Source organism: Paralichthys olivaceus, chromosome 13 (genome assembly GCF_024713975.1).
Source record: "Paralichthys olivaceus isolate ysfri-2021 chromosome 13, ASM2471397v2, whole genome shotgun sequence".
Classification (NCBI taxonomy): Eukaryota; Metazoa; Chordata; class Actinopteri; order Pleuronectiformes; family Paralichthyidae; genus Paralichthys; species Paralichthys olivaceus.
In genome coordinates this window covers 11,175,614-11,277,101 of record NC_091105.1, presented here as the reverse complement: position 1 = coordinate 11,277,101, position 101,488 = coordinate 11,175,614, and the positions used below count along the sequence as shown (strand labels likewise).

Here is a 101,488-nt window from a genome sequence, read left to right as displayed (position 1 = left end):
GGGGGGGGGGGGGGGGGGTGACAGTATTGCTATTACTGGTAGGTGCAGCCCTTTGTGCATCTGTTCTGGCTGTCTCACCATATAGCATAAGTTGACATTTAAATGCTGGAATGACACTAATGTCTGACTGTCCAGTGGTTTGAGCAACACACAATGCTAACTACTCGCACAGACCGAGGTATTCACAGTAGCCGTAAATGTCACACGGGCACAGAGCGAAAGAGAGGGAGAAGTGTACGTAGTCAATCCAGTGTTAACAGGGTAGAAAAGACAACAAATGTCAGTGTTGCACCCCTCCTGATGCATCAACGTGTCAAACCTGCGTTCACAAGGAAACCATAACGAGGAAAATTATAAGGAAAGCCCCTTGTGGTTAACGCGACATACATTCCTGACATTAGGTGAAAAGACGCTGTGCTGCAAATCTATATCCTCAGTTAGAGAAGAGTATTACATAGATACAGTAGCCTACTTTAATATTTAACATTCACGATTCAAGGGTTTGATATTTTTTCATGTTGTTGAGTGAGAAAGATTGGAATGTTCATTGAAGCTTCATTTATACAGCAAGTTGTCTGCACTGCATTTAAAATCATACACACATTTACTCATACACACACATATTCACACAGTTCATCTGTACGCAGCACTTTTACTATTTCACACAGGTCAGAGGAAACGCGGGGTTCAGTATTTTGCACAAGGACACGTCGGCACACAGAATGGGAAAGAATGGGATCGTACCGCCATCCTTCTGGTTAGTGGACAACCCGCTCTACCTGTAAAACCTCTGTAAAACCTAGTCAGCACCCTTGCTCACTGAACTGCACAGGCAACATACAATGTAAGTTAAATGCTCCTTTCTATGTAATATTTAATTCATGTAATTAATATTTTCAACCTCAAGAACTGAATTAGCCAAAATTTCCAAGGTCAGAATGGATAAGATCACTTTTATTTTTCACTGAGGTTTTTCTCCAAGACACAAGAAACAATGCACCTTTAGTTCCAACATTACCACACCATCATTATATGTTTAATTTACTGTGGGGATGCAATGTATATATGATATATATGATATATATTTCATCCTTGTTATCATATATAGAACCATTTTGTAAAGTTACCCAAAGACGTAAGTTTTTCACTGTTTATCCTCCTTCTTAATAATGATACAATAAAATACATAGTATATATTATTTACAGCTTCTTGCGAGAGGTGATGTAAGAACCTTCTGTGCAAATATTTGGAGGAACAAAAGTGGGATTAGATGACCTCAAATTGATCAACAGAAGGATAAGACATTGAAAATAATCATATGAACCTCACTGTAATGAGGACTCCACATAATGTTATAGACCTTTCTCATGATTCAGACAACATCAACATCAAATAACTTTCCACTGATGCAACACTAATTACTGATCTGATTAAAGAGCATAGTGTCGAGTATCGTAGATAAAACCTCAAACTTATCAGTTCTGTTGCTGATAATGAATTTCTAACATCATCTACATAGTACTTTTATTTTAAAAAATACAGACAGTTTCTTTGGAAAAACCTGTAAAATTCTCTTCAGTAACATTTATAAGATAAGATAAAACATTAATGATGCGACTACAGAGGAAATTCACTTCACAATCCTTCTCTCCTTGTTCTGTGATTTAAAATGTCAATCCTTTTTAACCAATCTACAAAAATTAAGAGTTAGATAAAAAAACTTTTCCTCGTTGTAATATTTTCCGATTTAAGTCCAGGGGATGAGGGGAATAACAATATAAATAACCCAGGGAAAGAGAATCATGGCAATTAATAACATTTATTTATTAATAACAAACTGAAAACAACTTTCTAAAAAGGAAAGTGACATCGACGAACAGCAGTAACAATTAACTCAACACCACTACCTAACAGAAAATAAATGGTCATGCTATCAATAGCACACACGAAACAGATCACCAAAGTTAACACAAAGAACTCAAATGCTGTCACTTGGTCCACTGGGGCTGGGAGTCTGCTTCTCTCTGCCTTTTAACCACCGTGGCTTTGATTGGTGATTGTGCACAGCCTTGAACACTCACACTGGAGCTACAGGGAAAATGGAGGCACCCGAATGATAGAGAGAGAGAGAGAGAGAGAGAGAGAGAGTAGAGAGCATAGAGAAAACACAGCACGTAACACTCTTGTATTAAATTATATTTAAGTTCTTTTAGGAACATTTGTAAAAACCAAAACCAAACTATGTTGTGTTCCTCAGAGCTACTAAAACCTTGGGTATCACAACAAAAACGTATTTACAGCAAACTTTTTTAAACTGTCCAAACTATAGAATTCATACAAAAAGGTGCTTTTCACAATCTGGGCTCTTCTTCTCTCTTCCTTCTGTTGCTTCTCAGTTCGCACCAGATGTGACTTGAAGGACTTTTGCCAAGTGATATTAACATGAATTTACATTCTCTCCACTTTATCAGACTTCATTGCATCAGACATTTACCATCTGCTTTCCAATTGCAATGATCAAACTACACTCCAGTCTGTTAAGCAGGAAACTACAGAGCACAAAGATTCACTGTATGAATGTGTGTGTAAATGGGTGAATGGTAGTAACCTGTACTGTAAAGAGCTTTTAGGGGTCATCAAGACTAGAAAAGTGCAATATAAACACAAACCATTTATCATTTACACATCCCGCAGACATGGAGCAACAATAAGCTTTCGTGATGAATCCATTCTCCTTTTTGCTCAGTTTTTGTTCTCCACCAACTCCTGAGAAAATAACAGGGGTTTTAGCTGCTAAATATCTAAATTCAAACACCAGCTATTTGTTGTTTGTCTGTGCACTGACAACATCAACCTGTCGGGACTCGATTATACAAATGAAGTCAGGAAATCACAATAACAATTTGATAACCAGATACATTTGCATGTTTCCAAATATACACATCAAAAAGTATTTTCACATGCATATTATTATATTATTTTGTAACTTATATTACAATTGGAAAAACTTTGTTATAATGGTAATTTCACGGGTTACATTTTTTTGAATTCGCACGAAAGCATAATGTAAACCACCTGATTCATGATCAACTGTGACATGGTGTACCAATCATAATAATGTTACAGGAAGCAACGATAATTTTGCAATCAACAGTTAAATAGCCAAACAAAGTTTTAAAGGCAAACAAAGGATCTGTTGTTTAGTCAGCCCTTTTATGCAGGTTTTCACACCTCAAACTGACAAAGTTGAAGGCCTAAGAAGATATTTCTATTTTGAGGATGCAGGTTTCAGTGAAGCCTTGCACTGCGTTCAGGTACGACTGGGCTTTTGTTCGTCTGTTTCCTGTCACAGATCAGTGTCACTGAAGTGGTTTTTGTTTGAGCACAGAACAGCTTATTAATGTAGTGACCAGCTAGTGATGCTTGAGGGCAGGAAATCATGTACAGCATCTACAGGGCGGGCACACAAATATACCTCCAACCACTGTCCCAGTTTGTCCTCCTCTTTCTCACACACACACACACACACACACACACACACACACACACACACACACACACACACACACACACACACACACCGTCCTTTTGTCAGCTTCAGAAAAAGCACTACTTTAAATTATTTTCCTGTTAACTTCACACACTTTCTATTCACTACTTAAGACAGAACATAGAGAATACTAAACACAAAAACGGCCTCCATGATTTTAGCAAAACAAAACAAAACCAAACAGAGAGCTTGTATATTTAGGGAAAGGTTAAGGCAGCAAACTATTAAGCACAGTTATCAATGAGCCAATGAGGGAGAGATGAGTTGAAGAGGAGGGACTGTACAGACTAAAGAGGAAACCACCTTGTCCCACAGCAAAGCCTGTACTCTGACACTCTTGTTTCTTTTAGCAGTCATTCCACAGTCATGATGTGAGGTAGTTTGTCATTCTCCAGGGAGAAACAGTCGCTCAACAGAGGGTAAGTGTCTCAATCACAAACTATGCTGCTTCTTAATTTTTTGAGACCGAAAACCTCGAGCAGATGCACTTTACCTTTGCTCATCTTCGGTCCCTTTGGTTGTGTTTTCTGTTGATTGGCTCTCAACACAAACTTGTGTGCTGCTAATGATCTTCTGTTGCCCGTGGAGACTTTTTAGATCTCAATTGTTACTCCAGTCTATCACATGTGAGCTGTGGCAAAGATAAGTTCATGTCCTGTCAAAGGATGTGTAAGTCTGTCATGTGCATGCACGGTTTTTCCCCGTGTGATAGTACTGAGCCTGCAAGGAGCTCAGAGATCTGCTAAACTATGTCACAACTCTGCTAGAGTGCAGAGTCGATTTGAGCTGCATCGGGGGGAATCGATTGCTGCACAAGTTACTTTATAAACCAAATGTATTCTGAAGATGAAAAGATTTAGACAAGGACAAAACTGCACACAAACAGACAACAGAAGAATTGATTTAAAGGCCAACAGGCTCAGGAGAGCGCAGCTAGATTCTTATTGAGTTTAAAATTGGACCATGCATGTGTCAGGTGCATCAAATCAATATGAATGAAAAGACAAGTAGAGTTTATTAAACAGCTACAACTAAAGTTTCTGACTTGATGCACTGAAGTACAGCAGCATTTGTCAACTGTCTGCAAATGGAAAGTGAACATCTCTGTGGAACTTCTATAGGTTTGTACCTTACACATCCTGACAACACATCACACTATTTTAAGTGTGTTGGTGAAATCCCATTGAGCATTGATTTATGTTGTTAAACAAAGTCAATTTAAAGTTATTCATCACAAAATGCATTGTAAAACGTCACATGAATGCAGCCGCTAAATTAGAATTGTCACAGTGCTGCTGCTATGAGCACTAATACACTAATAATAATAATAATTCTAATAATAAATATTAATGTTGTTATAATAATGATAATAATTATTATTATTACTACTACTACTACCTATAATAATAATAATTATTATTATATATTATATATGATCAAGTATTAAAATGACCACTTTAATTGGAAATAAAAATGTTAATTTTGTGAGTTACATTGTTTATTTGTTGCACATAACATAACAATTTTGATCAGCCCGTTCTGAATGCCGTTGAAAAAAACAGGTGTAGAGTTCTGCTATATGTCCGTGTACGCAAATGATAGCTTTCATTGCACCAACTCATTCCATTTAGTGTACATAGCGTATGAATTCCATTTAGCGTAAATATAGTATGAATTTAATTTAGCATAATAGAGTATAATTTCCATTTAATGTAAAAACAGTATGAATTCCATTTAGCGTGGGTACAATAAATATAAGTCATTTTCTACTTCATTCCGGAGCGGCCCACATCTATACGCAACCAAATACATCAAATTGACATCTGAGACAAACATATTACAACAAGCTACAATTAAATGAAACATTTCTCTTTTTCTTTTATAATTACATTAGTTAAGAAATTAATGAATGGTCTTTTTTATAACTTAAATTCATTAATTTGTTAAACACCAAAGGTTAATTTTAGACTTCCAACTTCTCAGGCGTCCGGTACCTTTAACAAACAACTACAGTGTTTTCATTCACATTTAATCTCACTTTTAGATGTAAAACTTAACGTTCCTGTAACAGACTTACAAAATGTACATATCCCACCTCTGCACATGCTTGTCTTTGTGATGTTAGTTGTGCCCAAATACAGCAGCACTGTTAAAGTTCATACTTTACTCATGTTTACTTGTGTGCTGTTAGTGCTTTGTGGCTTTTAAAGTGTGTATGTGAGCGAAGTAAATTTTTCACCCGTTGACCAGACACAACATCAGTTCTGAGACTGAGGGATTTTTTTTATGTGGGATTGATGATCTAATAAAAAAAGAAATTGTTTACATTCTACTGTTTGTGAAGATTTACCTTTATTTTCAGTGTTTATTTGCATTAAAATAAAAATATCTTGTGTTTTGCAAAGTAGCTGAAGTACACTCTGCCTCCCTCAACAAAAAAAACTGAGAAACATTTTATCAGTTCATCTGAGGCCAATTCCTGCTGCTTGTTTTCACTCTTGCAATCTAGCAAATCTATAGATGTCACATTCCTGGTAACAGGTGGGCAAATACTGCTAATATAACTATTATAACCACAGTGTGGGCCTAAACTAATGTTATCTTGTCTTGGGATTTTTTTTCCCTTTTGTCTCTCTTTCAGTATTTCCATAAACCTCAGAAATGATCCGAATCAACAACACCCAATATTTCCACTTCCTGCAGCAGGCAGATGCTTTACGTCGCTCAGGGTCACTGTGCGATGTTATCATTTCAGTCAAGAGTCATACATTCAGGGCTCATCGACTGGTGCTGGCCTGTGCGAGCAGAAGACTGGCGCAGCAGCTGGCCCAGGCTGACACAGACAGCCCGGCCCACTGTACCCTGGAGTATTTCTCACCACGCACCTTCCAGCAGGTCCTGGACTTCACCTACACCCAGGCTGTTGAGGTGTCCGTGGAAGACCTGTACCTGCTGCTGAGAGCCGCTCAGCTGCTGGAGATGTGGTCATTGGAGGATCAGTGCCGGAAACAGCTGGACACCCTCAACCACAGAGCCAGGAGAGAGGAGGAGAGAGGAGAGACCAAAGATGTCAAAGAAGAAAAAGAAAGTGCAAAGGACATGGATAAAAAGAGAGAAGGAAGTCCGGTTCAAGAGGAGAAACTCCAACAGACGTCCTCAACAGGGGAGAAAACAAGCAACAGCAATGTCACAGAGAATCATTCACCCCCTGAGTCTGCTGAGAACCACAGCAGATCACCATCCTCAAGAAAGAAGCCCAGATTGTCCCCTCTGTCATCAGCACCCCACAACAGTGTTATCAGCAGGCCGGCCACCAGCTCCTCCTCCTCCCCCTCCTCTCCCTGGACCTTCTCTACAAACGTGTGGAACTCTGTGAGCACCCTGAGGAGAATAGCAGAGAACTACTCAAACTTCTTTGGTGCACAGTCCCCTAATCCGTCGGCAGTAGCATACCCATTCTCCCTCTCTGCTCCCCACATGTTCCCACTGCTGAGGCCCCATTTTCAAAACAGAGTCCACCACTCAGGCCTTTATCCACACTGTGCACAAAACCTTTACACTGGGTCCACAGGGATGGGCAGCATAATCAAGCAAGGCCTGCTAAAAACAAAGAAATCCAGCCAGAGAGCGTTTAACGGGGGTGTGCAGAGCTTCGAGCAGAGGTGGGTCAGCGCTTGGACATGATTTGGGAAATTTCTGTTTCTTTATTCTCAGTCAGTGTCTCCCTATTTTTCCCCTCACACACTCATTTAGAATCCCCCAGTTTGCTCAGTTGTTCCCTTGCGACAGCTGCAGCACCTGACTCACTGGTGTCTGGGTATAGATGTGTGTGATCGAGCATCCTGCACTTTCCAGCTGCAGCAGTTTCATCTGTTAACTCTTCGCTTTCAGCCCCAGTCAGTCAAACTCTTCAGTTCAATAGTTAAAATAGAATAAAATGATAATTTCCATTCATCTCATTTATTTATTATTATTGATCTTTTACACATCACACTCTACTCTATTTTCATGATGCTAAATAGTGTTAAAAACCAATTTGACTTTGTTTTTGGTTGATTTAACTTTTCAAAGTCTATGAATATTGTGCAATGTTCCACACAGTGTAACTAAACAGTGTGATAATGGGAACAGTGTGATAAGGGGAGCCCCCTAAATTTCTCCCCTCCCTTGTAGAATTCAAGTTTTTCCACCCACTGAAATAAAGTTTCAGTGTTTGGCCACTGCTGTGCCACAAGAAATTCAACACATCTTTGGTTCTTTGTGGAAATAAAAAACAGCTTTTCATCAACGTCACTTCATTAACCCACTCCCTAGTTTGACTTAGTTTTTTTACTTCTAATAGTGCTGGTTGGGGGATATCACATGATGTAAAATTCATGCAGACTGAGATATTTACTCTGTAATACTTGTACTTGCTGTATATTTAAAGTACCTATTTGTCACTCAGATAAGAGAGATTCTTTAATATTTTGAAAGGTGAGATTTAAGCCGATTTGTATGACGGTTGCATCAGAAAACCATTTCTTTCCCACAGTTTCCATCAAGTGCCCAAAGCCAGAGCTGAGAGAGTTAAAGACTGCAGAGAGTGCACTACAAGTCACCTTGGTGATCCAGCGCCACAGGAATCAGCCTCCTCAGCATCAGGTAGTGATATGATTATATAGACAAACAGATACTAATATGATAACATATTCAGTAAGATCAAGGCTGTAATGAGGGTTATTCTATATAGAAATGTAGAGACGCTTCTTGTCCTGACCCCTGACCCTTGAGACACTTAGCTACGCAATGGAAAGTAATAAAGAGAGTTGTGGTTTTGAGAGCATGGTGCAGCAGGAGCAGTAGTGTGGTTACTAGATACAGCGACATACATGCAGTACAGTACAAACTGCATCGCATCAGCGGTTTGTCTACCAGAAAAAAAATATATATATATATAATCATCATATGATAAGTTCTTATAAAGATTTTCAGGAAGTCCGATAAGATCATTTAAATAGTCTGAATCATAAGTCTGTTGTGGATGTGTGTCTGATCATTTGTTAATGTAGAATCTGTTTTATCTGTCTCTGTTCAATGGAACATTATGTTCATATGTCAAAAGATTAAGTTAAAATGGTGCTTTACAAGCAATGTGGTCAATTAGCCTCTAGTATACAATCTGAAACATAAGTGTATAAAATAAGAAACATAAACAAAAAGAGTATAAGGTATATAAAGTATAAAGAGTATTTTCTTCTCCTTCACTGAAATTATATTAGTGCATGTTAATAAGGGCACTGGAAGTTAAAGCAATGTTTGGTCGTATACAGTGAGAAATATTAGTCAGTGATGAGTGTTCAATTATGTGGTTTATTCTGTCAGTTTCCTCTACTACAGTACACCAGCTTCCATATTTCTACATCCTGTCTGTGCGAAGGGGCCCAGGTTTTAACTTGAAACCCTAAAAACCCTAAAACCCTAAAATAACAGTACCGAAAAACTTTGGATTCACTACCTCAACCTCAAAGTCACACCTTTGTTTTTTTTACAATCGCTAACCTATGTGGCTGCAGACAACATGCATGCTGACTTACAGGAAAGTAACTTCATGCAGATTTAATTTATTGTCTTGCAACAGGAAGTAGACCTAAATAAAGTTTTGCATCTGAAGAGTGGTTAAGACAAATGTTGCTGTCAACTTAAGCATGTCTGAAAACTACAAATGCTTTATAACTGCAGCAAATCATGACTAACAATTTTGACAAATCTGCTGATTATTTTCTCAAGTGATTGATTGTTTCCACTGGTTTGAGGTGAAGTGATTAAATGTCTGGTTTTATTTAACCAATGGTCCAAAACCCTGTGGTATACAGTTTATAAACTGCAGGCTGAAAAGTATTACATTTAAAAAATGGAGATCAGGACTTTGACTATTGATTAATCATCAACTCATGTCCTGATTACATTTTTGTCAATTGACTCAATAACCAGTCTCAGCATCGTTACTTACTACTATATCAGTCCACTTTCTACTCCACCACTTTTACAGTTCCATGTTCACATTGTTTTTAATTTAATTTTTTAATTGATCATTAACGAGAGGGTTACTGGTCCATTGGTCCAATCAGAGCCGGCAAGTAACATTAGACCCCGCCTCCTGCAGCAGAGTCACTGAAGAAAAACCTGAACGTTGCGATAGGGAACAGGCTACATTCAGCAAGTACGTTTTACTTCAAATAAATGTTTTTAAAGGAAATGCTTATTCTGCCCTGTTGTTGCGGATATCAAAAAACACCTAACTACGGCAATAAACAGAACAACTGTGATGGTGTTTTTTAGTCAGGTCACTGTCGACCACAACATTCACACCTTGACTTGTTTCACCCCATCTTGTCGTTTACACAGGTGAGGCCTGTGCAGGGTGTCATTTCCGTGGAAAAGATGAGGTGCAACGTGAGCAGCCGACCAATCATCAAGTGAGACAATCCACAAGTGGAGACAAACCCTACCAGTGCAAACACTGCCCCAAAAGGTTCAGTCTGAAACATCAGCTGGACACACATCACCGAGTTCACACAGGTAAACACTTCTTTTTTAAACTTCGCTTTGGATTCAAGTCTCTAGAATAAAACACAATGACTTCATACAATAATAGCTAATAATCGTTGTTCTATTTGTGCAACACTAGGGTTAAACCTCACGAACAATCCATAGGGGAATTTCAAAATGTAATATATTTATATAGTTTGGTCAAAAATCCAGTTACAGTGAAGTCAAATGGGCCAAAAGCATTAGTGCACTTTGTCTTTAGACAGCCACTCATGTTAAAAGGCTGAAAAGTAAGTATAGTAGATTAGGTCTGTGGCCGATTAAGTCGATGAGTCTATAAAGCCAGACAGGTCAGAGACAGGTTAGTTGTTAACATGGACGCACAAATGAATGCAGACTCTTTTAATATTCATTTTACTTTAAGTTGAAACTTGCAGACTTGAAAGGGGCATGACGGAGAAACCTGTGTGTTTTATCGAGTTTTTTACCAAACAGCAGTAAAATCAAATTATTCAACTCTGATAGGTTACCTTTTTCAAGCAGTCTCCTCTGCACAACTGAGTGTATGTAATGGAAACCAGTAGATTCAAGATCATTTGTTGTCAATTGGTTATAACACCTAAAACACAGAAGTGGCGCTAAACATCCGTCAAGATAGGAAGTGAGGAAATAGAAAATTATTATTAGAAAAGTATTAAATATCTACAAACAATATTTTTTATGGCTAACTGAGATGTTTCCTGTAATCTCAAACAAAAATATGGATGTTATATATATATTATATAAAATATATATATTATAAATATAAATATATATATTCTACATATATATGTATTATATTTGTATATAATACATAGAATTTATATGTATATATATATTATTATAACATATATGTATTATGAAATAATAATTTATATAATAAACTTAATTGTAAGTTAATACACAACTATGTCCTACGTTAAGATTAGTGTTACATTGATCTGATATATAAACATGTACTTTATAATTAAAGGTTTGTTCAGAATGTATTTAGTTTAGTTTTTATAAGTGTCACTGTTTAATAAACATAACTTTGAACCAATTTAGTCCACTATACTCACCAGTTGAGCTCTCACTAGGAAACATTTCCCTAGATAAATTCTATCTATATTTAATATGACTGAATATTGATCTTTCTTTTCTGTGGGCCTCTGTTCTCTCTTCGCTCTGCTTCAAGGGGAGAAACCCTTCGAATGTCGCCTTTGTGGTCAGCGCTCACGAGACTACTCAGCTATGATCAAGCACCTGAGAACTCACGGCGGGGCAGCGCCCTACCAGTGCACGGTGTGCCTGGAGTTCTGCAGCAGTCTGGTCGCCATGCACAGACATGTCAAGAGCCATGCAGTGCAAGACTTCCCCCCGGACTGGAACATCAACAGCACTTACCTGTACACCTCCCACATCTGAGCCACGCCCCACTGACACCTCCATCTGCACAAAGTTCTCATAAGGTGTAGCTTTACTTTGTGGCCCTCATGTAGCGTCATTACGTTTGAGTCACAGAGATAAGAATCTGTGTTTACTGGATAAACTCATGTTGATGTTTGAGAGGGTCCTTTAACACCACTGACCTCAGTCAGCATGAGGGACACGAACCAGGACTTTACTGTAGCAATAACTTATCCATGCACGTTCCCAACAGCAGAACAGAAAAGTGCAGCACTTATTTCCAAACATGTCAAATGTATTGATAGAGTTTACTATTTCACTTTCATGTTAGTGCATTAAAGCCACACAAACAGCTCATCTTCATCCAATGACACAGGTCACTTGCCTCACTTTCCCAATCACTGGACCAGTTGTGTAAACTCAAGTTAGATCCAGGTTCATAGCGCCCTCATGAGGGGAACAACTATAACAATCTCTATTTTCTGTAACATTTCTCTACAGCAGCATATTAAAATGGGACCAGTCACTGTCTCTCATATTTGCAGCAGGAAAAAAAGAGAAGATTTCTTATTAATTGCCGGACATTTCTGTCAACATTCGTCTGTTTTCACACCTAATGTGATATAAATATGATCTCATTCAAAAACATGAATTGATTCTAACCCATTGAGTGATGAGTGAGAGTCTTCATAAGCATTAGGGAACAGCCGTGAGCCTTGACACTGTTTGCGGTACCAAAGTCAGTCAAATTCCACACATTAATTTGCTGTATTTACATATAACACAAGAAATAAGGAATGTTGAGGGAGTTTGAATAGATTTCTTTATTTTATTTTTCTCTGCATGATCATTTTCTGCCTGCATTTTTCATCAAACACATAGACACAAGTGTGTGTCTCAAAAGTAAAAAGTGTTACTCTATTTTCCACCTGTCAGACCTCTGTAGTTGTACCACACTCAGTTATATGAATATATGTACAGTGTATCTTCAGAATGTAACCATGCACATTGTTTCCTTCCATTAAAGTAGCTTTCAGTGGCGTTCTGGGGCCTGTTTCCACTGAAGATTATTTGTTGGTTTCATGTTTATGAAATAGAAGCTAAACAAGTTAATGTGTCATCATCTTGAATTAATAGGTTCAAATGAAGATAAACAATATGAACAATATATAAACAATTGAATCAATATAAGATGTTTCAGCTTCACACATCATACCAGTGCATCAAATAATCAGATAGACGTGAATGTTTGTGTTGAATCAAACACGTCTTTAAACTGAGGTACACATCATTGACCACATGATGTCGCTATCATGCAACTTTTCACACTGCAAACATTCAAGATTTCAGCTTTAAAGGCTTGAAAACAAATTAAATCAAATGTTGTTATAAAGCTCCTTTCGAGCTAGATTGGAATACAAGGTGCTTAACAATACAGTTAAAAAACAAGAACAGAATGAATAAAAATATAGCAATGAAATGAGGAATAAAATAAAATAAAGCAGGTCTATTGTGGAGCCCTCAGCTCCTCGGGCAAGCTGCTTCAGCTTCAAATGCCTGACACTGAAGCTGCGAATCTGTCCACATGGAAATATGTTCTGGAGGTCAGGGCATTGGTTGCAGTTCTCTTTGTTTCGATTGTTGCTCCCTGGCGTTTCAGTGTACTCATACTTAGACTGATATACTAGCTGGAGTTGGATCTTGATCTACACACAGATGATGTATAAATTAAGTAGCTTCTTGACAGTGTCCGTTTTTTTTGCAAGTTCGCCTGAGGATGTGATTCACCGTTTGAACATCATCCATCAGCATTTACTGTTTTTAATAAATGACTAATATCAAAGATGCTGACCGCACTGCAGTCAACTGGTGTCTGCATTTGTTCATTGTAATATTGACACAACTGCACCACCAGGATTTTGCATGTTGAGGGTGTGTTGAAAACGTTTCACCTCTCATCCAGATAAAAAAAAAAAAAACTGATGAAAGAAGAGACACACAGCACCTTCAGGAGGCCAAACAGGAAACCACCAACTGAAATACTAAAATAACATGAAAGATGCAGACTCTGTCAAACTTTCACATGTATAAAAACGTGTGTTTCAGCTAAACATATGAGCATGTAGAAGTTAATAAAACAATCAATAACAGACCTCAATTCTCTTCAACAAATGATAACATCAACCTAATGATCCTTCTGCTGCAGAGCCTAAATCTATGTAAGTGAAAATGCTAAGTGATTAGGTTGGTCCAATTTGAACTGTGGTGAAGCACTTTTGGCCAGAACTAAATGGATGTGAGCCTAAATGGCCGACTTGTAAAATAACAAACGTGAAACAAATATCCCCAAACAAATGTGGGCTTTTGTTGGCAAGGCAGTGCTCTTGGCAGGAGAGGAAGTGAACCTGAAGTGGCCCGTATTAGAAACATCAAAATATTTAACGGATGACTCGGGGATGTTTTCACAGACCCCACTGGTTGTGTGCAATGGACTCCTGGGGGTCTGCAGACATCACATCTATAGCAATATAACAAAGACTCAATATACATCCATATATTCTGATACATTGTGCACAGAGAGAAATAAAACAATTAATCTACCCCAAGGTTCAATGAAGGTTTTTAACTTCCTCTAATCTTCACCAAGAAGACAGAAAAAGATCTTTAACTTAACAAATAACATTTATCACATTTAGGGAGGATTTATTGCCAAAGTATAATGATTCATCATGATAAACGGAAGTTACGTGGTTTACATGACTCAGTGACATTTCAGCAGGTTTCATTTCTTTAAAAAGTTTCCACAGTGAGTCTATATCCAACGTGAGCACTATACACTTAGACCAGAGCTCTGGAGATGACACACTCAAGACTATGCAAGGACCCAACAACTTACTCTGTTGGGACTGAATGTGTGCGGTGTGATTTCAAACCAGGTAAGTGGATATTATGTTAAATCACATCATATTCCATATTCTATTGTATGATATATCATATTTAATGTCAATGATAGGGTATAAAGTTACTCCTAACTGTGGCCGTGATGATTTCGGAGGACGACACGAGCCTCCTTTCAGAGAGTGTGCAGCCAACTCTTTCAATGACGGCAGCAGAGCTTACTGTCAAGAGTGCGCTTCATGTCCGCATGGATCCAAAGTTAATAGGACCTGTAACTCAACTACTGACACCGAGTGTGAGCTGAGGTGAATAAGACGCACTCATCACTCCCACAGCAGACACGCACAACTGCACACATTTAAAAAGGGATGAGTTAGAGTGCTGCAAAGGAAAAACCAGCAAACACAAAACCACAGAACACAACAACAGAGCACAAAACTCAACTGTCACCTTTTAAGGAGCGGGTGGACCCAAAAAATGCAGATGCAAAAACTTCACAAAAAGAATCCTTTAATAAGATAAAGTCCATAAAACAGGAAGAGTACAGGAAACCAAGAAGCAGGGCTGACACAAAATATATAGGAGCAAAAATATCCTCCAACAGAAAAGCACTGAGAAAACTAGAAAAAGAACTGAAGAACTGAAAAACATAGAGAGAGACATGACTCACGGAGAAGCAGAGAGGGTGATGATGTGAGGGGGCAGGAAGAAGACCAGGACCGACGACAGGCTGATGAGACAACCACACACCGACAAAGACAAGCACAGAGACTTATGTCCTCACTGAGCTGATGACAAACTAGAGACAGGTGGCACAGGACAAGCAGGTGATCTATTCAAGACAGGAAGTCAAGGTGGACAACACATAAAGAGCAGAAACTACAAAATAAAACAGGAAACAGAGTGGAACACAACTCTAAACAGAATGAGACACAGATAGAGTGGGACACAGATAGAGTGGGACACCAGGAGCAAAAGTACAACATAAAACTGAAAACTCAGAGAACACAGATCGAGACAAAACACTCCTCATTACAGAGATAAAGTCCAGAGTCATGACATCAATCACAAAACTCAATAAATAACAAAAACCCAATGGAAAATCACACACAAAACAAAACACATCATCAAATTACACAGCACACCAACAAAACAAAAAAGGCACCACCACAAATGACAAATCCCAAAACACAACATCAAATCAAAAGATTCAATGGCAAATAAACAACACAACACATGCAAAAACACAATGTCAAATAAGGAAGTTAAAGTAAAAGCCCAGTGTTTGTTTTCTTTCTGATTTCTGCAGAAGCTGGATCACAGAGGTTAAAGTCGCAGTGAGTACAGTTGACTCCGAGCATGTGTCCCTCTATTGTATTATTTTAATGGTGTTTTAATTTGACTCTTGGCTTCCTCATGTGCTCCTCAGTCTGCACATAGGCAGGAAATTGTCTTATTTCAAAAGAGGAAATGATACAATTACCAAGAAAATCCCCTTATATCATGGGATGAGTCATAAGTTCTTATATTAGGAGAATATAAGAACTTATATTAGCAGAAAACAAATGATTTATGTTTCAAAATCGTTTAAATTTTTTTTAGTTCCTCTCAAGAACACCGCAGAGAAAAGAAATATTTAAGAAAGATTTTCACTGCATCCACACAGAATGCTCATATACAATGATAATTTGAATGGATGAATCTGGAAACTTTTCCCATTTGAGAACCACTGCCTAAAGTGTTGTAGAGTTCACTTTGTTTTCATTTTCATATACAGACAAACCAAGGAACCAACTCTACACCAATTCCAACAGGGATAGTTCCACCATCTACCTTCACCACATTTCCAACAGCTCCTGGTTTGGCTGTAATATGTTAGTTCAACTTTTTCTTGATTACACGACAGGAACACATTTCTTCAACATCTAAATTCTTCTTTGTTTTTGCAGGGACGGTACCATTATCCATCGTAATTTGCATCATGCTGTTGTTGTTATGTGCCTACATAGTCTACATGAAGCGGAACAAAGGTTTGAATATTGAAAGGGAAGCTTTAGCTCCAGATAAGAGCAGGGAGGTGGGACAAGTTTTCTTTGGAGAACTCATACATGGGGAAACTTCCAACTTATTACTTTGGGATGTCATTTTACTGATGTTGTACAAACATGTGTGTTTCATGCTAGGGATGAACCCAGGTCGACACCCAGAACTGCATTTCAGGTCTTTATTGGCTGAAGAAGGAATCGCTCCTCTCTCTGTTCCCACCTGCATCGACGACATTCTCAGTGAGTGGAAGTTACTGGAAAAAATGTGAAACTACAACTGTACTGCAAAACTGTGCAACTCCCATTCTACTTTTTCTTGATATGATCTTCTGTGATGATGTTAAAGGGGAATTCTATCACTGATGTGTTTCCACCTCTGTCTGCCTGCACCAACCCAGGTCATGACACGGTCACAAATGGAGCAAACCCTGCAAGCTAGTTCAGGCAGCCAACTCAAGCTGTGCTGTTCTAATCATGTGACAAACATCATGTGACATACCTCATTCTCCAAAATCATCTATTAAACACCCACCTTATTAGGCAGCCTATTTTAGCAGGCAGAAATTTCCCATCAACCCCTTTGCTTGCACTGTTTGTGTCAAACACAAACTGTTGTTCTACCGCTGCAATAAACAGTTGGACGTGATTTGTCGGACTGAAATGTAACAGTGGCAAACCTTGGTCACTTCGTGTGGAGTTCAACTTGAACTTTGTGAACACTGATCCGTGACATTTGCCTGCATTCACATGAGTGACTGGGCCGAGACTCACTGGTTGAGCAAGACATGTGTTATGTTGTCAAATAACAATTTGGGCCTTTTATTGGGGGAAAAAACAGCAACATTGGTTGACATTTGCCACTGCTGCAAGTACCATTCATCTGATCCACATTTAATAACATAGGGTCCAAGTTGAAAAATACCAGAATTCCCCTTTAAGGTCCAGAGGTTTTAAAGTTTCAGGTTTTAAAGACCCCTGCATCACAAACCATTGTGTTTATCACCAGTATTACAAGTGATCTTTTGTAACACCGTACGTATTTTTTCTGTAGGTCTTGACATCCAGTCAGCACCTTTACAGACAGTGCTGGACAACCTGGATGTTTTGGAGGAGTTGGTGATTTTGTTGGATCCAGAAAGCCAAGCAGGAAAAAACACAAAGCACCTGGCATCGCACTGCTCCTTCCCCTCCACCTGGGTCACATACACCTACTCCATGAAGGACATTAAGAGCCCCCTGAAGGCCGTGCTGGAGGGGGTCACCAGCAAGCACCCTGACTGGACAGTGGCACACCTGGCCAAGCTGCTCAGTAAAATGGAGCGCAATGATGCAATAACCATTCTCGCCCAACTCAAACTGAACCATACAGACGTGTAGTATTCCTGCGTGTGACCTCAGAGATGTAGCCTGACCTTATCTGTGCAAGTTGAAGTTACAGTGACTTTTACAAATCGAAGACAGATTTTAATGTTTTTATATTTTAAAAAAAAAATCATCTTTACCCACTTTTTTGTAAATAAACAATGAAATACAATGATCAATATTATTCAACAGATTTCTGGAATAGTCTAGTAAACGCTCACTGCTTCACATTACTAGTGTCTAGACTCTCGTCTATAATAAAAAAAAAAATGTTTGTTCAAACATCTTAACATCTTTATTAGGCAAATGACATTATAAATAAAAAAAAGTGCATAGAAAAATTAAACCGGTTTAGAAATATGTATACAAATATTTACAAACTCAGGGTTTATTTGTACATGGTAACAAAGACGTAAATTTAAAGATCACATATCTTCTCATTTTTATGTCTTTTACACTTACTTTAAAATAACCCTACTATATATATATATATATTTATATATATATATATTTATTTATATATGTGTGTATATATAACATACAGCTTTCTTAACAGATTCTGGGAGAGATGGTCATGATAACTTAAGGTTTTGACTAGTGCTTTGCATCCTTCATTTCAGGTGCACGCACATACCCACACACATGCACGCACATAATACACAGACAGACGCGTGCACACACAAACACACACTCTGCAGGAAATTAAAACCAAGCAACTCTTAAATTATCATCCTCTCTTTTTTGCATCAGTATTCCCAGACATCTGTTTAAACAGCTGAGGTAGAATCCTTGCAAGGAGTTGGGAGTGACTGCTCTCGTTGTCAGGTGGGTGATTGACACATGTTAATCTGGGCTCCATCCCAGTGATTGGACATGCAAGAAGGAAATGGGATAAAGATTACGACCAAAAGATTATGGAAATTTGCTCCAGTTTGTCTGGAGAGAACGACGTGACACAAAAACAATGATTATGGGCTTGGAAAGGCAAACAGTGCTCAATTTACTCCTGTGTCTGATTCTAAGACCGACAGTAATCTACCATAACAAAAAAAATAAAATAAAAATGATTCTTTAAAAATACCTGCTTTAGAACAATTTGTCATAAAGGCTTAAATGAATGACATAACTGCCCCAAATGAAAAAATTCAAGTAAATTAGTGAAACCAAGGACATCATTTGTAAACAATAAAAAAAAAATATACAGATAGGGGAGATCTCCTAATACACAAGACCACCACCGTTTATACAAAGCACAACCTTTTACCATTAAAAATCAAAATCAAAAACATGAATAAATATACAATTTGAACAGTGTGTGATTTCAATTAGCCTCGTCAATGACGGCACTGAACATGGACTAAGAACAATGTTAAACAATTATCATAAAGGTGCTGAGTGTGTTCTATCAGCTCTACTTCAGACCTTTTCTTGTTTTCATTTGCAACTGCGACAACTTTTTAAGTCTGTGCACCCTGTTTTTAACAAGCCTGGTGCAGGAGCTGAGTGCACACACTCAGAAGCGATGCTTTACGCCAGTGCCCTCCCTGATCAAGAGATAAACTCTCGCAAGTTTCACAAAGAAGAAAATAATGTGTGTTTTTATGGTTTTTTATGCGCAACTACAGGGCAGCAAAGTCTTATTGCAACATGTAATGAGCATCTGCCATAAGAGTAATAAAATATATATATATATATCTAAAAACTGATATTCACCACAACTCTTCACTTTTGGCTTGGGTAGTGTTTGCTACATACACTGTACATCAACAGAAAAAAAGTTTCCTGCTTCCATTCTTATAAATATGACACTACTGACTGAAACTGCAATAATCTACATTGCAAGTCTGCACAGGAAGAAAGAGAAAGAGGAAAAAACAGCAGACCACAAGTGTCAAACCTAGCAGACACTATACTCCAATGACGATAAGAGTACTGCTCGAGTGCATAAATTTAAGATACATGACCTCAGCAGGGTGAATAAACAGCTAAACAATTCCTGATTCACAGGACAGCTTAGTTCAACTGACGACCTGTCAAAGCTTAGCACCATGTTTGTTATTTATGAAAAAGTGAGTCTAAAAGGAAACAAAAAATCTATCAACAACGTGAGAAGTGTTAAATGTTTGATAAAATGCACAAATAAAGGTACGAGTGAATGTATGGCTCGGGAACTGACTTCACCACTGCACGAATGGGGCTTTAAAATGATCCCATCACTGGACGATGGAGCAATCATGATCACAAGTGTCATACAGACAGACACCCCCCACCCAGAAATGAATAAAACATATAAGGAATCCCTCAAATCTTAACTACAGGTTTTCAACAATGATTCAAACAGATAAGGCTTGACGTGTGTATCAAAAAAATTTCTGTTGGTGTTGTCCCGACAGATCCAGGAGCCTGACTTGTTGTCCTTCCTCCGCTAAATTTACTGCTGTGGTGAGATAGGAACACAGAAGAACCTTGCGAACACAAACTTTTCAAGAACGTATGAATTCTTGCTTACTTCTTCTTATTGTCCAATCGATAAAATGTCCACATGTCACATCTAACAGCCCAGTGTTACTCTCTGGTCTCAAAGTGGCTAATTCACCTGCTATGTTGACTGCCCACCTCCTCCCAAAATCCAATCCAGTGCCATCAGACATTAAGGCTTACTAGCGAACAAGATCTTCCCCCATCTCCTTCGAGGGATCGCTCAATTGAGGAAACGCCGACATCGCCGTGCTCCACAGTTGCAGTTGAGTTTGTTGCTGGCGTCTTCAATGGGGAACTTGTAGTCATAGGTGAGCTCCTCCCCCCTGTAGATCTTCCTCAGAGCGAAGATGACAATGTGCTTCCGGCCTTCCACGTTTATCACTCTGGAGTAGCAGTTAGGTTCGCAGGAGTGGTTGATGAACCTCGCTGCATTGCCGTGCATGGTCGCATCCACCACATCAAAGTCATCAATGCGGAACATGTAACAGCCAATACCCTGCAATGGCAAAAAAAAAGCTTACAGATGCATCCTCTAACCTCAGTCAACACCAAGCCTCAGTCACTGTGGATAACTGACCTACATTAAGATGAAACTGATAAATACTGTGAGAAAAACAGCAGACCAACCTTGCCATCGTAGTACTTCTCCCTTTTGTCAGTGAGCACTGAGCGGATGACGATGCCTGCGTATTCAATAACCATCTCCCCCGCTTCGATGTTCCTCTTGCAGAAAAGACCTCGGCCATGGATGGCAGACCTACAACACGCACAGACAGGCTGATTTAGTTCATGACGGCAGCAGTGATGTAAAGCAACGGTGTTATAAATTCTGCAGTCAACTTGTGGACAAGAAATGTAGTCAATGCAGTATTACACCCATCTTACAGAAGTACTTCCAGCATTCCATCGATCTAATTCACCGTTACCCTTAAAAATGTCAAGAGATGCAGTAAAAAAGGCTATTTGGAAATCTCTGATAAGGTCAAAATTTTAATTTGACAAATGCTTTGTGTATATTTCTATTCAGGAAAAAGGATTGTAACAGTTATTGAGAGAGATCTAACCCACACACTGCTGTTTCAAAATCTGCTCTTCAATTTCTTTTATTTTAAAATGCCAGAAGTCAAAATTGTTGAACAACAATTTCAAAGCAGAACATCAATTATTATGCAAATGTAGTACTGACCTGTAGACGCCAACAGCCTCCTTGGATGTTCGTTCTAAGTGTCTGAAGCGCATGGCCATGGGCAACTCCAAACTAGTAGCTCGTCTAAAGAAGGAGCAGACCACAATTCATCAAAAAACGTCAGAAAATATTTATAATAATAATAATATTATTATAAAAAAATATATGTATTTATTCTTCCAGAACAAATGGTGTGAAAGGTCTAAATAAGTTGAGGTGTACAGAGTTTTACTTTTTTACTTAACCAAAATAGTGAAAACATAACTCCAGCAATAGATAGAATAAAACAAAACAAGTGAAGTCTGACCTTGTGGACTTCAACAGAACCTCATCTTCCTCATCATCATAAGGCCCATTGTCAGGAAGCTGCCTATGCTGAGAAGCCAGGAAGTTAAAAATATCAAACGTGGACTTCCTGTTAAGAGAAGAGAGACAGTAATGTCAGGTTTAGGTGAGTATCAGTATCAGTTAAACAATCAACTAGTTTACTCAAGTGAAATACAAATGGTATATTAGTTAAAAATCATTTACAAACCACGTATAAATCAATGATTCAAAAAAGGTTTGTCAACATTCTGACTCACATAACACAGCAACCATAAGAGGAAACGTACCTAAGATAGAGCTCAGAGCGAGCACAGCCACTGGGATTGACCGGCAGATCATCCTCTTGGCTGAACAGTTTGAAGAAACGGAAGGCGTGGGGTTGACATCGGTGAGCTCCTTGAAGTTGCTCCAGCAAGAACACCACAGCATCGTGGACCAAACCCAGCATACGAGCACCTGTGATCCTCTGAAAGGTGAGAGGTCTCAGCCTCGCAAGCGCTCGTGCCTCCTGCACCCCATCTATCACCGCTTTCCAAGCCACTGAAGGAAAAGTTCAGTTTTAAGTGAATAGAATGAACACAAGTGGATACAGAATAAAACACCGATATACTAATGTTATTACTCTGAAGATGAGGGAAATATTAGTCTTACCCTCGATACTGTCTGCCTCTACGCTGAACCCATCATCGCTGGTGATCTCAAATTGTAAGAACGGCTGGTCTCTGTTAGTTGAACATTCTTCATCCTTATCAGACGGCGGGGGTTCATCGTCTGAGGTAGAAGCAGCACCTATCACATACAAACACAATTTATACAAATCATTTGTTCATACTGAAAGGGCAGATTCAGTCCGATCCTTTATCAAATGTCATGTCAAACACAGCAGACATAGTTGGAATCGTTTGTTACACATTTACAACTCAAGCTTACCAGAGTATTTCTTCCAGTCAGTCAAGTTGCTGTGTCCAACTGGTTCCCAAGCATGCGGCTTGCCTTGTTCCCCCCAAGACATGTAATCCCAAGGCTCAGACCTAAGAAAGATATTAGCACTTAATCACTTTATCATCTTATCTGACACTTTGCTCTTTGAAACAAAAAAGTGTAAAGTTTGCCTTGAACTTTCAGAAAAGATGCTTATGCAGGAGGTGAGAGTAAGTAACTGAAATCACTGAAAAATAACTGCATGAAGATGAACCATATTCAGTTAGTATCTGTTCAAAATAGCGAATATTTTCAGTTTAGGGATCCTTAAATATAATGACTTATATGAATCAAAGGATGAAATGTCTTTGGGATCTGGATTGTTGGTCAAAAGTTTTAACAACTTAATTAATCAAGAAAACAAAGAGCAAATTAAGCTGCATTGAAAATAATCAGAAGTTGAATCCCTACTTCAAACAAGTAAATCATACCCTGTGCTTTCAGAATCACTGATTCGCTCCTGCTTTAGCTCGTCCAGGTTTAGCACTCCTTTCACCGTTGGTGTCTTGATGCGGACTCCCGAGGCCCTGCTGGAGATGATGGGAAAGGTGGCTCTGGGCCGCTCCTTGTCCTCGCTGATGGGCTCTGGTGGCAGGAAGTCAACTTTTGATTTCTTTGTGACAATGCGGTCTGAAAGCGAGGACACTCTTTTCATGCGGACATGGGTGCGAGGTCGTGGTGCAGGAGCTGGCGTTGGTGATGAAGAGCGAGGTGACACAGGAAGCTCTGGTTCAATCAATAGGCCAGGTGGCAAAACCAGTGAGGAGGGGCTGAGTGTTCGAAGCCCACTCCACTTGGGGGTGTAGTTACTCGCCATTGCTTGGTTGATAATTGCTTGGGCACTTTCAGCAGGGGTCGTGGGAGGACTCTCAGCCGACTGAGCGGGCTGACCTGTCGCCTTCGATAACTTTCTGGATGCACTGGACTCCTTCTTTTTCTTTGGTTTTTTAAATTGTGTTACAGTCTCATCTTTTGATGTTTTTGTATTCTTCCTTGGCTTCTTCACATTAACTGATGCCACCGAACCGTTGCTGTTGTGAGTGAGCAGCTGTGTAATTGTGGTTGGATTCTGAACTGCAGGTGTGACTGACGGAGGCACTGCTGCTGCCACGCTGACCCTGGGGGGTGGTGCTGTCATGTTGCCAGCTGCTGCTAGTGTGGCTGAAAGCGCGTTGCTTTGCAAAAGACTTGCAATCTGAGTGACACAGTTATAGGAGGGGGAGTTGGGAGTGGGCAGCTGAAAAGTGTTGCTTTCTGGATTCTTCACAAAGATCTGCCCGAGTCGGTTCACCAGCAGGACGTGAGGTGTGGGATCCACGTTAGGACCCCCCACCTCTTTCACAGTAAGAATGGCATGACCAGGTAATGCCTGAGACACCACTGGCTGTTGAGGTTCTAAAGCCATCCTGGGGGTGGAAAAGTTGATGGAGATAGTGTGGGCAGATGCAGGGTCTTTCTGCACAGATGATGAGCTGTAACCATTTAGGATCACAGGGGCTGAGGTGGTTTGGATTGTGGTTGGAGCAGCTGAACACTGTGTCGTCAGCACAGAAAGAGAAGGTATTGACGCAGTGGAAGAAACAATGGTGACAGCCGTAGAACCCAATGCCTGTGTTTTTGTGGAGTAGATGGGTACAGAGACAGTTCCACACGTCACTGCTGGGGGTCGAGCGCCAGATGTCACAGACAGCACGGGATCATTTTGTGGAGCGACACTAAGCAGTGTTTGTGTCACGTCTCCAACGGTAGTAAGCGTGGTTAGTTTAGTAGACAGAGGTTCTATGGAGGCTGCAGACTCTTGTGAGGATGTCACAGGCTGAAGTGTAATACTTGGTAAACCTGGTAAGCAGGTATACATCTGCAAGGGGTCTATAATGCCTTGAGTGGGGTTTTGTGTATCTGTAGACATTGAAGGTGGCTGAAGAAGTTCCAACAAGATGCGCTGACTAGTATCAGAAGCATCAGCGAAAGAAGGTTCCATTTTATTCGCTGTCAAGTGGTTCATTAACACAGCAGATGCCTCAGCTGATGACACAAAGCTGTCAGGCTTACAGCTGTCAAGAACAAGAGGCATTTCAGGAGCAAACCCTAGACTGGGACCCTGGAATTCCCCCACTGAATATGAGGTCTCAGGCACCTTTGTGAGTGAGTTTGCATCATGAACTGGAGTAGGAAGCACAGTCTCAGAGTCAGTGTTTTGCTCTTTAAGTGGAGAGCTTTGTGGAGAAACAAGTCCCTTGTTGTTGTCATTTGACAGCGTAGCATCATATGATTTAGGTGCATCTTGATTTGAACCATCTACAGGACTTTTGCCGACTACTGAGATGGTAACTGATGAAGAATCTGTATGCTTATCATTGGACGATGCTACGGGGGACAGATTCCGAACAGCCTCTGTGCCGTTTGCAGTTTCCAATTCAGGGACGTTTTTATTATTCAGGTTTTTGGCTTGAATCCGAGTTCGAGTAGGACCATCAACTTTCTGAACATCATTGCTGGTCACAATGCTCGCGTCGCTCTCTGTGCCGTCATCAACACCGTCAAGCTGAGCCATAGGCCGGGAGGAAGGGGAGGAGGGAGACTTGGAGAGATCTTTTGATCCGGGACGACTGACTATTGTCCGAGAGAAGTCAAAATAATGCTCCATATCATCCTCATCAGAGGAGGTGCTTGCTAAGTCGTCCCTGGCTGAAGCTGCAGACCGTGGTAGGTTGGCAACAAGCGTCTTCCTTTTGTGTACATCCTGGACTCTGTCCCAAAACTCTTCCTGATCATCACCTTCCACTACTATCTGCCCCCCACAGTTCATTGCTACACCTTCATTCAGGAGCGTCTCTTCAATCTCCAGCTCTGTCCTCATCTCTTGGCCAAGACTCATGCTGGGATCCTTGTGGAATGAACTGTAGGGAAATTCTTCTTCATCCTTCTGTTGGTCCAAGTCTCCCTGGGGTGAAGTACCATTGGCTGGAGAGACATCTTCAGGCTCTGGTGAAGCTAAGAAGTTGTGCGGCACCTCGACTGAGTCTGACTGATTCAGATCAAATGATAATCGAGTTCGAGAGAAGGACAGACTAGGAGAAGGAAAGTTTCCCGTACTGTCCTGCCAGGGAGACTGAGGGAAGAAAGATGAGGTACAGTGGGTCATTGTATTTCCAGGGCATCGGACTGAGGACGCACTTCTACCTACGACTGGGCGGGATGATGGAGAACTTATCGGGTTGTCTGTAGCAAGTGGGAACAGTGGGGAAGTGGGATGGGAAGATTTTCCAGCACGGAGTGTGATCGGTCCAGTGAGAGGGCCCAGGGGCGGGGGGGACATGCGACCGCGGGGGCCTGTTGTGTGTGAATGTGGGGGATGGTGACGAACTCGTCGAGTCTCCTCCAGATCACTAATGGTTAATATGTGGTGGGGTTTCAACTGGCCTAAACCTGAGAAGAAAACAGAATTCATCAGAAGTTTGACACATACTTTTGATTGGATGGACTGCTAAAATATTCGTGCTAATTATTTTTTATTTATTTATATTTCACCTGGAGATGGCAGAGGTCGAGACATTCCTCCAGCAGGTCTCCTCGTTTGGGGATAGCTGGGAATCTTTGGCCTTGCACTGTGATCTGACTTAGGAGGAGGTGCCTGGACAAAGCTGTCCTCCGTTGGGGGTTGGGAGTCTGTTATGTTAGCCTCCTGCACTTCAGATTCTGAAGATTTATAAAAACATTCATTTACAAATTATAAGCATCTCTATCAAATTACAGTAAAACACTTCCTGATGCAATATTCATTAGGGAACACACACCTGGTAGCGGACAGGGGCTATGAGCTATGGTGTGATTGTCTCCTCGGTCAGGCATCTCCTCAACAGGCTTCTCTGGGACAACAGGCCGAACCTCGCGGACTGTACATGTATATTTGCACCGGCGCAATGGATTAACTGTACTCCAGTACCACCGAGAACACCTTAGGAAAAAAGAGCAAAGTGGTTTTCGTTTAATGCGTCAATGATATCTTTTATTAATTTAATGAAGTGTGAAATTTAAAAATGCAACTTACTGAAACCCCACCGGATACAGTTTTCCTTTGCTAGCTGAAAGTTCTGTCAGAACACCCAGTTTTTCTATCTGTAAGGAACCTGTGTAATAACAATGTGGATACCAATTATAAGTTCCGTATTTAAGCTGGTATATGCTGGTAAATGCAAACAGGAGTGAAAGAGGCAACTAATGAAAAGAACCTTACCAATCATGAGGTTGATCAGTTCTGGTTCCAGTCCTGTCAAAAACTTTCTGCGAGGGCTGATCCCCTCGAAATCCACATACACCCTGCGGTTTACTTCAAACTCTTGACCAGTTCTCATCTGTTCAACAAAAAAAGGAGTGATGAAACAAGTCAGAATCAAATTCAAGACCCGTAAATACCTTCAGTGGAAGAAAAGTTGGGAGAGCAGCATTTACCCTGCCACTGATGAGATGTCGGTGTTTGTAGCAGTAGACCTTTTTATCGTCCTGGAACACACAGTGACGGGAACGGGCGCACATGAAGTGATAGTTGCTTTGACAAGATGTCAGGCAGCAGCCCACTGTGGCACCCGTCTGGTTGCAGCGTTCACATCGCTAAGAGGGGGTTGGGTTTGATGGGACACAAGAGTGAAATGTTAAGTTTGAGTGAATGTAACAAAGTAATCAAGTAGTCTGAGTGAGGGATTGTTATAAGACTTTTGTTTAGAAAATACATTTTGGCGCATTTCACAGATTTATTGATATTGTGGATTAAAACACATTGTTACACTAACAGATCAGTTTTCAAGATAGATTAACAACCAACCATCAAGCGCCCTCTTGTGACAGCACTGTGTACGTGTAACAGAGAGCCGTTGTCCTCTTCAAACACCTCAGCTGACCACAGACAGCAGTTGACATGTGCCCACTCATTTTGGCCCAAGTACAGCAACCTGCCCGCTTCCTGTGGAACAACACAAAAGAAGATGTGAATCCCACCGCTTTACAAATCAAAGTGTACAGTATTTCTGAGCAGTTACTCAATTTACAATATACTATCGACTTCTGTTCGTGTTTAAAACATTACTTACATTAGGTTTGAGGTCTCCAAATTTTTGGCACAATGAGCACTGTCTCTCATCATCCTTGGACCATCCAGTGTCTAGATCTGCTTTAGAAAGCCGGCCTCTTTTCCCTAATGGATATGCAAATGTAAATATTACAAGCCCAAACACTGTGTAGCAATATAAAAAGGTATCAACGTTCATGATCATCTCTCCTGAACTGACAGCGTTACCTTTGAATTTGAGTCTGACAGCCCTGCTGGTTTTGAAGTGGTTCCGGCTTGTTAGCTCCCCAGACATCGGAGAAACTGCTTCTTCCTCCTTTACATCTAAGCTCTCTTCGTTGTCTTCCTGCAGGAGCCGCAGTGGGGCCCTCGACGTGAGCTCCTCCCTCTCCTGCCACTGAGCATAAACGTGCTCTGTTGTTGGAGGATGAACAGCCTGGGACAGCATCCCCCTATCAACCCAAGAATTTATTTAAGAGTTTAAAAGCTTGTAAATATTACTTTTAATGCAAAGTAAAACAGAAAATTGCATGTAGCACTCACAAGAAAGTGTGCAATAAACCAAATGCATAATGATGATGGTTTACTGTTATTGGCAGGGGCCATTTATGTGAAGAGTCATTTTCAAATAAATGTACAGGTGCATACAAACCAGTAAATGAAAACCATTACTCACATAGGCATGTCTTTGGTACAAGAGCTCCACACCTTTGGATCTTGGCTGTTGAACCAATTAAACACCTCCTCGAGGAGCTAAAAATAAAAATCACATCCATCAATGATAAATGCGAACGCACCTGCATTTCTAAAAACATAATGTCACTTTGGTGCTTTTTAAATTTACCATTAGCAAATGAAAAAAAGGTTTGAGGCCTTTGCATTATATCTAAAATATTAACAGATGGCAGAGCTGAAGTGCTTATGGCCATACATCACCTTTAGGTAGTAAGAGCGTGCAAGGGCAGTGGGTCTCTGCTCCTCTGGAAGATCCTCTTCTTGCTCAAGCCTCTTTCGAACCACCTGAACAACATCTTCATGGAACATTTTCTATGGAAACAAAACAAATTTAGAAAGCAAAAACACTAATATAGACATTCCTGGGGGCGCTGTGCAGCCGCGGACCAAGATGGCAGCTTAGAGTGGGTGCTCCTCGCAGCCCTGCTAAAAGTTTACAAAGTCTATACAAAGGATTGGTATATGCCCCTACATCATTTAGTTTAAGTAAGGAAAGTGGGTGGGAGTTCTTTACACTACCCCTTGATTCTCACTCAGGTGTTAATGTCCATAAAACCTCATTCAAATTAACATGCATTCAGAAAATGAATAAGAGGCTCTGTACTCACCAACGTAGTATAAAGGCCCTTGTCAAATTTCTTGCCTACAGCTCGGAGGTCACAGGCTGGCTGCCCTTCTAGTCTGCTGTCAGTATCGACCAACTTTACACACTGCAGCAGAAACAAATGTTTGTGGGACACACTGTATTTCATGCACAAGTACATATTTGTATAATAACGTAAAAGCCTGGGTGGCACATGGTGGATTTGAAAGCTGAGTCTCTTACCTGTGAGCAGGTAACAAGGTGCTGGGTGAGGGTGGAGGACAGCAGGCAAGCTAGCACCTTCTCCACCCCAGCCCTGAGCTCAATGTAAAGCAGCTCTCTCCAGGCACTGGGCTGGGTTACACTACACGGCCGACATGAATACACTACACTCTCTGGAAGGCTCGACAGAATCTCATACAGCTCATCTGAAATAATTTTAAACGAGAGAGGAGTTAAGCTGTGGATGAAGAGAAAGGCATTGTATAACTCTGAAGCACCTGAGAACAAAGCTTTAACAAGCATACACTTTTCATTCTATCAGTTTGGGTTCTTTTCTCCTCAAAGGATAAAAATATTACCTGTTAGATCCTCACACTTGGCATGTACCCAGTGGTTACAGGTGCCACACTGCATCATCTGACTGTCATAGTCATTGTCCTCATAGCATTTGAAGCAGATTGGACAGTAGTTACCTTATGAGAGGAACAGAGAGATGCTTACTATCAGCACAGATTGGTGATGTTGAGATAAAACAGGGCTGACTAACTTTCAAGGTTGAATTCTCACCCTGGTCATACAGTTTTGAACAGTCTGGACAGAGGCCTTTGTCATGGTTCCAGTCAGCGTCCCAACTCTTACCCGGTGTGACGCCACAACTTTTACACCTGATGCATGTCATACAAACCTGCACAAAAACCATCAGATAAGACCAGGAATCAATGTGTTCCTACCTCAAACGTACTTCACTGTTAAATTCTATTTTAAAGAATGTCAACATACCCAAGCTTTCCTCTTCTTGTTTTGTTTTGGATAGTTGGGTCCAAGACATGAGGCATGATAACAGTTCTGGCATCGTTCACACTCCAACAAAGGCTGAGGCAAACATGAAAAATAAATTTACTATCTGAACTCTGTTAATTTTGCCAAATAAAATATGATAAAAAAACAAGTCAAATTAGCAGATTCTACCTTTGAGTGCTTGGTTTTCCTGCCGCACACGTGGCAGAACTTGCAGCGACGACAGCACCAGTTTTCTTTGTTGTCCTCTGAGGGGCGCTCTGATGGTTCAAGGCAAAACTGATGGAAGGGTTCACAACATACTCGGCAATACAGCATCTGCAAAAAAAAAGATTTTCGAATAAACAAAAAAGCCTTCATTTCAAAATGACACTCAAATTAAATTCACTTCAAATAGGAAATAAATGTTTTTTAACCTGTATAATATTGTGTTACATGAGCAATTGTGTCAGTTAATAGTTAAGAATTTTCTGGTGGTTATGGTGAAGCAACATTTCAATTAAAGTAGAGCAGAATGTGTTGCGCAGTTACCTCATGTTGCCCTTTACTGGCACAAAGGAGGCAGACATAGGGCGGCATGAGCGGCGCAGATGTCAGTATACTCAAACCACCCATTTTCCACACGTTCTCCAAAGTACAGTCCTCCTGAAAATGGGGCACATCATAACACCAACAGCAGAAAACCAGCTGAGAGAAGGCTGCTCACAGTAGTTGCCAGTGTAACAATTCACATAAACACATATATAAGAGATGACTACGGTAGGTAGGTAATAAGGTGAGTTTTGAGGGAAGTGGTAAAGACAACTGAACAAGTCAGATATTTTTCATTTTGGAATGAATACTGATCTCTAGTGGACAATATCAATGTTACATAGCTTTACTTAACTATATGGAACTTGGTGTTTTAGGAATCTGAGATGAATGAGTTGTCTTTGAGATAAAAAAAAAACCCAAATATCTTAAACCACATGGCTGGATTGCTGTACTTGTTGTACCCACTGAACATGAACTTAAGAAATCTGTTTATATTACAACATTTGTAGAACACTGCAAGAAAAGTGACCTACCTTGAAATCAACCCTGATTTTGTGAGTAGGTTTAGATGACTCAACGTCTCTCTGTTCAAACCCATGAGCCAAAGCTGCCAGCACACTGGGGGGAGTTTGCTCAAAAGGAACCTGCGATGTCTGACCCTGAAAGACAACCATAATTTATTAAATATGGGCAGTGATGGACCTTAAAATGCATATATACTTTCTTTTAACTATGTGTTTTCACAGGCTTAATGGAGGAAATGACGCATGGCACAATGTGGAATGTGAATAGCAATGGAAATTGTGGAGACCTGATGTAAGGTGGGCATTTGGCAGCTGATGCTTTCTTTGCCATGATCCCATTAACAACATTAACCTAAAATGTTGCACTGTTATGTTAACACTGTGCAAAATTAAAAAAAGTTATTTTGGAATAGGCAAGGGATTTTAAATGGAAGTGATGCTGACCAATTAGTTCCTGTGGTCCTTGCTGTAGCAGTGACATAGATTTTTAAAGAAGCACACAGCAGCTATGGTGGAGTCTACAGCATAGGTTGGGTGTCTCCACAATTACGCGTAAACTCCTAGAGACGCAACCGCAAACAAGCTTTTCTGGCTAGTGCTCCAAGTGGTAATGAATATGAAATGGCCAGAATGATGCCGCAGAGGTGAAAACAACTGGACACATTTGACCTTTGAAACACATTGAGATGGCACCACAGTATCATACCCTTACTTAGCTGAGGAGTGGCTAAACAAGAACTGGAATTTCTTTTGGAAAAATAAATCTACAGCGATGGAGCTGCAGAAAGCAGCATGGCCTGGGTTTGGGAAAAAGGAGGAATTCTCAGCTACACCCTAACACCAAGCTGCGATTAAAACAAACGCATTTACATTTGGCGTGGTATCAAGAGGCAAAATTGGCAGGTTTTTGACATGGAACTGTGACAAAGTGTCACTAATTGGGAACTAAAAAAACACAGTGTGCCAGCTGACCTTTTTCAACATTTTAGCACAGCCTGGTTTTCCACCCTTCAGCAGGACATGTGTCAGTGTAACTCAAACCTTGCACAAATGTACTCAGAATCACACACCTTCTCGGGTTTACGCTTCCCAGGTTGGACACGGTGTGAGCTGGACTTCCGATGCCTGACTTCTTCATCTGAAATGTCTCCCAGGAATCCATCCAGTGACACAAAGTCTTTGAAACACAGATAAAAACAGGTTTCATTAATGAGAGGCATATCACTTAGAAGCAAAAATTATTCTAATAGTTTTAAGAAATGTGTTTGGAAGCCTAAAGCTTTACATAATATTTAAGCTGATATTTATATGAGGTCTTGAGGGAAAAAAACTGTCCTGACTGGATTCTTAGTGTTAATTCACCTTGATTGAAACGGTATCCAGTTCCTCTTCTCCTGGCTGGTGACGCAGAGCTTGAGAGAGCTTTGTCGTCTAGATCTGACTCGTAGTCCACCAGGTCGAAGTAGACACGGGGTTTCACAACACGCTTCGGCTGTTTCCTCACTGACGGACTGTGGTCGTCACCCTGGAGACCAGATGGTGAGTCTGCGGCACCCTCGTTTCCTTCGTCATTACTTGAATGACCCCCACTAAGTGAAGATCGCTGTCGCTTGGCGGCACCTTAAAAGAGAGAGGAGGCATGTCGTTCAATCGCTTAATATTACAGATGTATAACAACATGAAGCTTCCATGCTCAAGAGAAATATTTACCTTTGGGTGCCGTTCTTCCACTCAGTCTGCGTGCTTTCCTCTCTTCAATTTGATCACATCTTTTATACCTTTAAGGAAAACAAACAGAATTCTTTATTATTTTTGAAAACTTTGTTGTGTTCCAATACAACTAACAAATAAGTATATGTCAACTTACACACAACACTGTCGTTTTGTATTGGGACCACCAAACTTAGGTTTGTCAAGGCAGTTTATGCAGTCGCCACAGTCGTCCTCGTGGTTGCAGCCTTTGCATACGCCACACCTCCGAGAACGGTACCCAAACGGCCCGAGTCCTTTCCGTTTCGCAAAACTCGATGGTTTCTTGACTTTGGTGACCTTTGGATCTGAGAGTCCTGGACTGTCTGACTCTGAGGGAGACCCAACATCTGCAATAAAAGACAGACAATAAGAACAACAACCTCATACCAGTTGCTGCATTTGGTTTTCCATAATTCGATGATCGTTGATTAAAATGTATTCTCAGTGACAAATAATTAAGTGGCATTAAGTTGGAGATCGACCACCAACCACTCAACTGTAAATTGGAAAATTATCGATGTAGAGATTTTTGAAGTATGTCCCACTTTATTATTTTAAATTTAAATTATCATATTTCAAGACTAAAACTCCAGGTGACTCTGTCAATCAGGTCCCTTCTACCTTTAGTGATGGCAGATGGGGAAATGCCACTTCTTTCATGCAGAGGCAGAGCGCTCAGTCTGGGAATGTCATCTGGGACCAAGGCTCGAGGCTGTCCCAGCACCACAGATGCTGCACGACACACGTGCTTGATCCGTGGGCCTCCTGCTCTACGAAACTCCTGACACAGTGGGGAGATGAGCTGAGGAGGGGGATGAAACAAGCAAATGAATCATTGGTTGTAAATTTTTGTTTAGTATAGTTTAGAACTGAGAATTTTATTCTGCTGCATTTTGACAGTAACAGAAGATTAGATTAACAACACCAAATAGTGGTGAAACCAGAGACAGAATTTGTTGTTGGATCGATTTCCCCCTGATTTGAAAACTTACTTGTCCTTGGGGCGACTCTGTCTTGACTGGAACAGCATGAGGCTGCACCCTCTGCTTCCTCTTGTGTCTCTTAGAGTTGACATCTCGAGACCTGGCGCCACTCGGGCCAGATAACAGCTGCAGAGTTGATGGACAAACACAAGGTATCACAACAAGCCTAAGAAACCTACAAAACTTGGATCTTTTTTGTAAAAGTGAATAATTACAAGTCTACAACAGCTGAAAGTGGACTTGTGTTCATCACAACCTTACCCCAGATGACTTCAGCTGTTTCTGCTGGTCAATTTTAATGAGCTGGACCTTCGCTTTCCTGAGGAGATTGAACATTCTTTTATTTGCACCAGTGAGGCGCGCTCTTTGTGACGTTCCCCTCTCCACAGTCCCAGGGTAATCGCTTTGACCTGTGCCTGAGTTCTGCTCTGACGGCAGCTCTCCTGTGAATATAAAGTAATGCCAGGTTCCATTACGAGGTCCAGCCTTCAAGATTACATCAGTAGTAAAACAAATGCTGTTTTCTTGGCATTAAATAATACGTCGCTTATAATTATTTTTCTTACCTGAGGGACGTGGGGTGATGTCTTTTGCCACTAAACTCTTCTCTTTACTGTGCTGAAATCCAAGCGTCTTAGAGTTTGTGTTCCGAACACACACAGAAACTTTCCTCACTACTCCCGGACTATCAAGGTCTTCAATCTTGAGCTTGGACTTTTCAACGTTTGTATTCCGCTGCCTGAGGCTGATGCTCATGGCCTCATCATCCAGTCCTTCTGCTAAATCCACAGGGGGCTGAAGGGGTTTACTCACGCTGTCCATCTCTGTTGTATTTTTGCTTTTGGGAAGAACCGAGTTTATCTTCTTCAGCCCTTGGTAAATCTTGAGTTGAGCTGTTTGTTTATTAAACTTTGGAGAGCTTTTCTTTTTCTGAGCATCCAGGAGGTCACTAGACAGTTCTGTGGGCTTATCCACTGGTGCAGATAAAAACAGATCCTCACATTTGTTCTCTGGAGATTTGTCCGGTGTATAAATTTCCTCGCTAGACTCCTCCGACATATGCCACTTGAAACTAGAGTTCTTCAGAAAAGACCTCTTCTTTTCACTTTTGCTACTTTTTCTCTCAGAGAACAGGCTATCAGCTAAATCAAGGTCGTCATCTAGATCCTGTGCTGAAAACAGATCGACATCCAGTTGCGCTTCACTCAGTATGTCCTCACCTTCGACTGGCAGGATAGGAGATATTGCTCTGTCCATCCCATCGTCTCTCCTCTTTCCCGGACGTATTTGCAAACCCAATTGTAGACCCTTCTTTGGAGAGTTTCTTCGAGGCAATACAGACATTCCAACATCATCCATGAACCTTTGTGGGGTCTTTATGACTCGAGAGGATCTAGCACTAACAACAGGCATAATGAAGTGCTTGATGTTTTTTACAAACTTTGATTTACCAGGCTGGGTATCGACAACATCTGCCTGCCCCCCATCAACCAACGTGTCTGTTTCTTCTTGCTTCAAATCATCTTTTTCAAGCCCAATTTCTAGCAGCTTAGAAATTATTTTAGATTGTGGTTCTGGCCTTTTAGACCCAAAAAACTTTAGGCCTGAATGTGTCTTTTTGTATTTTTTATGCACTCCGATCAGTTTGGAGCTCAGGACTGGTGTGGTAGCTGCCAATGGGGCGGAAATGTCACTGTCCTCTTCAACTGTTTTCTGACGGTCAGATAATTTAAGTGGAGCAAACTTCCCGTCTCTGCTCCTGTGCCTGTGTTTCTGACGTTGCCCAATCAAAATCTTCCGCCTCTTTTTGGCTTTTTTGAGAGATTTCTTTTGTAGGCGCAGTGTTCTTGGGTCACGTGCTTGACTTTCAGACACTAATGATTGTTGGCTTTCGGACACCAAAGATTGTTGGCTTTCGGACACCAAAGATTGTTGACTATCTATCAACTGAATATCTGTTTCCTCTTTAACCGGGGACTGTATAAGCTCTTCTTCCACTGACACAGAGATCTGTGTTGCCTCTGACTGGGTGAAATCCTTTGCTTTTGGCTGACTTGCCTCTGGTTCTAAATGTGTCGTAGAAGTATCTTCCTTTTCTACAGACTCTGTGATAGTAGCTTCAACTGTAGCCAACTCTGTGTTGACAGGGATTTCAGGGGACACGACAGTCTTCTTCATTTGGGCAGACTTCTTTTTTCGTAATTTATTATTTCTATTTTTTCTAGGTTTGGAAGGCACTGGCAATGGTTTCTCCACTGTAATCTGTGGTTCGACCTCATTCTTTACCATCTGTGGAGAGATTTCAACTGGCGGCTCTGAGGGATCACCAGCAATCTTTGAAGGATCCTCATCAGGAACTTTTGTGGAGTTTAAACTCGTCACCTGCATCGGCTTCTCAGCCAAAACAGGACTAGAGTTTTCAGGAAGAACATTAGTAGCTGAATCATCAGTTGAAACCTGAGAAGAATCTTCAATGTGCAGCAGCGGAGCTGCGTCCTTTTGTGGACTTGTTCTAAGTCTTCGTTTTGGAGTGGTTACTGGTTTATGACTGACAGACTTTGTTTGTGGTGAATCAATGCTTGACGTCCTCCTTCTTAGTCTCCTAGTTGGGTTGACGACTGTATCCGGACACGATGACTTATCCTCACTGACTTCATTTAGATCTTTGAAAACATCTTCATTCCTTTCAGACACAGGACTGACTTGCTGAATTAAAAATGATGGCTTTGAGCTTTTATGTTTACCAGGAGAAGATACCTTTTTGATCTGTAGAGGTGGGACAACTTTCCCGCAATCCGTTTTATTTATTTCTGCAGGAGGAGCTTCAGCTACCTGTTCCACTTCAACTTCCACCTGCAGCGTTGTCTTTTCCTCAGATACGTCTGCTTTTTTTTGAAAACACTCGCTTTCCGTGCTTTTGCTCTCTTGTGGTGCCGAATAGTCCAGTTTAGATTTTTTATCCATGCCATTCAAAGTCTTGTTGACACTCGTGTCACAAAAAGTGGACTGGTCCACTTCCCTCACATTCTTCTCCGGTGCTTTGTCAGTGTTTTCAGTCCCCCGTGTCTGACCTACTCCCTTCACTAATGTTAATGTCCAGACAAATTTTCTGCGTTTTTTCTTTCGAGTTGAATTCTTCCCACTGGCCTGTCGATCATATTTTGGATTTCTGATCTTTATCAACTTTAAACTTGGGACTCTCATTTCCTCTTTTTTCAAAGACAAACTGTCACCGAGCTGTGCAGCTGAATTATCAGTCTCTGTGGATGATGGATCATGGTTTTCTGGCACTGTTACATCCTTATTTAGCCTCTTGCTTTGCCTTCGTCTGTCCCCTCTTGAAGATGGTTTGGCCTCCAGAGTTTTAGAAACTTCTTTTTTTGACTCCACCAGAATGGCATCACTTTTGCTCTGATTCTCTGGTTCAGCTGCACTGTCTGAGACACTTGTAGAGAGGGGGGTAGTGACTCTGTTGCTCCTACGAACCACTACTTGATTAAATTCAGAACTCTGTTCTGTTGCAAATTCTTTCTGCTTTAATTTCTTTGCATTCGTTTTTGGCTCTTTAGTCCGACTCTCCATTGCAGTGACAAGTCGACCAACTACGTTTCCCTCTTTTGATTTTTGGTCATCACTCACAACTTTGGCGCTGGTCTGGCTGACAGGCTCAGTTGTCTTTGAGGCAGATCTCCCGCGCCTTCTTGCAGGTACAGTCCCCTCTCCCTTATCCTCGGTGACAAGTTTATCCTCATGTGGTTCCGTTTTTAATTTGACATGAGCACTTGAAATCTGGTTGCCCTGAATGTCCTTGGTTTTAGACTGATCCTGAATTCCTTTTATCTTCAGTTTTTTCACAGATTTTTTCTGTGAAGCAGGTTCCTTTACAGTTTTCATTTTCTTTTTGGCCACCAACTTTATAGTAATCCTTGGTGCTGCTGATGAGGCTCCGCTTTTAGTGGACTGTCGATCCATGGTGTTTTTTCCTTTTGAACCTTTCCTGCAATCCTTTGCAGGCTTTGCCTCAGGAGATAAGACGGGAACTTCCTCCAGTGATTTTATTTCTTTTACAGGATCAGGTGGGGTTAGAGCTGCCTCCTCTGCTGGCATTTTAAGTGGCAGCTTTTCACTTTGTCGTTTAGTTTTTGTGTTGACAGCATCACCTACAAAACAAAGACACATTAAATACTACAAAAACCAAATTGGATTCAAAACTACAGTTCAGCCGAAAACAAGTTTCTTATACATCAGATCGAATGATTAGAAGCTGTGTTGTGAATGGATAATACCAAACATGTCATGTAGTGCAGTGATGTGTTTATTTACCTTTGGAAGGGTTTTGTCGAGACCATGCAGGTCCTTTGGGACCTTTTCTATCAGCTTCAAATCCTCTGAAGTCATCTCCCTTGAAAAATAAAAACAGTCAATTAACACTTGAGGTAACTTGACACCATTCTGCTGGTAGCTGCATAAGTATCACAAAAAAACATTAGAAAAACTATATCCACCACACAGACCAAGTTAACACAGTTCAATGTGGAAACAATTCTATAAATGTTCATTGTTGGAAATGGATTCATCCACAGCATAATGGAAAATTGATCAATACACCAAGCAATGGAAGATTATCTTGGCATATTTGAGGAAATACTATGTCTGATAATAATAATAATGATGACAAGAAAAATATAAAATAACATCAATGACACAAAATGGACAATTATTTTCATGTATCCACATTCACCCAACCTGACTTGCTATAAAAAGAATCTGCATTAGAAGTAACTAAAATGCATTGGCTGTCTATGGGGGAAACTTTCCAGGATGCAAATGTACGATACCAGCAAGATCTGAGCCCTGCAACCCTCGTATGAATCACACTCGCGGGTTGCACATGAGGTGTCTGCAGTTACCTGACTCTCGAAGTACTGAACACTCACTTCATGCAGGGAGCTGGGACCTGAGAGTCCACGGGCAGCTCCACTAGTGTACACGGGGATCGGACTACATGTGTATCAATGTGAAGCTTTTCAGTTCTACCAACAAGGCTGCAAGTGGCACTGGCACACTCCTGCACCACCATTAAACCTGTGGCAACATTAGCTAGCAGTTAGCCATTCCCTGCCCTCGAATACGTTCAAACTCACTTCTGTCAACCGGAAAGCTACCAAGCCAAAATCGAAACGTTCTCATCAGAGTATCTGTGTCTCGGTGACTAAATGTAGACGTGCAGTGTTTATTCCGTGTTATTAAAACTAGCTAAGCACACAACTCTGCTCGCAGCGTATTAACACAGAGCAGTTAGCATTTAGCCGCTTTGCAGGAGGAGCTAGCCTTCCCGTTCTTTGTGTTCGCTACTGCTAGCTAGCTGCTACTCTGGCCCGATAACGAGCGGGCCACACATGAAATAACTGCGGTGCTTGTTTACAAATGGGCAAACTCACTACCTGGATTTAGAATCAATACCAAATCCCCCTGTGTTCCCCTTCTTGATATTTTTTATCTCCATAGCAGCAACGGAGGGGCAGTGCTGGTGGAAGTTCCCTGCGCTCCGCTGCTTTGTTGAAGTGGGATAGAGCTGCGACTGTTCATTAAATGTCAGCTGCACTGGGCTAACGTCAGCTAGCATGTAATGGTAGCTCGCCGAGCTGAAGTTAACGTTAGCCTAGCAGAGGGATGTTGACATTTCTCCATGGCACCAATCAGTCACACCGCTGTGGACAGCACTCACTCTCACACATTTAACGATCACACAAAATGGGAGAAGATGAAATAAAGATACTAACTCCTGGCTCGGTTTGGGACCTCACCTCTTCACTCCCACTAGAGCTGTACCCAGCCTGGCCAAGGACCTGGTGGCTCGCCTCTATCCCGAGCAAGCGCAAGTGAGGCTGGTCATCGTTTAACGAGAGGACCATGTTTGCGGGCCTTGGCCCTCCGTTACTCACATCATCAGCTTCTAAGCCTGATCGTCCGAGTTGCCACCGCTTCTCGGAGCGCAAACGACTGCGTGACGACCAAGGCCGACCGGGGAAACGACCTCTGGCCGTGGCGGTTCCACCTTGGCCTCCTACGGCAGCCGCGGTTGCTGATCCGCATCCCGCTGCCGCCATCATTGCTTCAACAACAACACACACCGACGGCTAGCAGCTCGACCAGAGACAAGAGGGAAGGCGCGAGATGGGAGGGGGGCCGCAATGCTGCAAGGGAAAGCGAGTCTTCTCGGTGAGGCTCCACCGGGAGGAAGAAGACGAGGGGCGACCTCTGGTGGCTGTACGTCAAACTCCCATTCAGAAATTCATCCATAAAATGATAGACTTCTACTACTACCAATATAATAAGAAGTACTTATATATAATACCATATATATATATATATATATATACCAATATATATATATATATATATATATATATTGTGTGTGTTTGTTATAAGTAAATTAATTTATATATGTATGCCATAGGTAAATTAAAAAATAATACTAAATAATACATGTAATAAAGTTTATCATCTTTCAATATCAAACTTGTTGGTATGATTGTGTAGAATCACACTGTTCAGCATGATGGAAAAGGGATTTAGAAATCACTCCCATGATAATAAACTGACAAAATGAGGAGGCTTGGACAATAAACAACACAACAACGCATTAATAAAAGTGACATAGTCTTTGTTATGGAAGGCTTTTCCATTTATCAACAGCCACAATCGACATCGTCAAGATGGAATGTGATGCTGAAGCAGATCTAGTTTTCCTGTCAGTGAAAAGCAAGTCATTTATATAGTGCGGATTTATTTGTTAGGAGTTACAGGCCGAGAAAAAAGAAAAACATGTTGTGTTATAGTAATGCACACTTTTCGAGATGATGAATAATAATAACAGCTCAACCTCAGCATGTAAGAATTGTTCTGGGTGAGAAATATATTTAGTTGGTATTTAAATGTAATTTCAGTCTCAAGGGTTTTGACTACGATCAAGTCTAGTATGAACTGAAAAGCAAAGAGTAATACATCAGACGTGAGTTGATCTCAATTTTAATGTACAGTAATTTATAAAACTAGATTTTTCCCATCGTCATTTTTTTATTTATATAAAAGCACATTAAGTCATTGTCCCCCACTCCAGTACACTAGGTGGCGGTATGTTGCGCAGGTTAGCACGCGCTTACCCGAAAAACAACAAAGAGAAGAGACGAAGAAGAATCATGCCGTCCCTGAAGTGAAGAAGGAGGAAGTGTTGATTTTTCTTATGTGGTTCACTGGAGACCATCGTCACACTGTTTGGCTTTTAAACATCAGGTAAATCACCGCATTGACGCACATTATACTCGCCCCATGGAAATATTGTATAAACGACACCGCCCATTATCTGGAGACCGATGTAACTTACTGCCCACAGCTCGTTGTAGCAGTCGCCTGCTAAGCTATCGAGATGCTAACATTGTCTGAGTTTAAAAATCCAGTCACCTGACGATGTAAACTGGGTCAGCAGGCAGCATAGGGCTGCTTTATCGATGAAACTGTTTTAATATTACTTTGACGAAGCTTTGTCCAGGTCAGTAGACCACCGGGGTTTAATCGCAGCCATCACCACCATCTCCATTTTTACTAAAGTTTGTCTTTTGATATTTTTCCACATGAACTTTTTTCTTTCTCCAGCAGGATCCAGAGAAATCCACGATGAACCTGGAGCGACTGCCCAATGAGGAGAAGCTCAGCCTATGCAGAAAATACTACTTAGGTGAGAGTAGTTGATAATGAATCATGTCAGGATCATTCTTTTCTTCCACTGTACCTCACCTCATGGTGAGAGGGAGGATGAGCTGAAAGCTAAAAGATCTATTTGTTTCAGGTGGCTTTGCGTTCCTCCCATTTCTCTGGCTGGTCAACGTTGTTTGGTTTTTTCGTGAGGCTTTTATGAAGCCAACCTACACTGAACAACTCCAGATCAAAACATGTAAGTGTCAGGCCTGCATTTACAAACCACAGCTACGCTTATCGAATTTTGATAAGACATGTGCAGAGAAACATCTGCAACAACAGTTAATTAAGTGTTATTGGTTCCATTTGATTTTTTTTCAGTGTAACAAATTGCTTCTTCCTAAGGCTGGGGAATGCATTAGTCATGCATTTATTTTCTTAATATCACCTAAATACACAACATCTAAATACACTTGAAATCTAAAATACCTGAGACATTAGATTTTCTATTTAACGATAGGGTTTTGTCAGTTTGCCACAGTACCATAAGTTAAGTTTGTCATTTTAGATTTTTCTTTTTTTAAAAGCTTAATATTACATTGTTAATTTGCTAACAAACAAACAAACTTCAGTGTTAGTTTATTTGGCCCACTTTACTTATGAGTAAGACAAAATATCCATCCTGCATTTTTGGTTTGTGAACGTTAACAGACACTCCTGAGTCAATTTTCAAACCAGCAGTTCAGGCAGAAATTAGTGGTTAGAATTTTCTTTTTGAAAAAGGGGTTGCTTCTTCATGTCAACCTGTGCCACTCTTGTTGTATGTCATCGAATAGTTTATTTATTTATTTTTAAAAGAAAGCTTCAGGCAAAATCACATAGTATTAAATGATTGTGCGAGTGATTAATGCTTCTCAGTCATGTAATCATCTTTTGTGTATTTCTCATCTAGATGTGAAGCGGTCGGGGCTGGGGTTGCTGTTATGGGTAGCAGTACTCACCACATGGATTACCATCTTCCAGCACTTCAGAGCAGAGTGGGGGGCAGTGGGGGATTACCTCTCCTTTACAATTCCACTGGGCATTCCCTGAGATGCTTTTTGACAATAGGTCTTTTGAAAAAAACAAATGAACCACTGTAATGGACCAAAAACAAGCTTCTCTAAACTCTAAAATTCAAACGCTTAATAATACATTAACAGTTTTCAAAAGAAAAATGCTGTAGGACTTGGAATTTTTCTTTTTTGTGCTAACCTAGGAAACCAAGAACATTTTTACAGTAGGCTAATTAATCTTGTATAGCAGACAGTGTTGACTGTCATGTACAGTATCTAATGACAAAACTGGATGTGCATTGAGGTTTGTTCAGGAACAATTGATTGAACAGTTTTTTCCCCCTTGACTTAAAAATGTTTTTTTGTTAATGTTTGTATGTGATTGTGCACCCAAAACAATTTTTACTTGTCTATGAATGGTGAATAAAACTATCAAAACTTCCAAGTCCGTGCTTTACTCACTGAAACGTGTTGGAATATCATTATCCCTCTAGACTCATTGAATCACTGTGAATATTTTGTTTAATGACTTATCAGTGAGCTATGTCTCTTTCTATATATATACTCCTAATATTTTGCATTGTTACAGCAGTCTCTGACAATCGCCGGCGCCTGTTGTGAAACCCGATAACTTGATCCCTCCAAATGTCCCCACTTCCCTGTCATCGTATGTGAGTCATAACATAATCAGTGCCATTTTTAGTCACCCCCAGTCAAAGCTTAAGTGACAGGTTCCACATTACTAACAGAGAACATGTGCCCTCTGTACATAACTGCTGACTTCACCGGTGAGTGCCAAGAACAAGATGTATCAGCACGTAGAGTGCTTCTGATGATACAAGGAGTCACCTAATAAAACTAATTTATGGGGAGTAGACCCAGGAGTCCTTTCATGGACATTGTGTATTGTGTATTCTCAGGGAAGTGGTAGCAACCACATTTTTGCACTTCCTTTTTCATATTTCACAGGTAAACATTTAACCAGCTTACAATATCTGACAGTTTGTTAAATATTTAACTACTCATCATAATGTAGGTAAAATTAGCTCAACTTCGACGAAATATGTGCATCAACACATCAATAAAAAGAAAACACAAATGGATTATGTAATAGCACAACACCCACAGGACCACTTTTTCTGCATTATGAGTGCTTTACATTTTGACACTTCCAAGTACTTTTTATTTTGTAAAGCTTTTATATTGAGGACAGCACTTTACTTAGTGGAACATTTTTACATGGAGCTATGTTGAGTTTTATTTAAAATGATATGAATACTTCTCCCCTGCTGTGAGAATGACTGATGAGGTGAAAGTGGTTTATTGGTACCACATGTGCTCTGCCATGTGTTTGACGCCCCTGCTGTCACTGCCTGTCTGGTGTCGGCTCACGAGGGTCAACAACACCGTCTTTTGAACTTATTTTTGGCCAGACCTTCCTTGACAGCCAGCCTTAAGCATTTAGTTTCCCAACATGTCTGACACACAACACAACAGTGATACAACATGATACAATAATCTATTCCCATCGACCCCTGGCATAAACCGCAGGCTACATCATTGGTAATAGTGAATAAACATGTTAAATGCCAATAAGCCTGCAACAGCTGCACCACATCCCAAACAATACACTCCTATAAGGCCCTGCCTGAACACCCAAGGGTATACGCATTTGTCCTGAACATAACAGAAGCAAGGTGCCCCACTACGGATTCCAAGCTCATTATGCAACTCTGGTATAAAATACACAGACACGCCACAACAACAGTCAGACACGAGCAGCACCCAGAGGGAGAGGAGCCAGCAGCCAGACAGACGGACGCAGCAGCTCATCACTGGAACACATATCTCTTTCAGGACTAAACATAAGCAGGGGCCAAAAGGGTGTTAAACAGGGGGCTGTCCTTTTCCTCTCCTGCACTGTTTTGGACAGGGAATTCAAGTAGAGGTAAGTGTTGTGGTCCGTGTTGTCTGACAAAGTTGAGGCTTCAGCTGCTGTCAAGTCAACTCTTCTTTTTCTCATTTTCTACTGATTAGAAATGGACTTCATCCTGCCACCCAGTCTGCCAGCTGGTGGTATCCCATGGGAGAAGGTTTTACCACCTCTCATTCCCCGGCTGAATGGGACTTATGGACAACAAAGCTGGTCCCAGAAATTACTGATTCCAGAGACTGATAACACCAGCTCTGCAGAGGTAAGTTGTCTTAAGTTAGTATGGCGAATATTTAAAAAGACAAAGCTGATTGTATTTATGTTGGATCAGTAGAACTGCATGAAAACTGATACCTAATAACCATTCTAAACAATTTCAATAATTTTAAAATTGAACATTTATTTTGACAATACTTTCAACTGCATCCAAGAGTCTTCTTCAGCCAATATTCCATGATGCAATTGAATGCCATGAAAAAGCAACAACTGTTTCCAAAGCTAACAATGAACTTCCACACTTAAACATTAGGGATCTCTATTGAGTGCAAATGGGAAAAATGGGTCTTTTTGTTTGCTACTACTTAGTTATTTTATGTCTCTGCAGTAATACACATTATTTTTAACTGATTTTCTCAGGTGAACTGTGACGACACTGGATTTACAGTTCAAGTTGATGTAAAGCACTTCAACCCTGAGGACCTAATGGTTAAAGTGATCGGGGACTTTGTAGAAGTTCAAGGAAAGCATGAAGAAAGAAAGGTTGGTTTTTTTTTGTCTGATTGTTTGTTTGCATCAGCTATGAAGTTTGTTATGGACTAAACTTGTATTTCTCTTTTTCTTAGAAGGATGGCCCTGGGTTTACTACACGCCAGTTTAACCGCCGCTACCGGATCCCAAAGGGAGTGGACACCATGGCTCTGGAGTCAGCGGTCTCTCCAGAAGGCGTCCTCATCATATCTGCACCTATGATGCAAACTGAGAACTCCAGATCCCTGACCTGATCCCATTATTACCGCACAGTCACATCCCTCCACCATCATCACCATTTATGATAATAAATGCAACGGAAGCCTTTATGAGCACACAGGCACAAACAGAAATAACTGCGGGCTCCTTCAGTCATAGCAAAACTAAACATGCGCCAAAAGACACATTTGATCTGTTCCTGGCACGCTTTAAATATTCCCTGCTCTCAAAGGTTTGTATATACCGCTCTGCTATTACTCATTCATCTTACATAATGTTTGAAGGAACCAGTCTCTGTAAATATTCTGTGTTCTTATATAAAACTAATGTGTCTTTTTGTGCAACTTTTGTAAAAAAAATCACTGTATTGTAATTAATGATGCGTATAGATGTATCTTCAAAATCTTTAATGTGGAAATAATTACAAATAAACTTTATTTCTTTTATAAAAATAAAAAAAAGTGATTGTGTCATGTGCCTCTGGATGATGTTGATGTAACTTGATGCTCGTCCGGGAATTCAGTCAACATAGATTCCACTTCACTAAAATGGAAAAATGGTATAGAGTAAATATAGTAGAATAATTCCGAATTTTTGAGGTGACATGTTTAAAAGATTCCAATGAAATTAAATGAGCCACATTTCATAGGATTTTAAGAATTTAGATTAAAAAAACGACAAACAGCTCAATGATTTCAATTATATTTTACCTGATCTGCTCTTTCACCCATTTTCTTTGTTTCCGAAGGACTTGTAATAAAGTGTCATCTTCAAACTCCTTTTCATCTGAATCTGAAACAATGAAAACACATTTTTATTGAAGGCTATGAGCAGCAAAACAGAGTTAATATGATCAGCATGTGCCTATAGAATATCTAGATTATAATAAGTTATTGTTTAGGTAATGAAAACCTCAAAAGCAGTATGTAGTTATTACAAACACAAAATTCAGCTGTGTTACCAGTTCAACGTACAAGCAGCATACACAACAAAAATATAGGAAGTTTGACCTAAGGGGTTTCGGAATCCTGGGAATGGAATCTATTCATAGGTCAGAGTATATTCTCCACAATTAACTACAGGGTAAAGGTTGGTACTCTCTGCTGCCTGAAGCTCACCTTCAGCTTCTTGCAGCAGCTGTGAAATGACCTCCACAGAGTTCTGCGTGTTGCACAGAGGAACTGTGGATCCTGGAGGTGCAGAAGAGGTGAAAGGAGGAGAAGCAGGAGAGTCGGGGGACCCTCGAGCAGTTGATGAATCCATTGTGGGAAAGAGTACCTCTGAAACTACCTGTCAGGGCCAAATGAGAGCCCCCTACTCATTAATGACCAAAGTTATATTAACACTAAAAAAGCAAGGAAGAACCATTGCATGTGCTGACCTTTCCCAAGGCCCTGCGGACTGGAGAAGGTGGAGTTGCATGTTCGCCAGCGCAGCTCTCAGTGGAAAAAAACCTCTGGCTTCGCTCCTGTTGCTGCAGCTCTACCAAAGGCATTACCTTTTTGGGAAGTCTGTGTTGTGAAGAACTCCTCTTTAAAGAGCTCGGGACATCAGCATGTTCCTTGGCCACAGCATATCTGCAAACAATCTATATTAAGCATTCAGGCTTGGATTTTGAATACTGTGAGCATCTTTCAACACCTCACCTTGTTGATTTCTTTTGCTTTCTGATGGTCGCTGCTGTCCTCTTCTCTGACTCTTTTTTCTGAGCTTTCTTGTAAGTCTCAGAAGTTTTATTGTGAAGAGGCAACTCTTCTTCAACATCTCCAGATAAAGCATTTAAGGATGATGTATGTTCATGAATAGGCTCCTCAGTGAAGTTATCTGTTGGGTTATCAGGGACTTGGGTCTTTTTACTGACAACTTTGATCTGCAATTCATCTGTCCTCTGTGAAATGGTTTGTTGTGCACCAGCATGAGATGGTCGAATGGGACAGGGCAAGATATCGCAGAGTAGATGCATGTGGGCAGGTACATGGGCAACAGCCTGGTGTTGAGACCCAGAGACAACAAACGCAGGGGAGGCATGTGGACCTGAAGCTGTGGGTAACGATGTGACGGCTTCTTTGGCTTCTGGCAGGGGAGCAGTAATGAGAGGATGCAAATCTTTCTGAGAAAATTTAGGATGTTGAGAATGCTGTTGGTGCTGTGGAAGATGCAGAAAGGAACATGTTGAAATTATTTTGTAAATGTGAAATAAATATTAAACATTAAATATCATTATTCCAACCTCGTACGCCTGTTCACCAGCTGAGGGATGGCGTAAACTGGAAGCCAGCCAGCTAACTGAGGTACCATGACGACTGGAGGGCTGCAGGGACTGAGGCCACTCCCTGGCCTGCTCCATCTTTCTCCTTAAACGCCACTGGAACAAGATGTCCTCTTCAGGGCGTGTGGGGGGCCCCAAAGAGGGAATGATAGATTTCTGGGAGGTCACAGCTTGATTTGAGTGTGAGCTGATCTTTGCTGTAAATATTAATCAACACATTAAACAGTAACACTGACACAGCAGCGGTTTAAAATATCAATTCTCCAAAATGCATAAGAAAGAACAGCACTGTATAAAAAATATCCACAGTTTCCTCACCAGTAGTAGATGTTATTAAACCCGGAATCAAAGATCTTCGCACTGGCTCATCTACGCTGACCGGAGAAGAGAAATTTGAGCAGCCGAGGCCCTCTGAGCTGACAGGGACAGATCCATCACTCAGAGTGCATTCCCTGTTTGACAGACAACAGGTGACTTACACTTCATGGAATTAAGTAATTTATCACTAATGTTACTCGCTGATCTTCATACCTTCTCAGCAGGAGTCTGCTGGCCCTCTCCTGAAGGTGAAATATCTCTGTATCATCAAATTCACCCTGGGAAGTGTCTGACAAAACCTGGGAAACAGACACTCAATAAGTCACTGACTTTTTAAGATTAAGAGCATTCACATTACTTAATGAATAAAACTGTATTTGTGTTAAAAGACTGAATTAAAAAAAAATTATATGGAGCACATTACACAACCTTATGTTGCTAACAAATATACCAATGTTCTTTTATAATTTTGAGAGGGTGATACAATTGATATGAGCAGAGTGAAAGAACCATAAATGCATCAAACAAGGTTGAACAACAGATGGCTTCACAGGCGTTTAGAAAACACAGAGATTTCCAAATGGCCATGTGGCATGGTGCTGAAATGCAAATATTTATATGCACACTACGCTGGAATAAGGTCTCTCTTTTGCAGATGAGCCTGGTTTAAACGAGGACAGAGAGAAATAAGTACGATTGAATTGTACATTTTTAACTTTTTAAAGAAATAAATACATATTTAAATCAAAATTACACAACTAAGCAAGTTAATAATATAAAATATACTCACACTAAGAGAACCTTTGCATGGAGAAGAGGATCTGATATGATGGCGCTGTCCAACTGGACTGAAAATGTCAGACACATTGTCATCTCTCAGAGGCTGGATGACCTGATCTGCTCAGAGGACAAGATTTCCCAGAGTCATTTTGTAAGAAAGGTTGTTACGAACATCTGCATTCAGGAGCTGGTATCAGTCAATAACCCATACAATAAAATATAATAATATATGGAAAATACACCTTTTTCTGCTCTTTTGGTTGGTGTTGAACTGGGAGGTGAAGATGAGGGCGACATCCACCAGAAAGGCAGCTGCTCCTGCTGGCGCTCCTCTCGGCTCTGTGGCCGACCATTGCGAAAACGGTCTACATATCTGGAAGAGCAAAAAGGACAGAACCGATTACTCACACATTCAAATACAAGAACTACTAATCATTTATCTTAAAGTCTTAACATCACAGTTACTGTCACATTTTGTCATATCTTACATCATGCATTATTTCAGTTCCAGCTCTTTTTAGGAGGTAAACAAAAGACACAGGCACCACTATGTTTGATGGTATGATTTTAACTCTGTGAAACTAAAGCATACTTTGCCAGCACTGACTCCTGCTGAACTCCGAGCTCAGAGGAAACTTTGGATGTCCCTGCTCTTGCAGTGTGTTTGAGTGTCTCCATGTCAGATGGGGCTGCAGTGCTAGCAGGAGATGACCCACAGTCGGTTGAGGGCCAGGATTCTGAAAAGACAGGTTGCCTATCTTCGCCACCCAAACGGTGATTGTATTTGTCAGATGTTTTTTGGTTCACTTGGCTAGGGGCGTGAATTTGTAGACTGGATAGCCGGGTTAAACGTACAGGACTCAATGTCTGCAGAACAAAATGATGGATTTAAGGAAAGAAACACTGGAATTGAATGTGTCTCGTAACATTATGTAAAGATCATACTGTCTTTTTCTTCTCTTTTGACAGGGACTGTTTGCAGGATGGGTGGTAGTGGACCTTCCCCTCTCTGGATGCTGGTGGGAAGGGATTCTGCCTTGTGAACAGAGCTCCACTGCAAAAACAGCACATGTGACCAACTGTAACTATGATTAAGAGTGCTATAAAAATGTGGTCTTCAGATCTTACCTGGATTTCATTTCTGTGGCTCATACACACAGGACAGGATGCAGAGCAGAGGATGTTCCTGTGTTTACGTCTGGTTGTACCTCAGCTCCCTGGCACCAGATTATAGCTGCACCCGTACGTCTGAGAGACTGAGTTACTTACGTCTCACTTTAATAGAAAAGAGGAAATCCTCACCACACCATCCAGCAGCATTCTGAGCTCGTCATTACATGGTTTGGTATCTCCACTAAACAAAGTTACCATGGAACCAAACGCCAGCGCCACACGGATCGTTCACGAGACAGTAAATGAGCTTTTACCGCTGTGATTTTCAAAACAGACCCTCCCTGCTCCTCTTACTCTGTCAATGAAAACATAAATACTTTGCTATCAGTGGAAATTCAAACATTATCGATGAAACCAAAACAAAGCTCCACTCTTTACGGCGCTCGTTACTCAAGTCAAGAGATCCAGCCAATAGACGCCGACTTTAAGATGATGGACGTGCCAGTCACCCAATCACGTCGCAGGCTGTCAAAGCACAGGAGCCAATCACCTATCAGGAGAGCGGCAGCGCGCGGAAGAGGAAAGTCTGTCAAGACTACGCTTTCGTCAAAATAAGCTAAGTTAGCATCGGTGATTTGAGCTAACAGCTGGCACAGTTCGATATAATATTAAAACAACGACTCCACAGTGTATTTTAAGTAAATATATGGAAACCGAAAGGGCTCACTACCATCCAGCTAACCGCAACAATACGTGGATTAAGTTTGTGATTTTGCGTTGACGTTATACAATAGATACAGCTAGCGCATAACAGCGGCTAGCTAGCTAGCTAGCGCTAACAGTAGCAAACAAACGGCTCTCACTGTCCTACGTTAGTTTTACGAAGTAGCGTCAGACACCGTGTGCTTCCCGGTGACTGTCGGTACTAACGTGGTTGTAAACGTGGTTGTTTTTCTGTCATTACCGTGAGAAATACCGGGTGGAGACAATGCACCACGTCAAGATCAAGACTGAACGGCCAGGTAAGGTCCTCCCCCATCCTCAGGAAACATTTCAAAACATCCCGCAATGATTCACGTGTCTCTAAGTTAGTGTGTTTTAAAACCTCTTTGCATTTCTCACTATCCTCACTATTCTACTTCAGGGAGGCAATGTGAGTTTCGTGAAATAATAGACACTTGTTATGTGAAGTTGGTCATTTCTGTTTCATTGTTCTGCAGATGCTGAGGGGGCCGGTGCACGCACCAGGTTGGATGCTGTGTTAAACAGACTGGTCGAGAAGAGTGAAAATGAAAGGTTAGAGAAAATGAATGTTGTTTGATCCTTAATGTTTCATAATGATTGCATTTCCATTTAAACCAACATCATTGTATCTTGTACAGGGATCAAAATGAGGGCGACGCTGGGAAAACTTCAGCGGACTCTTTAAACAAGTAGGGATCGATCATTTCTATTTACGCTGCACAATTTCATACAAGGAATGATATACTAATATGTAATATAATTTAATATGTGTCAAATCTACATGAGCGTATAAAGATCTGTTTTCTAATGAAGTTCTGCTTGCTCTCACCAGGGATTTGTCTCCATCGTCTTCTGGAAAAAGGCAAGTGTACACATTTAAAATGGAGCTGAGATCATTTTTGTTGAACCTTCTGAGAAATAGTATTTCACTGTGTATCTGAAAGTCTGTTGATGGTTTAAATATATTTTAATTAGATTACCAAGATTAATGAAAATGTACAAGAAGCAGTGACTCTTTCAGAACATGCCATAAGATATCAATCAGTGTTTGGGCTTTTTTTTCAGACCCTCAGCTCGATTTCCACAGCACCGGCGGAAGAAGCGAAAAGAGATGGAGGAGGGCTTACCAGAGACGAATCAGCATAAACAAAGTAACGTAGCGCAAATCCTGAAAATAATCAACCATAAATTCTGCTGTAGCATTTGTCCTTCCCTTTAATTACTATTATGTATTACATTTGTCTTTTATTAAGTTCTTGCTGTTCTGTCTTTCTCTATTTTCTAGATGCTTACATTATTAAGTTGTTTGATCGCAGTGTGGATCTGGCTCAGTTCAACACCAGCACCCCACTGTATCCTATCTGCCGTGCCTGGATGAGAAATAATCCGTCTGTTCGAGAGCCGGCCGCTTACCCAAGCCCCCCACACAGCATAGTAGAGGAGGAGGTGAGACAAGACAGTTATGTTAGATAACTTTTTAAAGTGAGGAAGCTACTTAATGACTGAAAATGACGTTCTCTCAATATTGTTTCAAACGACTGCCAGTCTCATATTCACATGTCATTCCTCTAGGTATGTTATTGTATGCTAGCAGCCCACACAAGTAGTTAACTTTCAAATGTCTTTCTTTTGTCAGGTCTCAGACATGATCAATGGTCAGATCGTGTACAGACTCCCCCCTCCGACCTCCTGTCCAATCAGCACCTCTGGTGAACCCGTCAATCTCAGGATCCCTCAAACCGAAAAGCCCAATGTTTCCAAGGTTCTGTCTAATATGTGCATTGATGTGCACTATTTATACTGTTTTACTTGACCTGTAATATGAGAGTACACAAAATCTGTCATTACATGAAGTTCATTAGGAAATAATGAATAAATTATAATTCAGTTATTCAATAACTAACAACATCTAAATGTTTTCTGTTTCCACAGTTAGAAGATTCAGTTCCTGTACCAGTGTCTCTCATATGTGACCACATGGAACGTTGGAAGAAGATAAGACAAAAGTATGCATGTTGTTAAAATCCATTTCACTGTGTGCAAGCTTGACTTTAGAAAAACCACTGAAATAACAACTTTAACTGACGTCTTTTTTTTTTCCAGATGGAAGGAGTGTTCCAGTAAGAACCAATTAAGATACAGCGAGAGCATCAAGATCCTGAAGGAGATGAAGGAGCTCTATGATCGTTAATTCTAACTACTAGCTCGCCAACTCAGAATAGACTCTTTTCTGTTGGAAAGGAACTGTGGAGTAAGACCCAGTGTCTGAATATACCTGCCATCTCCTGCAAACAAGTAGACTCATACGAACACATCAACTGAACCTGGAGCCTTAAATGAAACATGTATTGCAGAATGTTTTGAAAAGAATCGTTAAGTTTGGAGTGTGATGTGGGACTGTTTGTCTGATGTGCTCACTCGTAGTATTTTTCAACAAAAACTGACGTGAATTCTCATCATTAACAAGATTAATTAAAGTTCATTTTGGTTTCTTCAACTTTCAGATTTGCTTCCTTGTTTCAACACATTCATGGTGGTGAAGATGACCACAGAGTAATGAAAGGTGGTTCACATTAGGAGAGTTTAGTTTGGCCTCAAGACAGTATATACTGTAGGTAACGCTTGATATTCTCCATGACTCATTCTTCTGATATGCATTATAGCTTCAGCTTTCCAAGTCAGACTTAAAGCCAGACTAACCGCAAATATATCTGTGATTACTTATTGTATTCTAAAGTTGGTGGCAGTTCATAAATATCATTAAATTGTGTGTAGTAATGTCTTCAAATCTACAGTGCAATCAACGAGCTGGAGAAATAACACTGTAACATCATGATCTTTATCTTTACATGCTTGTCTTATTTATTCACATGGACATGTCAACACACACACAGTTGTTTCTCCTAGCTTTCAGAGGACATTACTTTGACTTACATTGATTTCCTTAACTTACTCTAACCTTAACCCTGAACCTGCTTGCTGAACACTAACGCTTGAAATGAAAAAACAAAATGATTTGCCCTTTGGGGACTTGCTTCCTGTCCCCTTAAGGAATACAAGTCCCCATAATGTGACTGTGCAAACATACAGATTTTCAGTCCCTACAACATGAATAACACACACAATTTGCACATGAAAAACCACCTGAAACCAATTTTAGATTTTTTAAGCTATATTTTCAGGCTGGTTTCTCACAAGTGCAGTACATTTTTTTGCTGCCATTCAAATTCTACAGCAGTAAATTCCTTGTGTTAGTCATCTGTATCCTGTGAAGAATCACTGATCACAGTGAGGAGCAGAAGTGTTGACTGATGGTATTAGTTGGAAGCAATGGTCTGGTCGATCCAGCTGCGCAGGTAGGACACACGGGCGTACACAGCAGGGGTGCGCACGTTGCAGTTGGAGGTCCCCCAGGACACGATACCCGTAAGGAACCACGCACCACTCTTCTCACAAACCAGGGGGCCACCAGAGTCGCCCTAAAATGAAACACGAGACCGATGTGCTTTTTACATGCACCTTAAATACCATACATGTGTGCAAAATATAAAAAATAATACTCTTATGTGTATCATGAAAACTGAAATATCTAGAAATATATAGATATTATGTGTGCGTTATCAACATTTTATAATTTGTATTCATTAATAACTTATTTCTTAATATTCACTTCTAACTATTTATCATTAATGTGAATGTGTGTTTAAAGCCTTTGAGGAGATTGTTACCTGACAGGACGACACTCCAGAAGCACCAGCACAGATCATAGCATCAGTGATTCTGTTGTACCCCCAGTACTGTTTGCACTGAGCGGGGCTGAGCAGAGGCAGGGAAGTCTGCTGGAGGTAGCGGGGGCTTGCTGAGAACAGATAAGAAATAGACATGAGGCTGGCTGCACAAATTCATTTACACAGTCTGTGTAAATGAACCCTCTATAACTTAGAAAGTATTCGCTCACTCACATGTTTGACCAGTCCTGCCCCATCCAGTGGTGACACACTTGGTTCCAGAAGGGATGCTGGTGCTGGAGGAGGCCAGGCACACGGGGGACACACGGGACGTCATCTGCACTGGGGAGGACAACCTCAGAAGGGTGATGTCATTGTTAAAGTTCTGGGAGTTGTAGTAGGGGTGAGTGATGGCCTGGGCAGAGAGGTGAGTATAAAGTATTATATTCCTTTGCAATGTAATGGTACATATCTCCTGGAATCATTCAGTACAATATATTCATAGAGAAGACAAAGTTGCAGTTTTATTGTGTATCTTACTCTGGCAATGGACATGACCTGGATTGGCTCATTGTTGTATTGACGATCATGTTCTCCCAGGATAACACGGTGGTTTCTAGGACTGTGTAATAACAGACAGAGGAGTTACTGCAGAGGTGGCAGTGTTGGGATTTTTTCCCGTGAAGATGTGGAACACAAAGTTACTTACGACACAGTGCAGTGAGCAGCAGTGACGACCCAGTATGGGCTGATCAAGGATCCTCCACAGAAGTGGAATCCTCTGCCATCCTAAGAGTCATTTATAATATTTTCCCAATCACTTTTTAATCATTGAGCCAGTAGCAATGATGAACTCTGTCAGTGAGTGTGGATAGTGTTACTGAGGTTACCTGAAGTGAAACCTGCCAGGGCCAGGACCCGGACACAGCAGTCTCCCCATTTACAATCTTGTTGTATCCGCTCACCTGGGGTTTGATAGAAGGCACTCCACACCCTGAGGCCCAGTCACACAGTTTAAAAAGATGATGAGCTTGTCCCAGAATGTGCCATATACTACGAATACCAGTAAGTATCAGGATCAGTTATAATTGCAATCTGATTGATGTGCAAGCAGTCAGAGATTAAGAAGACCTACAGACAAATGCTTAACCAGCTTGTCACTCACCCAGAGCAGAAGCCACGAGGGCAAAACAACTGATGAACAAGAGCATGGCAGTCGCGGCTGTGATTCACCTGTGTCTCGGGTGTGTGGGACACTGACTTTTATATCGAACCCTGACTTCCACGTGCAGCATTCCTTACCTCACGTACTCTCCACCCTCCCCAACCACCCAACAGGTGTGATAGGTCAGGGAAGAGAACATCTGGTGATAAGCACCATCTACTCTTATGTCTTATATCTTATGCTCATGTTTGTCTTTTTCTTGTAAACTTTTGTGGCTTTTCGCCAACAAATTGTTGCATAATTATTCCACTGGTAAGAGGCCACAACAACTCTGACAAAGTTTGTTTTCTGTAATTAAGAATCCACGTGTTCTCTGAACTCATAGGACATTTTGAAACCACTTTCAGTACATTGAGCTGTATGTGCTCCATACTTCACCCATGAGCAGAAACAGGACAGAAAATATTGCAAATAAACTGTGCAGTTACACCTTTATTTGATCATGTTTTTTTTATTCTTTAGGGAGGGAATATTTCTTTATTGTATTGATGAATATACTGTGAGAGTTATCATGAGGGATTCAGAATTGTGACGATATTTTCAAATTCAGGACCACACAGCAGATTTTTTTTAAATCAGTATCCCATTGATGATCTTTATTGGTTTAATGTTTAGATATCACAGATAAGGACTGAGAGCTATCATACAAAAATCCTTAGTGGAGAAGTAGAGGATGATGACAGCAAACAGACTTGCATTGTATCTTATGTGGGTGAATATTGTAAATGTGTGTAGGTGTTGGATTTAGTTGCTTAGATTTGTATATCATATCAAGAATTCAAAGTTCAGATAAGCACGAGATCTAGTGTTTATTGGTTGTGTACTCTGGCTGAAAAAAATAGGTGTAAGACAGCAAGTGTGTGTTGGGATCTGAGGTAAATACACTGTCAGCAGTGTTTAGTCGACCTCCTCAATAGTTGGGCCGGAGGAGGAGCCACCTCCAGCTCCACCGGGGAAACCACCAGGCATCCCACCAGGCATCCCACCTGGCATCCCGCCTGGCATCCCGCCCGGCATCCCTCCTGGCATCCCGCCCTGGTACAGCTTCGAGATGATAGGGTTGCACACTTTCTCCAGTTCCTTTTGCTGGTGATCATACTCCTCCTTCTCTGCTGTCTGGGTAACAGAAGGAACAAAGACTTGATGGTTACTGAAGACTTAGTTGTCTACTGTATAAAAACAAGTTGAGTAGCAAATTGTGTTACAATCAATCTCTGCTTTCACAATGCGAAGCGAAGAGGAACCTCTGTCGGTTCTCTGGTATGAATGATGCATCACTCATTGGGTTTTTACCTGGTTTTTGTCCAGCCAGGCAATGATTTCGTTGCACTTGTCTACAATGGTCTTTTTGTCCTCTGGACTGATCTTGTCTTGCAGCTTCTCGTCCTCCACAGTGCTCTTCATATTGAAGGCCAGAGACTCGAGGGAGTTCTTGGCTGTAACCTTGTCTTTCTGGACCTCGTCCTCAGCCTTGAAAAGCTCTGCCTCCTGCACCATGCGTTCAATGTCCTCCTTGCTCAGCCGTCCTGTGGGAGGATGAAATAAAAAGCGCTACACCACCTATTCTCTTTCAGCTTTTGTGCAAAATTAGCTTTTTAAGTGCCCCAGATATACTGTACCTTTGTCATTGGTGATGGTGATCTTGTTCTCCTTTCCAGTGCTTTTGTCCACTGCAGAAACATTGAGGATTCCATTGGCATCAATGTCAAAGGTCACCTCGATCTGAGGGACCCCTCGGGGAGCTGGTGGAATACCAGTGAGCTCAAACTTGCCCAGAATGTTATTATCCTTGGTCATGGCTCTCTCACCTTCAAAGACCTGAAAACACGAATGACTCAAATCAAAATCTGATGCATTTACTGTAATGTGCCAGGTCAGTGCAGAGTAAACTGTTATTTGAACTGTTCTTCAAGGTGTCTGTACCTGAATGAGCACACCCGGCTGGTTGTCTGAATAGGTGGTAAAGGTCTGGGTTTGCTTGGTGGGGATGGTGGTGTTCCTCTTGATGAGGACAGTCATCACTCCTCCAGCGGTCTCAATTCCCAGGGACAGGGGCGTCACATCCAGCAGGAGAAGGTCCTGGATGTTCTCAGATTTATCACCAGCCAAGATGGCAGCCTGCACAGCTGTGAAACATTTTTAAATAGTGAAACTAATGCCACGATGACAAGGACATTTGTATATAAACCACATGTTTTTACGGTTTTGATACTAAAGCAATTAAATGGCTGGAAAATAAGTATAAAACTAAATGTGCTATAGGTATCTACCTGCACCATAAGCCACAGCCTCATCAGGGTTGATGCTCTTATTGAGATCACGGTCATTGAAGAAGTCCTGCAGTAGCTTTTGAATCTTGGGGATTCGTGTGGAGCCACCGACCAGGACAATGTCATGGATCTGGGCCTTGTCCATTTTGGCATCCCTCAGGGCCTTCTCCACAGGCTCGAGGGTTCCACGGAACAGGTCTGCATTTAGCTCTTCAAAACGAGCCCTGGTGATTGAAGTGTAGAAATCCGTTCCTTCGTAGAGCGAATCAATTTCAATGCTGGCCTGGGTGCTGCTGGAGAGGGTGCGCTTAGCACGCTCACATGCGGTGCGCAGACGTCGCACAGCCCGCTTGTTGTTGTTGATCTCCTTTTTGAACTTGCGCTTGAACTCACCAATGAAGTGGTTGACCATGCGGTTGTCAAAGTCCTCACCGCCCAAGTGAGTGTCACCGGCCGTGGACTTGACCTCAAAGATGCCATCCTCAATAGTCAGGATTGACACATCAAAAGTACCACCCCCGAGGTCAAAGATGAGGACATTACGTTCACTGCCAACCTGAAAGCAAATGGTTACTTCTTAATAGAACATAAGAACGTGAGAATAAGTTCATGCTTGCATTTAATTTGTTAGTTACCTTTTTATCCAGGCCATAAGCAATGGCTGCAGCAGTGGGCTCATTGATGATGCGCAGCACATTGAGCCCAGCAATGACTCCAGCATCTTTAGTGGCTTGACGCTGGGAGTCATTGAAGTAAGCAGGAACCGTGATGACTGCATTGGTGATCGTCTGTAAAGATAGAAAGACTTTTGACACAGTTGAATTTTTTTATCATTACTCATCATGTTGCAAGCCTCAAAAACTGTAGATAGAGGCCACAAGACAAAGAAGTTGAGCGTTTGCTGGGATTTTGCTGTATCATATCTTAGATAAGGTTGATTGTTATAGCAACAAATATTAGGTAGTGACAGTGGTATCACACAATTGCCACCTAATATCTGCTCAAAACCAAATAACCATAGGGCAAACATAGTATTAGACTTTTGAATATCTACCTTCCCAAGATAAGCTTCCGAGATCTCCTTCATCTTGGTGAGGACCATCGAAGAAACCTCCTCAGCGTAGAAGGTCTTGATCTCACCTTTGTACTCAACCTCCACCTTGGGTTTGGTTGAGTCATTCACAACCTTGAAGGGCCAGTGCTTCATATCTGACTGCACCACAGGGTCATCAAACTTACGACCAATCAGACGCTTAGCATCTGAAGTAGAAGAAACAAGGCGTTGTAAGTCGCATGTTAAGTTCACAGTTTATACACAATAAATAACCAGTGCTGCATTTTCTTCTTCAGAGGAATTATTCATCAACACAATGAGGAATGTAGGAATATTTTGATCACAGCTTGTTGCCTCATTGGTCTAACGGTCCTCACCAAATACAGTGTTGGCTGGATTCATGGCCACCTGGTTCTTGGCAGCATCTCCGATCAGTCTCTCAGTGTCTGTGAAGGCCACATAGCTGGGCGTGGTCCTGTTTCCTTGGTCATTAGCTATGATCTCCACTTTTCCATGCTGGAAGATGCCCACACAGGAGTATGTGGTGCCCAGATCAATGCCTACAGCTGGTCCTTTAGACATCTTTGATAAATGAAAGAAACCAGTCAACGATTGAACAGCCCTTTTTATTCTGTATGTGTTTATGTTGGTATTGTTTTGTACTTGGCATTTAAAAATGTATTAGCATTAATTAAAGCATGGATATGCACCTACATGTACACCAACATATATGAAAAGTGTGCCTCTCCATGTTAGTAACATAAATCCAGATGCACAGCGAAGTGAAGCTCAGCTATTGGGGACGTGGCCTCCATGGCATAGTGGAATAAACTATCTCCTGACATTATACACCAAATGACTATATCACACTGGCCTCTCATTCCTTCTCCACACTGCTTCATTCCCTCAGCAACATAACACGACAGTGTCTCAGGCAGGCCGGTGAAATGTGATTTACTGAACCTGATATAGTAATCTGTGTGTCTATTTTCCGACAGCTGCTTCCAAATCGCTTACAGTTACTATAAAAAGTATCAGCGTATCTGCGTGGCAATGAATGGAAGGTGGATACAAATTCATACATCATCTATTAGTGACTGGTGGGCAAAAACGCACCTGGTTCCTTTTCAAGCAAAGGACCTTGTGACCAAAAATATCCCAGAAACCTGCAGCTTTGAGGTGCAGCAACAAACAGATTTGATTTTTGAAGAACTTGACAAAAGCCTCCTGTTGCTGCACTCCTCTGGACTTTACTTTGACAAATGCAGCAAATTGTGGCAGGACAGAAAAATTTAGGAAGCGAGACAAACACACAGTATATATATTCCACAAAAACACAAAGCAAAAAACTGTCTTTAATACAAGTTTGAATACTTTTGATGATTTCTCTCTTTTATGTTTGTCAAAAGAATGAAAGTAGAAATTTCATTGCCCCAGAACGGCTGCAACTAGAGAAGATTATTGGATTATCACTTGTTGTTCAGTTGTGTAACACAGGGCAGAAAGTGCTGACACAGTGACTTCCCTGCCTGCCTACACTCCCATCTGAAACAGGACTGAGGCCTGTGGCAACGTGATACATGGAAGGGGTTTATATTAGATTCAGTCAAAGCCATACTGTATAGTTAATGCAATTCACTAATTTGTTCTAGTTGAGGCAATCCTGAAGAGGCAAGATCGCATTGGACTGTGTCTGAGCTGTGAAAGGAATCATTTAAACTGTCAATGTGTATTTTTTGGAAGGGATTCTGCTGCAGCTCGTCATGCCATTCTTTGACAATGGCCATGCAAGCCTCTCTTACATGGCAAATCCTCCCACATGTGGCAGTTTAGCTTTTAAAGCAGCAAGCAAGACAAACGAGGAAGCCAGGCTCAATGCAAAGCTTCTTACAGACAGTTTACCTTGCTCCTTCAGATGCTCACAACTTGAGAGTTAACTGAGTTAAAGTGGTACTTTCTTTTTCGGCCCACGTCTGAGCTCCTCTCCAGCACTCCTTTCCCTCCTCTGGCAGTCGGACTAAGAGGGCGAGCGTTTCTGCTTCCCAGTGTTTATAGAGCACTGCGCAGGGATGGCTCATCAGGGTGTCAGGTGACTCCACCAAGGAAAGTTCTAGGCCCATGCATCCTCATTGCCTGGATTTGTTTTAGTGCTGTAGCTGTTATTCTGCCACAGGGGCTTTGATTTGACATCTCAGCTAAACGTGTCTGCATTGAAGCACTGAAAAACGAGTTCCTGAACATGGATAATGTTGTTCACAGGCTGTATTACTCACACTCTGGACAGTGCTGTGTGGCCGATGATTTCCCTATGCCTTTTAGCCAATGTGAAAATCTCTGGAAAGAATCTAAACCTTTGTAATCATGAACAATCAATGTTCCAGTTTTGCATGATGGATGATAGAAACAGAATTAGGTTGCTCACATGTCTAGTTCACTTTAAAAGTACAATATTCTACAGTTAAAGTGTTTTGTGGTGCACTGATGGTCTGTTAAGTATACCTACTGTAGGTATGACTTAAGTACATATATAGCACATCAGTGGCATGCAGTGGTAAGAGAAGATCAGACCATCTGTGAGCAGTATTAGAGACACGTGCATCTCGCGTTATCTCATGTCATGGTTGGTGGTGCAAGGTATCCTCTGTGGTTTGGGGTGAACAGGAAGCAGAATTGAATAAATTTGTGAATTAAACTGTAACATTTTAACTGTAAACTGTAAAAGTTTCAGATGGTCGATCATACAGGAGTATAATAATCGGCACAGGATACCTCCTACAATTAGTGCAGCTTCTATAGAGACAATGCCATACTGCTGCCACAAGTGGGCAATAAAAGACTAAATTAATGCAAAAGGCAACATCACGTGTATGGGAAAGATTTGAGATAAGGAGAAATACCACCTCTACTTTGGTATTGTCTTATTCATGTCTGTTCTTTAGCTATCAGGTCAAGCACTGCCTACGGGCTTCCAAGGGGGAAGAATCCATATATTATCTGCCTCTAGTTTTTCTAGATTTATCTTCATTCATATGCAAAGTGTTACACATGAGGCATTTGTCAGTGGCTCAGTTTTGAATTAATAGAGTAGAAACTGATGATGCTGAAGCCAGGCCAAGAAGAATAATGCCATAATGCCCATTTAGAAATAAAAGTATTTGCTACTTGTGTTTGATCATCTCTGATCTAAAAGAGTGCACAAATTCATTTAAAGAAATAATTATTTTATGTTCCTGCAGTACAGATTTGTGGTCTTGCTTTTTCCTGTTGGTCTATTACCTGCAGGTAGTAGTGAGGAGAATATGTATTATTAAGAGTTAAGTGAATGACTAAGGTATACCAACACACCTTGATAAAGAATATCCAGCTGTTTTATTGAGGTATCAGATAATTGTGTAAGTGTTGTGCAGTAGGTTGTCCGCCATTTTCTGCACAATTCCTCCACAGCTCACAAGCTGGATGTCTATTCTTGTTATTCTCTGACACATGTGCCATTTGGCATAACATTCACTGTAAGTAACTGCAGTCCGTTACAGGCACCACCTGTTGTGACACGCCACATATCAGGATACGAATATGTCTGCCAAGTAGTGGTTTCCTTCGAGCAGTTGATGGTTGCGTAACCCAGAAGAACGAATCTTTTAACGGCCAGTGTGTAAGATTTAGGTGAAAGAGATCTATTGGCAGAAATTGAATATAAAATAATCCTAGTGATGTTTTCACTGGAATGTTTCATCTAAATTGTAGTAATTGTTGTTTTCTTCACTGTGGAATGGGCCCTTTACATTTAAATACTTTATATTTACATCAGTAGAGGGTCCTCTCTATTGGGGCCGCCATGTTTTTTACAGTAGCCCAAAATGGACAAACTAAACACCTTTTTAAACACCATGCAATTTTACCACTGGATGTCACTAAATTCTACACACTGAACATTAAGCTTTAACACACAAAGCTCTTTCATATTCATGATATAGGAGAACAACGAGAGTGACTCAGAATTGGTGTTGATTAACTTCAATACAATAAATACTGTACATTGATATAATACACAGGTAAGCAGCCATCAGAACATCAGTGCATTTCCCTCAGAAAATAAAGCCTTTGTGTTTATGTTCCATCAAAACTCCACATGGGGATTATATAGTGTGTCCCATACTTTCCATGTTTCATAAGAGTTCTTAAGATCAAGTGTTAAAATAGCAGCTTTCACCTCAACACAAATAAACTGCGGATTTGATAAAGAAAGTCCTCTTCTTTGCTTTTGTGTTCTCTGCAGTGTCCGTTCATGTAATCCCAAGCACAGCGTTTGCAGTAGTTGTAGAAATGCTGCTCTGCTTTCTTCAGTGTGCTATTCAGGTCCAGTGTTCCCTGAAGGCTGCAGGAAAAAAAGCAAGACACGTTGAAACCGATTCACAAATGGCACGAAATCCTGTAATATTGTTGTTGCATACAGACAAACCTGGTAGTGAACTGGATGAGCTGCACTTCGTCTCGACACTGCAGCAGAGACTCGCGGTTCTCTAGCAGGATGGCTGCACAGATGAAGAGCTCAAAGGTGAAGTCAGTATTGACGGCCTGCAGCTCTGACTCTGGACTGTCCTCTGCAAACATCACACAGCAGAGAGATGTCACTACTTTAATGTCTGACGTTTCAGAGGCAACCTTCCTGTGCTTTGACAGTTTTGAGTTCTGGATTTTACCTGTGTTGTGTTTCAGTGCCAGCCGCTCCTGATACCTGGCTCGGTCTACTTGCTGGGAGATGAGCTCCAGGTGGTCACAGCTCAGGATCTCGAACAAGCGTAGTGCGTCGCTGTGTTCAAACTCCCTTTGAAAACCCAGCAGCAGCCACCTTGAAGAGGGGGCAACAAATGTACAAATATAAATGTGCACATGGGAGAACACTAACAACCTTACATAGAAAATGAATAGACAACGGTACCAAAGATCTACCTGTGGCAGAAGGTGAAGCTCTCCATGCTGTCTGTGACTAAGTGAGTGTAAAGCTGTGGGTCCAGTTCCTTCAGCAGGTCTGCCTCCAACTCTAAAAAGACATTAAACACAACTCTTTCAAATATATATAATTAACATATCTATAAATTCTATTCATATATGGCATTTTGTTATATTTGTCTGCACTACAGTCAAACTTCTTATCATTGCAAAAATAAATACATTCATAAATACTGTACATATCTGATACAAGTGAATTGCATATATATTATCAGTACTGCATGTTCTGGAGATATGATTTTAATATCATTGTTTTACCACTAGAGGTCCTAAATACTTTTTGCTATTACAAATACATTTAGAGGAAAGATGTTGCACGGGTCAGGGAAGAACTCAATTTTGTTAAAGATCCGAAACAGGGTAATATTCAATTTAACATTGTGAGAGGTGTTTTTCTAAATTTTCTTTGATTTCTCTGTGAATAATTTATGGATCCTGACTTAAAAAGTTAAATTCAGACATGTTTTGGGGAAGGATATTTATGAAACGTGGTTTCATAAGGGGACTGTTGGGTCTTGGTCGAGGTCTGCAGTCTATTGAGTGTCATTTTAGTTTATATATGGCAGTTTATAATTTTTACTACCAAATGTCTTATCATTGGAAAATAAAACCTGTTAATATCTAATTCAAGTGAATTGGAAATATAATAACTTTTCAATATCCTTCTTTTACCACTAGAGGTCGTGGATACTTTTTGCTATAAACATATCTGGGAAACAACAGTTATTATATGCATGAAGATTCATTTTTTTTGGTATAACCTCACCTATTTTTCTGTGCAGACCATCAGCTCTGAAGTCCTTGGAGAATTTCTCCATGTAGCAGGAGAAACTCCAGAACGTGTCAACCTCCGAGTCAAGAACCTCTAGGAACCGGCTGCACAGGTCATTCATTCCCTGGGCATAACTGACCTCTGGATCGTCAGTCAAGACAAGTGGTGCACAAACAAACAGTCAATGTGTTTAACAGCACAACAAACTGCCTTTAATGCAGTCTGATCTATTCAGTGTCAATAACCATGAGGGGGGTTTGTTTCTGTTGGTTACCTGGATGAAACGCAGCGTAAGTGATGAGGATATCTCTCAGCACTAACAGATTACCTGAACCTTCACCCCTGCACACAGAGAACAGAGCAGAATCAGTTGAGACACAGGAGAAAAAGGTATTTGAAGAGCATTGTATAGAAATATATGACAACTTAATTGTTAACAATAAACTCTTATTATTATGAAACTAGTAAAAAATATACAATAGAAGGTTAGTTGCCCATTTTTATTTACAGGTTTAAAACAATGAACCTTAAATTAATATGGCTCTTATTCTTTAAAAGAGATAAACTGCATTTGAGATAAACTGTATTTTAGCTGCAAAGTTAAAAGCCTAAAGTCTGTGCTGTCCTCTCCCCCACATAAAACAATTTGTGATGTCATGTGACATTTGATATACACCAGTTTGACAAGTGGTTATTTGTAAAACAAATATTCTAACTGAAAAATTTAAACTAGAATTTCAACTTTCGCTCCCTATAATTTCTGCATTGTCCCAACATGCTTGTGTTTAGGAGAAACAGACGGTTCTGGGGTTCTGAGGGGCAGGAGACAAAATCTTTAATTCGTGATTTTTGCAGTTAAAATCTATTAAAAATGTTTTGTGGCACAATGAAAAAATAATAAATGAAACAGTAGACAGTCACTCACTGGTAGTAGCTCAGGTCTCTGTTAGTTCTCGGTGCGTCCTTGTCAATGATTCGTATGGCTTCCCTGAGTTCCTCTTGGTCAAACGTGACCCGCTCGAATAATATCTGTTAACAGGAGGGAAATGTCGACACAAATATATTTTCACAATAGTTGATCATTATCACAGTGTTAACAGCTTTTCAAAAAAACATTTCATATTAATTATTTTCTCCTTTCTTAGCACCAGAATAAGGAATATCAATGTCTTTAATGCGGTTAGCACTTTGAAAGTGTTTTGTTAAAGTTGTATTCTGAAATCTATCAGCTGCCCCTCACTGCACAGAAAACATCAGCTGATATAAAGAAGTCGAATGATACTGTATGTAAATACATGGCAAGCAGTCAAAAAAAGATCCTGTTGTGTAATTTACTTAAACAAACACTCCTCCCTTCTTTAACAGCTGAGTTTTTCTCTCCAAACAAACACAGCCAATGGGAATATATTTGAAGGAACTACGCAAACTAAATAACAGAACCAAAGCTGAAACCTAGCATGAACTGAGTAGAAAAGCAAATGATATAGAAAAGATCAAATTCTAACCGGTTATAATCATACTAACCTGTGCCTGAAGCTCTAAGAAAGCCAGTCTGTCCCTGACCTCCTCTGTCTGGTCCTGGGTCTGTTGCTGGGCCTCCAACTGCCTCTGGTCAAAGTACCGGACAGCTGCGACCAGCTCAGCTACAATGGAGACAGGCTCATATGGTCATCAACGTTTAAATAAAAAGAGAAAGAAGGGCAGAAACAAAGGGAGGCACACAGAGGAGACATGTAACTTTTTATTATGAAAGAGTTTATATGTGTTTGGGTCTTTACCGTCTGTGCCGTTGAGATGCATCCGCACAGACGAAGGGAGGAACTGCTGCCACTTTCTTTTCATGACCCGGTATCGAACGACCAACTGCTCCTGCAGCAGAGAGCGCTCTAAAGCCGTGGAGCTGCACGGGTACATCCCGAACAGGAAACGCCACACCAGGCCCCGCTCGGAGGGAGACACACCACCTAGGCAGGGATTTAAAAAAGCTTCTATAGTGATCATTTATAGTGAGCAATACATAGTGAGCAATTAAGCAGCTTTCCAACAATGACTTAACAATTATCATTCAGGCAAATCAATCATGACCAGATCAAAACAACTCCTGAATGGATCACATGGCGAGACTTAACTTTGCCATCACTGATCCAAAATTTAGTCAACTTTGCCCTGCTCCTTCTTCTTATGTAATGTTTTCTTCTGCAGGTTCTTTAATCTTTGGTTTCCACGTTTGTCGGGTTGGAATGTGCATAAAGGTCAGAGGGCCACAGAGAAGGAGGGAGCTGTTTCCACATTCCTGCTCAAAGATGAGAGATCCAGTGATGTTTTACCACAGTAAGATCATCCCTGTACACATACTTACTCTCTGAGAGAGATTTAACACTGGAGCCACAAATCCAGAGTTATCCTTGTTTCTTAGTTTCACACACCAACTTGAATCTCATGTGATCGTAATTTCTGAAATGTTCTGTTGTTTTATCTCAGTAGTCACGCTGGGGTTCATGGCTGGAGGGGCTCTGATGCACACAAGAATGTTAGATTTCAGAGAAAGGTTTAGTCTGTGGCTCAACCAGTGACCTGAAGCAAAGCATCACTTGACTCTCTCTCAGGCCGCAGGAATGGTCACAACCCACTGATGTACCCTGACACGTGATCATAGAAATCCAAGCTGAATAATTTGCTGCACAACAAAATAATGCTAAAATGGGCACTGTTTTGAAGAGACTTAAACTATTTATTTGAATCTGTAAGAAAAGCTCATAAATGTGGAAAGGAAACAAATGCAAAACAAGTTTTTTATCATGCAAAACAATGTTCAAAAACACATATAGTTAAAGATCCTATTGTTGTATAGGCTGTGCTCCATACAGTATTACAAAAGTACAAATAATCTTTCAAACATGAATTTCACTGGATTAGAAAAGACTTTTATTTCTAAAAAGGCATTATGGGATTATCTAAGGTACTTTCTTGGCCTGTTGTGGCCTCAGAGTCATTAGTTTCTACTGTAATGAGTCAAAATTGAGTCACTGACAAACTCCTCGTGTGTAACAGTTTTGCGTATGAATGAAAATAAAGTGTGTCCTGTAAAGTCAAGTTAAATAGGAAGCATATATAGTTTATTTAGGAGATTACCAGCAATAATTCTGGATGCAGGTGCAAAGCATGTGATTGGTCACGGTGCATTTTCACATGTGAGTTAGTTAGTTAGTTAGTTAGTTAGTTAGTTAGTTAGTTAGTTAGTTAGTTAGTTAGTTAGTTAGTTGTCATAGATAGATAGACAGACAGATCTACCGTTTTTGAATATATGCATCCTCAGTCTTGACTCGTCCACCCTGCCCTCGGCGTCCATGATCCCTGGCAAGGTGAGTCGTGCGGCGGACAGAGCGGGAGAGCTGACCGTCGCTACCCTCCTGCCGGACCGGACATCTGGCTGGAGACTGTCCGGTGATGGGCTCCTCTCCTGCTCCACCGCTTCCTGCCGCGGACTCCCGTCACTCAGGCTGTCCATGTCTGACAGAGTTCACACAGGTAGAGACGAGCAGCTGCATCCACGGAGCTGAGACATGGAGACGGTCCTGTCATCGTCCTCTGGCACACGACGCCCTCCCCTAACACATCTCTCCCTGCGCGCAGCCGAGCGCAGTCACCTGGAGCGACTTCCTCCAACAGGTGAGAATCAGGATCCAGATCTCCGGAGCTTGTGGAAATGTTTCCAGCAGAGGATTTGCAGCCCGTTGTTGAGTCTCATTCAGCTGGGAGTCATATGACCGCACCCAGAGACCAGAGATTGGCCCACATTCCAGGTGGAGACTTCAGTGCCAAAGTTCACTCTGGGTTTGAGAGAGCAGATCTCACTCCACCCAGTGGTTCGACCGCGTCAAGCACAAGTTTGTCACAGCAGCGTGGAGTACATCCCAAACACAAATCCACCTGGGAAATAATATCACACCCAGGGCCGTCCCCAGACAGTTTGGGGGGCAGGTGCTCAAGTGCAGGGCTTCTCAAAGTGAGCCTCTCCTCGGGTCGCCAGAGTTCTTCTGGGGGGCGCGATTGTGGTGATGTGAGGTGTTAAAAAAGAAAATGTGATGTGTTAAAAAAAAGGGCAGATGTCTGAAATGTGTAAAAAAAAAGATGTTACAAAAGTACAGATGGCACCCCACTCTCTCCCTCTCTTCTCTCAAGTTGTCCTTCTCTCATGTTAGGAGTGTTGATGTGAGGAGAAAAATCCATGTAACAGCGTTTTGCTTTCTTTGGTGACGCCAGAGGTATTTGTATATTTATTGCACATTGTTCAACTGTACTGGCGTGTTTATTTTGTCATGTGATGTGGTTTCCATGATGCCCGGGGGCTGTGGGCACCTGTTGAGAGAGAAAACTTTTCTTTTGTGTAGCAGCTATTTTGTTTTGTTATCAATCTGTGACAGATGCATGTCTAAATTATTCGTTGCATCTTTGATGATGGTCATGTAGGCTGAGCTATAGAGTGCATTGTGTAATATCACTTGGTGTTATTTGGTTGAAAACAAAAAGTAACAATTGTTGTTTATTTATATTTTATTTACTTGTTTATTTTTATTTCAATTACATATTTTGGATTCAATTTCAAATGTATAGTCAGTCTGTACTGTATTTGACTGCGAGAGGAGTGTTGATGTGTGGAGAGAAATTCATGTAACAGCATGTTGCTTTCTTTGGGAATAAACCTGAGTTCAGCAAGACATCCCTGTGTCCAGCATTTGATTGTGCCCCAGAACACGCAGTGTGGTCGGGACCTGCGGACTTGTTCCGGCTACATCTCTATAATTTCTAAGGTCTTGACCTTCTATGTAAAGTGCCTTGAGATAATGTATATTCAGATTTGGCACATTGAAAACATTGAATTGATTGAATTGAATAGTGCATGTTTTTTCATAAAATTAAACTGGATTTGCTTTATTACTCTTTACATGTATATAAGTTTGAAGGATTTACATTACTGGTTTTACTTTTTCACACAGTACATGTCAGCTATTTCAAAGGTTTGTTAAGCAATGTTTTAGAAATAAATTAGAAGATAACAACAATCTGTTCAAATTAGAAATAAAAGCATAACTATCTATTGTCATTCTTTGTACATATTCTAAAAACCTTTGCGATTTTACTTAAGAGATATGTAAAATTGACATAACTGGGCTGAGATCTTTATCAACACCACAGAAAAAAAGACCCTCTTGCTTGTGCCTTAAACATTACACAGTTGGAGTGTTGAGTTGTGCTTTAATTATACTTTTTCAGGACATAATTCTACGTGTCATTTCATCTGTGCTGTGCAGTTGAGCAGCAACGTCCCCATCTGCGTGAAATGTCCGACACTGTTTAGGCTTCATGTATTTCACGTGTAAGTGCATTGCAGTTGGCTTTGGCTTAGGAGGTAGAGCTGTGTGAAGGATGTGTGATAGAAATCTGCTGCAGTTTACAAGTGTATGTGTGAATGTGACTTGTAATGTGTGAAAAAAGTGTGAACCCCTTTGAGTGGTTGTTATGACAATAGTACTTTAGAAATGCAGTTAATTTAACTTATAAATACGTCCTCGATATATCTCCATATTTCATATTTAATGCAGTGGATACTTTCCCCCACTCAATGCAATATAAAAACACACATTCTTGATTTTAAAGGCATTTACTTTCGAGCTAAACTACGAGAAAGTCAGTGTTAACTTTCCGTGAAATAACTTCCCTTTTTTTGTTTTTTTGCAATTCATCATCTCTAAACAACAGGAAACACACCCAATGATTTCACATCAGCATTAAAATCGAGAGCATTCTCACAAAGCTGTAAGATCTGGTCCCTCTCACCGTGAGTATTTGCCTTATGATATAAATGACAGAGTATAATGATTTGACTTGGTAGAATGTGGTTCCTATACTTGTTGGACACTGCTGTTATTTATTAGGTTTCAGGACTATGATGTGAATTAACATAAAAATGTTGTTCCTGGATCAGATGAAGTTGCTGGCCCTGATCGATCTGAGTCTCATATTGATCCTGAACTCTTTTTCAAAAGGTGGGAGACATACTGTGTTTTCAATATAATCCTATGAAGTTTATACTGGGTACATCCATATGTTAACAATTGGTTTGGTTTTGAACACAGGTCAAAGCTGGAAAATTAATGTCCCTCAAAACATTAATACAGGACTGGGCTCAACCGTGATCATACTGTGCAACTTTACTTATCCAGAGAAATACCACACCAATGATGTTCAGGTTTACTGGAAAAGACCTAAGAGAAACAGCTTCGAGCCACATGACAATGACAAAAACCAGTTTGTTTTTCACACAAATGACACGTATGTGGTGGAGAAATACAGAGGAAAGACCGAGCTCATTGGAAATAAAAATGAAGGAAACTGCTCCCTCAGGATCAGGAACGTCATGGATAATGAACAGAAACTCTATGTGAGACTTAGTGCAAAGGGTGAAAACTACAGTTTCTTTAAGAATCCTGTGTCCATTTCAGTGTCTGGTAAGAATTTCAACAAAGCATTTTATACATGGTCTAAATTATGCTTATATTCTTGAGAAAAGTCAAATTAAATGAACACTTCACATGTTTCTTCTACAGGGGTTGCACTCAATCTCAGCCAAGGTAGTATAAACAGGCAATAATATTCAGATTACAACTGATTACCAGGGTTATAGGATATGTAATCTTAATCACTAATTACTTTGTTTTTTTAGATGGTAACTCCACATTTCCCCCCATTCCATTCACACGTGAGTTTTTACGTTTATCAAACAAATGTTTATCACATGAAAATCTTTAATTCAGTTGGTTTTTCTTTCCCATTGAAAACATCACAGTTCACAGTAGTTGTAATAATTTCCCTCACAGCGATGTTGACCTCATACATGTATGCAGCCATCTTTGTACCACTTTCTACTCTTCTCCTCGTTGCTGTTGTCCTTGCTGCGGTTTTCTTTCACATGAAGTGCAAAAGGTAACTTCACTTTTAAATCGTTTGTAAATTCTAAGTAAAAGTATTTGCCCCTGATCCTGATGTTATCCTCATGTAAACTATATGCAATTGTTTTAAAGTCCTCGTCCACCTTGAACGTGATATTGTTCACTGGGATGATGCAGTATACATGCAGAGTTTAACACTTGAGTCTCAGTTTGCTCACTTTAAATTTGAGTTAACACATATATGTATGTATGACTTATGTTATGACATCACTAATAGTTTCGGAGACTAATAATGTGATGTGGAAAAAGGGGGAATAAAAGTAAACTGAAGAATGTTTTATGATGTAATTGAACTGTTAATCACGCAAATTTTTATTCAAAGTAGTTTCATTTTCATATGCCATAAAACATGTCAGGATAGAGTCTTCAAATTAGTGTGTACCTTCCTTGTAAAGCTTTGCATTTTTAATTCTTAACCTCGTTCACCTACGTCCTTTTTACAGGTCACAATCTTTGGACAGGGAGGGTTCTGGATACTATGCAAATTTTAGCAGAGCATCAAATGACCCAGCCCAAAGGTTTGTTTTATGATAAAGTGGTTAAATCAAAACGCAATGTTATTTTGCATCATCAATTTTTTGTACTTGAGCGATACGAGAATCAAAGTTTAGAGCTAGACACATAAAACCTGAAGATATTTGTGGATGTGACACATTGTCCATGAAACACCTCTGATCTACTCTTTCTCAAAATGGAAACCAATTTATTTTGTCTTTTCAGAGAAGCATCCTGCAAAAATCAAGAAAACAATAAACGTTCTGAATTCAAGATTATTGATGAGCCCATCTACGTCAACACGGAGGTACAATACACCAATTGTTTTTACTATCCTTAGAAAAAAGTAGCTAAAACAGTAATGGCTGACCCTGCTGTAACCCATACTCCTTGTGTCTTTGCAGGCCCTTACAGATCAGATGGATGAGGACCACATACACAATATTTACGGAAATGTAGATTATTCATAATAGCACAATAGCTGAATCTCATAATCTATTTAGTTTTAAACCTTTGTCTCAAATACAACCTTTGAATTCTGCATTGTTTTGTTCATGTCTGTGAAACATCCTCTAGGATATTTTAGATCAACCATAAAAACAACATGTTATTGTAAAACAAACAACTGCAGGGTTATTATTTATTATTTTATGGCCACCCAGGACAGGTTTCAAAATGTGAACTTGAATGTTTTGTAATACGCAAATATGTTTCATTCCAAAAAAGCAGACTCTCACGTATACACCCAGTTCTACTCCAAGGACTCTGAACGAACACAAAGAGACTCAAATAAACTAAAAAGAGACAAAATCAGAGCATAAAAGGCTCAATATTGTAAAGACAACATGGCTATATGATTTGTAGTAATTTCATGACTCAGATTGGTTGTTTGTCATTTTCATCTGTGTCTGTTACCCGTGTCCAGAAGTTTATTTTTTACATTTACTTTCTTCATGGCTGTAGACTAACAGGAGTTACAAGTAGCAGGTATTTAATTATATTATTTCATATTGTGATATTTAAAGTTGTTTGGCGTTCATGTAAGACAGTATAACAATTAATAATGCACAGTCTGTTATAGCCAAGAATTGTTTAAAATAATAGTAGTTTTAGTTTGAAATTCCCTAATTTGGTGGTTTTGGTGGATAGTGCTTTGTTGCCGAGCTTCCACTTTACACATATACATGTGGATAGCGTAGAAAGATAGATTATAGAATAGAAACAATCAAACTGGTTGATCTTATTGGATCCAGTCTCCCTTGCGGTTACACACATCCTGGATTCTGCAGCTCGCAATCATCGTCCGTGTTTGAATTTTTATTAAAGACTGTTGTTTACATGATGGAGTTTTTTATAGAATTTTTCATGGTTTCATTTGTATTGTTTGTCGTGAGCACTAAAGCACCAACCTTGTGTCTATGGAAATGATTCATGTAATCTAAATTAGTCTACAGAGAGAGGGCTTGCCGTATGACTGAATAACCTCACTTGATCTTTTGGGTTTGTTTATTTCTTACACCATTTATTTGAAAAGTAACTTCCCATTTCATCTCTGCTGTGGCTGAAACTTCTGTTTTCTTTATAGAGTCAGTGTTATATCCAGAGATTAAGTTATTTTCTGTTAATGTGTGATGTTTAATGGCATTATCAGTAAAAGGCTTAAAGCAAAATATTATTGGACTCTGTCACTTGTGTTAATGTGCAGGCCACAGTGTGTCTTGCTTGTGGTCTGGACAAAATTGTCTGCAACTGTGAAGTCCAGTCATGTAATAGATGCTTGATCATGAAGTGTGAAGCTGAACTGAAAGTATCACTCTCAAGAACGTTTTTTTTAACAAGTGTGATAGCTTTACTTCAGAATCCTTATCAATTAATTTGACTGAAATAGTTGTACTTAGCAGGGAACTGACATTTCAAACGTGGTTGGTTTCTCACTGTGTTTTAAGAAAAAACAAAGAGAAAACACCTCCTATTAATTTAACTTGTGAAACAGTCCCCTGATGAAACCCTCTTTAAATAATCTAGATCCACATTGAAAATATTGAAAAAAAAGCCTTATCTCACAATGTTTAAGAAAGTGAAAATGTTATCCTTTATTTTCTGACCCATACCACATCCTTCCTCCAAGTTCTCTGTGCATCTGTGCAATGGTTTTTGTGTAATATTGCTTTGAAACCAACCACAAAATCAAGAGTACCACATTTACAAGTATAATTGCAATACTTTAATGGTGATTTGCCACAACATAAAGGATGTTAATGTTGACCCGAAAAGCAAACAGCGAAATGCAGACACAAGTGTGCGTCAATCAGAAATTTGTTTTAAGACAGGAAACTCTTTCTGAAAAATTCATCTGTGAATTCCAGCACACAGAAAAATAATCACATGCTTGTTTAACATATACAGAAAATGTCATATCAGTATGTATTTTTCTTCATAACTGTCTTGACCAACATCACCTCAAAGAGGAACCGCAGCTGCACTGAACTCAGCGATGTTACATGTTGGCATATATTGCATCATCCCAGTCAGTCTGTATGGGGAATGAAGTAACAGTTAGAGCTGTCTTCATGCATGTGTTGAAATAATGAATGAATAAAGAAAACTTCACTTGCCTCCGTGTTGCCATACACATGATCGTTGACATTTTGTTCAGGGTACTGCATCACATAGTTCATGTCTTTTCTGAAGAGTGCATACAATCACAGACGGGTTATTAACATGGGACTATGAAAAATTGTCATGTTAAATTATGAGGAAACTTTTGTTTGTTTCAGACTGAGGCTAGTATCTATCACCTTTTTACTGCAGCGCATTCAGAGAGCTCTTCTTTGTTATCCCTCACAGTGCCCAAGTGAGGTGTTGGTGTATCCCCAGATGTTCCCCTACTGGGAGAGTAAGATCTTTTAATTTAGGATCCAGAAAAAAGTAACTATTGTTGCACCATTCATATGTATTATCTATATGGCTTATCCTTGTTGGCTGAAGACAAACAATCATTTGCACTCACATTCATACTTTTGGACCCCAATCTGTATGTTTCTGTACTGTGAGAGGAAACAAAAGTACACACAGAAAACCCAGACATGAGGAGAACTCCACAAAGACAGCTGGGATTCAAACTGGTTACCGTCTTGCTGTGAGGCAACAGTGCTAACCCCTTTACCACAGTGCCACCCCAGCACACTGCAAACCTGGACAGAGATTATCATGTCCTCTGAGACATTGAGCAACCCCACTTCTCCAACAGAGGTCAAAGTGAAGTGGTTTGACTATTATGAGATACATGTTTCTCTACATTTAACACATTTTCATTGAGAGCATTCAGATTGCCATGCTATAGATAAAAATCATAACTGAAAAGAAAAAGTTATTCTCTTTTTCTACTTGCCTTTTTCAGACTGCAGAAAATCCACATGAAATATAACACAGCAAAGATAAAAACTACATAGCCTATATACCCAAAAGAGAAAATATATAATATATAAATATGAATGTCTAACATAAAGACAACCGTACCAATTACTCTATAGATGTGTTATCTGTCAGGGCTTTTCAAAGTGTGGGGCACGCCTCCCCTCGGGGGCCCCAGAGTTCTTCAGGGGGGTCGCGGTTGTGGTGATGTGAGGTGTTAAAAAAGAAAATGTGATGTGTTAAAAAAAAAGCACAGATGTTTGAAACTAACTAACTCTCCCACACTTTGAAAACACCTGATCTATGTGGAAAACCAAAAAGATAAATAATAAATACATTCATACATTTCACTCACACTCAACCATCTTAGTCTCTTAAGCAATAATCATATCAATTATAACAAATAATCATGGCATCTTTATAATCAACTTCAAGTTTCTTTAAGCTTGCTATTTTCTAGTTTGACCACAAGTGGGCAGTACCTACATACTTTACCTCATCGCTGACTTTACTTTCATTGAGAGGAAATGTATTCTCGTCCCACTTACCATTTTTTAAGTCCCACAGCCAATAAAAGTATCACCAGAACCACACATGCTCCGATGGCGATGGCGATATAGAGATGCTTTTTCGCACCTGTTCAAACAGAAGCCACCTGCGGTCACTTTCCTTTTTTTCTGCAGCTCATGCCATCAGTTGTTTATGCATATTAGAAATACCATGTGTTCTAAATCTGTAACACTTCCTCACCGTTCACAGGTAGAGAGAGTACGAGGTTGGCGTAGCCCTCCGTGTTGTTTGCCAGACAGTGGACAAACTCAAAGGATTCAAAGTCGCCCTGCAGAGTTCCAATGGTGACAGAGCCGTGTCTCTCTATTTTGGTTCCTGGTAGGACTCTTTCCGAAAGCTCAAAACGGACCATAGAGGGAGGTTTAGACTCCACAATGCACACACACTTTACCATATCCCCCTCTAAGGAGCAGGAGGAGACACTTTTAATCTCAGGGGCATCTGTAATGAGAAGTAAGTAAGTAATGAGTTAGCCGTATGACAGTACATACTTTATCATTACATTTCATGAATTGCTTACTTACACAACACACTGAGATGCACAAGGCTAGATTTGCCTTGTCCGACTGTATTCATGGCAGTACAGTACAATGCACCCATGTGTCTGGAGACGTTAAGCATCGTGTAGATGTTTCCCTGATGCTGCTGAACACCAGCTTCACTGGACCACTCATAGCTGCTTGCACGAGGGTAAGCATCGCTGGAGCATTTCAGCTGCACAGCTTCTCCCTCCTTCACATCAGACTTGTACTCAACCTTCACATTCACTGGGGCATCTGCAAGAAAACACATGAAATGTTTACATTATGGTTACATTTTGTAATCTTTTTTATAAAGCTGTAAAAGCCTAAGGGGTGTTGAAGACAAAAAGTCTGAATCGCCCCCTAGTGGCTGGCTGCAGTAGAGGTCATTAACCCTTACTCCTCCATGTTAGCGAATGGGTCATGGGCCAAACTAAAAAGTCAAAGTACGTTTGATGCTTTAAAAACGGGGTGAAACATTCTGATTGACAGCTAAGACTGACAGCGCCCATGTATCGGCAGAACCTCGATACTGAGGTTCTATCCCCTGATCGCTACTGCACAGACTCTGGCTCCAGTGAAGCTATCAGCTCAAGATGGCAGCATTGGTATCAGGGATATTTGACTTCCTTTCTGGATAGTGGGAGGAACGTTGTCTGTCAATATATACAGTCTATGATAACACGTCACCACTGCTGTCTACACTTACGTTTGACTTTGAGCAGCTTGGATGTTTCCTGCTGCTGCCCTCCGCTGTATTGTACGGTGCACAGTAAAGGCTTGTTGTGGTCAGCATTGGTTGGTTGAAAGGTCAGAGCAGCTGTTGCTTTCCACTGGCCGTCGTCAAACTGCAGAGAGTGAAAATGTTCCTCTCCAGAGTGACTCCAGCTGAAGACAGGGGGGGGGCTGGGACAGGAGGGAGACACGGAGCAGTGCGCCACCACAGTCTGACCCTCAACTACGTCCCCTGAGATAGAGAGAGCCAGATCAGGTTTACCTGTAACAACAAGATAGGTTGTGATCGTAGGGGTAATGTCATGAAAATTAGGGAAAGCACTTAATCTGTTCAAAGCAAAGATGCAGTTTTTTGAAGTTCTGTATTCTGTCCTTGTTTATTACTTCCACCAAAAGGTGATGTTTTCATTTGATTGTTAGCAGGATTACGCAAGAACTATCCAAGAACTACCCAAGAACTACCCAAGGAAGAACCGGAGGAACCAAAGAACCATTTGTTTTTAACCTTAATATGTTTGATTTGGCGATTAGAATTGAAATTAATTGAATATGTCCCTAACATCCATTTATCTTTTATTTTTTTACTGCCGTGTATTTTGTGATACACTTTGTAACCTTGTTTAGATAAGTGCTATACGAATAAAGTTATTATTGTTATTAACTTCTGGTGTGGATCCAGATCAGAGGGAACTTTCTTGGTAATAAATCAAGCATTTTCAGGGGACTGATATGAGTTTGGGCATTTGGTACAGAGCCAAATAAAAATCTGTATCTAGTGAATTTAAATGTGGTTTTATAAGGGGACATTTGGGCCCTGGTGGAGATATGCACTATATAAGGTATTTCTCTAGTCTAAAATATAGAAAGCATATAGTTGTTAAAAGAAAGTAGGAACCATTATACAACTAAAAAAACCACAACCCAGGAACCGATTACTCAATATGCTGCAGAGGGTTGTGGGGTTAAGGTATAGATAGAAAAATGTTTCCTGTTGATTTAAGTCACTTTAAGTCACTTTATCTACAAACCAGGTCCCACTAATTCATATCATGCTCAAATATATTCCAAGCTTTTCAGTCTGATATTAAGTACAAATGTTGTCAGAACTCCTGTGGACACAATACTTGACTTGAAGGAATTGTTAAGATCGGTTGCATTTCCCTTCATTTTTACATATCTGCCAATGAAAGAGGTTCTACGGTTATGATCAAATAAGCCAACTGAGGGCAACCAACCAGTGACAAATGAGGAACCAGTCTCTGCTTAAATTAGACATTTTAAATGATTGCTAACAATACCTCAGTGTGTGCTGTTCGTGAACTATGTCTTTGGGGTTATGGTTATGACCAACACTTTAACAACTAGTGGGAAACTTAGTAGAGCACATACCTCGATTTAAACAGTTCCCTTGTGAAACCTAATTTACAGTTCCCTTGTGAAACCTAATTTAAATTCACCAGATCTGGAATTTTATTTGGATCGGCACCAAACCCTAACCCTAACCCTAACCCATAGTATTTCAGATTAATCAATTACAATGATGAAAAATACCCTATCTTGCAATGTTGAAGAAAGTGGAAAAAAAAGCTTGATCTGCCCCCTCCCCTCAAAATGTCATGAAACACAGATGAAAACCTCCTTGGCTGAAATAACAAAAATTCACAGCAGAAGTAAACACTGTGGTAGTGTAGTATTTTTTTAAGTGTTTAAGTTGTTTTTTGATAAATTGTTATGCATTCCTTACCAATCATTGCAATGGAGACTTTGTGCTCCTTGTAAGAAAAGTTGTTCAAGTTTTCCAATTCAATCCGGAAATGAAACGGGCCTTGGTCACTTTGCTGAAGCCGATCAATCTTCAGTGAACAGTTCTTGTGCGTGATGTCTCCCAGCAGCTCTGTGCGATCCCGATACTGCTGCACAATTTGAGACTTGTCTGGGTGATAGACAAAATGATTTGTTTCCTCCATCCAAATCCCTGTGAATTTAGTCACATCCTTTTTGTTGCCTGGGTAGCTGAAAGAGCAGGGAATCACCACACAGGAGCCAGGGTGACCTTTAACTGTGGATGGCAGGTTAATGGTCCAAGACGAAGCTTCAGTTTGAACTACTGTGATAAAATGAAAAATATGATCATTTTTCTCAGAAAAGAGATCATAACAAGAAAGAGAAAAAAGAACAATTATGCTTTTTGTGTGCTATTAAAGATTATTGTGTATGTACTTTACCGTCGACGCAAAGCCAAAGAAAGAACAGACGCCACTTCAAAGCATCCATCTTGTCCTGTGGAGGTCAGACCTGCAGATTAAGTGACAAATATTTCCTAGTTCGTTTGGCACCACTGTCATTCCCCTGACGACAGATGAATAGTTTCCATTCCATTTTTATTCGACCACATGCCCACTAAGTTACACCATAAACCTGATTTACACCAAAAATTTGTCCTATCAGACGTACATTAGGGAAGTCATATTAATCATAATTTTAGTATCTGTGCTTCCAATCACACTTTTTTTTTCTGTCACACAAAAAAGAAAAAACCTATAAAAGTAGGTAGTAGGGCCATCCTTGCTCTCGCTTCCCTCTTTTGCAGTGGAATTTGATTTATTTTAGTTATCACAACTTCTCCTATTTTGTTTTTGTGAGATTCTTTTTCCATTAAATGAAACCAAAATCTTCTAAGAAATGTAGCTCATTCTGCTTCTTCTTTAGATCCTAGATAATTTAAATATTACAACCCCACTGATTAACTTATCATAAGTACTGCTAATGGGCCTTTGGTAGTAAATGCAGTATGTATCTTGAGTTCAAAGAGATGATGAATGAAACACTGAGGCTATAAAATCATTTCACCGTGCCCTGCTCTGATTAACAGTTGGTACATTAAATAAAGTCAACAATAGAATATTTTGCAGTAAATTGTGTATGTGAGATTTTATTTGCTCTGTCAGACAACATGACCAAACTTCAGAAAAAAACATGTTTGTCTAAAATGTGAGAACAATGACTCACTTTTGCTCTAAAATGAAATCAAGAGGTCAAAACAGTATCAACGGAAAGGTTTGAATGTCTTTTTCCCAACAAGTTTGCTGACATCTTTGTTACAAATTTTCTGCAGAGAACTGAACAAAAATGATATACACAAAGGTATAATACAATGCTGAGATCCAGATTATGCAAAGATGAAACCTTTACAGCAAGTGCTGATTGAAATGACATGTTAAGTCATTTAAAAGTCGCTGGAAGTTCAGCTGCAGAGAATTAAATAACTTTTTCAGAATTAAAACCTATTTTTAAAAAAGGAACACAAACTTCACTCTACCTGTCGCTGTGTGCACCATGAACAGAGAGCTGTGAAGACAGGATTTCCTTGTCTCTGTTGTCACCAACATAAGTTACAATGTGGAGGGCTGATCTTGCCTTACGTCTCGACAAAAAATGGAAATAATAAAATGTGTTGACTCCCACAAGGTTTCGCTTTTGATCACATTTCTACAGATAAGCTGTTTGCAGTTCCTCCCTCAAACATCACAGTCGAGAGGATCCTCTGGTTGGGTTCTGATTGGCCATGGTGATTTCAGTTCATTCACAGACCCTGATCTCCAACAAAAGCAGGGTTCAGCATTTCTGCCCTCTTTGGAGTGAAGCTGTTACACTCCTGAACAGCCAGATCAACGTAGCCGATGCTGCGAGTGAGGTGGACCTTCTTCATAGACAAACGCTTCTTCTGTTTGGCTCTCCAGAGATCCTCCTCGCACTGTGTCAACAAGTCATCCAGCTTGACACGGTCTTCCTTCTGCCGACCCCAGGACAGTTTCCTGGGAGTAGGGATGATGAAGCTGGTGGACGCAGAGTTACCCATGACAGGAAAATGCGCTTGATCTTGAAGTTGGGGATATGCCAGCGGGAAATCTGTGTTTAGAAAAAAAGTAGAATATGTTTGTAATGACACACTATGATGGCACGCAGTAGAATCAAGGCCAATCAGTCCTCTTATTAAACCATATTTAAATTAACTGGATCCAGATTTTTATTTGAATCTGCACCAAATACACAAACTCATATCAGTCCCCGAACACAGTTGATTGTTTCATCTTTTTTTCTCCCTGTCAACAGATTCAACTTCATACTGAAAACCTACTAATTTATGTGAGTGAGAAAACATAAAGTTATTTAAAGGCAACCACTTGAATAAACAGGATTTCTCTCTCTGTCTAAACTCTTACCCCACAATCCTCTGCAGCATATTTAGATGTCACTTCTTTCTTAGTTTTGCTATCTATTTACTTTCAGAAGGCTCGTGATTCCTTTTGTATTTGTCAACTAAAGCTTCCAATATTTGAGAGTGAAGGCGAAAACAAACCACCTTGATGGAGGTAATAAAGTTATTTTAACCTGGACACTCCACACAAATAGATTTTTACCCACAGGCCTCTGTGATGTCCCTCCACGCTGCTGCTGGTTGTTCTGCTGAAGTTCCTGCACCGAGTGAGAAGAAGTATCAGGCTCCTCCATTATAAACACAGTGCTGCAGGACAGAGTGGAGGCCCGACCTCGTCGGTCCTCACAGGAACAATTCATCAGATGAGATTAAACACAGCAGAAACAATACAGGTTAAACACAGCTGATGAATGGATCTCATATTTAGTCTTTCATATTAATCAGTCAGCCAATCAATCAACTGATCAATCATTCACTGAGGGATTCTTTTAATCACAAACAAAAAAACTGTGTTGTCCTTGTTTCTTCAGTTTCAGGTTTCGACTCTGTGCTGTAGGTAGTTTTAAAAGAAGCAGAGCTCATGTACGATCAACCATGTGTTTTAATATATAAATTCAGTGTCCAGTAAATGCCTTCAAGAACTAGTTAAAAAAAAGTAAAACCTTTTTGACTTTATTCTGTTAAAAAATGACACGTCATTACACTGAAGAGTATACAAGCATAATGAGACCTCGTCACTCATCATGTTTAAGTCAATGTTTCCTCACCCTGAAACCAAAGAGGTGTTAAGATCAGCGAGATATGACTCATTTCCAAACTGAGAATTGAAAGTGAATTTTCTTTTACTTTGTTTTTCACATTGTGTGACATTTAAAGCTACAGTGTGTAAAATTTAGTGATATCTAGTGTTGAAATTGCATGTTGCAGCTGAACACCCCTCACCTCACCCTCCCCTTCCAAAAGTGAAAAAGAAACTGGTAGTTTCAGTTGTCATAAAAACTCAAAAGGTGTTTAGTTTGTTCAGTCTGGACTAATGTAAAAAACATGGCGGCCTCCGTAGAGAGGGTCCCCTCTATTTAAATATAAAGTATTTAAATATAAAGGGCCTTTTCTGGGGTAAAGAAAACTGCAATTCATACAATTTAGATGAAACTAACTAGTTAAAACATCATGAGGATTATTCTACATTGAATATCTGCCAATAGTTCCCTTTCACCTAAATCTTACACACTGGACCTTTAATCATAACAATGAGTGTGTGAAAGATGGTAATACTTAATTGACTCTTGATTCTCTCACAAAAACGTCCAGAATTTAAAAGTCATGCAAATATAAATATGATATTTCATCATCAAGTTTCCTACACAATAATTCACTGATGCCTTTAAGCTGCAAGTTGCTCTTTGTTGTTCTCGGTCTCTTGTCTCTGTTTGTTTCAGACAGTGTGACAGGGTTGATATTTATCATCTCGGCTTGGCTGCAGTCAGAAAATCCTTCTTCATATTTATCATGTCAGTAGAAGACTCTGCAGCACTGTCTCAGAGCAGGAACTTCAACCACTAGAGGTCAGTAAAGACACGTTCTGCTTTTCTAATGGTCTGTTCGTCCCAGACTTCACATGAGCATCTTCTCTCACACCTCGCTAACGCTTGTTTTCTGTGTACAGTCGTGTTTACCAACTGTAAATGCTTCGTGTTTGCTTTACTGAAACCACTCCAAACCCAACATGTGAGTATATATCCGCGAACTAAAGGGAAGGCAGCAATTAATGCTGTAATTTCTGGTTAAACTGGGCTAACTTGGTTCAGCTAACATTAGCTAAAAGTGGCTATAATGTGAGCTATCTTTATAATAACAGTGTTTCAACCATAGACTGTATATAAGTTTCAACTGACTGTGTGAAAGTGAGTACATTTACTTACAAGTACTTCTCTTCTTCAGTACAGGTACTAGTTCTTTGTTAACTCGTTACAGGTTCCTTTGCTACATAACATTTCATAACTTTCTCAGCTTTTAGCTCATGTTTATCTGATAGATTCAGTTCAAAGTTCATTTTCTGTTAATTTTTCTGTTTAAAGTTTCCAAAGTATGATATATTATTAGTCCCACACAGTTTCCATTTAAATTCATATGGCAATAATAGTGATCCACTGACAACACAAACCAGAGTTGTTGTGCATTATTGGTACTTTTACTTAATTCAGACCTTGAATACAGGGCTTTTACTTTCAATGGAGTATATTGGCCGTATGCTACATCTGATTATACTGGTGTAAATTGTTTATATACTACACCTGAATCTCCAGGTCCCCTCAGATAATGAAGCTTGGTGAGATTCACCGTTTACCTGTCTGTAAATAAATGATTGGATTACTTACAATAAACATTACATTCACAGTACACATCAAAATAACGAAAAACACCATGAACAGTCATTTGAGATGTGATTATCAGCTGACATGCCATGGATCCAGCCCACAACTAAAAGTGATCATGAAGAAATGTGGCCGCTGTGGTTTAATAGAACACTGAGGCGTAGTTCTGAGTCTGTTAAAAACACTGTGAGGGAAGGCCTTCAGAGTACAGGGCTGTTTTAAGCTTGTTCCTGGTTTGGACAGTCGATAACTGGACCATTAATTATTATAATTTTACTGGTCCTTTGCAGACTAAACTGTTCATGGCAACACTTGAAGGTTTGAGAGGAGGAGGAGAACGAGTTTTCGATCGGCCAGGCATAAATGGAGATGAAGAGGAGGAAGACTCAGCCGCAGTAAGTTCAGGCGGGTACCAGCAGGGTAGTAGATAGTAGCAGGAGTCAGATGCACACTCTCACATGTTTTACACATCTCCAGGTTTTACTCAGTGTTTTGGCGCAGCACGGACACGTGGGCCTCTGCTTCTATAACAGTGAGAACTCTTCTTTACACTATATGATAGACACGCCTGACAACCATGAGCTCCAACTGCTGGCCTCAGGTAAACACACCTGTCGTTGACACAATAATATTCTTCCTTTCTCATATAGGTTCATGTTTTTTTTATGCACTGCATTGTCTAAATATCAAAGACTTATAGACTGACACTTGGGTTCGTCAAAGCTATGTGTCTCAACTTATTTCTCTTTTTTAGTTATCCAGGAGGTTAGTCCCCATGTAATCATTACCAGCGCAAAGCAGGAACGCTGCATGACCCGCTTCCTTCAACAACTCGGTGAGCTCTGGGACATGATTAGCATAGAGAAGGGGAGACAGAAAAATGACACAGAGATTTTTGTTTTGATATGACGTAAGACAAGTTGTTTCTGGGTCAAGGCAATTAAATGAGATACTTGACACTGCAGCCAGCCAGTGGTTGTATAACTATTATACGCTGATATGAGAAATATTTTTCTGAGCACACTTTAGTAACAATTTTATCATGTGAAACCACAACTTTGACAATTACCTTTTATTTAAAGTTCAACCATTTTCCTCTCTTTTATAATCAAGGTTCAAACCCAGACTACAAACCAGAGGTGGTTACTTATCCATATGTTGATTTTGGTAAAGAGATTCTCACCCATAATAACCAATATTCTCATCATTTTTAGGCATTTTCCCCACAAAATGTGCATGATGTTCCACAATGTATGACATAATTTGACGTTGCAGGTCTGGAGGTTAGTAAGCAGAGGCTGCTCTCTGCCCATCTACCTTTCCTTCCACCTTCCATTTCAGAGAGAGACAAAATGTCCTACCTCTCCTCCTGTATCTCCTTTGACTCTCCTCTGATGGTAAGCCAGCTGTTTACATATCATCCTCTCCATCAATCTATCAAACTGCAGGAGCTGGCTGCAAACCGTCCATCAAATTCTTGTGCCCTACAGTTAATTTTTGTTAGTGTGTGTTTGTGTAGTTGAGGACAGTGGGCGCTTTGCTAAAATGTCTGGACAGGAGGAGAGTGGGAGTGGAACTGGAAGACAGCAGTGTTAGAGTTCCTATCCTGCAGTTCAACGCCTACTCACTGTAAGACACTCATAAATGTAGCTATGCACACACACACACATGCAGAGGACTGTGATTACACATTTTTCATAATGAGAACACTGAAGATTTTTTTTTTCAATGAAATCTAATCTCTATTTTTATTACACAGACGTTTGCATTGATTAAACATTTTGCTTTGAAAACATGCATTATTCTTCATCCCGATGTAGGAAGGGTGTGGTGTATATTGATCGAGACACGTACAGGTAAGCATGCACAGGTCACAAATCTGTAATCGAGAATTTATTATAAATATTTTAATTGTGAAGAAGTATCTCTCTTGAATCTGTGTCCTTTTAAATCTGACAGGAATCTCTTAAGTCTTTATTGAATTAGTTGCTTGTAATTAATATACAGTGAGACCCAACATCAGTAGATTTTACATTTGACTTTTTTACATTTCTTATATTTTATATTTCTTCTGCAGTCTTTATTTTGTATATTGTTTTACCTTGAATTGTATTTTATGAAGTATTTTGAGTATTATTAAATGTTGTGGTTTGGCACCTTGTGTACACTAAATATAAATCGCATCAGATTGTATGAAATACCTTGTTTCAGGTTTGTTATAACCTGAAGCAGGCGAGCACATGGACTAAGAGAAGTGGATGAATGAGAGATCACCATTGAATTTCTATTGTTTAAGTGTACTGCAGATCTTCAAGTCGGAACTCCACCCATCAGTGTACAAGCTGCATTCAGGCGAAAAAGAAGGACTCAGTCTTTATGGTATGCGTTTGCATATCAATGTTTAATTTATTCTCTTGCTACTGTTACCATGTGACGGCTAACAACTACTGTTTATTATTGTTTATTATAGGTATACTAAACCGCTGTAGGTGTAAGTTTGGATCCAGACTACTCCGGTGAGAAACACCTCATTCCAGTCAAAGTCAACTAGGGTACTCATATTTCATCATAGGTTAAATGTAGTGAATAAACGGGAAATTCAATGTGCTCTATCTCATCAAACTAAATTACCAAATATAAATAACTGTCTGCATGGCTGAAATGATATATACTGTATGACAAAAACTCCAATTAATTGTGTTTGTTTCTACGACTCCCAATAATATATTGACGTTTATTAAGTAGTTCAATTTACATCATAAATCTAGCAAGATTTTTAGTTATATGAACCATTATTGTGATTATTTTATGGTGATTTTATTTTCATGCTACAATCACTGTAGGAATGTAGATTCATCTAAATCTTCCGTTTTTCTTTACACAATCATATTTGAGTATGCACAACAAAGTCAGAGATGGGAATATTTGAAGGTTGTGAGTTTGTACTATTTTCTTTTTGCCGTAAGTGTGAATGTCCTTTCTTTTGTCAGCCAGTGGTTTCTGAGGCCAACACGGGACCTGGCTGTTTTACACAGAAGACAGGAAGTGATACATTTCTTCACCTCACCACAGAACTCAGACGTGCAGAGCACCCTGCAGTCTTCGCTGCGCAACATCAGAAACATACCAGTAACAGCTCTGAGCAAATTACCTCCATTTCTTTACATGTGTGACTATTTAGCACTTAACCTAATGCGTCACCACCTGTACATTAACACCATGTGTCTTTGTGTGTGTGTGGGTGTGTGTGTGTGTGTGTGTGTGTGTGTGTGTGTGTGTGTGTGTGTGTGCGTGTGTGTGTGAGTCAGACTCTTCTGCGCAGGATGTCGCTCTCTCACACCAAAGTGACTGACTGGCAAGGTCTCTACAAGGTTGGAGCTGCAGTCTGAACATGCACACTATTTCCATGTGACAGGTTCTATTGAATGTGGACTTACTGTTGTTTGTGTGTGATTGTCAGACGGTGTACAGTGCAGTGTGTATCAGGGACACTGTGCGGCACCTGCCTCAATCCATTCAACTCTTTCATGAAATCAGTGAAGGGTTCTCCGATGACCTCCACCACATCTCCTCCGTCATCAGCCGAGTTGTGAGTTTAGGATTAATTACATCTCAATTACAGTGGAAACCAAATCAACCACTATGAGTGGTTGATTACTAAAACCAGATTTCGTAGCTTCTGTATGATAGTCCCACACACACAGACACACCCACCAACACCGCCTCTTTGTTCCATATAAAATGTTGATCACAATATAAAAACACTGTGAAGTGTTAATAAGTTTGAGTCCATCTCTGAATTGGGACATGCAGGTGGATTTCGAAGCCAGCCTTGCAGAGAACCGCTTCACCATCAAACCAAATGTGGACCCAGCTATAGATGAGAGTAAGTACAGTGAAGTGTTTAGTTTAGTTTGTGGGCCTGTGTGACTTTAACGTGAACTTCTAATTACACTATCTCCCTCTGTCAGAGAAGAGGAGGATGATGGGATTGTCTGATTTCCTGACAGATGTCGCCAGAAGAGAGTTGGAGCATCTGGACGCTTGCATCCCGTCCTGTTGCGTCATCTACATCCCTCTGGTCTAATCCTCATATCTGCACAGCTACTGGCTGATATATATCTGCTCAACAATTGTTTTCTGCCTTTTGTCTGCATGTTAGTTGCAGGATGGATTCATACTGTCAGATATGAGGAAAACTGTTTACCTGGGGCTCTATGTGTTGTTTATTAGTGCTCATATAACAAAGTTATCTGTTTTTACAGATTGGATTCCTGCTCTCTGTTCCTCGCCTGCCCGGTATGGTTGAGAGGGAGGATTTTGAGATAGAGGGGCTTGATTTCATGGTGTGCTTTTGATTTGGTCTTATTTGTGTTTTTCAAACTGACAAGATTACTCATGTTTTTATCATCTGCATTATCAGTGTTTATACCGTGTGTGTGTGTGACCTAGTTTCTCTCAGAGGACCGTCTGCACTACCGCAGCCAGAGAACCAAGGAGTTAGACCACCTCCTGGGAGACCTGCACTGTGACATCAGAGGTCTTTGACTTTCTCACTAACAGAAAATAAAATATCCCCTTTCAGTTTAACACCAATCACTTCATACTACCCACGGTATGTTTAAGCCTCCATGCGAGCAACAACCAGTGGCCGGAGGCATTATGTTTTAGGCCTCTTTAGGAACTTCTTTCAAGTTGACACACATGTACATAGACTGAAACTGCAGTGGTTGGTGTAGATATATAAAAGACTTCTAGATGGTCAACTTCCTCTTTCTCAGACATGGAGACGGCAGTTATGACACAACTGCAAAACACAATCCTGGAGAGGAGCAGCTCCCTCTACAAGGTTGGTGTGATTCACTGTCCACTTGAAGTGTTTCAAACAGGACTCTGACAAAATGACTGTTGGCGTGAAAGTAATGTTGTTAATGTGCGTAAGCAGATTTTGTTATGATTGACTGTGTTTGCTTCAGTTGGGATAGGTTGTCCATTTTGATGAAAAATGAAAAAGACCTCAAACCCATTACAAGGTCTTTTCTAAGTGTTATGATATTTGCCTCATGATTGATGTGTGGATATTTCTTGATGCAGCCTTTATTATCATTGAGGGCAGATGATAAAGTATTGGGTTTTTAGATATTTTAGCTGTGGTAAAAATGTCCTCGCTATTGGGCAGATTGTGGTTTATACTTTCATTTAAAAGTTTTATTACAATACAGATTTATGGGGTTTTGAACTTATTACGCTAAACTGATTCTTTACCCAGAATCTGTCTATTGAGAATGAAGCACTCACACTCACCACCCTCATACTGGTTAGTCTCTGCAGTAACACAATCTGCTTCTCTGTTGTGCATTTGCTCAGCATGTTTGTATAATCTCACCACAGTGTGATTGAATATATATTTATTACTCATGCTCACCTGTCACTGTTTGTCTCTGGTCGGAAGATCTCTATACAACATTCAATGTGCTTAATGTGTTGTGGTGTGTAGGTCCTGGATCTCGCTGCAGAGCTCGACTGTCTGATGGCTATGAGCAGCGCCTCCCAGGAGTACGGCTATACCTCACCCAAGCTTACCAGCCACAGGAGCATAACAATCGTACAGGGCAGGTATAGGCACTTACACATGAGAGTTATTACAACACAGAAATACAAACTCAATGTACATTAAATATATTGCTCTCTTCAATCACTTTCCAGACATCCACTGTTGGAGCTGTGCTCTCCTGTGTTTGTGGCCAACTCCTTCCAGAGCTCAGAGTTGCAGGGCAGAGTCAAGATCATCACGGGACCCAACTCATCTGGCAAGAGCATCTACCTCAAACAGGTAGGACAGTCAGAAAGAGTCTGTAAACAGTTTATCATCTCAGTAACAAGGATGATAATAAACGGCTTCTCATGCTCTAGTGTTTGTGTTGCTTCACTGCAGAATCAGTGGAACTGTTTACATCTTGTTGCTTTGTCATTGATTTTGGAGCAAAAGTAATGAACAAAAGAACAGTGACTATAAAAATTAATTTACAGAAAAAAATGCATAATTACATAGAAATCACTTTCATTATCTGTTTCTGCAGCACCAGTTGCACATAAGATACCAGTTACCTTAGCATGCTGATAGATAATGACACCAACTGTCATAATGTACAAAATATGTATTTCACACTTCCAGGCGGTTTAACTTTAGCTTGACAAAGACCAGTTTGTCTTCAGGTCTAGAACCTCAGTTAAAATACATGTTGTTTGGAGCCTAGTAACTTGTTTTTCTCTGATTTGACTGTGGCAGGTGGGTCTGATTGTGTTCATGGCTCTGATTGGTTCAGACGTGCCGGCGAAGGAGGCAGAGATCGGTCTGGTGGATGGAATCTTCACCCGCATGCAGAGCAGAGAGTCTGTGTCTGTAGGCCTCAGCACCTTCATGATTGACCTCAACCAGGTATCGAAGACACACACTCACAAACACTCACACATTGTTAAGCACACTTCTATGTACACAAAATTCTGTCTACAATGTGTGTGTGTGACCTTCCAGCAATACAGTCCCCTACTCCCACTGTCCACCTGTCGAGAAATTTTTAATGAAGCAACCAGTGTCTATAACAACACACAAACACACACACACACACACACACACACAGTGTAGTCTACTATAACTCTTTGTGTCTTTATTTTCCAGATGGCCCAGGCTCTTAACTGCAGTACTGGCAACTCATTAGTTCTCATCGATGAATTTGGAAAAGGAACTAACACAGTAAGAACAAACTTGTTCCAGCACTGTGAATTAGAAACACATGTATTCACATAACAAGGACACACAGTGTCATTAATGTGAGGCACCTGAAAACAATCCCAGACAATATTATCCTATTTAGAGCTACATCATGAACAGACCCTCTGGTCAGTTCACCATGTGCCACTTAGCAGCCACAAAACTGCTGCAGCTGTTCAGACCTGCGATCATAGAAGTGTTGATGTGCGCCATCTACAGGCAAGGGGAGTAACACTTTACTTCCATTGCCTCTGTTTGGTATTTGTTAGCAGTGTCTAAATCTATATTGTTCATGGATGTAAAGTATTTGTCAAGAAGTAAAACATATTCCGTGAACAGCTGTCGACAAATAAATTAATTAACACAGCTGCTTATAAATCAATTCTGAGATGTTATAGGTAATTTACCATATGTGTGTACTTGAATATACTTAAAGTATACTTATATATGTTGAATAATAACTACTGTTCAGTTTTAGCAGGAAAGTAAGGATTACATTTTGGATGTTGTGAAAGCACCATGTAAAAGCTATTTTAAATGGCTGCTGTTTGTGTGTTGGTTTTATGATTAATAATATACTTAAATTTGGTAATTCGAACATATTTGCTGCTAAATACTAGTCAGTGTACACTCTGAGTGTCATTATGTTCTTTGTCCTCCATCACTGTCTGACAGTTCACTCTGGAGAGGGACAGCCAAAGTCCAAACCAATTGTATTTGGTTTGGACTGGGAGGCAGAGGCCAAACAAAAACAATACAATAAAATTGCCAGTTTAGGTTTAATAATTTCTGTCTTGGGTCGAGGTTCATGGATGAAAATGACAAGAAGTCACAACAGTGTGATTGTTATTTTTACTTTATATCGATGTAGGAGATGAGAAACAGTGTGATAATCACACAGACAGACACAGTTAGAAACCACCAGGTGACCAGTGGAACATTAAAGTGCTAAACAGCCAGATATTTGCCTCAGGAGATGTTACACTCATGAGTCGAAATGAACAACAATGTTTCCAACAACACGCTGAACAAAGGGCTCAAATAAGACAACTCCACAAAGCAAACTGAGTCCAAGAGAAAGGGGAACATCTGGTGTGTGTTTCTCTTCATCCACAGACCAACACACAGGACAGTCCTGTTCATTTGTTTATCTGTGGCAACAACTCAATGTCATTCTATAAAGGGCTTGAGTAAAGAGCTTAACCTGAATTAAGACTGAAGACTTGGACCCACAGCAGCTTCCTCCTTGTTCAGAAAAGGTGTCATGTTTCCCTCCAGGTGGACGGACTGTCGCTGCTGGCTGCATCAATGTCTCACTGGCTGAGAAAAGCTCCAGTGGATGTTCCTCACGTCCTGTTGGCTACTAACTTCCACAGTTTGCTGCAGCTGGGCCTTCTACCCTCCTCTGCCCTGCTGTCTCTCCTGGTACTGACAGACACATCAGCCGAGCTCACACAATAAGCAGCAGTGTTTCTATGAGATATTCAGCAAAACCTCCAAACAACCATCATCTACTGATATAAACATGTCTTCATTTCAGATCATTTGCATCAGTAGAGGTGTAATATTTACAAGTGTCTCATTTTGGTGTGTATGTGGTTGTGTATCTTGTGTTTGTGTGTATGCGTGTGTGTGTTAGACTCTAGAGACAGCAGTGGACGGGGATGAGTTGGTGTTTCTGTACCAGTTGAAAGAAGGGATCTGTCACTCCAGCTATGCTGCCAACATCGCCACTCTGGCAGGCCTGCCAGTTAACCTTGTTCAAAGAGGAGTGGAGGTAAATTACACACACGCACACACAAACACAAGATACACAACCACATACAGTGGTACACAGAATTATGCTCTGATAGGCTGACTGTTGGTGGGTTTGTTTTTCTTCAGGTGTCTGAGCTTTACAGAACAGGACGACCCATCAAACGCATTGACAAAGTTTCATCAGATGAGCAGGCAAACAGGTTTGTTAAACTTTAACTGCACAAAAAGACAAATCCAAACCCACACTAGAAAGCAGTGTGTGCGCTTGTCTGAAGCATGTGTGTGTTACAGACAGGTTCCATGTGTGTGCTACTGACAGGTGCAGGTCTGTGGTGGAGAGGTTTCTGAACCTGAACCTGGAGGACAAAGAGTTGGATCTGCAGAGCTTCATGAAGGAAGAGCTCCTGCCCTCTGCTGGAGAGCTGCTGAACCACAGCTGAACTCTCTTCAGGTCTCAGTGCGGTCAGTCGGTGTTGGGAGCAGGCTTTAAGTGATGTTCTACCTGGATACATTTATCTACTTACACTGTACATTAACTGTGGCACCAACAGTTTATAGCTGGCGTGCGTTACAAAAACCCAGCAAGATTTCCTTTTGTGTTTTGTTCCATGTAAATACTGTTTCAGAATAATAAATGTGACACAAAACAGATTTACTCTATTTTAATACATTTTATGCCATAATAAGTCATGTTTGATAATTCAGTGCTCTACCAGACGGTCCAAAAGAATCTCTAAAAGCTGGTGAATTTTCAGTCCAATTTAGTCCAGTCTTCTTTTTTGTATCTATATTTGTGTAAATGTAGATTGCTTATTGTGATCACGTTGAGGCTCCAGTGATGTCCCAGGTCGTTAAAAAAGCCACAGTGACGTACAGAAGAGCACAGAGAGGAAGGTTGTGAGCCGAGTTACAGAGCGGTGTGTCGCAGCAGTGTTTGGTCATGACGAAGACGGTTTGGTTAGGGAAGAGCTCCACCGTGGTCTCCACATCGCACTCCTCTGCCTTCACACAACCCAGAGTCTTAACATCCAGAGCATCCCCTATGGAGATAAGAAGTGTTTGTCAAAATCTATGCATTCATCCTGACTACCTTGACACACTTTCTAATGCTCAGATATTAATTGATACAAATTCTTGCCCACCACACCTGCCTTCCCTCGGCCTGTGAAGCAGCGCTCGCCAAGGCTGCAGTTGGTTTTGGTGGTGAAGCAGACGTCCCAGAAGCCCAGGTCACAACGAAAACACTCCAGATTCTCTTCCTCTTCTGTGAATGAATCCATGAGCTGCTCTACTTGCTCGTTCTCTTCACCTGATCCCAAAGAACAACACAGAAAACAAATCAGAGAAAAACCTCTGCCAAGGCCCAACGGTCCCTTTAAATTCTCATTCTCTCTATACTCGTAGATTTCAGTCCTCTTAATATGCCTGATTTATTTAATCAAGATTCATTCATTATTCCTTGTCAAAAAAATGCCCTCACACTCTCGTTATGTTGAAGAAAGTTGAAACAAATTCCTGGATGTGCCCCTTCATGGAAATCCTTTCTGATTTGTATCTGTGAGTATTGTAAGCATTATTTAACCCATTTCAACCTTCTGCAAAGGAGACCTGTTGCATAGAAAGCAGGATAAAACCACAACAGATAAAACAATATCAAACATGAGAATTTAAAAGACATGCTGAAATAAGAATTCCAGATAATATATAGTCATTAATACTGGATGTCAGGTCAAAGGATAAAATGCTTTGGATTATTCAGGTTTCCAAGCATTCATGTAATATCGTGTTGGACACATTTATAATTCAGGGGCTGCTGAATGTGGGAAGTGTCGTGCTGTTGGAGGGCACCGAGCCAAAGTGATGAGCCGCATTCTGCCGAGCGTTCCATCATCTTGGAAATATTTTGTTTATTCTGCAGCAGTCTGGAATGTGTTTCTTTGACTGGCCGACTTGTGTTATTTAGAGAGGGCTCCAAGTCTTAGGGCAGCATCGTGTTTTCATTTAACCAGGCAGATACTGGAGTTAATAGAAAACGTTGGCAGAGACGCTCAGCGGAGGAGGAGGAGGGTCGTGTCTCTCTGCACTGTACCGCGCTGCTCCTCAAAATGCAAGTGGCAATTTTTAGCACATTTGAACACATCTGTATAATATTCACTAACTACGCAGGCGGCGTATTTCAAAACTAGCATTCAAGCACTTACTCCCTGTTTGTCAGAGCACATCCTGTTGCCATGTGGCCGGCTTCAGTGCTGCGATCATCTGCTGCTGGGAAGAGGACTAATCTTACCAACCAGGGCCGTAAGATGTTTTTCAGTGAGACTCACAATCCTTATCCCCTCTCATCTTGTTAGCTCGTGCTAGCTCAGGTGAACAAAAAGACGAGTGGAGTGAGGCTTATTGAGAAAGAGGAACACACTCTGCACTGTTCATTATTTTCACCTCGTGGTCTAAATCTGGGCACAGCCGCTGTTAATTAGGTGCATGTTGTCAAAAGCAATTGAATTAATTTCATAGGATGTTACATTAGTATGTAGGGCTGTTGCTTTGTGTTACATAATCTGTCTCATTTGGCTCAATGAGGACAGACTAAACCACAGCATCTAAAATTACCATGAAAGATCTCTTTCAAAACACTTTCCACAGAAACTTTATAACATTAATGAAGGGAACGTTTTTTATAGAGCCGCAAATGATTCATTTATTCATTTGAGTGGAAAAAATGCTGAATATGTGATGGTCACAGCTTCTCAAATGTGAGGATTTTTTTCTGCTTTTTCTTATTTTACTTTAACTTGAATATGTTTGGGTCATTTTGTTGAACAGCACTTGATATTAAAAGACAACGCCTTTGAGCCAGATACAAAAGTTTCAATAATGACTCCGATTAATTAAGAAAGTTATCTATAAATTGCTGAATTCATTCAAATTAGTTGCAGATCAAACTTGTTCCAGGAGTGTAAGTAGACTGCAGTGGATTTATTTAGTACCTAATCAACCGAGAATAAGTGAATGATATAACCTCCTCAGCAACTCATCTTATATAGAAATGTTAAAAAGTAACAGAATATGACGATGGCCCTGCTGATATTTCACAAATCCAGCAGCGTATTAATTTGGTATGAAGTTACAGATACACTTTATCCCTAATTAATCATTTAACTGTTAATTAAATCTATGCATGATGGCCCATGTGTAGTGTTCTTGCTGTCATGTTCTAAAACTACAAGGAGGATTTCATGGGTTTCTGATTTTAATTTACATCCTTAAATGTACATAATTCATCATTTTGAGAAACCAGCAAAAAACTGTTGCTCAACAAGAACTCATGAAGCAGAGGTTAATAAAGTGTTTTAGTAGTTGTTGTTGTAGAAATGATATTTATAATAACTAGATATACTATCTGCATGTGCTATCTACAGTTCACTTAATCTATAGCCCTGATACTACGTCCTCTTACCTTGGGTCGGAGCGAGCGCTATGATGGCAAGTACGTAGAATATTCGATTTCTCATTTTGAGCATGATGCGTCCTCCAGTGAATGCACCACGAGGACTGTGGAGGAGACCGGAAGCATGGACTGAAATTGGATTAGTCAGGAATACACCTGCTATTCGCCCTGCGCCGATCACACTACTGAGAGGCTGCTAACGATCAAAGTGAATAACTGCAAAGTAGCAGGGAAATAGAAGCACTTTAGCACAGCACAGAAGAGATGCAGGAAGGATTTGATGTCTCTTTAAATGTCACAGAACGACATTTGGTTTTTAAGCTCATAACAGAAAGTCCCTCTCATTCTAAAAACTACTGAATGTCAGATGTGGACAAAGGTGGTGGTGGAAAGCATATCTCCATCCATCCATCTGGTCATGTGGACGTCTTAACCCAATCCTTGTTTCTGCTGTAACAGGTCAAAAAAAGCTGTTTTTTTCAAAGCAGCGTTTTCAGGCTGGTTGATCCTCAGTCTCTTATCTTTTTATACAAAGAAAATGTTGATGATCGCTTCTCTGCCTCTTAAGCAACAGAGAAATTGCATGTTTTCTGAGTCAGCGCAGGGTTAAGCAGCTTACAGCCTACTGTCCGTCTGCTCAGATATGTATCAATGCACACATACACCACACACACACACACACACACACATAGCTTGTTCTCTCACAGGAGGGGATTCGATTCAGTCATATTCTCAATGCTGCATAAGACGTGTGTTGCTGAATTATGTAACGTTGCTGTGCAGGAGAAGATCCTTAAAGATTTCTTGAACTCTGCTGCTGCAGTGATGTGTGCAGGTTTGTGAAGATACTGAAATTCATGGTCTGAGATTTCACATCTAAACGTAATCTGATCATCTAATGACTGGTAACTAAAGCATGGATACTAAGACACAGTTGATTGCCTCAGTTATTTCTAATAACTTATAAATCTGTTTATTTTTATCGGTTTTATTCATTTTAACTTTGGCTGCAGGACTCTTCTTTTCAAGGGCTCAGATTTTATTGAATGTTTCTCACACTCTACAATGTATTTTTAGTGTATGTGGATTTTCTTCTCCATGTCCGGGTCAGCTCATCAAGACAAGTTCCATTCAACTTTGTTGATATTATGGCAATAAAGGATTTTTATTTGGATCTGCACCAAATTGCACACACTCATGAAAATCACTCCCCAGAGCATCGTCAAGATCCATGGATTATTTCACAAGCGTTGAAGAAAGGGAAAAGTAACTCTTGGATCCGCCCCTGATCCGGATCCACAGTTACTCCTCCTTCGCCAGGTTTCATGGTAATCCGTCTGGTAATTGCATTATCTTGCTTAGAAACAAACAACAACCACTAAACCAACAGATGGGTTGAAACATAACAAAGGAGGATGCTAGGGTGCCATTTCATTTCTGTTATATTGGAGAATGTAGTTTTAAAACTTGCTGCATACTTTTCATCGATCCACACTAAAATGAATAAAATAATCAAATGTGGTGAGGTGGTGAGGTCTTTCACCACAGTGGTCACAGCTTCTACCACCGTGGACCTCTATCATATCAGCCGTCAACACAAACTGCAGCCTCACACATGAGAGTGTCATTGAGATAAAACAGTTTCAAAACAAACTGGACATTAGAACATGACTGTAGGCTGTGACAGTAAGGACAGTTATCCAGGAACTGATCTGCAATCCAGGATCTCTTGTCATCAGTGGCGGATCTAAGGGTGGGACCAGGGGGCACTGACCCAGACTGAAATCTGATTAGCCCCCTGTAGTACCCCTGTCCTGTCAGTAGTCTTTTTTTTTTAATAACCTTGTCACTTACCAACAATAAATGTGATGATTTACATAATTGAACAACAGCAATTTTCAAATATATTCAGCGATGTGTGCTTTTTTGTCAAAGCTACAGAGCGAACAGTAACAAGGAATGACTTCAGTATGCACCTTAATGAATCAGGACTTATGTGTGTGGATATCGGACGCATAACACGTATAATTGGTCCCTTTATGGCCCCTAAATTTGAAAAAATCCTAGATCCGCCACTGCTTCATGATGTCACACTGAGGACTGGAGTGTAAGCGAGTGAGGAGGGAGCTGCTCCCCCCCGAGCGATGAGAGCGAAGGACTCTGCTTGCAGCTTGTTGCAGGATTCACACACGTCTCTCCAAATCATTCCTGCCACTGAAATATACATGTTCACTGCACCTACACAAAACCCTCCACTGAGTGTGTGTGTGTGTGAGAGCGGGGGGATGTTTTTAGTGAGCAAAATGTGTGGCTGCAAATGACTGTACACTTCAGTCTCGGTCGTCATCTGGATGGCAGGATCCCAGCATGGGCCCGAACAACAAGGAAATACTCTGCAGTCCTGAAGCACCTATAAAAACCTTCACACTGATCCCTGGTGTAATTAGAGGCTGCAGGAGAAAATGCTGGTGATAATTAAAATCCTGAAACCCTAACCCCTGCGTGCCCCTCCGACTGTTCAACACGCTCATTTGGCTTAATTTTCCCTGATAACATTTATCTCTCTGCATTGTTTTTGTGCCCTATTTTCTCTATTTTTGCAGCAGGAGGATTTGAATAAAGCGTAGGAAAGAGATGATGATGAAGAGAGAGAGAGGAGATGAAAGGTCGGGATGGTGGGAGAGAGGACAGCTTTTCTCAGTTGCGCCGCGTCAGGAATAACTCATCCCAGCCTCACCAGATTTTGCTCTTTTCTTTTCTCTCCAAACTCTTGAAGATTTCGCCACACTCGAGAAAACTGAGCAGCTGAGCAGTGAGAATTACAACAAAACGTTGAATTACAGTAAAACAAAAAACAAGAAGTGGAGTCCGCACTTGCATGTGTACAAAGCATCAGCTGGTATTTATAGAGTGGCTGTAGGTGTGGAGTGAGAGGAGTGTGGCCTCTGTGTGTGTGTGTGTGTGTGTGTGTGTGTGTGTGTGCTTCTCTTGTTTATACCAAGACCCAATTTCCTCAGATAAAGAGCAGATTACAGTATGTGTGAGATTAGATAAAGACTCTTTTAAGGCCTAATCTGGCTCATCCTCTTCAGTGAACCTCTTAAGAAAAGAAATGTAGATGCTTTACCTCAGCAGGGATGTTTGTGTGTGCGTGTGTTTGAGAGAGGGAAAGCCAAGAGTTGAGTGTGGCACCCAAATAACTTTTCAGCAAACCTCCTTGCGTCCAAATATGGTCAGAAAAGCAGTGGCTTTCAGGATTTTTGGGCACGGGTGCAATCAAAGACGTACAAGATGCCGAGTTGACATCAAACAGCGTAGCTCCAATCTTTTAAATGCGAGTGAGTCAGGGAATGATGTGGGGTAAAAAAAAGAAAAACCTTCCCAGATAGTGACTCAGAGCCTCAGCGCCCCTCGAAGGGACAAAAACATACAAGAACACGCTTGATGAGTTCATTGAGGAATGCATAGTCTTGTCTTTTCTGCGTCTGCACATGAAAACTTTAGAATGTGTCTCATCATGCATGTTTCATGAGACAGTAGAAGCTGAACCAGAGGTGGGGGGGGTTCAGTGTTGATGCGGCAGAGGAGTGTCTGTCCGTATGTTGAAGTGGATCTCACTGGAGTTGCAGGAGTCCGAGCAGACGGAGGAATGGGACACGGACAGGCAGGGGGACGATGGGTGAGGAGCTGGTTCCTGGTGGTGCAAGACTCGGGCCAGCAGGGTTGACCCTCCCTCCTCCTCCTCCCCTGCCTGTCTGTCCATCTTGTCTTTACTTCCACCTCCTGCACCTGGAGATGTCGTGCAACTGCTGACGTTGTGTCTGTTCGTGCGAGGCAGAGCAGGAGGAAGAGGAGGCCCCCAGCTCTGGTTTGATAGTGGGAGTGTGTGGGCTGGAACAGCCCAGGATCCCTGCTCTTCGTCTTTACACTCCCACTGCTCCGGGCAGCCGAAGCTGGGCTGCTCCTGCGAGTCCTCCCAGCCGTACCCTCCCTTCAGGTCCTCGAGGTCGTCAGACGTCTCGTATTTGAGGATTTCCCGGTCCCGGTTCTCGTACAGCAGCGTGGCAGCACAGATGAAGATGAACAGGCCCACTCCCATGACCACAGGCCCTGTCAGTTTCATCCTCTCTGCGTGGGTGCTGCCGCGGCCTCCCACGGGCTTCGGTGCCGCGGACACGTAGCCCGCCACTGCCACGCTCATGCCCACCAGGACCACCACTATGCCCAGGAGAAGCCACACGCCGGGGGCGGAGCGCAGGGGCAGCTTGGTCTGGAGGGCCTTGCCTGTCATCAGGTGCCTGTGGCATGCTGGGAGGCAGACAGGTGAGGAGTGGGAGGAGGCGGGGCTGCAGACTGGACTGGCTGCTGTCATCCTCTGGCTTCACTCTGAAGAAGAGAAGAAGAAGAGTACAGGGGGTGTTACAGAGATGACTCTGCTTTGCACACAACAGGAAATAGCTGCTTTAATAAGACATGTGGCTGAGTTAATGAGATGCCAGCCCCCTCTGCCTCTGCAGCCCCCTCCTCTGTTATCTCCTCCTCTGAACTGTTCCTGAACCTCTCATGTCTCCATCATGGGAATCAAACACGACAGGACCGCTTTCACGACCCTGTCCTTTCACTTCACTGTCTCACTGCAGTCATTTAAAGGGGAACAAATAAATGGAGTCCCGTTACTACAATCACTGCCCCAACTCCACTCACTGTTTAATCCCCTCCTCTGAGACCCCGGCTGATCCAACAGTCATATTTCACATGCGCTTTTACGCATGAATGTTTAATGCGGCTCCTCTTTAAATTCATGGCTTGATTCACTGCAGATCAGTGTCATGTTATCTGAACGCGGCCAGTGAGCGATCACATCGGGTACTTGCCTTGTTGTGGACGTGAATCCGAAGCAGAAACTGGATCCTCGGCATCATCGAGATAAACCAGGCTGAGTTGCGTTTTTCCTCCCACTCCACCGTGTGCGTCTTTTTCTTCTTCTTCTTCTTCTCCAGCACTTTGATTCTTACATCCACACTTCTTCTCTCACCTCATTCCTCCTCCGATGAAGACGCTTCTCCTCTTCCTCGTCTTTTCGGTGCGGCTCCTGCTGAAGTGAAGCTTTTATAGCAAATAACAGTCTCAGGAAAAAGTGGTGCAAAGCTGCTCTGCCTCTGTTTCCTCACTGCCTGAGCGCCTGTGCAGCCCCCTGTGTGTGTGTGTGTGTGTGTGTGTGTGTGTGTGTGTGTGTGTGTGTGTGTGTGT

At 40.7% G+C, this 101,488-nt stretch overlaps 15 protein-coding genes across 37 annotated transcripts; 7 read left to right on the top strand and 8 right to left on the bottom strand.

The window, feature by feature from the left end:
• The first annotated feature begins 3,845 nt into the window (after positions 1 to 3,845).
• zbtb32 (zinc finger and BTB domain containing 32) lies at positions 3,846 to 12,559 on the top strand. Its single transcript, XM_020092620.2, has 5 exons — positions 3,846 to 3,970; positions 6,193 to 7,213; positions 8,086 to 8,195; positions 9,939 to 10,112; positions 11,299 to 12,559. The coding sequence occupies exons 2-5, from the start codon at positions 6,213 to 6,215 to the stop codon at positions 11,526 to 11,528; spliced, it is 1,515 nt and encodes a 504-aa protein (XP_019948179.1). The 5' UTR covers positions 3,846 to 3,970; positions 6,193 to 6,212; the 3' UTR covers positions 11,529 to 12,559.
• A 1,700-nt stretch (positions 12,560 to 14,259) lies between these two features.
• On the top strand, positions 14,260 to 18,097 carry igflr1 (IGF-like family receptor 1). 3 transcript variants are annotated; one of them, XM_020092719.2, is made up of 7 exons: positions 14,260 to 14,446; positions 14,524 to 14,713; positions 15,718 to 15,745; positions 16,186 to 16,282; positions 16,358 to 16,438; positions 16,592 to 16,693; positions 17,505 to 18,045. In XM_020092719.2, the coding sequence occupies exons 1-7, from the start codon at positions 14,368 to 14,370 to the stop codon at positions 17,828 to 17,830; spliced, it is 903 nt and encodes a 300-aa protein (XP_019948278.2). In that variant the 5' UTR covers positions 14,260 to 14,367; the 3' UTR covers positions 17,831 to 18,045. The 3 variants fall into 3 exon arrangements, with proteins under 3 accessions (XP_019948278.2, XP_019948279.2, XP_069393415.1); XM_020092720.2 differs by having other exon boundaries at positions 14,282 to 14,446; positions 16,186 to 16,267; positions 17,505 to 18,097; XM_069537314.1 differs by lacking the exon at positions 16,358 to 16,438 and having other exon boundaries at positions 14,282 to 14,446; positions 17,505 to 18,097.
• Positions 18,088 to 40,177, bottom strand: kmt2bb (lysine (K)-specific methyltransferase 2Bb). 3 transcript variants are annotated; one of them, XM_020092707.2, is made up of 36 exons: positions 39,770 to 40,177; positions 38,310 to 38,388; positions 34,553 to 38,146; positions 34,248 to 34,429; positions 33,996 to 34,112; positions 33,625 to 33,805; positions 33,119 to 33,350; positions 32,962 to 33,029; positions 32,614 to 32,871; positions 32,322 to 32,428; positions 31,261 to 31,386; positions 30,725 to 30,838; positions 30,365 to 30,511; positions 30,176 to 30,268; positions 29,963 to 30,080; positions 29,755 to 29,868; positions 29,417 to 29,601; positions 29,199 to 29,300; positions 28,792 to 28,902; positions 28,532 to 28,608; positions 28,084 to 28,307; positions 27,878 to 27,981; positions 27,613 to 27,750; positions 27,243 to 27,401; positions 27,028 to 27,145; positions 26,842 to 26,920; positions 26,588 to 26,748; positions 26,322 to 26,489; positions 23,222 to 26,219; positions 22,740 to 22,840; positions 22,461 to 22,598; positions 22,097 to 22,349; positions 21,790 to 21,897; positions 21,483 to 21,566; positions 20,924 to 21,053; positions 18,088 to 20,792 (listed from the first exon to the last, which is right to left on the bottom strand). In XM_020092707.2, the coding sequence occupies exons 1-36, from the start codon at positions 40,097 to 40,099 to the stop codon at positions 20,517 to 20,519; spliced, it is 11,574 nt and encodes a 3,857-aa protein (XP_019948266.2). In that variant the 5' UTR covers positions 40,100 to 40,177; the 3' UTR covers positions 18,088 to 20,516. The 3 variants fall into 3 exon arrangements, with proteins under 3 accessions (XP_019948266.2, XP_019948267.2, XP_019948268.2); XM_020092708.2 differs by having other exon boundaries at positions 39,794 to 40,177; XM_020092709.2 differs by having other exon boundaries at positions 39,932 to 40,170.
• Positions 40,178 to 41,141: 964 nt separating this feature from the next.
• psenen (presenilin enhancer, gamma-secretase subunit) lies at positions 41,142 to 43,184 on the top strand. Of its 3 annotated transcripts, none has more exons than XM_020092728.2 (4): positions 41,142 to 41,282; positions 41,646 to 41,724; positions 41,836 to 41,940; positions 42,637 to 43,184. In XM_020092728.2, the coding sequence occupies exons 2-4, from the start codon at positions 41,664 to 41,666 to the stop codon at positions 42,774 to 42,776; spliced, it is 306 nt and encodes a 101-aa protein (XP_019948287.1). In that variant the 5' UTR covers positions 41,142 to 41,282; positions 41,646 to 41,663; the 3' UTR covers positions 42,777 to 43,184. The 3 variants fall into 3 exon arrangements, with proteins under 3 accessions (XP_019948287.1, XP_019948286.1, XP_019948288.1); XM_020092727.2 differs by having other exon boundaries at positions 41,643 to 41,724; XM_020092729.2 differs by having other exon boundaries at positions 41,243 to 41,538.
• Positions 43,185 to 44,509: 1,325 nt separating this feature from the next.
• Positions 44,510 to 46,111, top strand: hspb6 (heat shock protein, alpha-crystallin-related, b6). 2 transcript variants are annotated; one of them, XM_020092723.2, is made up of 4 exons: positions 44,510 to 44,687; positions 44,777 to 44,934; positions 45,309 to 45,431; positions 45,515 to 46,111. In XM_020092723.2, the coding sequence occupies exons 2-4, from the start codon at positions 44,779 to 44,781 to the stop codon at positions 45,671 to 45,673; spliced, it is 438 nt and encodes a 145-aa protein (XP_019948282.1). In that variant the 5' UTR covers positions 44,510 to 44,687; positions 44,777 to 44,778; the 3' UTR covers positions 45,674 to 46,111. The 2 variants fall into 2 exon arrangements, with proteins under 2 accessions (XP_019948282.1, XP_019948285.1); XM_020092726.2 differs by having other exon boundaries at positions 44,546 to 44,687; positions 45,518 to 45,809.
• Positions 46,012 to 50,272, bottom strand: proser3 (proline and serine rich 3). 2 transcript variants are annotated; one of them, XM_020092713.2, is made up of 13 exons: positions 50,134 to 50,272; positions 49,951 to 50,059; positions 49,598 to 49,872; positions 49,248 to 49,378; positions 49,016 to 49,122; positions 48,439 to 48,524; positions 48,226 to 48,359; positions 47,869 to 48,104; positions 47,285 to 47,784; positions 47,020 to 47,215; positions 46,757 to 46,928; positions 46,349 to 46,430; positions 46,012 to 46,181 (listed from the first exon to the last, which is right to left on the bottom strand). In XM_020092713.2, exons 1-13 carry the CDS (start codon positions 50,142 to 50,144, stop codon positions 46,109 to 46,111), a joined length of 2,112 nt encoding a protein of 703 aa, XP_019948272.2. In that variant the 5' UTR covers positions 50,145 to 50,272; the 3' UTR covers positions 46,012 to 46,108. The 2 variants fall into 2 exon arrangements, with proteins under 2 accessions (XP_019948272.2, XP_019948273.2); XM_020092714.2 differs by having other exon boundaries at positions 47,285 to 47,775.
• A 596-nt stretch (positions 50,273 to 50,868) lies between these two features.
• On the top strand, positions 50,869 to 53,359 carry lin37 (lin-37 DREAM MuvB core complex component). The gene is made up of 9 exons (XM_020092722.2): positions 50,869 to 51,140; positions 51,339 to 51,414; positions 51,501 to 51,551; positions 51,695 to 51,724; positions 51,928 to 52,013; positions 52,148 to 52,308; positions 52,499 to 52,624; positions 52,795 to 52,868; positions 52,966 to 53,359. The coding sequence occupies exons 1-9, from the start codon at positions 51,107 to 51,109 to the stop codon at positions 53,051 to 53,053; spliced, it is 726 nt and encodes a 241-aa protein (XP_019948281.1). The 5' UTR covers positions 50,869 to 51,106; the 3' UTR covers positions 53,054 to 53,359.
• Positions 53,360 to 54,037: 678 nt separating this feature from the next.
• Positions 54,038 to 55,891, bottom strand: LOC109633113 (chymotrypsin-like protease CTRL-1). Its single transcript, XM_020092721.2, has 7 exons — positions 55,756 to 55,891; positions 55,481 to 55,584; positions 55,300 to 55,379; positions 55,131 to 55,212; positions 54,825 to 55,005; positions 54,591 to 54,721; positions 54,038 to 54,341 (listed from the first exon to the last, which is right to left on the bottom strand). Exons 1-7 carry the CDS (start codon positions 55,799 to 55,801, stop codon positions 54,180 to 54,182), a joined length of 786 nt encoding a protein of 261 aa, XP_019948280.1. The 5' UTR covers positions 55,802 to 55,891; the 3' UTR covers positions 54,038 to 54,179.
• A 338-nt stretch (positions 55,892 to 56,229) lies between these two features.
• Positions 56,230 to 61,182, bottom strand: hsc70 (heat shock cognate 70). The gene is made up of 9 exons (XM_020092717.2): positions 61,042 to 61,182; positions 59,517 to 59,721; positions 59,140 to 59,345; positions 58,721 to 58,873; positions 58,086 to 58,641; positions 57,739 to 57,941; positions 57,435 to 57,633; positions 57,109 to 57,341; positions 56,230 to 56,931 (listed from the first exon to the last, which is right to left on the bottom strand). The coding sequence occupies exons 2-9, from the start codon at positions 59,719 to 59,721 to the stop codon at positions 56,713 to 56,715; spliced, it is 1,974 nt and encodes a 657-aa protein (XP_019948276.2). The 5' UTR covers positions 61,042 to 61,182; the 3' UTR covers positions 56,230 to 56,712.
• A 1,955-nt stretch (positions 61,183 to 63,137) lies between these two features.
• LOC109633110 (TBC1 domain family member 15) lies at positions 63,138 to 68,991 on the bottom strand. The gene is made up of 10 exons (XM_020092718.2): positions 68,213 to 68,991; positions 66,700 to 66,885; positions 66,446 to 66,564; positions 65,847 to 65,950; positions 65,196 to 65,263; positions 64,916 to 65,062; positions 64,090 to 64,180; positions 63,840 to 63,988; positions 63,599 to 63,740; positions 63,138 to 63,514 (listed from the first exon to the last, which is right to left on the bottom strand). The coding sequence occupies exons 1-10, from the start codon at positions 68,427 to 68,429 to the stop codon at positions 63,346 to 63,348; spliced, it is 1,392 nt and encodes a 463-aa protein (XP_019948277.1). The 5' UTR covers positions 68,430 to 68,991; the 3' UTR covers positions 63,138 to 63,345.
• Positions 68,992 to 70,648: 1,657 nt separating this feature from the next.
• Positions 70,649 to 74,096, top strand: LOC109633183 (uncharacterized). 2 transcript variants are annotated; one of them, XM_020092826.2, is made up of 9 exons: positions 70,649 to 70,760; positions 70,908 to 70,968; positions 71,059 to 71,430; positions 71,530 to 71,553; positions 71,646 to 71,681; positions 71,800 to 71,905; positions 72,375 to 72,449; positions 72,652 to 72,733; positions 72,831 to 74,096. In XM_020092826.2, the coding sequence occupies exons 2-9, from the start codon at positions 70,908 to 70,910 to the stop codon at positions 72,894 to 72,896; spliced, it is 822 nt and encodes a 273-aa protein (XP_019948385.2). In that variant the 5' UTR covers positions 70,649 to 70,760; the 3' UTR covers positions 72,897 to 74,096. The 2 variants fall into 2 exon arrangements, with proteins under 2 accessions (XP_019948385.2, XP_069393337.1); XM_069537236.1 differs by having other exon boundaries at positions 70,693 to 70,760; positions 70,858 to 70,968.
• A 531-nt stretch (positions 74,097 to 74,627) lies between these two features.
• Positions 74,628 to 81,441, bottom strand: LOC109633153 (myelin-associated glycoprotein-like). 10 transcript variants are annotated; one of them, XR_011245866.1, is made up of 11 exons: positions 80,986 to 81,303; positions 79,892 to 79,961; positions 79,411 to 79,773; positions 77,641 to 77,928; positions 76,935 to 77,186; positions 76,591 to 76,851; positions 76,389 to 76,476; positions 75,437 to 75,473; positions 75,225 to 75,314; positions 75,042 to 75,111; positions 74,628 to 74,959 (listed from the first exon to the last, which is right to left on the bottom strand). XR_011245866.1 is itself a non-coding variant. In XM_069537231.1 (10 exons), exons 2-10 carry the CDS (start codon positions 79,938 to 79,940, stop codon positions 74,924 to 74,926), a joined length of 1,494 nt encoding a protein of 497 aa, XP_069393332.1. In that variant the 5' UTR covers positions 79,941 to 79,961; positions 80,986 to 81,441; the 3' UTR covers positions 74,628 to 74,923. The 10 variants fall into 10 exon arrangements, 8 of the variants coding, with proteins under 8 accessions (XP_069393332.1, XP_019948348.2, XP_069393331.1 ...); XR_011245867.1 differs by having other exon boundaries at positions 79,892 to 79,946; positions 80,986 to 81,163; XM_069537231.1 differs by lacking the exon at positions 75,437 to 75,473 and having other exon boundaries at positions 79,411 to 79,770; positions 80,986 to 81,441.
• Positions 81,442 to 83,460: 2,019 nt separating this feature from the next.
• On the top strand, positions 83,461 to 93,441 carry msh5 (mutS homolog 5). Of its 5 annotated transcripts, none has more exons than XM_069537131.1 (26): positions 83,461 to 83,613; positions 84,551 to 84,655; positions 84,738 to 84,861; positions 85,015 to 85,095; positions 85,374 to 85,427; positions 85,536 to 85,657; positions 85,780 to 85,889; positions 86,081 to 86,116; positions 86,557 to 86,639; positions 86,731 to 86,776; positions 87,251 to 87,389; positions 87,569 to 87,631; positions 87,721 to 87,849; positions 88,074 to 88,146; positions 88,271 to 88,341; positions 88,526 to 88,606; positions 88,713 to 88,800; positions 89,042 to 89,109; positions 89,758 to 89,876; positions 89,967 to 90,093; positions 90,550 to 90,699; positions 90,940 to 91,014; positions 92,311 to 92,457; positions 92,672 to 92,809; positions 92,917 to 92,990; positions 93,110 to 93,441. In XM_069537131.1, exons 1-26 carry the CDS (start codon positions 83,479 to 83,481, stop codon positions 93,228 to 93,230), a joined length of 2,559 nt encoding a protein of 852 aa, XP_069393232.1. In that variant the 5' UTR covers positions 83,461 to 83,478; the 3' UTR covers positions 93,231 to 93,441. The 5 variants fall into 5 exon arrangements, with proteins under 5 accessions (XP_069393232.1, XP_019948332.2, XP_069393234.1 ...); XM_020092773.2 differs by having other exon boundaries at positions 88,232 to 88,341; XM_069537133.1 differs by having other exon boundaries at positions 88,232 to 88,341; positions 93,082 to 93,441.
• Positions 93,438 to 96,422, bottom strand: LOC138413505 (protein Bouncer-like). Its single transcript, XM_069537144.1, has 3 exons — positions 96,248 to 96,422; positions 93,938 to 94,099; positions 93,438 to 93,830 (listed from the first exon to the last, which is right to left on the bottom strand). The coding sequence occupies exons 1-3, from the start codon at positions 96,309 to 96,311 to the stop codon at positions 93,610 to 93,612; spliced, it is 447 nt and encodes a 148-aa protein (XP_069393245.1). The 5' UTR covers positions 96,312 to 96,422; the 3' UTR covers positions 93,438 to 93,609.
• A 3,230-nt stretch (positions 96,423 to 99,652) lies between these two features.
• Positions 99,653 to 101,253, bottom strand: LOC109633170 (transmembrane protein 200B-like). Its single transcript, XM_020092810.2, has 2 exons — positions 101,113 to 101,253; positions 99,653 to 100,624 (listed from the first exon to the last, which is right to left on the bottom strand). The coding sequence occupies exon 2, from the start codon at positions 100,608 to 100,610 to the stop codon at positions 99,804 to 99,806; it is 807 nt and encodes a 268-aa protein (XP_019948369.2). The 5' UTR covers positions 100,611 to 100,624; positions 101,113 to 101,253; the 3' UTR covers positions 99,653 to 99,803.
• Positions 101,254 to 101,488: the final 235 nt, after the last annotated feature.

Bases quoted from the DNA above. Each gene is read 5' to 3' on its own strand.
- LOC109633153 (XM_020092789.2), bottom strand. From the start codon at position 79,940: ATGGATGCTTTGAAGTGGCGTCTGTTCTTTCTTTGGCTTTGCGTCGAC. The intron at 76,852-76,934 runs GTAAGTAAGCAA...TTCTCATTACAG, and splicing joins TGTGCATCTCAGTGTGTTGT to ATGCCCCTGAGATTAAAAGT. The intron at 75,112-75,224 runs GTGATAGATACT...TGCACTCTTCAG, and splicing joins GAATGCGCTGCAGTAAAAAG to AAAAGACATGAACTATGTGA.
- proser3 (XM_020092713.2), bottom strand. The intron at 48,360-48,438 runs GTATGAAGATCA...TCTGTCAAACAG, and splicing joins AGCAGACTCCTGCTGAGAAG to GGAATGCACTCTGAGTGATG. The intron at 47,216-47,284 runs GTGAGGTGTTGA...GATTGTTTGCAG, and splicing joins AAGCAAAAGAAATCAACAAG to ATATGCTGTGGCCAAGGAAC.
- hsc70 (XM_020092717.2), bottom strand. From the start codon at position 59,721: ATGTCTAAAGGACCAGCTGTAGGCATTGATCTGGGCACCACATACTCC. The intron at 58,642-58,720 runs GTAACTAACAAA...ATTTGCTTTCAG, and splicing joins CTTATGGCCTGGATAAAAAG to GTTGGCAGTGAACGTAATGT. The intron at 57,942-58,085 runs GTAGATACCTAT...AATGTTTCACAG, and splicing joins GGCTGTGGCTTATGGTGCAG to CTGTGCAGGCTGCCATCTTG.
- LOC109633110 (XM_020092718.2), bottom strand. From the start codon at position 68,429: ATGGACAGCCTGAGTGACGGGAGTCCGCGGCAGGAAGCGGTGGAGCAG. The intron at 65,264-65,846 runs GTGAGTGACTGT...CTCTGTGTGCAG, and splicing joins AGAGACCTGAGCTACTACCA to GGGTGAAGGTTCAGGTAATC. The intron at 63,989-64,089 runs GTAGATCTTTGG...CCCCTCTTCAAG, and splicing joins AGCTTCACCTTCTGCCACAG to GTGGCTGCTGCTGGGTTTTC.
- LOC109633183 (XM_069537236.1), top strand. From the start codon at position 70,890: ATGTTGTTCCTGGATCAGATGAAGTTGCTGGCCCTGATCGATCTGAGT. The intron at 70,969-71,058 runs GTGGGAGACATA...TTTTGAACACAG, and splicing joins CCTGAACTCTTTTTCAAAAG to GTCAAAGCTGGAAAATTAAT. The intron at 72,450-72,651 runs GTTTGTTTTATG...TTGTCTTTTCAG, and splicing joins TCAAATGACCCAGCCCAAAG to AGAAGCATCCTGCAAAAATC.
- igflr1 (XM_020092719.2), top strand. From the start codon at position 14,368: ATGACACACTCAAGACTATGCAAGGACCCAACAACTTACTCTGTTGGG. The intron at 14,714-15,717 runs GTGAATAAGACG...TGATTTCTGCAG, and splicing joins GACACCGAGTGTGAGCTGAG to AAGCTGGATCACAGAGGTTA. The intron at 16,439-16,591 runs GTTTGAATATTG...GTTTCATGCTAG, and splicing joins CTACATGAAGCGGAACAAAG to GGATGAACCCAGGTCGACAC.
- lin37 (XM_020092722.2), top strand. From the start codon at position 51,107: ATGCACCACGTCAAGATCAAGACTGAACGGCCAG. The intron at 52,014-52,147 runs GTAACGTAGCGC...TCTATTTTCTAG, and splicing joins GACGAATCAGCATAAACAAA to ATGCTTACATTATTAAGTTG. The intron at 52,309-52,498 runs GTGAGACAAGAC...TTCTTTTGTCAG, and splicing joins ACAGCATAGTAGAGGAGGAG to GTCTCAGACATGATCAATGG.
- LOC138413505 (XM_069537144.1), bottom strand. From the start codon at position 96,311: ATGCTCAAAATGAGAAATCGAATATTCTACGTACTTGCCATCATAGCG. The intron at 94,100-96,247 runs GTAAGAGGACGT...CTTTGGGATCAG, and splicing joins AGCGCTCGCTCCGACCCAAG to GTGAAGAGAACGAGCAAGTA. The intron at 93,831-93,937 runs GTGTGGTGGGCA...TTATCTCCATAG, and splicing joins CACAGGCCGAGGGAAGGCAG to GGGATGCTCTGGATGTTAAG.
- kmt2bb (XM_020092707.2), bottom strand. From the start codon at position 40,099: ATGATGGCGGCAGCGGGATGCGGATCAGCAACCGCGGCTGCCGTAGGA. The intron at 34,430-34,552 runs GTAAGAAAAATA...TTATATTCACAG, and splicing joins CATCACCCCACGTCCCTCAG to GAGAGCTGCCGTCAGAGCAG. The intron at 29,602-29,754 runs GTAATATTTTTA...AAATTATTTCAG, and splicing joins CAAGTGTGAGGATCTAACAG to ATGAGCTGTATGAGATTCTG.
- hspb6 (XM_020092723.2), top strand. From the start codon at position 44,779: ATGGACTTCATCCTGCCACCCAGTCTGCCAGCTGGTGGTATCCCATGG. The intron at 44,935-45,308 runs GTAAGTTGTCTT...TGATTTTCTCAG, and splicing joins ATAACACCAGCTCTGCAGAG to GTGAACTGTGACGACACTGG. The intron at 45,432-45,514 runs GTTGGTTTTTTT...TCTTTTTCTTAG, and splicing joins GAAAGCATGAAGAAAGAAAG to AAGGATGGCCCTGGGTTTAC.
- psenen (XM_020092728.2), top strand. From the start codon at position 41,664: ATGAACCTGGAGCGACTGCCCAATGAGGAGAAGCTCAGCCTATGCAGA. The intron at 41,725-41,835 runs GTGAGAGTAGTT...TATTTGTTTCAG, and splicing joins ATGCAGAAAATACTACTTAG to GTGGCTTTGCGTTCCTCCCA. The intron at 41,941-42,636 runs GTAAGTGTCAGG...TTTCTCATCTAG, and splicing joins ACAACTCCAGATCAAAACAT to ATGTGAAGCGGTCGGGGCTG.
- zbtb32 (XM_020092620.2), top strand. From the start codon at position 6,213: ATGATCCGAATCAACAACACCCAATATTTCCACTTCCTGCAGCAGGCA. The intron at 8,196-9,938 runs GTAGTGATATGA...TCGTTTACACAG, and splicing joins ATCAGCCTCCTCAGCATCAG to GTGAGGCCTGTGCAGGGTGT. The intron at 10,113-11,298 runs GTAAACACTTCT...CTCTGCTTCAAG, and splicing joins ACATCACCGAGTTCACACAG to GGGAGAAACCCTTCGAATGT.
- msh5 (XM_020092773.2), top strand. From the start codon at position 83,479: ATGGTCTGTTCGTCCCAGACTTCACATGAGCATCTTCTCTCACACCTC. The intron at 85,428-85,535 runs GTAAAGAGATTC...TTGACGTTGCAG, and splicing joins TTATCCATATGTTGATTTTG to GTCTGGAGGTTAGTAAGCAG. The intron at 92,991-93,109 runs GTTTGTTAAACT...TGCTACTGACAG, and splicing joins TCAGATGAGCAGGCAAACAG to GTGCAGGTCTGTGGTGGAGA.
- LOC109633113 (XM_020092721.2), bottom strand. From the start codon at position 55,801: ATGCTCTTGTTCATCAGTTGTTTTGCCCTCGTGGCTTCTGCTCTGG. The intron at 55,585-55,755 runs GTGAGTGACAAG...ACTGGGCCTCAG, and splicing joins CCTCGTGGCTTCTGCTCTGG to GGTGTGGAGTGCCTTCTATC. The intron at 54,342-54,590 runs GTAACAATCTCC...GTTTCATTTTAG, and splicing joins CTGGAGTGTCGTCCTGTCAG to GGCGACTCTGGTGGCCCCCT.
- LOC109633170 (XM_020092810.2), bottom strand. From the start codon at position 100,610: ATGACAGCAGCCAGTCCAGTCTGCAGCCCCGCCTCCTCCCACTCCTCA.